At 40.0% G+C, this 144,179-nt stretch overlaps 1 protein-coding gene and 2 pseudogenes across 1 annotated transcript; 1 reads left to right on the top strand and 2 right to left on the bottom strand.

Annotated features, from left to right (window-relative positions):
• Positions 1 to 1,210: 1,210 nt before the first annotated feature.
• Positions 1,211 to 3,493, bottom strand: LOC144370144 (cleavage stimulation factor subunit 2 tau variant-like; annotated as a pseudogene).
• A 66,521-nt stretch (positions 3,494 to 70,014) lies between these two features.
• Positions 70,015 to 74,426, bottom strand: LOC101971485 (glycerol-3-phosphate dehydrogenase 1-like protein). The gene is given in 5 exon segments (XM_078030684.1): positions 70,015 to 70,176; positions 70,178 to 70,686; positions 70,689 to 71,075; positions 71,236 to 71,410; positions 74,367 to 74,426. Coding segments are annotated over 5 exon segments (1,293 nt in total).
• A 7,755-nt stretch (positions 74,427 to 82,181) lies between these two features.
• Positions 82,182 to 118,864, top strand: LOC144370081 (uncharacterized; annotated as a pseudogene).
• The last annotated feature ends 25,315 nt before the right edge of the window (positions 118,865 to 144,179 follow it).

Genomic DNA, 144,179 nt, shown 5'->3' with positions numbered 1-144,179 from the left:
GTCCATCACATTCCACCATCCTTGCTAATTCTTGCCCCCTTCCTTTCCCTCCCACCCTTCTTCCCTATATAGAATTCATCTAATCCTCTCATGCTCCTCATCCTAAACCCACTATAAGTAAGCCTCCTTATATCACAGTAAACATTTGGCATTTGTTTTGGGGTGTTTGGCTAATTCACTTAGCATTATCTTCTCCAATGCCATACATTTACCTGCAAATGCCATGATTTTATTCTCTTTGATTGCTGAGTAAAATTCCATTGTGTGTATATATGCCACATTTTTAAAATCCATTCATCTGCTGAGGGCCTCTACATTGGCTCCACAGTTTAGCTATTGTGAATTGTGCTGCTATAAACATTGATGTGATTGTGTCCCTGTAGCATGCTCTTTTTAAGTCCTTTGGGTATAGTTCGAGGAGAGGGATAGCTGGGTCAAATGGTGGTTGCATTCCCAGATTTCCAAGGAATCTCCACACTGCTTTCTATATTGGCTGCACCAATTTGCAGTCCCACCAGCAATGTAAGAGTATACCTTTTCCTCTACATCCTATCCAACACTTATTGTTATTTGCCTTCATAATAGCTGCCATACTGACAGTGAGATGTTATCTTAGAGTAGTTTTGATTTGCATTTCTCTGATTGCTAGAGATTCTGAGCATTTTTTCATATATTTGTTGATTGATTGTATATCCTCTTCTGAGAAGTGTCTGTTCAGGTCCTTGGCCCATTTGTTGATTGAATTGTTTTTGGGTTTTTTGGTGCTTAGCTTTGTTTAGTTGTAGTTGGACACAATACCTTTATTTTATTCATTTATTTTTATGTGGTGCTGAGGATCGAACCCAGGGTCTTGCATGTGCGAGGTGAGTGCTCTACCACTGAGCCACAACCCCAGCCCTGGTGCTTAGCTTTTTGAGTTCTTTATATATCCTAGAGATTAGTGCTCTATCTGATGTGTGAGGGGTAAAAATTTGCTCCCAGAATGTAAGCTCTCTGCTCACCTACAGATTGTTTCTTTTGCTGAAAAGAAACTATTTAGTTTGATTTCACCCCATTTTTTGATTCTTGGTTTTAATTCTTGTGCTATAGGAGTCTTATTAAGGAAATTGGGGCTTAATCCCACATGATGAAGATTAGGACCTACTTTTTCTTGTATTGAACAGAGAGTTCCCAGTTCAGTTCCTAGATCCTTGATCCATTTTGAGTTAAGTTTTGTGCATGGTGAGAGATAGGGGTTTAATTTCATTTTGTTGCATATGGATTTCCAGTTTTCCCAGCACCATTTGCTGAAGGCAGACTGGTAGGTCAATGGTACAGAATAGAGGACACAGAAACTAACCCAAAAAATCACAACTACCTTATATTAGACAAAGTTGCCAAAAACATGCACTGGAGAAAAACATGCACTGGAGAAAAGATAGCTCCAATGGATTTCTGGGTTTGCTCCTTTAAAATCAGGATATTCTGCTTTTGCTCAGGTGGCAGTATGGCAATCTGATCAGCAATCAGCTGAAGAAGCTGCATGATCAAATTTGCTTTGTATTGATCCTCTGGAGTTACCTGGCTCTATTCAAAACTAAAACTTCTTGGCTGGCCTCCACCTTGCTTGCTTGCCCCCTGCATACCTGCTCCCTGAATTCTTACCCCTTGTATGCTTGCACCTGTGCATGCCACCTCCAGGATTTCCTACTCCTAAAATGCTTGGGACCTGTCTGAATCCATCAGGATTCCTATATTAATAGGACAAGGACCCTGGTTTCCACCAGTCCTGGGGCCTCTTGAATTAGGCCCAGGGAGTCTCATCTCTAATCCTCTTGCTTCCAGCCCTATGGCTTCCATGAACAGCTTTCCACTGCTCTTGTCTCCATTATCTTTTATCTAAGACCTCTGTTTCCATGGCTCAAGCCTCATCACTTGAGAACCTCTGCCTCCTCTACTATCCATAGATAGACCTCTTCAATCTATCGTAGGTCCTGTAGGCTCTCCAATTAGTAATCTGGGATCTGATAATGGCCGTTCTCTCACATCATGAGAGGAAGGACCACAGGTGTCATGACCAGAGTAATTGTGCATGTGGGGACCCTGATGAGGTGGACTCAGATAACCCCTAGGTTCTACTTATCCAGTAATTAAATGCAGAGTCCCTCCATGTGGGTCATTTGGAGCACCTCCTGACAGTCCTTGAGGAGGTAGGCTTCCACCAGTCATGGGTCCCTGAGGCACAGAAGCTTTAGGATCTGACATCTGTACTTGTCCCTGTTCTAAGAGCACTGGGCCAACTCCTGGTATTTCTTGTGCCTGCATTGCTTTTCCAGGAGTGAAGGAACCAGGACCAGTTCCAGGAACTCCTGCTGGTATTGACCCTGGAGCTAGAATTCCACTCTGGATAGGAGTCTTCATCAGAGGAGGAATGTCCTTAATGAGTTTTCTCCACCATGCGACCAACGCACTGGTTTCATTAATGAGGTTCTTGGAATAAAAGTTAGCTAGCAGAGATCGAAATAAAACACACAGACTCAGTTACCTTTTTCTATGACCAGGTCCGAGACGGCTCCCCTCTCTGGCTCCCACCTCGAACCACCCATAGGGCAGCAAGGATTACTCAGGGCTAGCAGAGAGAGAGAGAGAGAGAGAGAGAGAGAGAGAGAGAGAGAGAGAGAGCACACCAGGGAGTAGCCTTTTATTGGGGAACAAGAAATTCAGGGGAGAATTCCATCCAATGAAGTTTGAGGGGGGCCACACTCCAAGGTCAGGGTCAGTGATTGGGCCCCGGGGTCTGTGGTCAGTCACACCCCCACACGGACGGGTTCTCTCATCAGGAGAGGGACGGGAAAGCTTCGACACCACCAGAATGCCTCAGACCCAACCAGGAGTTGCACAGTCACGTGTGAGAATGGCTCTCCACAGTCTTCCACCCATGTACTGAGGCTAAGGATCTGGAGGATACTGTTCATTGAGTATAACATTAGGTCCTGGTTACAGCCCGGGGTCAGGACCAGCACCAGGGCTGGACACAAGACTGAGATTTGCCTGTGATCAGTGGTGTGACATATACCTTGCAATGCAGAATTTTCAGAGCAATTGCAGGATCCATGATTCCCATCACTACTTGTGCCTGCAGCACATAAGCCTGTTGTGGATTTTGAAATAATCTATTTGGGACTTCTTGGTGATTATTCTGGACACAGAGCTTCATCTGCCTCATTATCTCAATCATCTGTTCTGGGTGGAGACTGGCAACTACTTTGGTATTTGATTCGAGAGCATTTTCTGGATCAAAGGGGTCTCCATAGGGTGAGTCAATGATGGGTGCTGAAGCCATAACCTTTGGGTTTTTCCTGTCTCTCTATCATATACTAGATGGAAACTGACAACAGAACCTACCTCTGAGAATTCCTTTAACTGCTTCTCAGTTGCCTCATCCAGTGTTACCCACAAACACTGATCGCAGAGACCAAGACATTGCAGGGTTGCTCACCACCACACTAGACATGATTCCAGTCATGCACACAGCTGATAGCAAATTCTTCTATGAGTATAATTTACAAGTATTTTTTCCACTTTTTAACCCCTGAAGCACCTTTCTGTCTGTCATGTGGACAGGTCAGGGCTCGTTACCCTGGAGAATCTCTGGCCTCCGTTTCTATACATTTATATTTCCTCTTCTTTGTGTTAATAAGTGTTCACCCATCACCATGAGGTCTGGGCTGATCTGCTTTCTGTCTAGTCATCATAACCCAAGCCCAAAGGCCTGGACTGTACCTTGGGTGGAGATCAGGTACTGCTGCCACAGGCAGAGTAGGTGAAACAGAAACTGCATTAGTCCAACACCTTCATTTTATTGATGAACCTCAAGAAAAGCAAGCACCATGTACTGAAGAAGAGCAAGGACCCTAGTTTGAATGATCACAGTGCTTTTGATAGAACCCAAGTTATTGTAGAAAATATAGTAGGGAGATATCAACACAATGATTAAAAACCGAATGTCACATTTGAATCCTAAAGGTTCTGGGAATAAAGATATGACTCTAGAGCAAAAGAAGTTGTAGAATTCACTTTTTGTTGTCTTTTAATGCTTTCTGTGAGATAGGACTCACAGTTGGCCTTTTTTTCTTGTTAAGTTCAATTTTATTTCCTGTGCAGTTTGCACTGCTTTGTGACTTTCCATTTAAGACATACAAGATATTCATGTTATTTTGTATGTCTTAAGTGGAAAGATGCATGGAATAATAAAAAAAATATAAACCACAGATATCCCAAAATGCCTAAGGAATGAAATATTGCCCTTTCATTGCAGGGGCTAAGGAACCCTCCACAAATCACATCTGTTTAGTATTCTATTTTCTTTATGCTTTTACCAAAATAAATGTAATGTATTCATATATATATATAATTTTTATTAATTTATCTACTTCAATTCTTTTTATTACATAATTTAAAAAATTGTTTTATTTAGAATTTTTCATTTATTTACAAGAAACTTAATTGTGAGCTTTTTAGGTGTTTAAATAATAGTGCAGTATTATTTAGGTCTGTCTGGTTTTGATTGCTCATATTTATCAATAGGGTTTTCAACCTAACTCATTTTGTACATGTAATTCATTTGCATTTGCATTAATTTCCCAACTACTTCTAAATTTTCTTTTGATTTCATCTTTAAAACAAATTGCTTAAAAGGATATATTCATTTTGCTTTCCATTTTGTAATTGTAGGTATTTTTTCTCATTTTTGTCTATTTCTCCATCAGAATCAGGAATTATAACCTATAAAGAACTCATAAATATTTTTCTTGGTGGTCTACTTAAGGTGTGGTAACTTTTAAAAATTATAGTGCACTAATAAAAAGGGAAGAAGCAAGGAATATGGAAGCAGTGGAGCCTGAAATGGAGAAAATTGCATTACATGAATATATGAATATATCAGAATGATATATTATAATATCATGTGTTGATATGATTTGTTCTTATGGTGCTTAGTTGGACTCTGAGTATGATAATCTAGCATGTTTCAGAGTTGTAACTTCCTACTTGATTGAACCAGTTGTAGTTTTGCATTTTTTCTTAACTAAATGCAGCAATTTGTCTGAGCCATATGTCCAGCAGTGAAGCTCCTTTATTAATGGTTTGAAATCTTTAGCCAAGGCCAGGTTAAGACAGTGTTTTCTGATTGTGACGATACTGACCCATAGCTCTATCACAGTTAACTAGATTCACATCACCTTTCTGGATATTGGTTAATTTTTAAATTTTGGCTATTTTTTAAATTTCTCATTTTTGATTAATTTTTATTTCCAAATGAATAATTAAAATAAAAAAAATCAGTTAGCAATAACTGTCAATAAAATAAAAGAAGCAGAAGTGGTTGGTTAAGGATCTGGGAAGCCCACTGTAGAGTTTCTTTGAGTTGAGATGAGTGACAGCAGATGAAGCAGTCTCTAGCTCTATGATTTCTTTCTGTATCATTTCTTTTTAAATACTAGAACTATATAAAGAAGCTCCTCAATTTATGGTAGAACTGTGTACCAAAATAAAACTTCATAAGTTGAAAATATCATGTTGAAAACACATTTAATACACTTAATCTACCAAGTGTTACATCTTAGCTTCACCTATCTTAAATGTGCTTAGAACACTTACATCAGCCTACACTTGAGTAAAATCAACTAACACAAACCTATTTTGTAATAAGATGCTGAATATTTCATGTAATTTATGGAATACTATACTGAATGTAAAAACAAACAAACAAACAAAACCCAAACTCAGAATGGTTGTATGGGTACACTTTGGAGTCAATTCAAAGTTAAAAATGGTAAGTCAAATCATCAAAAATCAAAAATTCTCTGTATTCTTCTCCAATGAGTCAAGAAATCATTATAAAAGAACTCAGGCAGAGTGGGAGTTATAGACAAGGAGAATCAGGGAGCAAATTTTGCTTTAGCTATGAAAAGAGAATGGCTACTCATAGGATTTATTTATCCTGTGACTGGAGTAGATTTATCACATTTAAACTATAAACTATGCCAAGACAGAGAAGAAAATTAAAATAAACAAATCTGAGAAGGATCCACCTTTGCATAAATTACACAAATATTTTTAAATTATAAAAAATTAAGATATTTCTTTATGAGTTTTTGAATGTGTTTCATTAGTGAAAAAATGTGTGAATTTAACAGAAAGTTTGTTAATTTTAGTCTGAGAGCATTTCTAACCCTCATTGTGAGGCTTCCTACTGTCTTCTGAGCTATCATTTCAAAACAACCCAGACCCAGTGTATGAGAACTAGCACCAAGGTGGCATGAAATCAGAAAGAGACATAGATTGATCCAGGATTGCAGAGTGCATTTTATTGGGAATTTCTGACAAAACTGTGGTCCTGGATGGCAGCAAGATTGGTTGCATTCCCACAATTTGGGTGTGAAGTAGAGGTGTATATAGGGTTTGGTACAAAATGAATGTTTTAGCAGAAATGTAGGTTTGTCAGAGCCAGGCATATTCCTGGAGCAAGGGTCTGGTTGTAAAGCTCTATGTATCATTCTAATGGTTTTGTCTACTTATACTATGCTGGGAACATCTACAGGAGTAACTAACAAGGGCTATCCTGGGGGATCATGGCAGTTAGGACTCAAGATGACTGCAGTCATGTCAAGCTAAGTGTAAATGTTTAACCTTTCATGACTAGCTCTTACAATGTCATGTGCCTCTCTTTCGTGATATCACCTGAGCCTTTGAGAGGTTTTAGCATTATGTAAATAGCATGCTACAAGGCCATCCAACCAGCCTGTAAGCAAAGTTGATAGCAGCAGTAGAAGCACATGCACAAAATGAAACAGAAGAAATACTGAAATAGTAATAACCTGGTTTTTGTCCCCTAGGAGTCCCAGGAACCAAATAAATGACTTATCCTCTCTCTTACAGAGGGAACAGAATCAGACAAGGCCTTAATTTGGGTTTTCATGTGGGATGTGAGGTGCTTGACATCAGGAGAGCAAAAACTCTTTGTTTTGATAACAGTACAGGTTCCAATGAAGAAAGCAAAAACAGTGAAAGACTGCAAATATAGATGAAAAAGTAAATGTTGAATAAGGACTTGCAAAGGTAAATCTGCCATCCAGCAAGATGGCACTGATGGCTTGGCACAGTGGTGCACACCTGTGATCCTAAGAGCTCAGGAGGCTGAGGTAGGAGAACCACAAGTTCAAAGCCAGCCTCAGCAACAGGGGAGGTGCTAAGCAACTCAATGAAACACTGTCTCTAAATAAAATTCACAATAGGGCTGGGGATGTGGCTCAATGGTTGAGTGACCCTGAGTTTAATTCCCAGTATCAAAATTTTTTTAAAAATGAATAAATAAAATAAAAAGATGGCTCTGGTGGTATTATCTCAGTTACACATCATAGCAGCAGCAACTGGAGCTAACGTTGGCCAACAGGCAGGGTCTGTGAGTGCTTACTAAATCTGAAATTGAATGGCATGCCAGACCAGGAGATCAACTGTAGTGCCCCAAGGTTTTTTAAAAATTTTTAAGTCCACTCAGGGAATAAACTGTGACCACAAGTCCAAAATCCAACAGAACCAACAGGGATCAAGTTAGGAAGGCTGGTGGCTTTTGACATTCTTGCAAAAAATTGCTAATCCATCCCCAGGTAAACAAGTCCCTTGAGCTCCAATTGAATTGTGCTCTATCCTGGATTTAATGAATGCAGTGTGTAAAACACCAGCTCTGCCTGGGTATCCACTCTGGCAGCATAGCATTGGGATGCAAAGCTTAGACATGCACAGCTTGTGACAGGGGCCAGAGCACCCAGGTGTTCATAAGGGGACGACATACCAGACTTTTGAGTTCTTAAATTTATTTACACGTCTCCAAAGGCTCTAGTCCAGGTGGCCAAGGTGGGTTTGCCTAGTATGGTCCATATCTATTACTTTAATTAGCCCTTTTCTCTCTCCACAAACCCTTCTTGCTCCCTGAGGGTTACATGAAAGATGAAAGTGCCATGACACACAATGTGCTTAGTGTCATAGGTGAATGAGGGGCCAAAACTCCAAATCTTAATTCTTAAGTGCTGGCAAAAGATAATTTAGAGTCAGACATGAAAAGCCAAGCAAGAGAATTTGATTATAAATGAAAGTAAGTGTCATACAGAGTAGGTCATCCCTGAGCAGAGAATGACACAAGAAACTTAATGGCAAACTTATGTTTACCATGAGAACTGGGATCCACTTTCTGCACTCTTCACCAATCAGATATTGAACTTCTCCTTCATTTTGGGTGGGGGAATTTTTTGACCCTAATTGGTAATTTCCGGAACTGTCACAGGCAACAATCCCATGGGGTTGTGGGGGGCTTCATCTACAAATCAATCCTATGTTAATGTGGGTGCTGGGGTCAATAATCTGGCAAAATTTATCTTAGTGCACCTGCTCTACTAGTGAAATTTCCCTTCTGAAATACATGGAGAAATCTATGACCATTAACCCCAGCCTTACAATGATCCCAGTAGACCCTGTCAGGAGTTAGTTCCATTGATTTTTCTTCCTGATATCTTTCTTAACTGGCTCTGTTTATTTCTGCCTGTTTATTCTCAGGTTGTTTTGTACAAATTACTTAATTATTTATTAAAGGCAATTCAAAGAAACTCTGTACCCCTGCTACATTATTGGACTTCTACCTAACACTTAGGGATGCTCATGAAAAGCATGGTCTACAAAAGGGTATCCTAGTCATTGTCAAGCCAGTATGGATATTCATATATTACATCAACTTCTCAAGACCTTTGCTAGTGGTGGTTTGATTAACTCTCTTACTAGAGAAATCTTGAAAAAATTCATCAGCTCCTAAGGCATATTTATGTCATTTACTGTTTCTCAAAGTTTCAGTATAATCAATATACCAGTCACACACTGGTTGCAAAGCTCACTGTTTCTGTTCCTGTCTGTACTTGGGTGAAAAGATGGTTGGGAGGTAGGAGTATACCTGCCAGTGGGTCATAGCCACCTCTTCAGCTGTGTTCCATCCTACTTTAGCACTTTGATATAAACTTTCTATGTACCACAGTACCAGACCCACTGCCTGTATTGGGGCAAGGATGCACACCTTAATCAAAGCATTTGTCTCCATATTTCCAAGGATAAATATCTGAATACGAGTAGGTTCATGATATACAGTCAACTATATACCCTTCATGTAGCTATTTCCAAATTTGTTGCCCACTCATGGCTCCCCAAAGAGGATTTACTAGTATAAAACTCTGTTCCATTTACCTTCATTCCATCCACAATGTAAAGGCTCAGTACACTGCCCCATTGGGCCACACAAAATAAATACAATTATGTATTTTAAATAAGTACAGTATGCACAGTTTATTGTAATTGTACTTTAATAAATCTGATAAAATAGAATTAAATAAATAATAAAGATAATATACAGAATGGAAGAAAATATTTGCAATTTATATTTGATAAATGATGGCTACAACTAAATATCAAAGAAGCAACTTAGTCTGAAAAATAAATTGAACAAATTTTTTTTCCAGAGAAGATGTTCAGCTGCCAATAAACACAAGAAAACATAAATAGTAATTAGGGAAAAGCAAATAAAAAACTCAGGGTACATGGCTATTGTAAACTATATGGAAAATTAAAAATCATGGTAGGACTTGAGTTGTGGCTCAGTGGTAGAGTGCTCACTTAGCATGCATGAGGCACTGGGTTCAAGCCTCAGCACCACATAAATGTAAAATAGAGATATTGTGTCCACCTCAAATTTAAGAATAAATATTTTTTTAAAAATCTTGGTAATATGGAAAAATGGGATCCTGTTGCTTTCTGTTGAAAATGGAAATTGTGTAACCACCCTGCAAAATATTAAGCATAAAATTATCATGTTATCCAGCAAATCCACTTCTAGGCATATACTCAAGAACACTGAGCTCAGTGACTCTCACACACCAGCGTTCATAATACATTATTCATATTAGGCAGAAGATGAAAATAACCCAAATGTCCCTAGATAGGTGGATGAATAAGCAATATGTTTTATATGCATGTAATGTATCATTCAGCTGTGAAAAGGAATGAAGTTTGGATGTACGGAGAACATTAATGAACTTGAAAACATAATGTTAAGTGCTAACCATGCATAGAAAGACAAGTATTAAACAATTCTACTTAAAGGAGATATGTAGAATAGAAAATTTCATAAATACATAAACTACAACAGAAATTGGCAGAAGTTCAAGGAGAGGAAGGATGTGGATGAATTTTTTAATGGTATAGAATCTTTGCTTAAAAAAATGAAAAAAAAATTAGGAATGGTTAATACTGAGTATTGTTCAGCACTGTGAAACTAATTAATGTGACAAAATTGTATACTTAAAATCATTAAAATAGCATTTTTAGTTTATGTGTATTTTTCAACAAAACTCCCATTATGGTATGTTTTTAGTATCAAAACATCATCAATTCAATTTCATTTAAGGTTATTAAGTATTTTTCTTAACTACTTTCCTTTATAAACATGGTGATTGTCATTTTTCTCTGACCTTTCTTTTCTTCCTCACACCCAGTTTTTTTTTAATGATGAATTTTCCTATTCTAAGTAAGCACAAGCTGCCCCAAGACCTAATGGTATTTCATAACGAAAAATCTGAAAGAAAAAATTTCAAAGCAGACCCTTCTGAATAGGTTGAAAGGGCACCAGTTTTGAGTGTCACGAACTATTTCAACCTAAGTGTGTACTTAATGGTAATCCCACAGTTCTCTGCAGAAACCTGAGCCTCCACATGCTTGCCTCCAAGACCAACAGCAAAGATATTAACACAAGGCAGAGCAGCTGCATGAGCAAGAGGGCTTGACATGCTTTTTGATGAAGGGTAATAATTACCTCTCACTCTGTTTCACCTGAAGAAAATTTGTCTTCTGTTCATCTAAAAGTTCTCTAATCTAACCAAGGATGTAAAATAATTGGACAAGCTGGTTTATAACCAGCCTGATCAGAGCTTAACTGAAGAAACTCTGACATTCGATACACACCCAGAGCACATTAAAGAAGAGGATATGTGTGAAGTCAGAACCAACACATGTACTATTCTCAGACCCAATGACTATCTATAACCTGTGTGGTACATAGACTTTGAAGTCTATAAGTGCAGAAAGAGAAGTTTCCTAAAGTTGGACAGACTTTGTTTTAAGGATACCACTGTGTTTGTTCAGTCACAGATTTTGTCATGGTTACTCATGATCTTCCTTTTTGCAGTCCCCTTACTCTTACAGATTCCTTAAAGAAGAAGTACACATGTTAATAAGCTGTATTAGGCCTATCTTAGATTCCAGATATCTATCGTTAGCCAAGACAGAGAAAATAATAACTTGTGGATAATAACAAGTTAAAAATATGGGTGTCAGACCTTGTTATGCAACTCACTGATCATATGACCTTGGGAAGGTCCTCTAACATCAAGGCACTTGGGTCTCACCTGACGAGATGTGCCATGACCTAAGGAACTGAGGGCATCTTGATGCAATTTCAGTTGCTTTATAATGTACTGGTGAATAGCTGTGCTGTCATTTTCTCATTGCAATGACTCATATTGCTTGGGTTAGTCAATTTTTTTATCATTGTGATCCAAATACATGACAAGAACAACTTCAGGAGGAAAAGTTTTTTTTGTTTGGGAGGGATCATAGTTACAGGGGTTCAATTCTTGGTCAGCTGACTCTATTGCTGTGGACCCAAGGTGAAGAGCATAACAGATAAAAACTTCTCAGCTCATGGCAGCCATGAAGGAGAGAGAGAGAGAAAGGGTAGTGGATAGAAAACAAAGAACAAACAGCCATGGACAAAATATAACTCTAAGGATGCCCCCAGTGACCAGTGACCTACTTCCTTTGGCCACATTTGGCCTGTCTATAGTTACCCCAATAATTCAATCAAATTATTATTCCATCAAATGGATCAACTCATTGATTATGTTCCTGCTCTCATAATCTAATTATTTCACTTCTGGACAGTCCTGAATTAACACATGAGGTTTTCAGGTGACACCTCATATCCAAATCACAATATTACCAATAGATAGGGCTAGAGTTGTAGCTCAGTGGTACAGTGCTTGCCTAGCATGTGTGGGACACTGGGTTCAATTCTTAGTGCAGTATATAAATAAAGGTTTATCAACAACTAAAAATAATTTTTAAAATATTACTATTAGAAATATTTATGTTACAGGTCTTCTTCCTTATTACAGAAGCCCACTTAGAAATAGACCCTGATGCTAAGCAGGTTTGGACAAGTTATGTGCTTCTAATTTGTGGATCTCTCTCCCTCCAACCCCCTTTCTCTATTATATATTTGCTGTAAGATGTTTCACTCAAAGTAAATGTAAAGTATTTGTTTCCTCAAAGTGAGCACTGTGTTTCAGCAAGACAGATTCGTTTTCTTGGACTTTGTTCTCATTTAATTTGCTTTTCCTTTAGTCTCAGTTAAAATAAATTGCAGCAGAGTTGACCCAATCCTTCTTGTGTTCACTTAACAAGCATACACTGGGCAGCTGCTAGATACAAAAAATTGCAATGGTGTGTACACAGATTAGTTAAATTTACAAACAACATTAATTTTTAAAAATGCTATATAACTCCCAACACATTATCTAGGAGAAAACTCAGGCACATATAGAGAAAACTCAAGCAGGCCAATGATTATGAGGGACTTGAAGGATTTTTCAGGAGTTCATGGAACATGAACAAGGAGAGATTGCTTTTCGGAGTCCTTAGAAATGTTTTTCTAAAGTCACTATATAAATGTTGTGAGAGTACTATCAAATATGGACTAAGGTAAGCTCACTTAGTTACATCCTATACTTATATACAGTAAGCAATTATGTAGTGCATAGTATTTCTTATACAGGAGTTTCTATTTTTTTAATCTTCATTTAGCTCACTAAGTGAAACTTGAAAGCAGCTTTTGGTACAAGAGCAGCCAGATTCATGGCATAATTATCATCACTGGGGGTGTGTGGCTTTTATTCCTTTAGAGGCCTTGTCTTTATGCCTCAGAGAAGGCAGAAGAGCTCTGCATCCTTCCCTCAGTCTCAATGCTGAGATCTCTAACAATTCTAGATCAGGGTAAAAGAGTTGGAAGATTTTCTAAAAAGCACAATTCACTAACACAAAAATGTTAATTTAAGATAAATAATGGTCTTTAAAATTTACAACTACACCCAATATTTAGAAATAAAAGACAATAAAAATAATCCAACATATTTTATCTTAGCTGGGGCATTTAAGTAGAGCAAAATTTAACATGAGCTTATACAAGCTACTATAAAGGATTTAGATATCAAAATTGACTTCATTTTTAATCCTATTCAAATTATCAGTGCTGAAGGCAAACCTACACAGAAACCACCATTGTGGTTCAGTTAACTATTGCTTCACAAGAATCCATCTCAAAACATAGTGACTTCAAACACTACTATTTTAATGCTTGAGATTCTCTGGTTTGATTGTGGTTTATTCAGCTAGTATTGCCATTCAGGGAGCTACATTTAGCTGATGAATTGACTTAACCAAGAATGTTTAAAATGGTTTCCCCCACATATCAGGGTTCTCAAAAGGGTACTGGAAGGTTGATGCCTGTGCTTCCTATGCTCACTCATCCTCCAATAGGCTAGTCTGAGCTTTAGTGGATGATAGGTGTATTCTGAGAGAGTAAGCCCAATGTGTAAAGTCTTTTGTAGCCTCTCTTATATTACAAGCTATGATGGACCATTGACCAAATCAAATCATGGGGCCAAATTGGAAATCATTGTTAGGAAACCACCTAAAGGTGTATTTACTGAAGAGTGTAATTCATTGGGATGTCATCATTGTATAGCCCATCACTATCTCCTTATATGTGCAAGATACCCACAAGAGGATGAGGGTCATGTCATGCTTCCTTCTTGTTTTTAGACATTTTAAGGGGGTTGAAACACTAACAGCATATCAAACCATAACCTTAATGTTCTACCTCTGTTTACTTTGGAAACTTCAGTAGCTTCTTCATTAATGTGGTCTTTCTGAGCCATTTCTTTAGTTTTGTTATGAGAACTAGGTAGTCTCCATCTTCAGAACTACTTCTCTTCCTTGTTCCTGTTATTACTCCAGGTAAGCTGGACACTTCTCCTTCCTGTTTTTTTTTTTTCTCTTTGTTGCCGGTTGTATTTGGAGTTCGGATGTTTCAACTTCAGAGTCCTTGGACATGAATCCTTGATCTTTAATTTTACACATGATTATGTTGCTTGTGTCTGTATTTAACTCTTTGATCTGGACATTGTCTTCCTTCTTTTTCTTTTTAGATGTTTATGGACCTTTATTTCACTCATTTATTTCTTTGTGATGCTGAGAATTGAACCCAGTGCCTCACACATGCTAGGCAACTGCTCTACCACTGAGCCACAACCTCAGCCCTTGTCTTTTTCATTCAACCTTTCTTCTTTTTGTTTTCTTCTAAACAAGTTATCATTAATGTTAGTTTAGTTTAACCTATTTCAATATTAAACAAACAGCAGCACTTTGGTTGGAATGGGCTTGATTTTCACTGTTTTGGCAAGTATACCAGGTTTTCTTGGTGCTGCTTTGGTTAGGATGTTGAGAAACTGAAATGATTGCAAACAATTCTCCTACTTGTGATCTTGTTACATCTTTTGATTTTTTTCTCCCCTTAGGATCTGGAGGCACCACAATAATTTTTGCTGCTTGTTCTTTTGATTTGAATTACAAAAAGTCCAATTACTTTGCATCTCCAGTAGATTTATAATGTGGGATACTTACATAAACCATATTGCCACATTTCCCAAATACTCTATCATTCCAGCTGTGATTAGCCATTTGGGAATTAAATCTTGTAATAAATTACAAGTAACTTTTGTATGTAAGGTTTTACTAGCTGGAGCCTAAGATTTTCATAATTTCTATAACTTACTTAGAATGTCAATAATTTTAAATTTAATACAAAAAAGAAATAAAATGAAAAGAAAAAACAATATAATAAATAGATCTCTAGACAGGCTAACAAACTAAATAAGTACAACTCAAGAATAACAAAAAATTAAGGAAGCATCATTAATACTGAATCCTATGGACATCAACCAGATAATAAAAAAACAGTCTGAACAACCCTTTGCCCAAAAAATTAATGAATAACACAAAGTGGACTAGTTTCTTGAAAGACAATCTGCCAAAATTCACACAAAAGAATAGACAATCTGAACAGAATTATGACTATTGAAGAAATTGAATAGATACATTAAAAACCTTACAAAGTCAGGCACAATGGTACATGCATGTAATCCCAGCAGCTTGGGAGGCTGAAACAGGAGGATCATAGGTTCAAAGCCAATACCAGCAAAAGTGAGGCACTAAGAAACTCAGTGAGACCCTGTCTCTAAATTAAATACAAAATAAGGCTGGGGATGTGGGTCAGTGGCTGAGTGCCCCTGAGTTCAATTCCCAGTACCAATATAAATAACCTTCTAAAATAGAAATCCTCAGGCCCAGATAGTTTTCTGGTTAATCCTAATAAAAAAATTAAGGAATAAATTCTCTATAATCTCTTTCAGAAGGTAGAAGCACATGAACAATATTTTAACTCATTCTATTGGGTCTGTATTACTCAAATGACAAAATGAGACAGAAATAGTATAAAAATACTACAGACCAATATCTTTCAAAAAGAGATGCAAAAGGATTAAAATATAGATAAATATTCTTCAACAATTGATATCAAGAATTACATAGTAAAAACCAACTGGGATTTGTCTCTGTGTCAACCCTCATAAATTAATTAATTAATGTAATCTCATTTTAAAAGACTGAAGATGGAAAATTATATAGATTTGGAAGGGAGAAATTAAACTATCTTTGAAGGTACCAGGATTGTCTAGATAGAAAATTAAACACAATCAATAAGAAAACACATTGGATGAATAAGTAATTACACAAAGTTGCAAGAGAGAAGATTAATGTAGAAAAATCTGTCTCTTCATCACATCCTCTAGATGAAGATAATAAAATAAATTTGAAAATTTTTATTTAAAATTTAAGTAGAAGATAAATTTTTTAATTATTATTTTATTATCCTCCAAATTAAATATTCAGTAAGAAAACTAACAAAATATTTATAGGACCAATATGAGGAAAACTTTGAAGCTGTGATAGAATAAATCAAGGAAGATCTAAATGAATGGGAAGGTATTTGACAACGTGGATGGAAAAACTGAACATTATTAAGATGTCACTTCTTCCCAATTTGCTCTCCATATTAAATGTGATCCAAACAAACTTCCAACAAGTTCATTTGTGAAGATAAAAAAAAAAACAATTTTAAAGTTTATAAGGAGAGACAAAAATCTCGGAAGAGTTAAAACAATGCTGGGGATAAACAAAGCTGGAGGGTAGACAGTACTTGACTTTAAGACCTACTGTGGAGCAATGGTTATCAGGACAGTGGGATACTGGAGAAAGAATAGACAAATAGGTGAGTGAACAGATCGGATATACCAAAAACAGATCCACATCAGTCCAGCCAATTGATGTATATTCAAGGAGCAAAGGCAACACAGCAGCATGGAGAAGAGATCCTTCCAACAAGTGGTGCTGCATGACCTGGATGTCCCCATCACCACGGCTACTGACACATGTGGAAGGAGAGACCAGAGAGAAAGGAGGGAGGAGGAGGAAGAAACACTTGTAAAATAAGGGCTGGAAACTTATCAAATTTATACACACACACACACACACACACACACACACACACACCACACATATATATGTTTGTGTGTGTGTGTGTGTGTGTGTATTCACTAGATTTAATGCTTTGCCTTTGTAAAATAAAAACAAATAGATTCATTCCTAAGCACATCACAGTCAGACTGTGAAAAGGCAAAATCTCTCTTTAGATCTCTCTTAGAAGCAGCAGAGGAAAACTTCTGGACCACAGTAAGGTTATCAGTTGATTCCCAATCAGAAACAATGGAAGGAGGTAGTGGGGTGGCATAATCAAAGGAAGCCAAGGAGGATCACCTTGAGATTCCATAACCAGAAAATATATCCTTTAATAATGAAGAAAAATAAAGATACTCTCAGATAAAGCGAGCATGAAAAAAAATTGCTGCCAATAAAATAAATCCTCTAGATGAAGATAATAAAATAAATTTGAAAATTTTTATTGAAAATTTATATAACTAAATAAACATAGAAACGATTTTAATTCTATGTTGAGTTGATACAAGGCAAGAATATATTATATGGAAAAGTTGGAATTTCAAAGACAGGTGATCCTGAAAATAATAATCCTTGAGAAATAAAAATTACAGAGATAAAACAAATTTTCAAAAGCTATGAAATTAATGGAGCTCAAGCAGAGATCTACAAGAAAGTGGGCCACGTCTGGGTTCTGGGGGGAAAGAATATGGAATGGACAAAAGGCTCCTCTGACAGGGTGAGTAGGTGAAGTTGAAGGGAAAGATTTAGAAGGCACAGGAGGGTGGAGGAAATGCTTGGCCAGAGGGTGGGGCAGAGGTGTGGTGCTGCCTCTTCTTCTTGCTACTCCCCTTTTGTCAGGATCCCTTTGTGATGAGAAGGCACAGCCTTATGACACTGGCCAGGACACTACTCCTTATTGCTGAAGCAAACTCTCAGGTCTCATTTGTCCAAACAGGACAGTGTGATTCAGATGATGGAGAATCCTTTCTTTCCTCTGAATAGCATTAGTGCCTCATGGCTGAACTCCAGATTCACCACTTGGGAAATGGATATGATCGTTGCATTTGTGTGTGGACTGGGGCTCTTTATTCTCTTCCTTCCTCCAGAGTGATCCATTCTTCCCACCACCAAGGAAAAAGAAAAAAACTCAAGAAGGTAAGAAACCCTCAGACAGACTCAACAAAAACTAGATTCTGTTTTGTATACTCTTCTTTTCATTTTTCCAAAATAAATAGATGCACTTCAAAAAAGATAAAACTCGGGACAGAACAGACCATCATTCTGGGACAGATGGTTCAGGTCAGGGAAAGACTCTCCCTAGATATAAGCAAAAATAACCAACATGATTTCAGCCCCATAATTAAAATACAAATAACCAGGATGGAAGCAGACCTCAAATGAATCAGAAAGCTGTCCTGTATGCTGAAGCACAGTCAATCCATCAGGCACTGGAAGGGCTCATTTTCTAGGTACAATAATGACCCATGGGTTACAGAAGGAGTCTGAGTTCTATAGTTTAAAATGAGGGTGAATTAATCATTGGAAACTGTGAGTGGCCCTTCAGAAAGTCATGGAATTAGCTGTGCAGGTTAAAATTTTAACTCAGAAAGGCAGGTGTAAAAAGTTTGAAACCCTTTGTTACTGGTAGAGATAGGAGTTCATATCCTTCCCATTGCTGTTCTTTTTCCTGTGAGATTCATTGATTCCCAGATAGCTATTTACTGTTCCTCCTCTCAGAACTCATTTGCAATGGTGGAAGGTTAAAGTCCATAGCCCAGCCTTTCCTCTGTGTTGAGCTGAGGTGAGGGCTGTGCTGAGCCCTGAGGACTCCATCACCCACTGGAGAAACCTCTGGCCTCAGGTAGCAGAACCCTGTGTCGCAGCTGAGAAGAGCCTCTATAAATAAGCCTGTTCCTGAGCCTGATCAGTGATTACACATGGACATGCATTGTGTAGTTCATGTAGAAAATCCCAAAGAAGAAAAATGAAGTATTTTGCCACTATTAAAATGTTCTCTGAACAAAGAGAACTAGCTAACTGTAGAACGTGATGCTGTTCAGAAAAAAATGGAATGTCTGCAGCTGATCTAGGAGTGTGGAAGGAGAACTGGGCCAGAGCCTCTTTTTCTTTCTTGTTGGTTAGCACCTGAAGATGAAAAAGAAAAGGAAGAAAAGCAACATTCTGAAAGGTAAGGCCCTGCCCTTCCACTCCAGAGGGGACTTGTGGTCACCTGTCCCAAAGAGACCAGAGCCATGTCCCAGAGGAAATCAGTTGCAAAGATTTTAGAGGGAGGATCCTGGAAAGGAAATCATCATAACAGACACACTTCTCAGGTCCTGTGCTCAGAATGAAGCTGTGGTGGGCAAGGAGTGGGTGATGTCCAGTAGGGAGGTATGGGCACTATTGAAGTCATGCTATCTGTGATCCTGCCAGTGAGGAGAATCAATCAGGGCCAAGTTCTGTTTCCCCAGGGGTGAAGATTGAACACTCAAGAAATGCAGAGGCAAACATAGGAAGCAAGTTTTTCTTAAAGGATAGAATAGAGACAGACTTCTCCACAGAAAAGGGGCCCCAGGGCTGGATATTCAAAAAAGTAGGGGTGTCTTGTCCCTTTTGTACATGTTAGAATTCCTCTGTTCTCATAACTTCCTTTTTCCCTTATCTTGCCTCTCCTCTCCCATCCTGCATACGTGACCCAAAGATGGGCCCAATGATGAAATGATCCAGGCAGGAAGGGAACAGCACAGGAGGCATCAATTAACAACTCCTACAACTCCCTGCAGGGAGGAACAATTCCTGGGGCAGTTAACCTAGCAACAGGTTGGAGGATAAGGGGGAAGAAAACATGGGAGGATGAGGGGGAAAGATCATTAGATTTCCGGTACTTTTTACTAGCCCCCATCTTCCTGATTGGAATAGTCATTTATTATTGACAATGACTTCCTTTTATTCCCCTGCTTCATCTGGATAAGGAGGTGGGACTTCCTGGTCAAAGTGTAGACAAGCTTTCAATTCCCTAAGAAACTTTCCTTTTTGAAATTGTCCAATCTTTCTCCCAATACTGTGGTTATTAGTACAACGGAGGCTAGTGGAGATGGAAGTAAATGACAAAATGCTGCTCCTCTATGTTCTTTGCTATCCATGTCACTTGTCATGTAGACTTGAACAGTGGTGCTTTGCAACCAGAGTCTACCCTCTTTATCGGCCTCATGTGGATATTCCACTCATCCTCACTTCTCCACAATAACCAGGTCTTTTTTTCAGATTATAGTGATTGCTGGAAGAAAGAGGAAGAGCCTGAAGATCTGCTTTCATTTCTATGAAAGTGAGTAACTTTCAACTTCATCCTGAGTCCTTCCTACTGCTGCCTATGACATCATCCAGCAACACAAAGCTCTCATAGGGGAGGAAGGAGCCTCAGGTGGGGCAGTATATGTTTAAAGCTCTGGAGTTATGGGACAGCAAGGGCTTTGTAATATTAGTGAGTGGGGCAATGAGGAGCCATGAATCACAGGTGTTTACCCCTGCACCACCTGCCCTACCTCCTGTGCCCATCTGCTCCTGGCTGAAGCCTGTGCCTCTATCTCTTGCAGCCACCTACAGAAGCTCCAGGATGACAGCAGCTTTCATCAGCTCATAAAAGGAGATGACCCAGATAAGTCAGCTGGAGTCCAACAATCACATACACTGCCTGTGGAGGATACTTTGGCCACTGCCTTCTTCCCTTTGGCTTCCCTGATTTCTTTGAGCAAGCGCCCTCTGCTTCTGGCCTCTACTTCCTCACCAGACCTAATGACTTCCTCAGATACTCTTGAGTCTCACTCATCCCTGAGTGCCTCTAAATCAAGAGAGTCTATGATTCCTCTAGAACAACGTTCACCTCAGCCACACAGAATTTCCTCTCCCCAATCTCATTCTCCTGATCACATGGCCCATTGTGCATCTCTGCCAAGCCCCAGCCTGAATTCTTCTCAGTGTGACTCAATGACACTTTCACTGGGAACCAAGCCACAGAGCTCCTCTCCACCCAAAAAATATTTGTTGCCTTCTCCTGTCCCACTGCTATCTCCTGTCTCATCGCCTTCTCCTGGCCCATCATCTTCTCTTGTCCCATTGCCATCTCCTGTCCCACTGCCATCTCCTCTCCCAGCAATTTCAGGCCATATTCTCTCCACCTGTCCCATCTCATCCCTCACCTGGTGGAAGATGGCTGCCAGAGTCTGTGACCTCTCCCACTCCCCACACAGTGAATCCAAAAGAGATCATGCTTCTCACCCACCAGAGGACTCACTCTGGGGAAACCACCCACACTCTCAGGTAGAGACTGAAGGGACCTCTTTCATTAATTTCAACACCCAGAAACTATTGGAGATACTGATCAGCAAGAGAGCAGAAAGAAAAATTTGTAATTTGAAGACAAAAAATGAAACAGTCTACTCTCTGAATTCTCAGGGAAGCAAAGTAAAGTCACTGGGCAGGGAGCAGAATACTACCATCTGGAACACAAAAGGCAAGTCAGAGAAGCTTTCTGATTCTCAGAAGCTCTTTTACACTAGGTTCCTGAGAGATCATTTACAGAAGAAATGCAGCCAGTTCTTTTGGGGCCTCCCCATTCTGCACAGCGAGTCCCTGGTGGCTACTGTCAGAATATCTGGGCCCTCAGCAGACTTTTCCTCGATTGCATTCAATGAAGTGCCTAATTACATTCCAGTTCAGGTGCAGACTACACCTGGACCACTCTTTTCCTCTCAGTTGCTCCACCCTCTTGTTCAACTCCAGCCTGTGATTCCATCCTTATCCTGGCTGCAGTCCCCATCACTGGCTCAGATCCACCATCAGGAAAATCTCACATTATCTCTCCCAAGCATGCCATGCCATTTTCAATTGAATATTGCCTCTGGATTTCCATGCCCCACAAACCAAGAGGGGACCCAGTTGCTTTCCTCTTCTTCTCTTCAACACCTAGAATACCACATTTTAAGAAAACAAGTACAAAGTAGAGAGGCTTTACCTTATTTTGGTCCAAAAGTCTCAGAACATCTTTAGCAATCTCATCTCTGAGAACAGGGCCTCCTGTGACCACAAGTCCATCAACAAGCCCCCAGGAAATTTCCTCAGCCTTGAGATTAAGGAGAAACTGGGACCATCTCAAAAGAGGTTCATGCTACACCAGTATGGACTACCACCCAATAGGAACCCATTTCTAAATCTGAAGGAGTCCTGGGACAACATCTCAAGGAGAGGTCAGGCAAAAGAAAATTGTGAGTCTTCCTGGAACCCTGTGTTTCTAAACAACAGAAGCCCTGTTATACAGAAGACTAGTTCAAAAAGACCAGAGATAATTCAGGAAGACATGATTCCTGTGGGTGTTTGGCATTCCAGGCTTCGCATATATCATGTCTCTGGCCCACCTGGAAATTCAAAAAAACTGGGGATAAAACATCCTTAAAAGGGGGGGAAGCCTTCAGGAACACCTCCCAGGAGATCTCCCTCCTTGATGCTGGCACTCAGCAGGCATTAGAGGCACAGGTTACAAGTCTAAGAGCGAAGCACAGGTGGTACCTACCCCTCAAGGTCCTTAAGCACATAAATATTTTGAAGATGAGAAACTCTGAGGCTTCACTACTTCCACAGCCTTCCCTTTCCTCTTCAGTTCCCTGTGACTCCAGGGTTGATTCCGTTGCCCATGATGCCAGGGTCCTGGGAAAACCCATTCAGAAAGGTACAGAATTGAAGGAGATAGCACAAACTTCAGTTCCCACCCAGAAGAGTCCTTTCTCTGGCCCATCTTTTGAGTCCCTGAGCAGAACTACATCCAGTGACAACTATGGGCTCCCAGATGCTCTTTCAACTGTACACAAGGGCAGCTTGCCCTCTCAGCCCCACACTTGTATTCTCATGGGCAGAACCTGGCACAATGATGCTGTCCTGAGATCTGGAAGAAACAGCCTAAAACCAAGTCTAGGCCTTGAAATGGACAGAAATGAGTCCCTGGAGAGTAGTGTGAGCTCACAAGTCTAATGCCACAGCGTGTCATCACTTCAGGTAGGGTCCCAATTTTTAAAAGGTGAAGTCAGAAAGATAGAGGATGATGAAGAGGAGTCTTCTGACTGCGGAATCACCAAGAAAATCAGAAAGACATCAAACTTCCTAAATATTGATATTCATCTGAAGAATTTAAAATCTCAATGGATCAGTAAAACACCATCCTCTTTCATAAGTTCTATTTCCCAGGGCCAAGGATACTCATGCCTAAAGGCACAGACTAAACCAAAGAAGCAGCCTCAAGAACGGACTACTGACATCATCCTGCAAGACTGTACCACTGACATGTTTCATGAGGACTGTGACCCCGAGGCGCTCTGGGCTGCAAATATCCTAACTTCAGAGGAGAGATGGTCCAGCTCCTTAAGCATGACCAGTAGCAGTGCATCAATTTCTCAGGATCTGTATGGACTCAACCAGTGAAGAGAGCAGTGAGGAACTGCAGGAGCCCAAGATTACTGAGCTCCAGGATCCTTGGAAGAGCAGGAGAAATAAGTTTAGAGCAACTTCCAAGAATAAGGACAGTGTGAAACTCAGGTCAAAAGCACAGGAAGAAAGGCTTGCAGGAGGGAGGCCCTTATGTGCAGGAGAAATGGGTCCTTCTACCCAAGTCAGGGAGATAGGAGACACTGTGAGTGACAAGTCCTCCCAGGCTTCTTCAAAGAGGAACTTCAGGGACAGAATAAAGAACTTTCTGCAGAATATTTTTTGCAGTAATACTAAAGGGCAGGCAAACTCCCTACCCAAAATTATGACCCCCTCAACTTCTAACCAAAGCCAAGGGTCAGTCACTGGACGACTGCTTACAGACAACAAGGCATCAGAAACCCAGGCACTCTTTTCAACTTTTGGGTGGATCATAGAGCAGAAAATGAGGTTTCATTATGAACATTCTGTCTTAAAGACAAACAAAGTTAAAGAGGAATACCAGGCCTCTATGCGTAGACAATCCCATTATTCTAGGAGTTCCATTATTCTGGAGCAAAGGAGAGTGATAGGAGCTACGTCTCCTGGTCATCAGGCCAGCGCTAGTGACCATAGCCATCCTCTGAACAGATGGATCAGAAACAAGGACAACAAGCAGGCCTTGCTGCTCAAAGAGTCTGTACCTCTGCCCAGCCTCTACACACAGAGGACCAGGGTGGCAGGTACGTTGGAACACAATGTCCACTGTCCAGTGCACTGCGCTCTTCAGAGACGTTTGTTGACTCATCAACATCAACATGCTTCTGACTCCTGTCCTGCTGGGAAGAAATATTTCATATATTGATCATATTCAGAAAAACTGTCCCCATGTAAGACCTTTGTTTGAGAATGACTTCTTCCTAATGGGGTGACAATGACTCAATAATACTGCTTTTTAATCAAAGAGGCTTCTGTCTGTGTTGTGCTGGGTCATAGGGAAGCAGGTCAGTAGATTCTAGAAAAGACTGGACATGCAGGGAGGTGACAGTGGCAATGAGTACCCAAATCTCATGCCAGATCCCCTCATTATACCTTAATAATTTATGACATGATCATTACAAAAATAACAGAACACATTTTGGGACTGGTCAAGAGGGGCAACTTCATGAGAACCCCACCCTAATGTTTGAGTCAGCCTTTCCCTTTATTCTGAAATTTGTGAGGCTGTAGGGATTGGTGTGCAGTTTTACCATGAGACTTAATAGCTTCCCATGCTACAAATGGGTCCAGAAAATTTGGGGAAAGATACAGTTTCCTGGATCTGAATTCAGAGATGCTTAGAGTCCTGCCTGATGGGTGTCTTGGGGAACAGAGGATACCTGCCCTTGGAACCCCTCGCCTTTGGAGGCTAACATGGAGATCGGCCTTGCCAGCTCCTTCTAGCTCAGGCTGCATGCCATGGCCATGTCACCTGATTCTGCTCCTACCTTCCTCACTCTCTAGGGCAGTGACCAGAATGGAAATTGTTTGGTGGGAACATCAAGTTGGCTGTTGAGGGCTATGTCACACGCAGCTCACCACCTCTGTCCCCCAACCCCCAGATGGCACAAATGTGTATTCAATGACTATGTGACAGTGAGGCATAGGGGATACAGTGGGATGTGGAGAATTGAAATGGAGCCAAAGAAAGAGGCAGAGTAACATGGGGATATCACAGATTGTGTGATGGAGAAGCTCCTGCTATCCCAGTACCAGAAATCATGGATTCACCATGGCCTCACCACTGTGTACCATGATCTGGCTCCCAGACCACAGATCTGGAGATGCCTCTTTAGCAATGACACAGGCAATAGAGGAAGCAAACCCTTTGGTAGGGCAGATTCATTTTCTGACATTATACTTAATGGGGCCGCATGGCTTTGCCTCTTCAATTATATAAGGAATGAGTTGACAATTTGAGTAGTCAGGACTAGGGAACTCTAGCTGTGACTCCCAGTTTGGTGACCATTATGCACACACATGGCTCTAACTCTTATTCTGCAGTAAAAAGTCCAAAGGGGAGCCTGGGGTCACAAAGCAAATTCTCTGGGCTTCCAGAACTTACTTGCCCACAGACTAGAGGAGAAGAGATGGTTCAGTTAGAACTTGTCATAGCAGGGCAGTGACTTGTCCAAAATGTGGGAGCAAGCTGGGCAGGGGGCAAGCAGGAGTCTTTTCTGCCCCCACTGTGATTCCAGCACAGGCTTATTCTTCCCAGGATCTGTTCACATGGGAAAGCAGGCAGGCCTCACAGGAGGAAGAGGAGAAGCTGTGTCTGCAGAATGTTTGATGCTATGACCCACATGGGGAAGGCAGCAGCCCCACTCCAGGGCACTCTGCCCTGTTTTTCCCTGATGCAGAGTCCTATACCATGAAGTGCCATCAAGGCAGATGACACAGGCATGGTCTTGCTCTAATGCCTGAAAGTACTCCACATGTAAAGCCAGGCAGTCCCTCTCAGGGTGAGCACAGACCTACAGGCCACCCCTGATTCAGGTCCTGTGCCTTGATCATACCAGATCCAGAGCCCCACAGATGGCCCTTCAGAGATCCAACAAAAAGATTGCCACAGAGACCATCAGAGAACCTCCAACATAGCAGTTATGGAAACACAAGGCCCTCCCTCAGAAATAACACCAACTTCATGGTCCTCACTCAAAAACCCTTCTCTGCCACATGGTCCTCATGCAGTGATCTCACAGAACCCCTGACAGACTTCCCAGAGGAACCTCTGACAGATATTTGTACCAAGAGAGGCCTCAGAGACCTAACATAGTCTCCCATAACAATCTTTCAATGCCACATGGTCCTCATGCATTGATTTCTCACAGAGACCTCCCACAGAGTTCCAGACCTTGGGAAACAATCACCACAGAGATATCCTACAGATTTCCTCAGCAAAAATTTATCACAGAGACCACCCAGAGATAGTACAGAGACATCTTACACAGACACATTGACCTAATGGAGGGTCCTTACACAGAGACCTCATACAAATTTTACACAGATTTTGAGAGGCCCACACAGAGACGTCACACAGACACCTCAGAATTCCCACAGGAACAGGAAACAGAGACTTTTCACAGACTTCCCACAGAATTCCCACATCCATTCCTTGTTTCTGTAAAACTACTGGGAGCACAAGAGGGACACCACCAGCCTTGTCCTGCCCCTAGAATCCCAGTACACTGAGCCACTGTCAACGTGGCCTCCCAAATAGTGTTCTCTGCTTGGAACAATCTTCAGGAACTTCTGTTCCTTTGTAATGCCATTTCCTCTGAACAGAAGAACTGCAGTTTTCAAGTGTAGACCTGCAAAATTCCTTCCTCTATGGGTTTGTACTAGCCTCAGCTCTGACCCACAGTTTAGAGAATAACAAATTTTAAACATGAATAAAATGCCACCAACTTCCAGTGACAGAAATTTCCTTACTTGTCCAGTTTTACTTATTTTATTAAATGTAGAAATGTCACTTCTTTATTTTATTGGATACAAGAAATGAATTTAAGACAGTTGGCTTATTTTGGAAAAATTATAAAGACCTGTGGCAATGGGCTCTAAGAATGAAATGAACCAGAAAAGAAGAATCTGGACTCACATTCACTTCCCAGAGGCTGAACACCCACATATCCTAGTGATCAACACAAACACAAAATGTGCAGAAAAGATCAAGAGAAATTTATGGAGTTACAAAACGTAACATGAGAAAGTAGAAAAGAAAAAGAAAGAAGTTTCCATTAACAGAAAGTGTGCAGTCTCTCTCTCTCTCTCTCTCTCTCTCTCTCTCTCTCTCTCTCTCTCTCTCTCTCTCTCTCTCTCTCACTATCGCTCTCACTCTCGCTTTCTCTCTCCCTTCTCTCTCTCTCACAGACACACACACACACACACACACACACACACACAACTATACCATAATTGAGGAATTGCTACACACTAAGCACTGTGGTTAAAGTGCAATAAATCGTGAATTTAAAGAGAAATAATTTTCTGCTGCTATGAATTATATAGTTCAGGGCAAAAAACACAAAAATAGGAATAGCTATGCAGCAATCCAGCTACAACTACAACGAGGGCCTGTAACCACTGGCTTCAGCAAGGGAACTGTCAGACCCTCTCTGTACTGAAGCTTTGCCCTCTGCCCTCATCCTCCAGAAGAGTGCTCCACAGGTGCAGGCCTGAAGCATATCACAGTCATCTGGGGAGACAGAGGGAATGGCTCAGTCTCCCACATCTGGAAACAGATTAGAAACACAAGTGGGAGAGAGAGATTACCTGGATGCCCTGCAATACCCTCCTCATCAATAGCCTAGCATCCTTCCCTTCCCTTCCACTTCCTTCTTTTCTTTTTCACAGAGCCACCAAAATCCCAGCAGAGAAAGCCAAGTGAGCCACACCTTCCTAAAAATCCTCCTTATTCTAATTCATAAATAAAATATAGCATCATTTGTTAAAAAATAAGGTCAATTAGTATCTATACAATCACCTCACAGTGTTTAAGAGTTACTCATCTCTTATTTTTATATCAAAAGCCACACGTGGTCAAGCTCAATACAGAAGGCATGTGGAAAGTCAAGTCAGGCCAAAAGCCATACCAAGCATCCAAGCCGTAAATGCATAGAACAGGTTCTTATAGGAAATAAAAAGTGCTACTACAGTGAAATTTGCTCTTGGGTACTGAGAGTGTTACCCAGGGTCCAGGTGAGCTGAATTCAGTTGCTTACCCAATCACAATTAGGAAGAAATTACACAAAAAGAAAAAAATAGTTGAAAATAGTTTGGTCAAATCTGAGAAAAGAGCTGATCTACCTTTGCTGCCCTACAAAAATGTAACAATTTATAGAAAAAAGGAGCCAGGAAATATGCATATGACCAGACTGCAGGCCAGGGAAGTGTCATGTGACACCATTTAAAGTCTAATGTTGCTGAAGTTGTGTTTTCAATATACAGATTAAAAAATTGGCCCTGATATTAGAATATACCTTAACTTTTTCGTACAAAGAGGCAAATTGCTGAAAAGTTAGCATGTTAAGATATCTGAAATAAAACTTTTCAAAACTTATGGATTTTAAGCAGTAAAACCTATAACTGCTTGAGAAAATCGATGCCAATTTAGATATAAATTTAAATACCTAAAAAATGGATTTGACTGGTTTTTCAATTGATATTTCTGAATTTCAAATAGTTAATATTTTCCATACAAAAGCATATTGCTGAAATTTCTGCATTCAAGATAAGAACAGGCTATAGTATTCAACTTCATTTTTCTTCTCCAAAAATCTCCTTAAGAAATTTTGTGTTCCATAGTTATCCAAGTGAAAGTTGAAAAGCAAAAATAAACACCCAGAAAACTGCATCCAAAAGAAACAACGTGAGCCTTGTATTCCACATTTTGCTTGTGCAAGGAGTCCCTTGTTCTGCAGTTATTGTTGCTCTAGGGACCTTGGATCAAGCTGGCTCATAGCATTTACAGAGGCTGCTGCCTTCCAACCTCAACTGTGAGTCTTGGTGAAGAGAACCATGTTCTTGGCAGAGGTTGGTTGAAATTGACTAGAGAAATCATATTACATTTTTTTTCTTTTCTGCTCCCCACAAATGCTTGCAAACTCATTTCCAGACCAGGACTGCTCTTTTCATATCTCAGTTGCTAAAATCCTGGGCTGTAAATCTAGAAGTGTCAACCTGCTTGCAAGACTCTATCAGAGAGAGTGAACATTTTCAACTGCTTTGATTGCAACACAATCAAAATGAGCATTTAGAATATAGATCATTTATTTATACAACATAAAGTCAACAGAAACAAAAGGAACTGATTGGATTGTTCTGTTTTCTTGTAATTGTCAGCCTTTCCCATGCTGAGCCATTGAATTTGTTTCCTCAGAACATAGACTGCATCCATCTCTTGGTGGTCCAAGAAAATTATTTTTTTCCTAATGAATTCATGGATGAGCATTTTAGAAACTATTTTTAGCATTAAGCTACTTATTTCTCAATTCCATACAGTTACTATATTGGGGAAAATGTTTAGATTTGTCCTTAACATACTAAGTGGGGGCTCGGCTGTGGCACAGTGGTAGATCACTTGCCTGGTATGTGCAAGGTATTGGGTTCAATTCTCAGCACCACATACAAATAAAATAATAATATAATAAAGGCCCATTAACAAGTAAAAAAATTTTTAAAAAGATACTAAATGGCTTTTTTCAAAATGAGACTTTATTTCAACTCTGCAATTTTCTAAGTAATATATAATACAAAATTTACTGTTTTTTAATTCAAATACTTTTTAAAATATTAAAATAATAAATTATAATATCTAAAGATATGTCAAGTCTTAATTAAATCAGACCTATAAATCAAAATTTTGAGATAAAAATCTTATAAAAGTAAAATTTTCCTGATATTTTTTTATAAAACATATTTTTTTCTATTCACAAGGAGGATCCTGATGAAGTTGACCTGTTTCAGAAAATAGATTTATTCAAATCACAATAAAGGGGCTTGCAAATGAGATTTGTGTAAAGGTGCATGAATTACAGGGACATTTTTGTCTCTAAATGCAAAATACATAATTCTATTTATTTGTTCTAAAAGTTTTTAGCATATAAGGGCAAAGGGATGTTCTATTTTAAAGTCACCACTTTTTTTCTCATTTTTAAAACTTTTTGACCAAGTGGCCCTGCAAATGTACTATGGATATTGAGGGCTGTGCACAGGCCAAAGGTAATATAATCTACATAAAATATGTGCATGTGTGAGTGCACAGAGCACTGTCTTGGTAGACATGTACCTTTATTTAATCAAATCTTGTCTGGAATGTACAATGGTAGCACATGGGAAGAAATCTTCCAACATAACACAGCTTGGACAGAGTCTGCCATGAAATTGCCACATGGGAGCTCTTTTGTGATTTTCTTACATTCCTTTTCCAGCTTCAGAGTCTCTAAGTACCTGTACACAGCTCAAATTGACAAAAGAGACAAACAAAATAAATCAGTCCAGTTTTTAATATTGCCAGCAAACTTTAGAGGGGCAGTATTAAGCATGATTTTTGTCTACCAACTATGCCAAATTATAGAATGACCCCCAGAATTTGTTCTTTATTTTACCCAGTAGTATCTTTCAGATGAGTGAACTTCTTTCAGGAGTGCCCAGATTTCTTAGTGCTATACCTGATTCTTTGCAGGATGGTATTTGAATGGAATTTTGTGATGGGTGAAGATGTCCTGTTATGTGTCAGCTCTTCATGTTGGTCTTTGACTGCTAAGGCAGTTTGTCTGATCTTAACTCTGAAGATGCGTAGGCATCTGCCCGTGAGTTATGTTGGATTTCCTCATTAAAGTCTTTTTGGTAAGACCATGTTCCCAGTCATTATGCCCTGTTGAATGTGTTGCATGTCACTACTTGCTGGTGGCGTAGCTCACTGAAGTCTGACTGTGAGTCTTGTTTCTGGTGTAAGCAATCAGGCTGGGCCTTGGTTCCAGGTTTCATTTGCTCATGTCAAGTCAAGTCAATCTTTAAGCTCACATATTTGTCTCACTTTGATGACCTATTGGGAACTCTGGGTCACAATGCAGAAGGGAAAGCATATTTGTTGATTTTGTCCTGACAATTCGGGCTCAGAAATGACCTATCAATTCCACATCCAACTTATCTTTCAGAACTAATTACATAACCCTACAAACCAGAGGGCATGGAAGTATAACCCTGTCAGGAACTATAGTCTCTGCTTTACCATGGTTCAGAAATTCTCCCTCCAGAATTTCTACTTCCCAAGACCCAGGAGACTTCTGACTGAGAGCAAGGGCTCTGCCAAAGAACCAGCCTCAAGATCTGGCCATTGGTGTTATCCTTCAAGACTGTGTCCCTGAAGTATTCCTTCAGGACTGAGGTGCTCCTGGTCACAGACATCCTGTCTTCCCAGTACTCTCTTCAGCTTCCTAAGCATATCCAGTAGCAGTTTGTCCATGGATTAAGGGCTATAGGGTCTCAACCACCAAAGAGAACAGACAGAACCTGCAAGATCCACAAGCTCCTAGACCCATGGAAGAGCAAGAAGAAAAAGTTTGGTACGATAAGAGAGAGGGCTGTGTGTGGCCCAGTTCAGGCATAAGGAAGGAAGGTTTAAAGGAGAGAAGCCCTCCCCTGCTGGGGGATGGCCCCCTGCCCAGATCAGGGAGGTAGGAGACGCAGTGTGAGACAAGCGCTCCCAAGCTCCTTCCAGAGAAAGGATTGGCTCCTTCAGAGAGACACTTCAGGAACAGGATAGGAACTTTCTACAATGCATTATCCTCAATAAAGGAAAAGAGATGACATATTTCTTGCAAAAAGTCAAGACCCCATCAGTCATTTTCCAAGCTAGCAGCATTAACACAAGCACAGAGCACCTGAAGAAAACACTGATAGTTCACGGCATGATGCAGCAACAGAGGTATGCAAAGTATCTCCACTGCACATTCCTAATCATAAGACAGAAGGTTCTGGGTGGCCATGTGTTTGATACTTTGGAGCATTTTCCTCAAACTAATAACAACTATACTGTTGGCTAGTGCCCCTAATTGTTATGGTCAAAATAGACTAAAGAATGGATAAACTCAGGGATTTGAATTCCCAGCTCAATTCTCACACAAATGACCACAAAGATTCTACATCTGCCCTGGAAGAAACCCTCATTCCTTGTAATCACAGAGATGATATTGCCAAAAAGAAAACCCAGAATCACATCCTGTGAGTGGCTGAATTATGATGCACATTAAATTCCCAACATTGCAGAGTGTCTGCTGTGAGGGCATTGATTAGGGCCAGGGGTGGGGGTGGGGGTGGTCCATAAATTGAAATGACACTGTTGGCAAGATCTTGATGACATTTGAGAGGTGGAACCCCTAAATTCCCAGTTCTCTTTGCCATTAGGAGCAGCTGCTCCTCCCCCATCTGAGTTAACCCAGCTTTGCCTGAAGGGACTCCAGTCACCTGCCCTGAGGCAGCCTCCAGGCAAAAAACTACTTATTCTCCTCAGGACCCACCCTCATTGCCCTTTTTGCTTCTAGGTCTACAACCATACTCTACTCCCAATAGACCTTAAAATTATGGTTCAAAGTGGATCCTTGAGGAGGTACACTCCATAAAGGCTACATGATTTTTTTTCATTTTATATAGACATAAAAATGAGGGAATATGTGTGGCAGTGGACTTATGAGACAACAGTGGAAGAAACACAAAGTTGGATGAGACCAAATGTACTGATTGAGGCCCACTAAGTAGGAATTCTGCTTTTAATATTTCAGCTCAGTACTAGCACAGGATCTCATTATTTGGTTTGCTGACTGAAATGTGGACCAAAAAGTGACCTAAATTCAATTATTTCTCTTGGAATGACATAGAAGAAATAATCCAAAGGTTAAGGAAGATATAACTTAGAATGACCTTGTCCTTAGTATCTGCTCACCTACTCTAAAACAAAGTACATAGAATACATCTTTAACAGTGATTTTGAGAAATAAATCTGTACAAATTCCCAAGACCCTTAAAAATATCACTGGTCAATTTTACTGTAGGCCAGAAATTAAATGGGAACTGCTGTCACTAAATTAGAAAACTTAAAGCATATAGTAGGAAAAAGTCGATCCTGGGATGGTAGGGGCAAAGTAGCAGCACTCAGGTGATTATGATTACCATGAGGATAGTGAGACCAAAGGATCAATTAGAGAGACCTATAGCACTGGTTACTTGATTACTGAGTTTCTAGGAATTAAATAGATGGGAAGTCTACTAAATTCTTACTGAATCTGTATAGCATAAGAGTTCTAGATCAAGTGAACAGAAGTCAAACTTGAATCACAAAAAGAGTTGAATGTCTTCCCTTAGTCAATTCCCAGACTGGAGCCAGTTTGCAGAACAGAAGGCCTTGAATGTAGGGAAGGTTGGGTGCCCTTGTGAAAAGACCCTCTACATTGCCAACATATAAATGATTAATCTTTCTCCCAGACTTATTCCAAGAGACCTACCACTTCTTACCAGGATGACTGTGCACTGAAGATACTAGAAATAACCAGGTGTTAGGGAGATTATGGGACATGCCTCTGAACTGACACTGATTCTAGTAAACCCAAAACACTGCTATGACCCAAAAGGTAGGATAGGGGCTGGCTGACTGAGGTCAGGTGATCAATGGAATTTTAGCTCAAATGCATCTCACAATTGGCTCAAAGGTCCCTGATCCCACCTGCTGTTAGTTCACCTATTCTTTAAGGAATCATTGAAATAAACATATTTAGCAGCTGTGGATTCCCCACATTGGTTCCCTGACCCTTGGAGTGGGGGGCTATTATGGTGGAAAAGGTGAAGTGGAAGACACTAGAACTGTCTCTACCCAGAAAAATATTAAATTGAATACAATACTGCATTCCTGGAGGGATTGGAAAAAAAATAGTACCACCATCAAGGACTTGAAGGATATAGGGGGTATGATTCCCACTGTGTCCCATTCAACATTCCTGTGTGGCTTGTGCAAAAAAAAAAAAAAGATGTATCTTAGAGAATGACAGTAAATTACCATAAGTTTAAGAAGATGGTGACTTCAGTTACAGCTGTTCTACCAGATGTGGTTTTATTTCATGAGCAAATTAGCACATCCCCCCATACCTGGCATCATCAGGCAAGGACAACAATATACTTTCCTTGTCTTATCTCAGCAGCCTTATGTCATAAATCAACTCATGGGGATCTTGATCTATTTTCCTTTCCAAACAGTGATCTAGAGATTCTCAGTGTACTCTGTTTTCAGTGTTTCAGGTGATGAAGCCTGAGATGTTCAAAAGGGACTCATAACATAGTCATATCATTTAAATTTATGTATTTATTTTGATATTGGGGATTGAACCTAGGGGCATTTAACACTGAACTACATCCCCAGCCATTTTTCTATACTTTATTTAGAGACAGGGCCTCACTAAGTTGCTTAGGGCCTTGCTAAATTGCTGAGGCTGGCTTTGAACTTGTAATCCTCCTGCCTCAACTTTCAAAGCTGCTGGGATTAGCAACTTTCTTTCTGTCATGAGAAAAGGTCAGGGCTTGTTACCCTCAAGAATCCATGGCCTCAGTTCCTACACATTTGAATTTACTCTTATTTGGACTAAAAACTGTTCATATCCACCATGAGGTCTGGTATAATCCATTTTTTTGTCTAGTCACCATCACCCAAGTCCAAGGACATGGGATATACCCTGGGTGGAGACCAGGTGCTGCAGCAAGGGGCAGAATGGGAGCAAGGAAAACTGCCTCAGTCCAACACCTTCAATTTACTGGCAAACATCAAGAAGAAGCAAGTACCATGTACTGAAGAAGAGCCAGAGCCCCAATTTAAATGATCACAGTGCTTTTGCTAAAACCCAAGATGTTTCAGTCAGTACAGTAGGGAGGTATCAGCAAAGCTTCTCAAAATCAAATGTCACATTTGAATCCTAAAGGTGCTGAGAATGAAGACATGACTCCAGAGCACAACACAGTGATAGGATTCATGTTTTTTTCTCTGTTCTCTTTTTATGCTTTGTATGACACAGGACTCACTGTAGGCTTTTATTTATTCATTTTTGTCATGTCCACTTTTATTTCCTGTGCATTTTTTGCACTTCATTTTTATTTTGCATTTAAAACAGAAAATACCATGTTAACTTCTGGGAAAGATGTGAGAAATAATAAAAAGATGAAACCTACCCACATCCCATCATGTCTAGGTTAGGAAATACTACCCCTATCTTTGTTGGTGCTTCAGGACCCTCTATAATCATATCTGTTCAATATTGTTACTGATTAATTATGTTTTTATCAAAATTAATGTAGTTTTGAATCTCAGCTAAAGGTCACCATGCAATACAATGCCACTGAAAACTGCTTCTCATAGCTTAAAAGAGTGTTGAGGGGTTGGGGCTGTAGCTCAGTGGGAGAGCATTTTCCTAGTATATGTGATGCACTGGGTTCAAATAAATATAAACAAATAAAATAAAGGCATGCTATCACTTTGTAACTACAAAGAAATTTTTTTAAAAAATGTGTTGACATGATTTGTTCTTATGGTGTTTACTTGTGCTTCATTTATTTTAACTTGAGTATGATAATCCAGCACTTTACAGTTTTAACTTTCTACTTGAGTAAAATTTGAGTGAACTAGGTGTAATCTCCACCAACCGCACCCCTGCCTTTGTTTGTTTGTTTGTTCTAGGGATTCAACCCAGAGGTGCTTAACCACTGATGCACAATCTGCAGCCTTTTATTTTGAAACAGGGCCTTACTAAGTTACTGAGGTTGGCTTTGAACTTATGATCCTCTTGCCTCAGCCTCTGGAGCCACTTGGATTACATGCCTGCACCACCACATGTGGCTCCATTTATTTGTTATAACCAAATGTAGGGGTTTGTCTGGGCCATGTGTCCAGCAGCAAGGCCACTCTAACAAGGGCTTGTCATCTCTGAGGTGATGATGCTGGTCCATATCTCCACCACAGTTAGAACTATAGTAGCATCGAATCTGCACCACTTTTGAATATTGGTCCATTTTTAAATTTCAGTGGCTTGGGTAAATAGAAAATCCTTTAGTATTTTTGAGTAATTATTATTACCAAATTAAGACATAAAAAAGCACATGAATTTTGTGTAATTATGAGGGTCTCCTTCCATCTTCTATGCAATTCCCCTTCTCCCTCCCATTCCCTCCCACCTTTCTTCCCTGTTTAGTGGTAATCTTCTTCTCATGCTCTTCCTCCCTACTCTGCTTTGAGTCACCTCCCTTATATCAGAGAAGACATTCAGCATTTTTTTTAGGGATTGGCTAACTTCATTTAGCATAATCTGCTCTAATGCCATCCATTTATATACATGGCTGTATAACCAATGTGATCCTGCAATCTGTACACCTGGAAAAATGAGAATTCATACCCTATTTGAATCAAATGTATGATATGTCAGGATCATTGTATTGCCTTGAGCAACTAATAAAAAAAGCACATAAATTTAAGTGAAAAGTAACTGCCAATAATATGAAACAGGCAGAGGTGATAATGACCTGAGAGGCACACTCTAGTGGTTCCTGTGAGTTGAAATATGACAGCAGAAGGAGTGGTCTCTGGTTCTATAATTTCCTTACAAATGATTTATTTTTAAATACTGGGATTATACACAGGTCCTCCTCAACTTATGGTAGGTTTACACCAAAATACACCATAAGTTTAAAATGCATTTAATATACCATCATACATCACAGACTTGCCGCACCCACCTTAAATGTGCTCAAAAAAATTACAGTAGTCTATAGTTGGGAATAATAGTCCAACATAAAGCTTGTGTATTTTATAATATGGTACTGAATATCTCATGGAATTTTCTCAATACCATACTAGAAAAGAAAAACAGGATGGTTATAAGGGTACACTGTCACACAATATGAAAAAATAGTTAAGTCAAATCATCATAATTTTATCTGGTGAGTAAGAGGGCAACAAACAAGATTCTCAGCAAGGGGCAGGAGTCTTAGACAAAGAGAATCAGAGAGAAAACCTTGATTTGACTACAGAAAGATAATTAGGCCCTGGGTAGAAAGTCTACCCAGGGCCTAATTACCTATAATTGGGGCCTGAACTAATTCGCATTATGAGAGGAAGTTTATATCACATTTAAAGTTAAATGATGTCAAAATAGAGAACAAAACAAAGCAAATACACCTGAGGAGGATAAGCTTTGCTTATCTTTCACAAATATTCTGGACATAAGAAAAACATATTTATTTATATTTGAGTTTTAAGAAATGTGCTCTACTGAATGAAAAATCTGTGTGAATTTATATGACAACAGCTGTATGTGAGTCTAACATGGAGCACCTCCAGCCCTCTTCTGAACCTGTAGCACAGAACAACCCAGCCCCAATAAATGGGATCCAGCATCAAGTGTAAAAAATTTAAAAAAAAAAGACAGAAGCAAGGTACAGAGGCAAAAGAGTTGCTTGTCCAAGCTGTTGGCTTTATTTACACTATTAGTTTCCATTAGGTCAATGGCACCACTCAAACATTATTGTTATTATATCACTAAGTATGTTACAGTAGGTTACAATGTAAGCTGTTTTTGTTTAAGTTTAGATATGTGCTCTGGCCAAGCATGCATTGGATATCTTGGGACAAACTACAGAAAGTTCTAGCTGTGGGAAACAAGATGCCTATTATTCTCTGGTAATTTGCTCACCAGAGAAACAATGTCCTTTATATTCTCAAAGTCAGAACCCTTACAATCAAGATGCTATGAGACAAAAAGAAGATACAGGCAGATCTAGGATTCCAGAGTTCAGTTTATTGGGGGCATTTACTGACATACATGTGTGATTCTGGGTGGCAGCAAGAGCAATTGCATTCCCAAAATTTTGGTCAGGACAAAAGGTGTATATTATATATGGGTTTGGTCAAAACTGACTTTATCCTAGCTGCAATGTAGCTGATTCAAATTAAATTTCAAAGAGTTGATCATATTCCTAGTGCTGAGTTCCATTCATAAGGCTCCATACACTAATTTGCTGGGAAACAATGCAGGAGTAACAAACTGGGGTTACTCTGGGTTAATCATGGTGGTTAAACTTAAGATGGCTGCAGTCACATCAAGCTGAATGCGTACATTCCACCCCTCATAATTGGCTCTTACAATCCCACATGCCCCTTCTTCCATGATGTGCCCTAAGCCTCTGAGGAGTTTTAGCATTGTGTAGACAGCATGCCAAAAGGCAACCCATCCTGTTTGTAAGCAGAATCCAGGGCACCAGTAGGGGCCCATGCACAAACAAGAGGCAGATAACAATTATGCATATATCATAAAAATCATTTTTCCCACCAGGAGACTCAGGAAACAAACAATGACTTAACTTGCTCCTAATCAGGGGTCAGAAATATAAAAGACATTACTTTGTGTTTTAATTTATAACTTGAGGTTTGTGACTATACACACAATATGTTGTCTTTATAACAGCAAATGTTCCACAGAAAATAGAAAAACAGTGCAGTTATGGATGGAAAAATCAATTTTGAGTAGGGACTTGTCAAGGTTAATCGTCACCTTCCAACAAGAAAGTACTGGTGGTATCATTTCTGTTTTAGGACATGCCAACAACACATGGCAAGATGCTGTAGAGCATCCCAAACATTGACCAATATTACAGAGTCCATAAGTGACTCTAAAAGTGGATAGTGAGGGACATGTGAGACTAGGAGGTTAAGTTCAGCTCCCTAAATATTTTCTTTAACCCATTAGGGCATGATCATAGGTCCATAGCCCAACTAGGCCAACAGAAATCCACTTAGGAGGGCTGAAGATTCTTCACACTATGGCAAGAAATAGCCAACTCATCTGTGGGAGACAAGCCACTTAAGCCCCCATGGAATTGTCCCCACCCTGGACTTAATCTTACTGGGTGCAAAACCCCAGAGCTCTTTGTCTTCACATCAATTCTTGCAGTATACCATCTGGATGCACAGGTTGAACATGCATGATCTTTGGGGCAGGGGCCAGAGCTCCCAGGTGCTCATGAGAAAGCATCTAAGACTTATGGGCATTTAAATTTATTAACATTTTTTCTTTTTTGTTCTTTTTATGTCTACATGACAGTAGAGTGTATTTTGGTATATTACACATACATTTCTCTAAAGATTCCAGTCCAACTGGCTAAGATGGGTTTGCCTAATAGGGCCAATATCTAATGCTTGAATAAGACTTGCTCTCTCTCCACCAAACTTGCTTGCCTTAGAGTTATATGGCAGATGGAATTTTCCTGATGTATCATGTCCTTAGGAACAATGCTGAAAAGTGTGTCTGTGAACTGGATGTCCTGACACTGACAATCCAGCGTCGATATATTATGTTAGTTTTTCAAGACCTTTGAAAGTGGTGGTTTGAATAGCTCTCTTGTTAGGGAAAGCTACACAGAGTTAGGCATATTTGTGTCCTTTATTGTTTGGAAAAAGGCTGATATGATCAATCTGCCAGTCCCACACTAGTTGGACTGTTCAGTGTATTTTTTCTTGAATGTGGCTAAAAAAAAGGACTGGAGCCAGGAGCACAGATATGTGACCAAAAGCAAGTCATTATATTTTAGGGATAATCCTGTCACTTAAGCATTGTTCCATTCCATTTTGCACTTTATAAATTACTTTCTCTGTACCCTCCACATCAGGTCCACTGCCTGGGTCCTGGCCAGAGACTGCACCATAGTTAAAGCATTCAGCTCCACATTTTCAGGGACAAATGTGAGTACATCATACAAAATCAATTCTTCCAGTTTCAAATCACATTTGTTGCCACATGTTGGCTTCCAAGAAAGGCTTTCCCAGTAATGATGGCAATTGTGCCATCTACAATGTGAGGCCATGGTAAACTATCCAGTCAGTACAAATATCCAGTAACCAACTCACAGGTACCACCAAGCTGTAATGTATAATTCTATCTTCTGGATGCTCATATTTTCTGAGGCCTAAAGACAGAAAGTATGAATAACAAGTTGTAGTGCAAAATCAGTACAAATTCTTGACTTTTTCCATGATGGGCCCATCTGTATACCAACAATTTTCAAGCATGAGGATCCCCCTCACACACTTGTAAGATCAGTGACACTGGGTCAGTCACTTGTGGTAAAGGCACTACTCAACAAGCTGTTGGCGAGAACTCTTTATCGCTGTAATATACATGCCATTTATTTAGGGGCCTGTGCTAAAGAAGATTGATGCTGGTGAAATAGGTCAACCACCCACCTTTATAGGTAGGCCATTTCACACTTTGTCCAGTAAGTTTTTAGACAGTGGCTCCACCTGTGGTAGGTCATTTTGCACTCCTAACAAATGTTGTTGTCAAGGGTTGCATATACTAGTTTCAGCTCCCTTCCCACCTATGGACAAAATCCTAGAAGTACATTTTCCATTGTTGTTCTTTCCAAAAAGCTAAGTTCATCCCATCTGGTGTACAGGTGACATCAAACCACATTGGCAGCTCTGGTTGAGAGACCCAGAGATTGCACCTGAGCTATCAAATTTGCCTTTTCAAATACTCTCTGCTGGGGAAAACTCAGGTTCCATTTGGCTCCCTTCTTCATTAGCCCATGCAGTAGGCATGGATATTGATTTGGATGAGGAGTAAGCATGCTATTAATCAAGGCCCCTAAAAAGACCCCTATATCTTCTTTAATGCATGGGTAATGAAAAAGGTTTTCACTTTATTTCTCCCCCCATGACTGGAATCAAATGGGTCTTACCTTACCAGATCACCCCATGAACTTTACAGGGCCTTTGATTTTGTTGAGGTTGACAGCCCATCTCCTAGCACGTACAAGTTGCTCTACTACATCCTATAACAGAAGATGATCCTTTCAGTTAGCAGGATATCATTGATATAATGAAACAAGTTAACATGAGTAGAGAATGAGAATAGATCAAGGTTCCAAGCTTCATGACATGACAGATGTACAGATATCCAAGAGGCTGTACCTGGAATGTCCACTGCCTTTCCCAATAATTGAGTGTGAACTGGCCTTGCAAGTCCAGTTTCAAAGGGTTGTTGAAAACAGCATTAGATAAGTCCAGAACACCATGCTTAGAGCCAAGAGGGTGTATTTAATAATTATAGGTTTTAATTTTGCAAGATGAAAAAGTTTTGAAGATCCATTCAAAACACTTTGAATATACTTAACATGGTAGAACTGTATTTTGAAGTGGTTAAGAGATTTAAAAAGGCAAAAACAACAAAAAATAGATTTAATAACTTAAATATGTTCAGTATGTGCAGTTTATGGCAAGTCAATTGTACTTAATAAATCAGTTAAAAATAAAATTAAGTAAATAAAAAAGGCAATCCACAGAGTGAAAGAAGATATTTGCAATCCAAATTTGATGAAAAATTCTTATTGAGTTCTTATAACTCAACAACTAGGAAGCAACACAATTTGAAAATGGACAAACAATAGGCATTTTCCCAAAGAAGATGTACAAATAGTCAATAATCACATGAAAACATCACTGTCATGAAGGAAAAGCAAATCACCGATTGGTGGTATCACTTTACATGCATTTGTTTTAATGGCTATTTTAAGCTAAATGGAAAATAAATGTTTAGAGGGAAGATACAGAAAACAAAACCATAAAAATTTTCTGGTGGGTTCCAGCTATGACAACCCAGATGTGGTTTCTGCCTTTAAATATCCTAAAATGTTCAGGCTTAGGGCTTCTCTTTGCAGAGACAGTCAGTTCTGTGGAGAGCCATTGGTGGCTGGCCAGCTAAATATTCTTTCCTTTTGGACAAAAATAAAAGAAAAAGAAAAAGAAAAATTTTTTCTGGTGGGAATTTAAATTAATCAACAACTACACAAAACCGTATAATAGTTCCTCAAAATATTAAGGTGGAATTATTACATGATTAAGCAAATCCACTTGTAGTTTCCAAGAGAATTGGAAGGACAGACTAAAACCAACACCTGCACACCAATGTTTATGGCACCTTTATTCACATTAGCCAAGTGGTGCAAATAAACCGAAATTCCTTCCATCTTCCGTGTAATTCCCCTTCTCCCTCCCATTCCCTCCCACCTCTCTTCCCTGTTTAGTGGTAATCTTCTTCTCATACTCTTCCTTCCTACTCTATTTTGAGTCATCCCCCTTATATCAAAGAAGACTGCAATCTGTACATGTGGAAAAATAAGAATTCATACCCCATTTGAATCAAATGTATGATATGTCAAGATCATTGTATTGTCTTGAGCAATTAATAAAAAAAATTCAAAAAAAACCCAAATTCCCTAAATAAACCAATGAATAAGGAACATGTTGCATGTTCATGCCAAGTTGTATCATTCAGTCTTAAAAAGGAATAAAGCTTTGAAAAATGCAATAATGTAGATGAATTGGGAAAACATTATTCTAAGTGTTAAACAAGGAAAAAAAAAAAGTATGATTTTACATATCAGGTCCTTTGAACAGGCAATTCCATATAGACAGACAGTGAAGTAGAGGTTACCAGGAGTTGGAGAAGAGAGGGAATGGGGCATTCTTGTTTAACTGCATGGGAATTCTGTTTGGAAAATTGGAAAGCACTGGAAATGGAAAATAGCCATGGTGCACAACATTGTGAAAGTATTTAATACCATTTCATTGTGCCCTTCAAATGGTTAAAAGGATAAGTTTTACTTTATGTTACATTTTCCAATAAAACCCCAAACATGATATGCTTTAAAACAGCTCAAGAGAAAAATATTTAATATTAATTTATAGTATTTAAGATGATTGCATTCAGGCACACAGGGCAGCTGCTACATGTGAGAAATGGCTCTGGGGTATACAGAGCTGAGCTCAATTATTATAATATACGAATTTAGCCAAGTGCAATGATGGTGGTGCACAATTGTAATCCTAATGACTAGGGAGTCTGAGGCAAGAGGATCACAAGTTCCAGGTCAGCCTCAGCAATGTAGCAAGACCCTCAGCAATTTAGCAGGACACTGTCTCATAAAACAAAAAGGACTAAAAAGGTCAAAGGATGTAGCTCAATGGTCAACCATAAATGGTTCAATCCTCAAACATCGATATACATTTGTTTAAACTGATACATAAATTTATAACATACTTTTTAATAATTTCTCAAAATTCAACATTTAGGAGAAAACTCAGACATACGCCAAGACAACTCAACCAGGTAGATGATCCTGAGTGACAAAGGATTTGCATGAGGTTATGGAAAAAGAACAAAGGGAGATTGCTTTTCAGGGTTCTCAGAAGGCTTTTTTAAATAATATTGTTCTTTTTAGTTATACATGAGAGAAGAATGATTTTTGACAGACATACAGAGAGCATATCTTTCCATTTTTGTGGTTGTATGAGATGTGGAGTCATACTGGTTGTGTATTCATATATGAACATAGGAAAGTAATGTCTGATTCATTCAACTGTCTTTCCTATTTCCATCCCCTCTCATGCCCCTTCATTCCACTTTGTATAATCCAAAGAATTTCTATTCTTCTATCCCCTCTCCTTACTATGTGTTAGCATCCACATATTAGAGAGAACATTTGGACTTTTGATTTTTTTGGGGGGATTGGCATATTTCATTTAGAATGATAGTCTCCTTTTACTGGCAAATGTCATAATTTCATTCTTCTTTATGGCTGAGTAATATTCCATTGTGTATATACATCACATTTTTAGAAGGCCTCTTAAAATACTATTTCCAATGGAATTTGCACTGTTTCAAATATTGAATATTTGAAAATATTCAATAGCTGGTAGACAGGTTTGGAGAAGGAGAAGGAATAACTGGAGCCAAGCTGGAATAAAATGAGTCACACACTTACAAAAGCAGGAGCCACAGAAAATATATATTGGTGAAAGAGTTATATACCAGAACTCACTAGTGAGAACTCCCAATGAGAAATCAGAATTTTCATAGCTTTTTCAGTGAAAACAATAGACCTGAGGAGCAGGAAGACACATAAGCAGAAACAGAGACAAAGCCATAATGCAAAATAGACACAGAGGAGATAAAAACAAAGCACCCAGAATACAACTATCTCTAGCTCAAAATCTAGGACAACTAACTCTAGTGCACAGGGGAAGAAATATCACAGGACACTGACATCTGAAGATGAACATTGTGGGCCATTGAGAAGCATCTGTTTTGACTTTCAAAATGGAATGTTATCAGTAGATAACACAGTAATGCAAATTCACATATATGTACCTATATAAAGAGCAAATGATTATTCATCACCTAGGATACCATATACAATAAGCTCTTATTCCTTCTTATCACCATTTCCTCACTACTGATATAAATGGCTCTTGTCTATGATAGCAGCCAGACCTGGGGCATACCCAACATTGTTGGGATGGGGCTTCTCCTCCTTCTGTAGCGGGCTCCCCATGCTGCCCCAAAGGAGGCAGCAGAGCTCTGCATCCATCCCTTACTTAATGTGGAGATCCATAGTAATTCCAGAACAAGGTAAAAAGAGCAGGAAGATGTCTACTCACTGAAGCAGAAGTGTTCATTTATAATAAAAACAATCTACCTGATTCACATTGAGTCTAATATTTAGAAATAAGACAATGCAAATAAAGCAACCTATTTTATCTTATCATAAGGATTTACATTAATATTAAAATGACATTAATATTAATGACATTAATGATATTAATATTAAAAATGACTTCATTTTAAATTCTATTCAAATTGTCAATGTTGAAGGCATCAATAACTATTGTTTTATAACAAACACAGTTACTTCAAGCACCATCATTTTAGGACTTGTGGCTCTCTGGTTTGGTTTTAGTTTCTTGAGCTAATTTTGCCTGAACCATTCATGAATCTATAATCAATTGATGAGTTGGCTGAACCTACAGTCTAAAATAGCTTCACCCACGTATCTGGGTCTTGGAAGGGTGCATAAACAGTAGAGACCTAAGAACCATTTATTCTCCATTGTGTCAGAATGAGCTTCCACAGACAACAGCAGTCTTAAGAGACAAGCCCAACATGTAAGCTCTTTTCTAGCCTCTCTTACATTAATTCAATAAAGGCTTATTTGCCAAAGCAAATAATATGGCCAAGCTTTAAGTTATTGGGACAAGGAATCACACAAGAGGGTGAGTATTTACTGGGAGATATGGTTCACTGGGGATCATCAGTGTAGCAGTCTAATGCAATCCTCTCATATGTGTCAGATACACCTAAGAGTATCAAGATCATATTGGAAAATGGAATAAACAAAGCACAAATAACACTAGGGGGGTTGTCTTTCAAGTTCATCATGTGAGGAACTTAGAAATCACCATCTGGCCAGGCTTAGTGCTGAATACCTGTAATCTCAGCTGCTCAGGAGGCTGATACAGGAGGATCATGAGGTCAAAGCCAGCTTCAGCAATGGTGAGGGGCTAAGCACATCCCCAGCCTTATTTTTGTGTTTTATTTAGAATCAGACCCTGACTCTAAATAAAACACAAAAATAAGGCTGGGGATGTGGCTCAGTGGTTGAGTGGTTGAGTGCCCCAGTACCAACTCTACCCTCAGAACATAAAAAAGTAAACAAACTGAAAAATCAACAAGTCAGATTTTTCAAAGAAACTGAATTCGAGGACCAACTCTTATCCAAAACTGGTTAAACAGAAAGACACATACAGAGATTTATAAGTTCTTGATGTGGAACCCATGAGCAGTAGCTTCTTTGGAAAGCAGTACAAGACTAGGAATACCTGAACAATATTGAACTCAGTGTGGATAAGGCTGATTCAGTCACTCAGGGCTCTTCATACTTTGGTGAGTTTTACCTCCAGGATCTCAGCCAGATTCTTACAGTGCAACCAAAGCATTCTGTTCTTCTTGAGAAGTTTCAACCTTAGGAAAAATTATTTTACAAAAGAATAGCCTACTGAAATTTCGCCAGACCCTAAATGACCCAAGATAAGAGAATACCACACTCAAGCCTGCTCCAGCCCTCTACCTGGAAGAAGGAACACACTCAACACCAGCTCCCACTGCTCTTCCATATGAGAGAGGAAAACATTCAACTACAACTGCCTGCAGACATCTTGTCCCCGAGAGCGAGGAAAATGAGAAAACTGATGCAGATCCTTTCAAGAGCCCAGACTCACTAAAAGATTGAGATCTAATCATTGGGCTAATAATCTCTTCCCTCAAGAAGCATGAAAAATGCAAAACAAAACTAAACACCACAAAAAAAACACATACTCAAATTGCAGAAAATCAATGGGTGAGGAAGTCATTTTTCTAAAGCCCAGAAAAAATGGTCATTATCATAGTATAGATCTGGGAATATCCCTCACAAAAGCACATGTGTTCGGTAATGTAAACATATTCAGAGGTGAAAAGGTTGGATTATGAGATCTGCAATCTTTTAGGTAGACTGCTCCTTTAGATGAATTAATTTGAATGGACCACTGAGAGCTAACTGCAGACAGGTGGGAGTGGCTGAAGAAACCAGGTCACAGGAGGTGTGCCTTTTGAGGGCATAATGTAACATTAAGAAACTGTGTCAGGCCCAGGTGTCCCTCCCCTCCTCTCTCCCCTTCCTCTCTCTCTCTCTCTCTCCTTTTATTTTCATTTATTTATTTATTTATACTAGAGAATAAATCCAGAACACTTAACCACCAAGCTACATGTGCAGCCCTTTTGTGTTTTATTTTGACACAGGTCTCACTAAGTTGCTTAGGTCCCTAAGTTCCTGAGGCTGGATTTGAACTTGCAATCCCCCCTGCCTCAGCCTCTGGAGATGCTGGGATTTCAGGCATGCACCATCACACCTGGCTTTTTGCCTGCCAATAGCTGAGCAGCTTTCCTTTGCCATGTCTTTATGTTCTATCTCACCCTGGACCCAGTGATGGAGATGGCAAAATTCAAAATAAACTTTTCTTCCTGTAAGTTATTCTTGTCAGGTATTTAATTCACAGAGACAAAAAGCTGATTAACATAGGGACTACAGTTCACATTGTGTATTTCAAAACTGCTAAAATGTAGAGTTTAAATTTTCTCACAATAAAGAAATAAGTATGAGAAGCAATGGGTAGGAGATAGTAACTGACCTGACATAATATATCATTACATTACATTAGGCCCATTATGCCCTATAAATACGTGTGATTATTTGTCAATAATCAGTATAAACAATGAGCCTCTAGAAAATATATTAAAGAAAAAAGATGATAAAATGAGAAAGATCAGAAGTTAAAAGGGTGGCATCAATACAAATTCTATAGACATTAGAAAGATAGTAAAAGAATACCACAAACAATTCAATGTTCTTAAATTCAAGAAACTACATGAAATGTACTAATTTCTTGCAAGACAAATATGCTAGATTTAACACACACAAAAGATCAATCTGAATAAAACTGTAACTTATCAAAGATACAGAACCAATAAGGCCATCCCACCAGTTCAAGATATGTTCCTGGTATCTAACAAACATTTAAGAAAGAAATTATGTCCATTCTCTAAAATATCTTCCAGAAGATAATGCAAAGGAGGTACTTTTTAACCCATTGTATCAGACCAGCACTAATGTAATAACAAAATCAGACAAAGATTATAAGAAATTTACAGACTAAAATCTGCCATGAAAGAGAGTATAAGAAAAAATGCAATGAAGTATTAGCAAATATTACCCAGAAACAGATCCACATCAGTATAGCCAACCTGTGTACAGTAAAGGACCAGAGGGGACACAGCAGCACGGAGCAGAGATCCTTTCAGCAAGTAGTGCTGCATGACCTGGACATCCCCTTCAGCACAGCTACCGGCACATGTGAAAGGAGACACTGAGAGAGAAAGGAGAGAAGAAAGAAGAAAAACTCCTTGTAAAATAAGGGCTAGAAACTTACCAAATTTGTTGTAAAACACAGACCTCTGGATTCAATATTTCCTCTTTGTAAAGTAAAAAAAAAATCCATTTCTACACAAATCACAGATGGATATTTGGTATTCATATCACACATGAATACTTGGGTTTGCATCTGTTTGTGTGTGTTTGTCCATGTTTGTGTTTGTACAGAAATTCCCCAAAATATCTTTTGCCATTGAACATTCATTGATTTTAGAAGCAAATATACTAGAAACATCCAAAAATTTCTTTAAAGTTTTTTTTTTCATTTTCTGTACCTGTTCCTCTGAATTCTTAATAATGGTATATTTAATTTAGTTATTTGTTGTTGATGTTCAAGACCCTCTAACTGAAGATAATAACTAGAAAAAATTATGAAAAAATTTTATTCAAAATTCACAAAAATATATATGTAAAGAAGAGATTTCAGTTCTATGTCTGAGTTTGTGAAATACAAGAAAATATTATGTGAGAAAGATGTAACTGCAGACAGGAGAGAATCTGAGAGTAACAATCCCTGTGAAATAACAGAGAAATGACCCAATTTTCCAAAGGTGTGATATCAATGGAGCTAAACAGATCTACAAGGAAACAGGTCATGTCCGGGTACCAGGCAGAAACAACAGGAAACTAATGAAGGTCTCCTCTGGCAGGATGAGCAGGTGGAGTTGGAAGAAAGGATCTAAAAGGCCCAGGAGGGTGGAGGACATGCTGGGCTGGAGAGTAGGGCAGGGGTGTGGTGCTGCCTCTTATTCTTGCACCTCCCCCACTCTCAGTATCCCTTTGTGATGAGAGGGCACAGCCCTGTGTGACACAGGCCTGGGTATTACTCCTCGTTGCTGAAGTGAACTCTTGAGATTCATTTATCCAAACAGAACAGTGCAATTCAGATGATGGAGAATCCTCTTTCCTCTGAATAGTGTTAGTGCCTCATGGCTGAACCCCAGCTTCACCTCCTAAGCAATGGTTATGATCCTTGCCTTTGTGTGTAGACTGGGGCTCTTTCTCCTCTTATTGCCCTGCCTCCAGGGTAATCCATCCTTCTCACCACCAGGGAGGAAGGTAAATTTCAGGAAGGTAAGAAACCCTCAGGCCAGACCAAACAAAAAACAGATTCTCTTTTGTCTTCTCTTCTTTTCATTTTTCCAAAATAAGTAGAGACCATAAAAAAAATCTCAGGACAGAACAGAAAATCACTCTGAGATAGGTGGGGCATGGCAGAGAGAGAGTGTGCACTAGGACTTCTATCTGAAGATCTCAGACCATCCATGTGGTGAGCTGCAGATCCTAGAGTGAAGCACACACTGTGACTCAGTGGCTGAGGTCTGGACTCCTGAGAGATCTGAGAACCTCTGGTGAAGGACAGGCCTTAAGCACTACTCTATCAGTCATTATCCTGGAGGGTGTCTCTAGAACAAGCATTTCCTGTGTTGGGCTCTGGTCAGGGCTGAGCATTGAAAGCCTCCATCACCTGCTGGAGAAACCTCTGGCCTCGGGAAGCACAACCCTGCCTGACAGCTGAGAAGAGCTTGTGGAAATGAGTCTGTTCCTGAGCCAAGGATCAGTAACTAAGAACATCCATGGTTTAGTTTATACAGAAAATCCCCTTTTGTGCTTTCCAAAGGGAAAAATGAAGTTTTGCCACTTTAAAAAGGTTCTCTGAATAAAAGATTCTCCACTAGCTATAGAAAGTGATGCTATTCAGAAACATAGAATGTTTGTAGCTGGCCTAAGAAAGCAAAGAAAATAGGCTCTAGACATCCCCCTTTTTCTTGTTGGTCAGCATCTGAAGGTGAAAAAGGGACAGAGGAAGAAGAGTGGCATTCTGAAAGGTAAGGCTCTGCCCTTCCATTCCAGAGGTGACTTGCTGTCCTCTGTCCCCAAGAGACCAGAGCCATGGCCCAGATGTAACTTGCAGAAACCTGAGAGGGAGGATCCTGGGAAAGAAACCATACTAGAGATACTTCTCAGGTGCCCAGAATGAAGCTGTGGTGGGCCAGGGTGGGTGATGTCCTGTAGGTTGGTGTGGGCACTATTAGAGCCATGCTGTCTGTGATCCTGCCAATGATGAGAATCAATCAGGGCCAAGTTCTGTTCCCCTAGGGGTGAAGTCTGAACACCCAAGAAATTCTGAGGCAAGCATAGAAAGCAAGTTTTATTTAGATTTCTCTGCAGAAAAGGGGTCCCTGACTCATGTATCCAAATAAGTGGGGATGTCTAGTCCCTTTTGTATTTTAGAATTCCTCTTTCTCATGTCCTCCTTCTCCCTTTTTCTTGCCTCTCCTCTCCCATTCTGCATACATGACCCAAAGGTGGGCCCAAGTGATCCAGGCAGGAAGGTATCAGCCCAGGAGGCATTAAATAACTCCTACAACTCCCTGCAGGGAGGAACAATTCTAGGGCAGGCTACCTTAGCAACAAGTTGTAGAAGAAGTGGGAGGGCACATGAGAGGAGAAGGGAGAAAGACCATTTGATTTCCTTTCCTTTTGAACCAGCCCCATCTTCCTGATGAGACAGATATATTATCTACACTGACTGCCATTTGTCTACCCTTCAACACACATACTTCATCTGGATATGGAAGTAGGACTTCTAGTCAAAAGTGTGAACAAGTTCTCATTCCCCTAAGATGGATTCCTCTTTAATATGGCCCAATATTTCTCCCCATAGGGAGTACAATGGGGGCTAGTGGAGGTATAAATAAATGACAAAGTACTACCCCTGCATGTGCCTTGCTATACCTGTCATCTGTCATATGGCTCAAACACTGGTGCTGGCCCTCCAGAATCTACTCTCCCAGTCTGCCCCACATGGACATACCACTCACCCTTCCCTTGTCCAAAATAACCCAGTCTCCATTTTCAGGTTATAGTGATTGCTGGAAGAAAGTGGAAGAGAATGAAGATCTGCTTTCACTTCTAAAACTGTGAGTAACTTTCTATTTCTTCCTGTGTCCATCCCACTGCCTGTGATAAGATCTGACAACACAAAGCTCTCATGGGGGAGTGCAGAAGCCCTCAGTTGGAGTAGGATCTGACTAAAGCTCTGGGTTTTGGGAGAGCAAGGGCTTTAGAAATTCAGAGTGTAGGTAGCGAGGAGCCATGGGCCACAGGTGCCCACCCCCTCCCCACTTGCCCTACCTCATGGCCCCATCTGATCCTGGCTGCAGCCTGAGCCTCCTATTTCTGGAGCCACCTAGGGAATTGCCATGATGACAGCAGATTTCACCAGCTCTTAAAAGGAGATGACCCAGATGAGATGTGTAAACCAGAGTCAGCTAGAGTCCACCAATCACATACACTGCCTATGGAGGATGCTTTGGCCACTGCCTTCTTCCCTTTGGCTTCTTTGACTTCTTTGAGAGAGCAGCATTGCTCCTGGCCTTTAATTTGTTACCAAACCTAATGACTTCCTCAGTTCAGTGTGACTGTTGAGTCACACTAAATCCTGAGTGCCTCTCAGTCACCAGAGTCTGTGATTCCTCTAGAATGACATTCATCTCAGCCTTATGAACTTTTTTTTATCCCATCTCATGCTCCTGATCCCAGAGACCACCTTCCATCTCTGCAGGCCTCAGCCTGACTCCTCGTAAGTGTGACTCAATGACACTCTCACTAGGCCTGAACCCACACAGCTCTTCTCTACCCACTATTGAGTGCCTTATCCTGTGCCAAGGCCATCTCCTGGCTCATTGTCATCTCCTGGCACACTGCCTTCTCCTGGCCCATTTTCAACTCCTATCCCATTGTCATCTCCTGTCCCAGCAATCTCAGGTTATATTCTCCCCACCTGTTCCCACATTTCTCTCCTGGTGGCAGATGGCTGCCAGAGTCTAGGGTCTCTCCCACTCCCCACACAGTAAATCCAAGAGAGATCATGCTGTCACTCACCAGAGGATTCATACTGGGGAACCACCCACTCTCACAAGTAGAGGTTGAAAGGACTCTTTCATTAACCCTGATGTCCAGAAACTATTGGAGATACTGATCAGCAAGAGAGCAGAAAGGAAAATTTGTAATGTGAAGACAAAAGATGAAACAATCTACTCTCTCTATTCTCAGGGAAGCAAAGTTAAGTCATTGGGTAGGGAGAAGGACATTACCATCCCACAACACTTCTGGAACACGAAAGGCAAGCCAGAGAAGCTTTGTTTTTCAGCAGCTCTTTTACACCAAGGTCCTGGGAGATGTTTACAGCAGAAATGCAGCCAGCTCTTTTGGGGCCTCCCTGTTCTGCACAGTGAATCTGGCTACTGTCAAAATGTCTGGGCCCTCAGCAGAATTTTCCTCGATTGCATTCAATGAAGTACCTAATTACATTCCAGAGAAGGTGCAGGCTACACTCTTCCTCTCAGATGCCCCACCCTCTTGTCCAACTCCAGCCTGTGATTCCATCCTTACCCTGGTGGCAGTCCCCATCATTGGCTCATACCCTCCATCAGAAACATCCCACATCATCTCTCCCAACCCTACCATGTCATCTTCTTCTTAATGCTGCCTGTGGATTTCCATGCCCCACAGCCAAAAGGAGACCCAGTTGCTTTCCCCTTCTTCTCTTCAACACCTTGAATGTCAACATTTGAGGAAACAAATAGAAAGTAGAGAGGCTTTACCTTGTTTGGTCCAAAAGTTTCTGAACATCTTTAGCCATCTCACTTCTGAGAACAGGGCCTCCTGTGACCACAAGCCCATCAACATGCCCCCAGGGGATTTCCTCAGCCTTGAGCTTCAGGAGAAACTAGAGCAACACCTTCAGAAGAGGTTCATGCTACATCAGTATGGACTACCACCCAATATCTACCCATTTCTGAATCTGACAGAATCCTGGGACAACATCCCAAGGACAAGTCAGGCAAAGGACAATTGTGAGTCTTCCTGGAACTCAGTGATTCCAGACAAGAACAGCTCTGCTGTACGAGACTGGTTCAGTGAGGTCAGTGATAATCCAAGAGGGCATGATTCCTGTGAGAGTTTGTAATTCCAGGCTTGGCACACACCATGTCTGTGTCCCACCTGAAAGTTCAAAGACTCAGAAGGTAACTTGGGATTGACCAAACTTAAAAGGTGGGGGAGCCTTCAGGAATACCTCCAAGGAGATCTCCTTCCTTGATGTTGGCACTGTGCAGATGCCGAAGACATGTGTTAAAATTCTAAGAGTAAGGCACAGGTAGGCCCCACCTCTCAAGGTCCTTAAGCACATAAATATCTTGAAGATGAGAAACTCTGTGGCTTCATCATCTCCACAGCCTTCCCTTCCCTCTACAGCCACCTGTAACTCCAAGGTTGACTCCATTACCCATAATGCCAGGGTCCTGGGAAAATCCATTCAGAGAGGTCCAGGGTTGAAGGAGATAGCAAAAACTCCAGTTCCCACCCAGAAAAGTCCTCATTCTGGACCTTCTTTTGAGTCCCTGAGCAGAACTACATCTGGTGACAACTGTGGGATTTCAGATTCTCTAACTGTACACAAGGGCAGCCTACCCTCTCAACCCCACACTTACATTCTTGTGGGCAGAATCTGGCACAATGATACTGTCTTAGGATCTGCAAGAGATAGCTGGAATCAAGTCCAAGCCTAGAAATGGATACATGAGACTGTGGGGAGTGGAGGTTTGAGCTCACAAGTCTCATGCCACAGCATGTTATCACTTCAGGTATTTTTAATTTTTTAAAAGCTGAAGAAATCAGAGAGCTAGAGGATGATGAGGAGTCTTCTGACTGGAGAATCAACATGAGAATCAGAAGGATGTCAAATTTCCTAAATGTTGATATTCATCTAGGAAATTTAGAATCTCAGAGGACCAGTAAGAGACCCTCCCCTTTTTAGAAGTTCTAATTTACAGAGCCAAAAATACTCATGCCTGAAATCACATACTGATCCAGAGAACCAGCCTCAAGCACAGGCTACTGGCATCATCCTGCAAGACTGTGCCACTGACATGTTTCATCAGAACTGTGCCCCTGAGGTGCTTCTGGTTGCAGACATCCTAGCTTCCCAGGAGAGATTGTCCAGCTCCATAAGCATGACCAGTAGCATTTCATCAACTTCTCAGGGGCTGTATGGACTCTTGAAAAGTGAAGACAGCAAAAATGCAAGATCCCTGAACTCCAGGATTCATAGAAGAGTAGGAAAAATATGATTAGAGCAACTACCAAGAGGGAGGACAGTGTGTGGCCCAGGTCAAAAGCACAGGAAGAAAGGATTTCAGGAGGGAAGCAATCCTGTGCAGAGGAAATGAGTTCCTCTGTCCCTCTGTCATGAAGGAAGAAGACACTGTGGGGGACAAGTCCTCCCAGGCTATTTTAAAGAGAAAATTTGGGGACAGAATAAGAAACTTTCTACAGAATATTTTCCACAGTAAAGCCAAAGGGCAGGCAAACTCCTTATGCAAATCATGACCCCATCAACTAATACCCAAATATAAGGGTTACTCACAAGCCAACTTCTTACAGACAATGGGGTGTCAGAAGCCCAGACACTCATGGCTATCATTGGATGAATCATCATGAAGTTTCATCATGAACATTCTGTCTCAAAGAAAAACATAATTAAAGAGGTACTCCAGGCCCCTATGAGTAGACAATCCCATTATTCTAGGGGTTCCTCCTCCCCAGAACAAAAGAGAGTGATGGGTGCTATCATTCCTGGTCACCAGGCCAGTCTAAGGTACACAGCCATCCTCTGAACAGGTGGATCAGAAACAAGGACAACAAGAAGGCCTTGCTGCTCAAGGAGTTTACATCTCTTCCCAGCCCCTGCCAGCAGAACACCAGGGTGGCAGGTATGTTGGACCACAATGTCCACAGTCCAAGGCACTATGCTCTAAAGAAATGTTTGTTGTCTCATCAACATCAGCATGCTTTTCACTCTTGTCCTACTGGGAAGAAGTTTTTCCCATAATAAAAACCATACTGAGAAAAACTCTCCTCATGTGAGCCCAACATTTGTTTGATAAAGGCTTCTTCCTAATGAGGTGACAATTGCTTAATAACATTTTTTTAAATCAGTGTTTTGCTGGGTCATAGGAAAGGTGGTCATGTCTGTTCTTCATTATTCTGGTTTGTAGAAGAGACTGGACATGCAGGGAGGTGACAGTGGCATTGAGTACCCACCCTTAGGTCAGATCCCCCTGTTATGTCTTAAGAATTCATGACTTGATCATTACAGAAATAATACAATGCCTTTGGGACTCCTCAATATGGGGCAATCCCACAAGGACCCCGCCCTAAAGTCTAAATAAAAGAGCCTTTCCTCCATCCTGAACTGTGTGAGGCTGTAGAGATTGGAGTACAGGGTTATCTGGAACTTAGTAGCTTCCCATGTTCAGGAAAGTTGGGGAGAGAGGGGTAGTATCCAGACCCTGAGTTCAGAGGTGGCTGGAGAGTTCTGGCTGGTGGATACCTTGGTGGGAATCAGAGGACACCTGCTCAGAGAATCCCTGCCTTATGGAGCCTAACATGGAGATGAGCCTTCCAGCTCCTTTTAGCTCAGGGTTCATGCCATGGCCATGCCACCTGCTTCTGCTTCTGCCTTCCTCACTTTCCAGAGCGGTGTCCAGAATGGAGATTGTAGATTGGTGTGTGAGTGTCTGGATGGGAACTGTGAGTTAGCTACTAAGGGCTGCCACTTGCAGCTCACCATCCCTCAAAATTTCTTACAGCTGACACAAATACGCATCCACTAACCATCTGACAGTGGGGCAGAGCGGGCAGAAAATGGGATATGGAGAATTAAAATGGAGCCAAAGAAAGAGGCAGAGTAACATGGGGATACCAAGATGGTGTGGTGGATGGGAAGATATTACCAGCCACCAACCTGAGGGAGGAGACATTATGGACTCACCCTGGCCACACCCAGACTAAAAACCTAGATAAGCCTCTTGAGCAATGACACAGCCTAGAGAGGAAGCAAACCCTCTTATAGGGCAGATTCATTTTCTGACATTATATTGAATAGGGCCTCATGGCTTTGCCTCTTTAATTATAGAAGGGATGAGTTAGCAATTGGAGTAGCTAGGACTAGAGAACTCTAGCTGTGATTTCCAGTTTGGTGACTTTACACATACACATGGCCCTAGCACCACTTCTGCAGTGGAAAGGCAGAGACCTAAAAAGGTCAAAGAAGTAGCCTGGGGTCACAAAGCAAGATTCCCTGGGCTTCGAGAACTTACCATCCCCAGACTAGAGAATAGGAGGTGGTTCAGTTAGAACTTATCATGTGAGGGCAGTGACTTGTCCAAAAGGGAGGGGTAAGCTGGGTAGGGGGAAACCAGCAGACTTCCCTGACTGCACTTGTCTTCCAATATAAGCTGCTTCTTCCCAGGACCTGTCCAAATGGGAAAGCAGGCAGGCCCCACAGGAGGAGAGAAAAAGCCATGTCTACTGAGTGTTTGATGCTGTGGCCCATCTGGGGAAGCAGCACTGCTCCAGGCCCTCTGCCATTTTTGTTCCCTAGTGGAGAGGTCTATACCACAAAGTGCCACCAAGGCATATGGCACAGGCATAGTCCTGTTCTAATGCCTGAAAGTACCCCACATGTAAAGCCAGGCAGTCCCTCCCAGTGTGAGAACAGGCCCTACAAGCCAACACTGAGCCAGGTCCTGTGCCTTTTATGATCAGAGAAGACCCCAGAGTGGGCCTAGAATCAAGAAAAGACTTAGGCACAGAATGAGCTAGAACAGAGTCATGTCCTTGAATCTGGCTCTGCTAGGCTCTCTCAAAGCACAGAGACAGGTTCTCAGTGTAGAGGAGCTGGATGTGGATCCCATGAATCCTGAGGGGATAATGCCACAGACAGTGATACTGATGGACAGCCAGAAGCCTGAGAGAGGAAGTCCTGTTGCTCTCTGCTTCTGCCAGCTTTGTCATCTATGAGGGGAAGTAATTCCAACAATCAAGAGACATCCCAGAGACCCCCAAACAGACATGTCACAGAATCCTACATACACATAGACCTTCACAGGCCCAACTTAAAGATAGCCACAGAGACCACCACAGAACCTCCAACATAGCAGTCACAGAAACACAAGGACCTCCCTCAGATAATAGCATGAACTTCAGGGTCCTCACACAGAGATCTCACAGAACCCCTCACACAGACCTCCCAGAGGAACCTCTGGCAGAGATTTGTACCAAGAGAGACCTCAGAGACCTAACACAGAGTCTCCCACAACAAACTTTCACTGCCACATGGTCCTCATGCAGTGATCTCTCACAGAGACCTCCCAGAGTTCTAGACCTTGGGGAAACATCTCCACAGAGATGTCCTATAGATTTCCTTAGCTAGAACCAAGAGATAGCACAGAGACATCTCACACATACACATTGACCTCATGGAGGATTGTCATACAGAGACCCCTACAGAATTATTTCTCTTTTAATTTACAATTTAAATTCCCACTGGGACTCATAACTCCCACAGAGACTGAACAGAGACCTTTCACAGGAATTTTCTACAGAAAACCCCACATCATTCTTCTTTCATGTGAAACCCCTTAGCCAACTGGAAGCACAAGGAGGACACCAACCAGACCCCTGAGACACTGTCAACATGTCCTCCCAAATGACATTCTCTGCTTTGGAAAATCCTCAGGATCTTCTGTTCCTTTGTAATGTCATTGCCTCTGAACAGAAGAACTGCATATTCCAAGTGCAGACTTGAAAAATTCCTTCCTGTACAGGTTTTCACTAGTCTCAACTTTGACCCATAGTTTAGAGAATCACAAATTTTAAACATGAATAAAATGCAGCCAACATCCAGTTAAAGAAATCATCTTATTTGTCCAGTATTAGTTATTATCTTCTCAAATGTATAAATGTCACTTTATCTCATTAGAGTCAAGAACTGAATTCTGGATTGTTGACTAGTTTAGAAACATGATAAACACTTATAGCAAATGGACAATAGGAATGATATGAACCAACAAAGAAGCATCTGGACTCACATCTACTTCCCAGAAGCTGAGCAACCACACATTATCCTAGGCATCCACATAAACACAAGGTGTGCAGAAAAGATGGAGTGGAATTCATGGAGTTACAAATGTAAAGTGAGAAAGTAGAAAACAAAAGGAAAGAAGTTTCCACTAAGAGAAGTGAGCAGTCTCTCCCTTCCACCTCCTTCCTGCCCCACCCCTGCACACATACAAATATACCACAAGTTGAGGAATTGCTACACACTAGGCACTATAGTTAAAGTGGATTAAATTATGAATTAAAAGAGAAATAATATTCTGCTATTATAAATTATATAGTGCAGCACAGAAAACACAAAATTACCCCAAATCCCTCAACCATCCAGCTGCAACTACAATGAGGGACCATAATCACTGGCTTTAACAAGGGAACTGACAGACCCTCTCTGTGATGAGACTTTGCCTTCTGCCCTCATCCCTCAGAATTGTGTTCCATAGGTGCAGGCGTGGAACACATCACAGTCATCTGGGGAGATAGAGGGAATGGCTCAGTTTCCTACATCTGGAAACAGATTATAATGTCAGAAAAACAAGTTGGAGAGACAGACCACATGGACGCTCTGCAATACCCTCCTCATCAATAAGCCCACATTCTTCCCTGCCCTCCCCCTTCTTTCATCCCTTTATTGTTTACAGAGCCACCAAAATCCAAGCAGAGAAAGTCAAGTGATCCATTCCTTCTTCAAAATCCTCCTGTGCAACTCACCTGGTTAGAACCACCTCAGGTTCTCACCCAGTACCTCAAAGTCTTGCAAGATATGGTCCCTGGGAGCCTCTGTGGCCTCACTCTCACCATGACCCTCCCCCATGGCACTCAACCTATACTGGGTTTTTTCCAGAACCATTCTGGATGCTCTTCCTTCCCAGAAACCCTGCTTGAGTTCCCTGTGCTTGGAATGCCCACTCCCCAGTGCTACAGGGATCCTTCCCTTCTGAATGGGCTTATCCTTGAGAGCCCATCTCAAAGGTCTTCCATGTTCCCCAGGAGAGCTGGGTCTGTTCTTCTTAGTCCATGTCCCTTCCTGGCCCACTGCTATCCACAGCATTTATTTATTTACTCAGGTCACACCCCTTCCCCTAAGTACAAGGTCATGGAAAGCTGTGTGCCAGAATCAGGCACTTGGAATATGTCTCTAAATAATGCATGAGGGCATAAATGGATTCCATGGGAAGTGGGAACTTAGGGCCAGAGGTGACCTGGATTTGTCCTTAGAAAACAGTTAGAGACACTCTAAGAGGTGATTTCCCTGAGCCCAGAAAACTCCTCTCAGAATGGGCTTGTGCTGGTCTCTGGTGGCAGGAGGATAATCCGATGTTTCCAGCAGTAGATTTGAGGGGCTGCTGTGCAGAGGCTGCTGAACTTGTGGCATCCTATATTACTCCAGTGAGGAGCTACAGAGTGTTGGTGGAGAGCTGAAGAAACTGTGCGTCTCTTTTTCATCAAGATTACCGGGGCCTGATCCTAGTGTCCTGGCAGAGTCCAGCTTTAATGACTGACACCCACTGCCTATCAGCCATTCTCTGTATCCATATTCTGGGCCCTTGGAGGCTGTGGTGACCATTCTTACTTTCTGTGTTCACTAAGCCCAAGATCCCAGCTACTCCCATGAGATCCTGGTCATCCATGTGCAGGCTACTCAGGGTGGCTGAGACCAGGTGCAGAGGACCTGTAGGTGATGGGAGCCAAAGCTCAGAGGTCAGAGTAAATTGGTGGAATCAGTCCCTGGTACAAGGCTTTGATGCATCCTAAGAGCCACATCCAGACAGGCCATGCCCTAGGCCACTACCCATCCCTAGGCCACTCCTACTCTGACCTGCTCCAGTCAGGGGACAAAGGAATGGTGATGACCTGAATTCGTCTGTGCCCTGAGTCCTCTGGCTCTGAGCCCAGCTCTGTCATAGCACATAATCTACTGGGGTTTCAGTATGTTCTAACGATACTGTTCTCTCCTCAGGGGCCCTAAAGTCAAAAGTCAGCCCCTGCTCATCAAGACAAGAACACCATGAGGGTATGGCAGAGCCCCTCTGTGGGAACAGTTGGGCATGGTTTCCTTAGTTTCATTCTAGTTCACCTTAGAGAGTTCTTGGTTTCTACAGGAGTTTTTGATACACTTCTGCATCTTCAAGTAAAATCTATCCTATTCCTTATTGTCATTTCACTTTATTTTCATTCCATTTTTACAGTTCTAGAAACCTAGTATCTTCAGAGATGTACCCTCAATAACACGACCATTATTCTACCATTTTTCCCTCTAGAGAATGCTGGTATGTTCCAGCTACTGTTTTCCTATTATTTACTCACCCAGACTCTGTCTTTGTGTCCTGAGCCAGGGGCAGTGAGGACCTGAGCATGTGACCATGAGGCACAAGTGTCCAGTTGACCTAGAGCCACCACTGAGAGCCTCAGGCCTCATGAGCAGAGGCCTGTGCCAGAAGATTTTCCCTGGAGTGTGCATCAGGGTGCTTCAAATAGGTCACCAGAATATGCTGAAGTTAAGTAACTACCACTAGTAACTTGAGTTCCATTGAGCTTATTTCCTATCTCCTTCCATGTAAAGGAGTATTTTAAGGAAAGAACTTCAGAGTTTTAGCTGCAGCAGGTTCTGGCCTTCCCAGCAAAGACATAATTTCAAAGAAAGGTCATGAGCAATGGAGATTAGCTATGATTCATGACCAGGACAGGTGCTTTAAAATGTCAGCAAACCTGCTCTACTGGAACCGAGCACAACTATCACATGATGGGAAGTTCATTTTGCAGATGATTCTTTTGGATTTTAGCAACCCAAACTATGAGCACAGTTTAACATGTATAAGAATCATAAACTTGCAAAGATGAGCACAGTGTTTCATTTAGTATCAGAAACAAATACTGTAACTATTCCTATTTAGTTCCTCACTGTCATTTCCACCATGAAGGAAAGTAATTTCCATGCAATTAGGCCAAGAATAATTAGATTGAGATAATCAATCAAGAACTAACTTGAATGAAAAAAAATCTGAACCAAATGAATACTTAACTAGAAGCTTTTAAAATGTTCTATGAAACATGATGTTATCCGTTTTAGTCAGCTTTTTTGCTGCTGTGCCTAAAGGAACTGATCAGAACTGTAAAGGAGAAAAAGTTTATTTGTGGGTTCACAGTTTCTGAAGTCTCAGTCTATAGAAGTCTGGCTCCATTCCCTGGGGCTCGAGGTGATGCAGAATATCATGGCAGAAGAGTGTGACAGAGGAAAGCAGCTCACATGGTGATCAGAAAGCAGAGAGAGAGTCCACTTTCCAGTATACCATATAACCACACCCCAATAAATCACTCACTCCTGCCACACCTACCACTTCAGTTAACACTCAGTTAATCACTGACTGGGTTAATAATCTCACAACTCAATCATCTCTTCTGATTGTTCTTGCACTGTCTCTCACATGAGCTTTTGGGGGATATCTCACATCTGAACTATAACATTTTCCTATTGCCATTTCTTTTCCAATTGCCTTCTCCTGTCCCATCACCATCAGGAACATAACCCATAGCCTTCTCCAGTCCCATCACCATCTCCTGTCTCATCACCTTCTTCTGTTCCATTGCCATCTTCTGTCCCAGCAATCTCAGGCCATGTTCTGTCCACCTGTCCCATCTCATCCCTCTCCTGGTAGCAGATGGCTGCCAGAGTTTCACGTTCTCCAATTATTCACACAGTGAATACCAGAGAGATCATGTTTCCCACCCACCAGAGGACACATTCTATGAAAACCATGCACACTTTCAGGAAGAGACTGAAGGTACCTCTTTCATTAACTCTGTTGTCCAGAAACTGCAGGAGATACTGATGAGCAAAAGAACAGAACTGAAAATTTGTATGTTGAAAACAAAAAGATGTTAGATGACTCCTTTTATTCTCTGTGGAACACAGTAAAGTCACTGGTCAATGAGCAGGACACCACCTCCCCACAACCCTTGTGGAAAACAAAAGGATAAACACAGCAGCTTTCTTTTTCTCAGCAGCTTTTTTACCCCAAGTTTTGGGAAACCACTTACAGCACAAATGTTGTCAGCTTTTCTGGGGACCTTCTAAACAGCAAAGCTCTGCTGCCTACTATAGGGATCCCCACTAAGCATTTTTCCATTTTATTCAGTAGACTCTCTAATTCCATATCAGTACAAGTTCACACTAAGGAACCTGCATGGCAATTTTTTGTCTCAGCCCTTGCTCCACCATGTAGTCCAAGCTCAGACTTTGACTGAGGTTGGACTACATCTTTATCCTTGGCCTATCTTTATCCTTGGCCCCACCAGTGGCTTAGATTCAGAACAAGGGCCATCTAACAATTAGTGCTCTATCTGATGTGTGAGGGGTAAAAATTTGCATCTAAAGATGTAAGCTCTCTGTTTCTTTTGCTGAGAAGAAACTTTTTAATTTGAATCCATCCCATTTATTGATTCTTGGTTTTAATTCTTGTGCTGTAGGAGTCTTATTAAGAAAATTGGGGCCAAATACCACAAGATGAAGATTAGGGCCTACTTTTTCTTCTATTACATGCAAAGTCTCCTGGATTAATTCCTAGGTCCTCGATCCACTTTGAGTTGAGTTTTGTGCATGGTGAGAGATAGGGGTTTAATTTCATTTTATTGCATATGGATTTCCATATGAAAGGTCTTGTTCACCATGTGACAGGCCAACACGTGACAGGCCACCACATTCTGGGCTGACTAAACCATGCTTGTGCCAGCTCTTAGAGCTGAGGCCACTGATCTTGCTGGAAGGACAGCTGCATGGGGCCCCTTCTCATTTTGGCCTCATGGTTCAGGGCAATCACCCAGGCTGCCTGTCACTGGTCCCACAAGCTGTTCAGCCTCAGGATAGAAGAAAGCAGTGCACACATAGGACTTTGGGCACTGCTCCTCTTTGGACTCTGCTCACTACTGCAGTGGGGATCAGGCCCTTGCCAGTGCCTACTGCTGTCAGGTACATGCCAACCATGACCAGAGCCTTGACAAAGAGCCACATCAACAAGAACCACTGGACCTCACCATGCCACCAGTCCAGCTGATTATGCTGGCAAATACCCTGCCCGCCTCACCCCAGCTTCCTGGAGCAGCCCTCATGCCAGGACACAGAGTCTACTGGCTGTGAGCACAGGACATCCACTGGTGGCCTGCCAGAAGATGCATAAGTGTGTCAGCCCTAAGCCCCAAGAGGCGTGGAGCCTGGAAGCCTGAGGCCAGGCAGGGTGAACAAGGAACGAATAACTGGCTAGAGCCAGGTGGCCAGAGCTTGGCACATCTGGCAAAAGGGAACATAGGAACATATCCAGCAGCCAGAGGGCCTGATTAGCATGACTCTCTTCATTGTTTTACAAATTGAATTTTCTAAAATATCATTGTTATTAATCATTTATTACAGAGAGTCAATGAAAGCACCATCAAACTAACAACATTCTTTACAGAACTATGAAACAAAAATCCTCAAATGGAAGAACAAAAGACCCTGAATAGCAAAAATAATCCTGAATAAACATAGCAATGCTGGAAACTTCACAATACTCAACTTCAAAATATCCTGCAGAGCCATAGTAACAAAAAACAGCATGGTCCTAGCATAAAAGCAGTCATGTAGAACAATGGAATGGAATAGATGGCACAGAAAGAAACTCACACAACCACAGCCATTTGATTTTTGACAAAGTTGACAAAACCAGGTGCTGGAGAAAAGACAGCCCCTTTAACAAACAATGCTGGGAAAACTAAATACCCATATGTAGAAGATTGGAACTAGATCCCTATCTCTCACTTCTGTCAACTCAAAATGAATAAAAAACCTTAATAAATACCTGAAACTTTGAAAAGACTAGAAGAAAACCCAGGGGAAACACTTTCAGACAGTGGAACAGGCAAAGACTTCCTGAATAGAACTCCAGCCTTCTCTCAGAAAATAATACAAGAATCAACAAATGAGACTGCATCAGTCTAATAAAGAGAAAAGGTATATTCTGGCTCACAGTTTTGGAATTCATGCTTGATCACACCTATTGTTTTTAGGTGTCTGATGGCATGCAACTGATCATGTAAAGACGGTTGTCCAAGCAAAACAACTAGCCTCAAAGCCAGGAAGAAAAAGAGAGGCAGAGAATGGGGTCTTAAAATCCTCTCTAAGAGGACACCCCTGGTAACCTAAAGACTTCCCACTAGGCCCCAATCTCCTACAGAATACATCAGACCCCAAAAGCACCACCCTGGGAACCAAGCCTTTACTTCATGGACCTTTGTAGGACATTCCAGATCCCAACTCTAATATATCCAATCTATAATTCTACCTCCATAGTGTACAATTATAGCACACTTCTTTGGGATAATGCTGTTGCTGAGTTTATAAAAACCCTCTGCTTTGCAATGTTTGGGGGGTCTGAAAAAATGTAAAATATCCAGAATAAATCTGGATATGTGAACTGTGTGTCAACCTACTTTGCTTGTTTGGTTTTGGTCTCTTTTATGCTGTCCCATTTTCATATAAGCTTCGATTCCTATATCTTTATCTGGCAACATCAACTTCAATATTTAAATGAGCACTTTCATTTGTTTTTATCAGAATCATTGTGAGTATTGTAGAAAAAAACTGACACTGAAAATTTAGGGAAAGAATGTCTTTCTTTTAAAATAATTTCCTTTAGAAGTATTTCAAAAATTAAAATTGTCATAGTCTCCATCTTATTTCCTAGGCTAGATATGGTACATAATATTACACAGTGAATATTTAAATCAACTTTATAATATATCTAGAAATTCACATTTCTAAACTCATAGCTCACCCAATAATCCAAAATGTCAAACACATTTTTTCTGCATTATTCAGCTTTCTGTTGATGTGATAAAATACTTGAGAAAAACTTAGAGGAGAAAAGATTTGGGCTAATGACTTCAGAGGTTTTCATCTATAGTCACATGGCTCCATTGGTTCTGGGCCTCTGGTGAGGCAAAACATCATGGTCAGAGGGTATGGCAGAATAAAGTTGTTCACCTCATGGCCAGGAGAAAGGAGTGACAGAGAAGCACCAGGGACAAAATAAAACTTCAAAGGCAAACCCCCAAGTGACCCAACTCCAAGGGGGCCTCAACCTCCTAAAGTCTCCACCACCTCCCAACAGTGTCATCAACAGGGGACAAAGTAACTAACACATGAGACTTTGAGGGACATTCCAGCTGCAAACTATAACATTTTCCTAAAAAGAAATGCTAAAAGTAAGTGGTAGCTCTCACACGAGTCCTTTAAAATTGCATGCCAATTTCACATCTTAAAATCTGGTCCTGATTTAGCAAACTGCATGTCCCTAGGTTCCAAAGTGAACCCCACACCTTGCAAAATATCAAGAAGTGCGTTAAAATTAAGTTGACATAATTGTACAAATTGGTTTGAACTATTAAACTCTTGGCACTTTTTCTTCTGACTAAGATTATTTTTTTAAAAAGTTAATTGTCACTAGGTACAGTGGCACTCACCTTTAATGCCAGCAGCTTGGGAGGCTGAGACACTAGAGTTACAAGTTCAAAGACAGTCTCAGCAACTTGTGAGGTCCTGAGCATCTTAGTGAGAATCTGTCTGAAAAATAAATAAATGAAAAGAGCTGCAGATTTGGCTCGGTGGTTAAGATCCCTAGATTCAATTTCTAGTATCAAAAAAAATATTTATCAATTAATGGGTACCCAAATAGATAAAGTAATGTTTTTTTACTATAGAGCATAATGAGGGGACTATACTTCAAAATAGTCTATCATTTATTTTATAAAATAGCCCAAACCTCAAATTCTGGGGAGACCTCACATACCAGCAAGTAGAGGCTGGGGGCCTCTCTTTCATCGAACCTCATATCCAGAAACTGCTAGAGATGCTAATCACCCAAAGAGCAGAATTAAAAATGAGGATGAAAATGCTAAGAATGAGTTCTCTTTCAAACCAATGACCCCAGACCACTACCTGGATTCTCTGGGAAAATGTTGAAGTCACTGGGAGGCAAGAGACATACCAGTGCACACCCGTTCTGGAGCACAAAAGGGAAACCAGAATACCTACAGTATTTCTCTTACCACAAGGCCTTGGGGGACCCTTTAGAGCATACAGCCAGCTGTTCTGGAGCCTTCCCTCTCTGCAAAGTGAATCCTCAGTGGCTACTGCCTGGGTCTCTAAGAGGTCCTTCTCAGCACAATCTAAAGCTGTTATATTAACAAAATCTCTGACTGTTCCCCAGTTCAATCTCAGGCTGAAGAATCTCATAACTTTCCCAGAACCAGCCCTTGGTCAACTATGTGGTCCAATTGCAATTTTTAACACAAACACTACCCTCTTCTGTGGCTCAGGTCCAGAACCACACACATCTCACATCCTCACTCCCAAACCTACCACCTTCTTCTCCACGCCAGAAGAGGACCCAGAAAACAATTTTCCCTATATCCCAGGAGGAAGTATGGCCTCTCATCTCAACTGAAAATCAGCACATGGAATGGCCCTTGCAGAAGAAACAGAAACAGACAAAGGTTTTACTCTCTTTATTCCAAAAATCTCAGGGAGCCAACAGCCAATCCACTTTAACCATATCAGAGCAGTTGCCCCTCCCTGATCTCCAAGTCAGCCTCATTCCCTCCTGGGGATTCTAACAGCACTGAGCTCCCTAGAGGCCTAGCAATGAACAGTTTGCTTTAAAGAAACATTCTCATCCATCACTGCACATGTATCTGTCACATGTCACCTCAATGACCTGTGTGTCCAATTTCCATGGCAGAAATCCAAAATTTTATCCAGAAGAAGTAATCCATGGGGTTCAATCCATTACAAAGATATTCACATTACAGATTTTATGATCCTCTGTATTTTATTTTAATAAGATTTGCCTACTGTTGGGCTGGGGTTGTGGCTCAGCAGTAGAGCACTCACCTAGCATGTGCAAGGCCCTGGGTTTAATCTCAGTACCACATAAGAATAAATAAATAAAAATTAACGTATTAAAAACTTTTTAAAAAATTTACCTACTGTAAGTCTCATAAACATTTCAGCATTTTAAACATATTTTTTAGTTATAGATGCACACAATACCTTTATTTTATTTGTTTTTATTTTTATGTGGTGCTAGGGACCAAACCCAGTGCCTCAAGCGTGCTAGGCAAGCACATTGCACTTTACCACTGAGCCACAACCCCAGCCCAATTTTTCAGCATTTTTTATACATACCAAGAAATAGATAATCAGTGATGAATCCTATGAAAACTACCGCATTCATAATAGCTTCAAAAAATAAAATAAAATACTGGGGAATAAACTTAACAAAAGAGGTGAAAGACTTCTACAATGAAAACTACAGAACACTAAAGAAAGAAATTGAAAGATCTTTTTTTTTTTTTTTGGAGGGGTTAAATGTTTATTAAACCAAGATTTAAATCATACATCCACCTACCGTCTGTAAACAAATACAGTCCACGTGTAAGTAAATGGGCAGCAGATCAGAACCAGTGGGAATACTCAAGTTCCCTTTGCACACTAGCACCTCCCCAGAACACCCTCCGCAGGCCAACCCCACAGGTAAGGGCGAGAGGAAAGGAGAAGAGAGGGAGCTCCACTCCATCCCGAGGGTGGGGGTCAAGACAGGCATCTGTTCCACACCAGGCAGGGTGGGCCACAGCAAGGCCACAGGGTAGTTTTTACATTCAAAGATTGGCTGAAATAGTAGAAATGAACTTTCCTCATCTCAGTGCCTCCCTTCCTATCACCATCATTAGTAAGAAGTGTGAATTAAAATAAAGGACGGACTACAGGTGGTTACAAAAATAGATGACTTGTAGAGTAATAAATATCTATAAGTAGCAGAGCATAAACTTATATAAAATTTACCTTTTCCCATAATGTGTAGATTATCATAAGTATGTTCAAGAGGTATGGTCAGCAGAATTCAGAGCGGTAAGGAGGGATTTATTTATTTATTTATTTATTTTGGTACCAGGGAGTATATCCAGAGGCACTTAACCACTGAGCCACATTCCCAGCCCTTTTTATACATTTTATTTAGAGACAGGGTCTTGCTAAGTTGCTTAGGGCCTTGCTAAGTGCTGAGGCTGGCTTTGAACTCATGACTCTCCTGCCTCAGCCTCCCAAGGTGCAGGGATGATAGGCATGTGCCACAATGCCCAGCTCCAGTATAGGGGATTTAGAAAGAAAAAAACATTCAGGTTCAAAACCCAGAGGAGGCCGAATGCAGATGGGAAAACACAAAATCCCAAATCTTCCCAGCACATGATCCTACTTAGTAGACACCACAATTAGCTTACAGCCCTTTTTATATCTTAAAAAGTAACTCTTTGTTACCTATGTACAAATTTTAAAAAAGATTTATCAGGAGACCCCAAAATTGATTTAACAGTGGCATTAAAACTGCTGAAACCTGTAGCATTGTGTGCGCTTCCATGTACTTCTGTGTATGAGGCTGAAAAAGGCCCCAGAAGTGTTTTAGATAGCTTTTAGAATTCCCACAGAAATCAATTCTACAATCATTTCAGTTATAGAAGAACAAAAGAAAGAAGGGAATAATAACCCCTCAAACTAGGGTTGGGGTTGGGTTAGGTGGGGCAAAAAAAACAATCTCTCAAAGTAACTAAAAATTCATGAATATATAAATGACATTCATAGGTTCTTTTAATACTTATGGAATGCTATATAAGGTAACTGTGGAATGGTATTCTGAAACCAATCTCATTTTGAGGGGTACAGTCATTCCATTCTAATTCTAAAATTAAAAGCACTTATCCCACATGATGTGCGTTTCAGCGAGGCTGACAAGTAGACTTGGTTGTACTCGACAGTGTCACCTTAAAGCTCCATAAAAGATTCATGGCTGACCTGAACTGCAAAAGTTCAGAACTCACAATTCCACAGGTAGCTAGCTATTCATGCTCATTGCTTGCAGAGAGCAAAGGATCCACTCGAGCTGTCCTAAAGTCACCTCAGCCTATAACAGTGTTCCCTGGAAACTTTGGCTAGTTTCCTTAAAGCATCTCCCTAATCCTAATGTGTTTGGGACTCACCGGGATAAGCAAACAGCTTCCCTTGACACTAACATACATTCTACACCTTCAAGAGGGATGGACGTATGCTGCTTCCCCCAGGTCTCCTGTACTCCTGGAACAACCCCTGGAGTCCAGGATGCTTGCTTCCTGTGGAACACAATGTTGTGACAGGCCAGGATGAAATAAATTTTTGAAAGTAGTGGTTCTCAAATTAGAGTGAGCATCAGAAACACACAGAAGTGTACTGAAGCAGAGACAGCATGCAGGGGTCCAGGGCAGGGCCTGGGAAACTGGATTTCAAAGAGTGAAGCAGATACTACCCGACCGTGGACCACACCTGGTGTGGCAATCATCAAGACCTTGACCCACACACATCTCAGTGTCAGGATGTCCTCCTGTGACCTCAGGAGAGGTTGCATGGGACACTTGCCACAACCAAGTAGCTGGAGGCCAGAAAAGCCTAGTAGTATCTTAAAAGGTCCCACATATTGGCAGGTAGAGAGTGCCGCACTCCATTCCTGGCTCTGTTCCCACACACCCAGATGACCAGGTATAGCAACTGCATCTTACAAGAGGAATAATAGCAGCACCCTCTCAGAAGATCTGGGGGACTTAAGAAATGTTTGCATAAAAGCACCACCTAGCACAGAGTAGGTAGTGTCTGTTAATCAGAAGAACGTCAGTCACGGCAGGAAAATCCGGTGAATTTTCTGTCTTCTCCCACTGCAAAATCTTTACAAAAGCACATTCTGGCAGCTAATGAAGAGAAAGAAGGCTAAAAATTCAGAAAACTGCAGCAAGAGGGAAAGTATATAAGTGGATTATCTAATTGTAAAAAAAAAAAAAAAAAACAAAAAAAAAAACACCAACCCACAATCAAAGTAAGTTAATTATGCTGTTTGAGATAGTGTTTAAATGTTAAATATGGTGATCTTTGAACACATTCCCTTCCTCATCCTACCAACCATTTTAATGCTGGTTAAATTTATCATCAAAAGAAGGAGAAAAAAAATAATTCATCCACTCAAATACATATGAAGTACATCTAAAAAATTTAGCTGAGATAGTCCCAATCTTATAGAGTACCACAGTGGGGAAATTTCAAATGTGATCTTTAAAAAGGATGTATAATATTGATTAGTAGAAACACCCACACAATGAGAAATGAACACACATGCCCACATGTGTGTTTAGTTGTTGCCCTGTACAGTTGAGCCAAGCAACTGCCTCTCGTAATTCAAAAACCAACCTGTAACAATTCATACATCTCCGTGTTGGGAGCACAATTGGGCAAATCTCTTGTTGCCAAGTGTTGGTTTTCACAAGAAACCAAAAGACTGAAGGGAGAGGCAGGACTTTCTCCAGCCCCTTATGTAATTCCTGTTAGATGTGCTCTGGATGGCTCTGGAGACAGGACAGCATCTCTGAGATAGGTCGGCCTTCGTAGCAGATCTGATACACGGCAGTAAACAATGGAAACTTATCCATGAGTCCCTTCTATATGAGGATGCAGTATACTTCAGCAGAAGTCTGAGGTCCTGGAGCTTCTCTGCCCATTCAGTATCTCCTTCTCCAATTCTTCAATGGTCTTCCCGGTTCTGGCGAATGCCTCTGCCACCCTGCGGTTCCACCCTCCGTAGCAGGTGGTTATCAGGTCGGCCACCCCGCAGCTCTCCAGGAAGGTGGCTGAGGACACCTGGCCCTTGAAGAAGATCCTGGCGAAAGCGATCATTTGCATGAGGCCGAGGCGGATGACGGCGGCTTTGGTGTTGTCTCCACAGAGGAGGCCATCGCAGAACCCAGCTCCCATGGCCACAATGTTCTTAAGAGCACCACAAAGTTCAACCGTGTCTGCATCATCAACCACAGTTATTCGGAAATTGGGGGTTTGCAGAAGTTCTTTGAAGAGAAGGCCATTCTCCATGATTTTGCTGCCAATGGTGGTCTCACAGAACTTCTCCGCAGCCACCTTGCTGGCAATGTTGGCGCCCATCAGCACACTGATGTCAATGCCCATCTTCTCCCGGATGATGTCAGAAATAAGTTTCAGTCCCTCGGGCCCTCGTCTATGCCCTTGATGAGGGTGATCCTTAGTGCTTTCTTGGGTACTCTGCCAGTGATCTCATCGCAGATCTTGTGAATGAACTGGTGGGGAATGACAAACACCAGCAGGTCTGCATCCTGCACAGCCTCACTGAGATTGGAGACTGTGACCACATTTTCTGGCAGCTTGTGTCCAGGGAGATATTTGACATTTTTGTGGTCATTATTTATGATGTCTGTCGGTTTTCTCCCATTCACTGTTTCCTCAAAGACCCACATCTTGACTGTGGAGGCAAACTTCTGTAGTTTCTTGACATTATTACCAATTATGTTTGCAACAGCTGAACCCCTTAATGGGCAGAGCTTGCCCTGCCAGAGACCCAAATAGCAAGCCCTCTGTGCTTGGGTTTGCGCAACATCAAAACTACACTAATTCTTGGGCCTCCTTCAATTCCTCGACCCAGGCGATCGGTAGGGAGAATTGAGAACAACCTCAGAATATTGCACAAAACATCAGGGCGTGGTGAGCAGGTGGTTTCTGTGCGCTCGCCTCGCGGATACCTAGGCGCAGACAGGTGCCCATGGACGAGCGGTGCCCTCGGTCTGCGTTGCCCCCACGGGCACGAGGGGCCAGAGATTTCCAGGCTAGGACCTCGATGCGGCCTCCCCTGGCGTGCAGTGCCCAGCCTGGCCCCGAGGTCGCCCACCCCGCCTCCCTGCATGCGGTGCCCAGTGCCTGAAATTGAAAGATCTTTGAAGATGGAAAGATCTTCGATGCTCTTGGATAGGCAAAATTAATATTGAGGGGGCTGGGAATGTGGCTCAAGCGGTAGCGCGCTCGCCTGGCATGCCTGTGGCCCGGGTTCGATCCTCAGCACCACATACCAACAAAGATGTTGTGTCCGCCGAGAACTGAAAAATAAATGTTAAAAATTCTCTCTCTCTCTCTCCTCTCTCTCTCTCTCTTTAAAAAAAAAATTAATATTGAGAAAATGGCCATAACTACCCAAAACGCTATACAGATTCAATGTGATTCCAATTAAAAGCCCAGCATCATTCCTTATAGAAATAGAAATAGCAAGCATGAAATTTATTTGGAAAAATAAGAGACCCAGAATAGCCAAAGTAAAATGTTGGTGAGGATGTGAGGTAAAAAGCAGGAGGCATCACAGTAGCAGACCTTAACCTATACTACAAAGCTATAGTAACAAAAACAGCTTAGTATTGGTACCAAAATAGACATATAGACCACTGTTAAAGAATAGAAGACATAGAGACAAACTCACACAAATACAGTTATATCATACTAGACAAAAGCACCAAAAACATACATTGGAGAAAATATAGCCTCTTCAACTAACAGTGCTGGGAGAACTGGAAAAATTAGGCCCAAATCTTCATAATGTCACTTTAGGCCCCAACTTTCTTAACAAGACTCCTAAAGCACAAGAAATAAAATCAAGAATTAATAAATGGGATAGACTCACACTAAAAAGCTTCTTCTCAGCAAAAGAAAAAATCAATCAGGTGAACAGAGAGCCTACATTTTGAGAGAAAATTTTTGCCACACACACGTCAGACAGAGCACTAATCTCCAGGATGTATAAAGAACTCAAAAAACTTAACACCAAAAAACAAACAACCCAATCAATAAATGGGCTAAGGAGCTGAACAGACACTTCTCAGAAGAAGATATGCCTTTAATCAACAAATATATGAAAAAATGTTCCACATCTGTAGTAATTAGAGAAATGTAAATCAAAACTACTCTAAGATTACCTCTAACACCAGTCAGAATGGCAGTTATCAGGAATACAGACAACAATAAATGTTGGTGAGGATGTGAGGTAAAAGGCACACTTATACATTGCTGGTGGGATTGCAAATTGGTACAACCAATCTGGAAAGCAGTATGGAGATTCCTTAGGGATTCTTAGAATGGAATCACTATCTGATCCAGCTATCCCTATCAGTCTATACTCATAGGACTTAAAATCAGCCTGCTATAGTAACACAGCCACATCAATGTTTATAGCAGCTGAATTCACAATAGCTAAACTGTGGAAGCAACCTAGGTTCCCTTCAATAGATGAATGGATAAAGAAACTGTGGTGTATATATACACAATAGAATATTACTCAGCATTAAAAGAGAATAAAATTATGGCATTTGCAGGTAAACAGATGGAGTTGGAGAATATTATGTTAAGCGAAGTAAGCCAATCCCAAAAAATCAAAGGCTGAATGCTCTCTCTGATAAGTGAATGCTGATCCATAAAGAGGGTGAGGGAGGCATGGGAAAAATGAAAGAACTTTGATTGGGCAAAGGGTAGGGAGAGTAGAGAGGGTGCATGGGTGTAGGAAACGTGGTGGAATGAGATGGACATCACTACCCTAGGTACATGTATGATTACATATATGGTGTGATGCTACATCCTGTAGAACCATAGAAATATAAAATTGTGCCACAATTATGTACAATGAATCAAAATGCATTCTGCTGTCATGTATACCTAATTCAAATAAATAAATATTTTTAAAAGAGTAAGATATTCAAGAAAATAACAAAAATACATCTTTTAAATTTTTTCACATTGACACATTTTGCTGCAAATAAAGTAATTTGTTTAGTTTTGTTTCATAGAACTAGAGAATGAATCCAGGGCCTAGTATAAGCAAGTGCTCTACCACTGAGCTACACTCCAAGCCCCTTTATTTCATTTTGAGACGGTCTTGCTAATTTGCTGAGGCTGGTTTCCAACTTGCAATCATCTTCCCTCAGACTCCTGAGTAGCTGGGACTACAGGTGTGCATCACTGTGCCTACCTTGAAGTGATTTTTTTAAATACACAGATGACTTTCTAAATGATATTTAGAATCTATTGCAAATTCAATTTGGAACAGACTTTTATTTAACACAGGTTTCACACTGACTTCAACAAATCAGGCATTCCAGAAGACAATGTGGAATGGTAAAATATGTGATACCTTCTTCATACTCTAAGGGAAAAAGCTGTATTGCAAATAAGCAAACCCAAACAAAACAAAAACACGGAGGTATTCTACAATGTTATCTCTTAAGAACAATTCCCCTTCAATAGACTATAATGCTGTTGACAATGTCAAGCACTTTGACTTCTAAAGAAATCAAACAGAAAAAAAGTTCCTCCAAGTTTTTCCCAGACATAACTACACTTTATGTCCTTTTCACTACCTTAACAGTATGACACATCCAGCTCCAGACAGTCCCAATGGCTTCCCCCTGTTTTCCTCTAAGGTCGGTCACATTCACAACCACTCTTTTAACACAATCAATTGCTGTAATTATTTCTGGGGCCAATATGGATTGCTGCATTTTCCAAACAGGTGCAGGCCTCTGTGGTTACTCAAAGGTTTGCTAGGGTGCCCCTCCCTGGGCTGAGTTGTCATGACAAGAACACCCATCTCCCCATAAACATGTGGTCCACACATCTCACACCCATGAAACCACAGTTATGTAAACCACACAGGTGAAACTAATGCCCAGAAAGCTATAAAATAATGCTGTACCAGCCAGAGTGAATGGGGATTAGAAAATGCTAAGCTCTCTTCTAGGGAACATGGCTGGCACAGTCCTGGAGTCCAGAACATTTTTGTGCATTAGCTTTTCTCACCCTCATTCACTCTCATTATGTATGCAGTTTTTCCCTTTACTCTTTGTCCAAAACTTGAAATTGCTGCCACCTGCTCCTTGATGTTATCACAATCTACCATTTTTCCCAATAGCTGCTTCACAAGACAGATATCTCTCAGTTCAGGAATCCTCCTGAAACTTTGCAAGCAAGAACATTCCACCATCCTTTTATATTCCTACCATAATCTGCTGCCAGGAACACTTCTCATACCTATTTCTAACATGAAGAAAAACTATATAAGGTGTGTGAATTTCTTTTGTGCACTGTGGTCTCTGCAGTGCAAGAAACTTTCCAAATTTCAGTTATACTTTTCACATTTCAGTGGAGACACTCAGTGTCTCCAACAATCACTTCCTAACATGAGAAAGAATGTTAATAATGTTGCAGTGAAGGGGAAATGAGTTATAATATTAAAACACTGCATGATTCCTATTAGATGAGTTTGATATTATCATTTTTAAATACTTTTTTACTTGTCAATGAACTGTTATTTTATTTATTTATATGCAGTGCTGAGAATTTAACCTAGTGCCTCATACGTGCTAGGCAAGTGCTTTACCACTGAGCCACAACACCAGCTCCATTTTCATTATTTTTATTTCTACTGCATAATTGCCAACTTTTACTTGTGAAACAAAGGACACACAATTGTGGTATATTGTTCCAAGAATTAAGTGATTAATTTTCTAGCACAAAAGCTAATGTTTAATACACACTAAAGATTTACAGTTCTGAGAAAGAAAAGAAATATTCTTTTAAGTAATTTTTCAAACAACTATTTTGAATATATTAATGTGTTTCTACTAATTTACCTTGGTGTTAGAGGACTGTTTTCTGTAATCCCAGTTACTGCTGTTTGACTGCAAACAAGCTGCACTCATGGAGTTCTTCAAAACTGACTTTGTTCTCTTCACACTGCCTATGCACAACTGCTCCTGAGTGCTAAAGTCTCCAGCCCTTCAGTTAAATCTAGGGTCCCCATGGCTTACCTGCTTATGTTCAAATAAGGAAAAATGCACTGGTTCTCTTCAGGGACAAAATGAGGTCTGGATGTAGAAATTATAGTGCTGGTCCCAGGTTCATAGTCAAAAAAGGACACTGCTCTGAAGCAGGAGGTTTTTTTCAGGAATAGCCAGGCTTGGTGGAATTCTGCAGAGCCAGGCCAGCAAGCAGCAGGAAGACTTGTCCCTTTGCTTTTGGCACAACTACATTTTCTGCCAGACAGGCCCAGTGGTCTTGTCTTCTGACCACTTCAAGTCCAGCAGCTACCCTGGGAGTAAAAGAGCAAGAAAATGTCACTTGATGGGTGCTGCTTTTCCCTGAGCCCACAGGATGCTGTCTGGTTTCCAGGGACTCAAACCTGTACTTCCCCTGGTTGGTCCTCACAGTTATCTTCTGGAACCCTATTCATCAATAGTATTCTTGCTGTCACCATCTCCCTCCCCACCCCAGGGCTCTCAAGCTGTGGTCTAACTTTTGACCCTATGGTGGAAAAGCAGTTAATTCTAACTCAGCTTCTGTGTCTGGGTACTACAGCTTACTTTACTTCTAGATGGCGCAAAGATGGTCAGAAAACAGTCTTTGAGTTCCGCCAAGTGACAGAAGGAACACAGGCAGGTTCTCACAGTTGGTTCCTAACGGGAATTAAAAACTGAGAACTCTTCATTTAGCAAAGTTTGATTAAAAAATAAATAAATAAATAAATAAGGTTCTAGCACAGTTGCACTTGGGACCAAAGACGGTTAACCGCACCACCTCTGCAGGTTACACTCACTGCCAAAGAAAAGGAACTGCCAAACTGAAACCACCTGATTGGACGCAGTAAGCTTCTGACCATTTGCGTATAGTCAGATCAGTGATTGTTTGGAGCTGCTCTGCTGTGATTGGTGGAAACTTAGTTGTTTGGTAAGAGGCAAGCCACCGCCACACCCCCACGCCACGCCCCCACGCCACGCCCCCAACACCCACGCCCCCCCTACCATTTAATAAATTACAGTTCATTTGCATAGCAAGCTAGGTTACAGATCACATATACGGAGGCTACTTTGGGACAAATTCATCATGCAAGAATGGAGACAAGTTTAGGACAAATTTATTTCAATTTAACAATTAGCCCCATTTTGGTCATTTTTTAAATCTCAACAGAGTGACCAAAACCATGAATGTGAACAGTGACACTATCTTCTACAGTCATCAAAATGGATCTGTTTGATTTCCCTACAGACTTCACAATTGCAGAATGTCAAATTAGTTAGATGAGCCGGGCATAGTATGGCAGGCCCATAATCCTAGCCAGTAGGAAGCTGAAGCAGAAAGATCAAAAGTTCAAGGCCAGCCTTGGCAACTTAGAGACCAGAAGCAACATCCTGAGACTCTAATAAAAATAAAATATTAAAAATAAAAACGACTGGGGTTGTGGCTCATTCATAAAATACCCCTGGGTTTAATTTGCTGAACCTTCTTTCCCCCACCAAAAAAAAGTTAGATGGCTTGTAGATTTTATGCCTACCATAACAAGAGCACTGGATGTTCCAGGAAAGCAGTATGTCAGTTCTTAAACTTTGAGTACATGATTCACTGTCCTTACAGCCTGGGGACTGTCGTGCTTTGGTTTCATTATTAGGAGAAAACATGTGACACAGCCCATTCATGCTTGAATACTATGACCATCATATAGAATCTAGCCTTTTGCATCATGAAACTATTTTCTAATAATTTTTCTTATATGCCTATGATTTAAAATGAAAAAAATAACAAAATAAGATTGAACTTGTATTTTTTTAATGTTTATTTTTTAGTTGTAGTTTGACACAATACCTCTATTCTTTTATTTATTTGTTTCCATGTGGCGCTGAGGATTGAACCCAGGGCCTCGCACGTGCTAGGGAAGTGCTCTACTTCTGAGCCCCAGCCCCAGCCCCTGAATTTGTATTTTTAAAATCTCATTAATTTGCTTGATTTTTCTCCTTGATACAAAGTGACTTTTAGCTTTTAATTCACTAAAAAAATGGCACAGACATTAATGTGAGAAAATAATTGTTTTGCTAAAAACATATAGTGGAGCAACTCATCAGAAATGCTTGGGACAAGAATTGTTTCGTATTTCAGAATTTTTGATTGTGGAATATTTCCTCAGATTTTACCCGTTGAACATGCCTAGTTCAAAAATCCAAAAGTTAAAAAGTTCCAAAATCTAAAATGTTTTGAGCATTACTCTAATGTTCACAAAATATCAGATTTTGGATCATTTTCTGTTTGGATTTTCAGATTGGGAATGCTTAACCTGTATGTAAATTATGGCATATGAACACTTGATAAATTTTGTTTTAATTTTTGTGGATTTGAACTCCAAAGAGCTCCTGGCTCTGTTTGCTTCTCTAGTTTGTTTATAAAATATGAGAAATACCCACCAGAATGCAATATACAATATCATTAGCAAATCCCAAACTCCAAACATTGATCCTGGAGAAATACGTGCATAAAAAGAGCAAGAGAAGGGAGGTCGCTGAGCTAACCTCTGGGGTATCTGCTCAAAGTGGTTTTAAAAGGCAGTAGGAGCAAACAGGAGGGTTGAGGTGACCCTATGCACAGTCTGCAATCCTGCAACAGTAGCTCCTCAAGCAGGTGAGGCTCAGTGGTGGCAACTGGCAAAAAATACATTTGAGGGAGATTTTCTCTGTACTCTACTGGGTTTTTGAATGGAGCCAGAGATTTCACCCTTATTTAAGTGTTTCTTTTTTCTTTCCAGAGAGGGACATTTCACACACACCCTTCCCCTCTGTAAAGCAGCAGCTTCTCCTTTGGGTCCCCTCTGTCTGTCATCAACTACATCAAGGATATCTGCAGAGTACTGGCACCTCCCTGAGTGTGGATGACACGCAACATCTCTCAAAGAGCAGGGTGGAATCCTTGCACAGTTCTCATTGGCATGAGGGGCTTTTTGTATTAAGGTGAACAACAAGCTCATGAGAGTGCTCTGGGGTACCTGGATTCTAGAGACATAGTCTGTTTCTCTTTGTTCATATGTATGGTTCTCCTCCCTTAGTGGAGATTTTATTTCATTATTTTTTGGAGGAGCCAGATTTTATCTACTTATTTTTATTATAATTATTATCTCATAATAATTGTACACAGAAATCGAACTCACTGTGATATTTCCACACATGCATACATTGCCCTCATACTATCTCCCCCCCTCCCCCAGCATCTTTTCTGATCCCCAGCAATCTCTATTCTACTTTCAAATCTCTCTTTTTTTAATTTAACATTTGAGAAAAAACATGAAAGACTTGTCTTCTTGCTTTTCTGTGTCATTTCATTTAACACAATAAAACCAGTTCTATCCACTTTGAGGCAAATGACAGGACTTCATTCTTCTTTATGGTTAAACAATATATATATATATATATATATATATACATATATATCATATGATCTATGCTATATAGGGCTGGAGTGGTGGCTCAGTAGTAGAGCATCTGCCTAGCATGTTCTTCAGCACCACATATAAATAAACAAAAAATAAAGGTCCATTGAGAGCTAAAAAATATTTTTAAAAAGAATTAAAAGAAGATGTGTATACATATAAAGAAGATATATATATATATACATATATATATATATATACTATAGAAAAGATAAAATATATATGTATATAAAATATACATACATATATATATATATATATATATATATATATATACATACTACACATACACCTGTATGTGTGTGTGTATATATGTATACACACACATGTAACCATAGTTTCTTTCTCCATTACCATGCTGATGAATACTTAGGTTGATCCTTTATCTTAGCTATTGTGAACAATGCCACAATAATCAGAGGTATGCAGCTATCTCTATATGCCAACTGAATTTCCTTCAGATAAATACTCAGGTGTGGGATAGTTGAGACATATGCAATTTCTATTTCCAGCCTTTTAACAAGCTTCTAAACTATTTCCAATGTGGATATACTAAATTACATTCCCACACACAGTGTATAAGTATTCCTTTTTCTCCATATCTTAGATTAATTTTGTTATAATAGATAGCTATTCTAACCTGGATATAATAGAATCTTACAATTTTTATTTGTATTTTCCTGATGACTAGTGAGATTGAGCGTTTTTTCATGTATTTATTGGACATTTGTATTTCTTCAAAGAAGTGCCTATTCTGATTAAACCATTTTATTGATATATTTGTTTTTTATTAAGTGGTTTTGAGTTTTTATACATTCTGAATATTAATCCTCTTTCAGATGTACAGCTGGCAAAGATTTTCTCCCTCCCTGATGGTTGTCTCTTCTCTTTGCTGATTGCTTTCTTTGCTGTGCAGAAGTATTTTAGTTTGATGTAATCCCATTTGTCTTTTTTTTTTTTTTTTTTTGCTTTTGTTGCCTATGATTTTGGGATCTCATTAGGAAATTACTGACTGTGCCAAAAATCTTAAAAAGTTCCCCAAACACATTCCCCTTGCAGTTTCAGAGTTTTTAGGTCCTACATCAAGGTCTTCAATGCATTATGAGTTGATTTTTTTTGGACAGGAGGAGAATTTGGAGTCAAACTTCAGTTTTCTGCATGTGATTATTCAGTTTTTCTAATACCATTTGTTGAAGAGACTATCCTTTCTCCAAGGTATGTGTTTGGCACCTTTGTTGAGAAGCAGTTGCTTATGGGTTTATTTCTGTTTTTTCTGTTCTGTTTCATGGGTCTGTGTGTCCATGTAAAGGTCAATACCATGCTTTTAGTCCCTATGGCTCTTTTAATATAACTTGGGTTATCTCCATCTTAGGGCAAGGTGCATTGTTCCTGATGGGAATATAAATCTGTATTTCAGACATATTCTCAGCAATGTCTGATTCTTGTGGGTATGATTAGTTTGCCATTGGTTTTACCAGTCAACTGGCAGATAAAGCACTGTTGAAGGAGCAAGACTGAGGGCACTACTACGTCCTCCTTGCTCCTGGCCCTGCATTGCAATACTAGCACCATAAGGCTGCAGATCCTTGATAAGTGCCTTCTGGAGCCACGTGCCCACTCTGTGAATGTTACTTGGATTTAACTAGGCAATATCATTGACAAGTTCCCATAAAGGGCACCCATAATCAGATTCATCACCATAAGCTGAGAGGGGATGATTGACAGAAAGCCTACTCACAGCACCTCTGTATAGGAGACAACTCTTTCCTGGGAACCCTCCGGATCCACAGGGACCTGATCTTCCCACTTCTATGTGGAGCACCAAGTTCACTCATCCTCTCAAACTCACTTGACTCATGTCCCAATAACCTGCTGACCAGCTCCTTCTCATGTTAACCAGTGGACATGCAGAAACTCTCTCTACCTCTCATCTTTTAGCAACCTTTCCACTGCCTGAAGCACCCACCTGTAGTTACACAGCCAGCTAGGATGCAGCCCTTCCTTGCCCTCCCCTGGACACAGACTTGGACACTACACTGCCCTGTCTGCAGCCAGAATATTCTACAACTGAACCCTCACCCTACTCCAAGAGCCTATTAGTTGATTTTATTCAATCTTCATATCACTAATTTCTTAAACACAGAGGAAAAAAGATTTGTCAGTAGTTTCCTGAGATGAAGGAAATCTTAAGGAAAATATTAGTTAGGTTATGGAGCAATTACAGAGGCTATCAAGAAAAGGGAACAGATCCTGGAACAAGTTTCGCATCCACAATGCTGTATTGCAATTTCAACAATGTCCACTGGAACAAAGAGCCAAGTGTGTGTTTATTCTGAAACTTTGAGGAAGGAAAACAAATTGTTTACCTTGAATCTCCATTGGCTATAGATTAGCAGGTAGAATAATGCAAATCACAGAAAGCTTTGGGATAAGAGGACAAAGTAGAGGAAGAAGTGCTAACTGCTTCTGGACTGGTCAGTGTGAATAGTCCAAAGAGTTTTCACATTAAAGGGCATGCTATGCCTGCTGGTCAGCCATGGGATTTAAGTCAGTATTTCAACATATATGCAGGAATGTGCAAACTCAAAGCTGTATTAATCAACTTTCCTTAGCTCCCTATCCCAACAACCTACTGATTCTTGTGACTAAAGTTAAGACACTTTTTTCTTATCAATATAATAATGAATAAAAACCTAAGCTAAGTTTTATTAGCTTCCTTTAGTGAAATATGCACAGATTCAAATTATTCAACAAGATTCAATGTTATGTCTTTTCTATCCAAATTGACTTATAAACCTAATACAATCTTGACCACAATCCCAGCAGGCTTTTTTTTTTTTTTTTTGGTAGAAATTAACAAACTGATTGTAGAAGGTATATGGGAATTCAAATGATCTAGAATAGCCAAATTATTTTTTGTAGAAGAACTAAGGGTTTATATTACCTGATCTCAGAGATGAAAAAATAATTAAAGCTACAGTAATCAGAATAGTGGGGTATTAGCATGGAGGTTGGCATACAGACCAGTGGAACTGAGGAGAGAAGTCAGAAACAGATCCACACACAAATGGTCATCTGATTTTCCAAAAAGATTCTGAGATGATTTAATGGGGAATGAATGGCTTTTGAACAGAAAATAATAGAATAACTGACTATCCAAATATAAAAATAATGACCTACAAACTTTCTCTCCCATCATGTATGTAAGAGGTTGGATTACGATCCCCCAAGACAGACATCTAAGTCATGGGCTTCAGTACCTGCAAAAGAGACCTTGTGCTTAGATAAAGGATCTTTGCGGAGATAATAAAATCAAGACTTTCCAATTATATCATCCTGGATTAGTTGGACAGCCTGTGTATCCAATGACACAAAATGAGGAGGAGACACAGACAAGAAAGTATAAACATGGAGAAAGCTATGGAAAGAAGTAAGGGAAGCCTTCAGCTACGCTGTCACAAGCCAAAAAACACCTGCAGCCCAGAGCAGGAAAAGGTTTGGAGGACTCTCCCTCAGAGCCCCTGAGTGAGCAGGGCCCTAGCAACACCTTGATTTAGGCTTTGGGCCTCTGGAACAAAAAAGGAGTAAGTGTCTGTTGTTAGGAGCCCTCTTGTTTGTCAGTCATCCCCAGAAAACTGTCAGAACACACAAAAATTAGTTCAAATGTATGATAAGTCTAAATTTAATCTAGGGCTATAATCTAATCTAGAACTATGAAATTCACAAAATGAAACAGGAAAGTCCTCATTACCTTGGTTGAAGTAAGCAGTGATTTTATTTTTATGAAAAAAACAAAAAAATGATAACCATTAGGGAGAAAAATAAATGAAAAAAAATCTTTTACAAAGACACTACTAGGGAGCTGCTGAGAAGAAGTAGGAGGAAATAGTGGCTGGGGGAAGATGCTGCTCTTTGACTTAAATTGCAATTGATTAGGGATCATTTCTCAGACTCACTCTAGAAGTGAGAGTTTAAATAAGTGAGGCTGCCATTGCTGCTTTGAACACCTCTAGGAGAGAATGGGGATTTATCAGAAGTGAAAAAGAAGAGCTTGCTAGGAACCAAGGAAAATAAAAAAAAGTCCAGAGCTAGGGCTCCTCGTCCTACCAAATGCAAAAAGCTCTCAGATGAGAAGCCCAGGGATCACTCTAAAGACCTATGGACAACCCACTAAGGAGTCAAGAAAGAAGGACTATGGCAGAAATAAGCTCAAAGAGATGCAAGGCTTGCAGTGGAAGCAGTAGGTCCAGCTCCACTTTCAGCTCAGGATCCAGCGCCAACACAGGCTCAAGCAGGGGCTCCATGTCCTCTGCACGGGCCGCTGGGGAAGCTCCAGCACATCAGCTCCAGTCCAGCAGCTCCTCTGGATCTCCCAGCCATTCTTGGCGCAGACATGACAGCAGGCGGCGCTCCTGCTCCAAATCCAAAACACATAAAACCGATAAAAAGGAAAGAAAAGGCGGAGCCCTTCCCCTAAACCCACCAAAGGCTCATCAGGAATGTGACCAAGGATCACATCATGGAGGTATTTTCCACTTATGGAAAAAATTAAAATGATTGACATGCCTGTAGAAGGCTGCGTCCTCAGATGTAGCTGAAAAGGCACTGAAGCGCGTGGACTGAGGACAAATTGATGGCTAGGAAGGAGATCACTGCTACCGCTGTGTTGGCCTTCTGGCCTATGCCAACCCCCCCACCCACTCTAGCTTTTCAGCCCTCCCAGGAGAAGGCGGCCGCAGCTGCTATGTCACTCCCATGGATGAGGAGGAGACCACACTCTCCAAAACGCAGGTCCCCCATGCGCAGGTGGTTCTGCTTTTCTCACCGCCACCACCACAGAAGCCGCTCCAGTTCCAATTCCTCCCAACACACAGAGCCTCTGAAGCTCATCTATACCTTGCCTTTCACCTGGCTCAGCTGTGTCACTTTTCTAGCCACAGGATTATTGGCAGGGAAGGCCCCCTCACTGGGACAGGCTTCAAAGGCAGCAGTTGAGGCCTTTCCTCTGCAGGCAGGCTCTGGCTGCAGAAGTGCTGATGGTTCAGAGCTGTGCCCATTCAGGGGCCCTGCAGTTTTCTGGCAATAAGCTCACCCATTCCCTTTCCAAAGTCTGTTCAGTGACAGAGCCTGCGGGGGACCAGCAATCTTCCAGGTGGCAGTGGGGCCCAGTCTCTTCACAGATTACCTGAGCTAGTCTGGCAAATGTGTTGCTGTTGCTATGCTATGTCCACAGGAAAGGGGACAGAGCTGTCATTCCTGTTAGGCCTGGCCTCCACTCACCCTGAATTCTCAGGATTGTGTCCCCCCCCCACCTGTTACTGTAAATGGTTCTGTCTTTCTGAGCCCTCCCACAACTCCACTGCCCCACATACCACTTACTCTTTGAAATTGATGCGCAAGTTGAGAGCCAGCTCTTCGAGGTCATTACAGAGCCCCCTGTTCTGACAGCCATTCAGAGTGGTTTTACAGGTACAGTGCTTTTTTTTTCCCTCTTATTGTACAGTCAGTATTAAAAAAATTTGTTTTAAGTTTTGCAAATTTGTAGCATTTTAGATAAGGCTGGATTTGTACAATGTTGTGTAGAGTGATGAAAATGTACTGAATAAACAGGATTAGAATGAAAAAAAAAAGACTACTGGGAAAGTAAAAGCAAGCCAGTACCTGAGAGAAACATTTCATAATATAGATATCTGAGAATGAACTCATATCTACATGTACAAAGCAAACTTAATATTTTGTAGTAACAAAAAAATTAATTAAAAATTAGGTTAATTATTTAAATAAACGTAAATTTGGTGGGGGGGGGGGGCTGCATACCAGGGATTGAACTCAGGGGCACTCGATCACTGAACTGCATCCTCAGCCCTATTTTGTATTTTATTTAGAGACAGGGTCTCACTGAGTTGCTTAGTGCCTCACTTTTGTTGAGGCTTGGTTTAATCTCATGATCTTCCTACTTCAGCCTCACAAGCAGCTGGGATTACAGGCATACACCATTGCACCCAACTAAATAGACATACAAATTTTAAAACATAATATATGAATGGTTATTAAGCACATTAAAAACACTCTTAAGTCAATAAATAAATGAAAATTAATACCACAATAAGATATGTCTATGTATGGTACTTATTAAAATAGATCAAATCAAAAAGACTTGATAGTACCAACTCATGATAAGAATACAGAGGGACTAGAACTCCCATATTCTGCTGCTAGATTAAAATGGTACAACTACTCTGGAAAACAGTTTGGCAATTTCTCTAAAAATTTAAGCATGGAACTACTATATTATTCACCATCCTACTCCTAGAATTTACCCAGGAGAAATAAGAGCATGCATCCATACACAGTGGGTAATTAGAGAATTAGAAGCCACTTTGCAGGCTGGGATTGTGGCTCAGTGGTAGAGTGCTTACCTAGCATGCATGAGGTACTAGGTTCGATCCCTGGCACCACATAAAAATAAACAAATAAAATGAAAATATTGTGTGGATCTACAACTAAATATATATTAAGGAGAGAATTAGAAGTCACTTTGCTAAAAGTAATGACTCTTCACTCAGGCCTTTCAATGTCCAAAGAGTAACTAACAAGCAGGATAAAGCTTGGCATCTCTGCTTTCAATTTGCATTTTATTATCTTAAATTTTGAACCAGGACCCCGTTCAGTTCTGTTCAAAGGCTAATTAGTTACTTCGGGAGTAGAATACAAGGTTTATTAGCCCTAAATTTATCTAACCTATCTTGTCCCCCTTCAAGACTGAGGACATCAAGAGAGATATTTTTGAGATTTGCAGGGACATTAAATTACCAGCTTTTACAACCCTCCACCCTTCAGTGGCTCCCACATGTCTCCTGTGACTTCCCTAAACCTGCAGTCAGTTGTGTTCTAGGATTGGCAGAGCCTCACAGACAGATCATGCCTGATGAGATCATTCCACTAAATGGGAGCAATTACCTCCCATGGGAACTGAGGCTGCCCCATGAAGCAGGAGCAATCACCCCATGTGTACTGATTGTACCACTTAACTGTGATAAGGCCTTCTGCAGAGCCACCTCATAAAACAAGTTCTGAAATAATGATCAACCAGAGCATAGCCTGACCAAAATGAGCTACTTTGCTATCTATGAAAACTCCCATTTGAACCCCCAACACTTGACTTTGTTGCCTTTTCTATAAATCATGAGGTTACTGTCAATGCCTTCAAGAAGATCTATGGCCACTGTACCCCTACACCTGTTCTTCCTGATGTGGTCACACTGATTAAAACTCCTTTTCTGCCCTTCACCACTATCTTTGTCTTTGATTGGCATATTGGGACAGGTGGCCCAGCCTGATCTGTTGGGACACCCTGGGGCTAGGGTCTTCAAGAACTCCAGTAACACATTAATAGCAGCTTTATCAGTGTCAAAACCAGAAGATGAGCCAAATATCCATCAACAGAAGACATACCCAAAACAATAAAATCAGATTCAGCAACCAAAAGGAGTAAACTACTAATGGATGCAATACAATGGATATTTCTCAAACACAAAAAGTAGAAAAAATGCAAAAGAATATAAACTCTAAGATTGCATTTATGTAATCACAAAGTTTATATGAAGGGTTAGAAAAGTTAAACCTAACTCATGGCATCAGAAAGAAAATCAGTGGTTGCCAAGTGCTATGGGTTGTCTGCAAATGAGGCAGAAGAGAACCTTTGGGGGGTTATAGAAAATGCTGCATCTTGATTCATGTTGTTTACATGGCTGTATGTATTTATCATTGATTAATGTGTGCATTTTGTTTTATGTGAACTTACCCCAATATTGGTGATATTTTAAATGAAAACAAGTTGAACCAGTATCTACACACTTCTGTGAATTCTTTCAAGAATGAGAAGACAGTCTACTTGGTGAACTAACTTTGTTTAAATGAGTCCACTTTTGAAAATACATCAAAATCCCAATGTGTTCTGTTTGTAAGTACCCATGCCCTGCCCAGGCTGCTCTTAGTCCTCCCTGAGGATAGGGAGACATAGGCTGGGGCCTTTCTATCCTGGTCCCTGCTGACATCAGTTCCAAAGTGCTTAGTTGTCTGAAAGATGATCAACTTATTAACATGATATACAGTCTCTAACCTCAAGCAGATGTTGGCATACCTGGAAAAAGCAGATCACTTCAAGAAATAAAACATCACTCTAAAAAATGGGGTATTTCCAGTAAAAATTGACTGGGGTTAAAAGGCTAGAGATAGGGAAAAGTTCATAGAAAAGTTGGAGCCAATGGATCTTTAAAAGGAAAAGTCTAGGATCAAGGAAGGGTCAGGAACTTCCTGCCAAAAGTCAGCTGAAGGAAAATTGAAGAGGAGGTAAAATGTGTGTTATCTTTCTCTTAGTGATTTTTACATTAATATAGGGCCATATAAAGTGTTACATGTGATTTCCATTCCTTTAAATCTGCTAGGTTTAATCTAAGATGCAAGACGTGATGTGATCTGTCCTTATTCATTTGGTAAGAACACGTACCCTCTGTGTTGGGTGGAAGGTCTATGAAAGTCCACTCTGTGTACTTGGCTTCTGGTGTTGCTCTGGTCACTGCCCTTGATGATTTTCTATCAGTTTGATTGATGATTTAGAGAACAGTGTTGAAATCTTCAATTCCTCTTGTGGATTTATCATGTTCTCCTTCAAGTTCTTTCAATTTTTTCTTCCTGATTTTCAAGTGTTAGACCAGGATGCAAGAAAAGACCACTGACTCCAATTAAAATCAAATTAAAGCAAACTTATTATTTCAACCAGCCAGGCTGCCTCTCCTTCCTAAAATGGCGGGAACAAGACAGCAGCAGCAGCTTTCCTGCAGCCCAGCTTTATAGCCCAGAAAGTTACACAAAGCGGGGGTTACAGATAACAGAATTCTGAGGAGCATAACACTAATGGTAGTTTACATTTTTTGCTAGCCCCAACATCAGAATTTATGAGGACCATTAGAGCCTCAGAGAGGGTCGTTGTCTGGCCAGGGAAGGCCAATATTTATGAGGTGTCACTAAAGTTTCAGAGAGGGCTGCTCTCTGGTCAGAGAGCCAGGCATGAGTGAGTTCAAGGCACAGGGAGGCATTCCAAACAGGTTCAGAATTTGCAGTAATTTATAGTAAAGCCAAAATTATCTTTTCATGACTTTGTGGCGAGATTGCTCCCAATTTTAAGAAAAGATCAGTTGAGTCTATCACAAGCTCTGACATTGCACATTGGGATTATTGTGTCTTCTCATAAAATGACCCTTATATCATCATGGAATGCACCTCATCCTCCCTGATGGTATTCTTCATTCTGAAATTTACTTTGAGTGGCATTCATATAGATGGTTCAGTTTTCTTTTCATTGGTGTTTTCATGGTGTATTTTTTTCAAGTCTTTCACTTTTAAAATACATATAGCATTGCATTGAAAGGAAGCTTCTTCTAGAGCATTTAAAATTATTATTTTTAAAACTAATCTGGCTCTGTTGCGGGCCATCCCTGCCCTGCGCTGAGTGCTCACCATGGCCTGGTCCTGGCATTGGGCCCAGGGCTGCCAGCAGCCTAGGCCAGTCAGGTGCCGTGCCCAGCCAAGCAAGGGCCTTGGTGAAGCTCTTCTGAAAAGGAGCGGGCTCACTAGGGCTGGGAGGAGGAAGATCAGCCCATCTGCACAGTGAACAGAGTTGTGTTGGATGTTACTTCCGGAAAGGAGTTGTTTGGAAGAGGAGCCTTGATCAGGAAGGATTCCACCAGAGGGGTGGCCAAGTTGTTCCTGGATCCTGCAGACCTCACCCATGATACCACGGTCTCATAGCAAAGGATCTGGAGACCCTGAATGATGCCTTCACCAGGGCATATAAGGACACATACTCCATTGTTGGCTACACAGCCCAGAGAATTTTCAGTGAGGACTTGGACTTTAAGCCTGAAGATCAACCCCATTTTGACATAAAGGATGAATTTTGGTGTTCCACCTGCAGGAGGAGGTTCTTGGGAGAGAGCTGGGGCGACAGGTGCTTATCTTCTGCAAAATAGGCTGCCTGATGCCTCTGAGTCACCTGGATCTGAATAAAGAAGAAGTGAAGCTGAAAGTGTGAATGCATTTTATTATCCCATGGTCAAGTGCCACCTGCCTGGGTATTCCTGGCTGCATGTTATCGAGGGTGCTAATAATAGCCCTAGTGGGAGGCCTTCTGCATGTCAACCGTTGGCCCTCTCAATAGTGATAAGAGGTGACTTAATTTTTTTTTTTGTACTTTTCTATACTTGCCGAATTTTCTTCTGTGACCAAGTTTATGTTATAATAAGAGGAAAAACTCATTTTCCTGTTGTTGGAGAGGAAAAAGTAATTCTGTACTCTTTGTAATGGATATTTTGTATGTGTAAAGATAAGTTACTTCTGTTACTGTTGTCAAGCAACAATATATAGTTTTGTGGTGTATGTTTTATTTTTTGTTTCAGCAGTTTTTATTGTTTTTAATTTTTTATTTGTATTTTTCTTTTGTCAACAATTCTATTTTTGGGAACTTTATTTTTATTGCTGTATGATAATTATACACAATAGTGGATTTCATTGTAATATGTCTGTGCATGCACATAACATAATTTCATCAATTTCATTCCCCAGTATCTCCTCTTTCCACCTATTTCTCCTGCTCCCTTTCTTCTACTGTACTGGTCTCCTTTCTATAGTCTTTAAAAGCAATCTGCAGCCTCTGTTTTGATTAATGTGATTAGAGCATTTGCATTTAATAAAATCATTGACCTCTTTGGATTTAGCTATGTTAATATTTGTTTCCCATTTGTGCCATCTGTTTTCTGGTTTATTTTCTTTTTCTGCCTTCATTTGCATAATGTGAACAGGTTTGAATTAATTGTTTTTTATAATATCTCCTCATGTAAATATTTTTCTCAATACTTAAAATTTTGCATCTCTACTTCAGGCCATATCTACAGAGTTCAAATCTAAGTGAGTTAAAATCCTAACTGTACAAATTACACTGTGAAAACTTTCAGAAGAAAATGTGCTATATTTCTTGTTAAAAAAAGATTTCCTAAAAAGACCAATACAACCTGCCAGGAGTAGGAACAGGCACCCCCAAAATGCAAGTGACCAATAAATATATGAAAATATATACAATCTCAATTGAGAAATGCCAATTAAAACTACAATCAGATACCATTTATATTCTGGAGATTGCAAGGGGAGAGGCAGAAACCATCAAACCAATCAGTATTGGTGAATATCTGGAGCAATGACAAATCTTAGGCCCAGCTGGAGAGAGGCTGAATTCTTACATCACTTAAGGGAGGAACTTGAACAGATTACTCACACTATGACCCAGCAAGACATCTAGTCTGGTGCCTGGTACACATAAAGACATATAAATTGTATCTTCAGCAGCACTATTTCAAATAGCAAAAAAAACTCAGATGCAACTTGAACATGACTAAATTAAGTGTTGGTATATACATTCAATGGAATACTCTGTAGCAATTAAAAATAATAAGCCACATTGTCTTGACATGGGCAAATGTAACCCATAATTTTATTGACTAGAATGAGCAACTTGCACAAGCATGCACACAGTGCACGGGCACCATCATTTAAGAAAAAGAGGACAGTAAAGCACTACATCCTTGGAATGCTCCTTTAAATTCCCAGGAACCAGGCTAAGTCAAGGGACTATAGAGAGCAGGCCTGGGTCAGATTGTCCAGCTAGTGCTATCTGACATTCTCTCATGTATGCTGGGAACTAGAACATGTTAGTATTATCTGTAGAAAGTCACTTTTTTTGCATGCATTACAGGATAGCTGCTCCTTGATAAAAAGAAAAAAGCAAGCTAATACTGATATAAGCTAATACTATAAAGAACAAAGCAAGCTAATACTGATGATGTCACTGCTTCTGCAGCCTAAGCTACAAAACCTCCTTCCACACAGTGACTGGAGAGAGGCTGAATTCTTATATCACTTAAGAAAGGGACTGGAACAGATTACTCACACTATGACCCAGCAAGACATCTAGTCTGGTGCCTGTTACACAAAAAGACATATAAACTGTATCTTCAGCAGCACTATTTCAAAAAGCAAAAAAAAAAAAAAAAAAAAAAAAACCAGATGCAACTTGAACTGAGGGCACTGCAGAAAAGATAGGTGTCTTTCATTCAGCTGGCTACCACCAGACAAAACACAATGAGGAATAGGGACATTGTCTTCTGGGGTGGCATTATTAAGGGCAGGAGGTGCTACTTGGTGAAGCACTGTGAGGGAAGAAGGTCCAGCCTTCACCACTGTACTCTACTAAAGCCTCCCATTCAGCCTGTCACCGATGGGCCTCCCCCCAAAGCATTTCCCTTACATCTCACCCACCATCTCCAGGTGTCTCTCCCTTGGTGTTTTGGCAAGTTATCCCACTGCTCTGGAACAACTGTTCTGGCTATGGACATTATCCCATTTATAAATTGTTCAAAATACACACAATGTCTCTGTGTTGTTTGAGAATGCACGCATACATAATGGAGTCTAAAGGGAAATGCAGAAATAATGAAGATTAAATTCAGGTTAGTGGTTATATCTGGGGGAACATTGCAGGATAGATTAGACAGAAAAATGCAAGGGTCCTGATCAGAAAATCAGTCAAGGTGTTCTTTATTTTTGAAAAAAAAATTGTATGTTTGAAATATTAAATAATAAAAACATATTTATCTCTCTATATACATAGAAAGAAACACTTCCAAAATCTTAAAAATGTGTATTGTTGAGCAGTAAGATTATGAGGTATTTGTATTTTCATATTTTCTAAAAATTTCTTCTAGAGTGTATCATTCTTATTATCAGAAAAATAGTTGCAAGAACAGCTTTTTATAAAAGAATATTTTATCACAAACAGCCATACAGCAACCGACCACACAATACCAAGATCAGGATGTGCCTGGTTTTTTGAAATACATTGTTTCCATTTCTCCAACCTGTCATGCTCCTACTGTGAAATGAGTTAGGGTCTTCAGGAGGGTGGTAGGACACAGAAATGCTACCAACCTGCCTGCCCCTGTCCCCTGTTTCTCCACAGAGACTTCTCTCACTATAACTTCTTTCCTCAAGCAGCATCAGCCTGTGTCTAGAAAAGGGCACAGGAAAGTCCTGCCCAGCTGTGTGCAGCACTCAGATCTCCTGTGGGAATCAGGTGTAGCACTGTGATGTTGTCAGTGAGCCCCACAGCCCAGGGGAAGGACAGCACCAATCCATTCACTCTCTATTCAGGGATTGGCAACACAGACCCTGATCCTGGATAGTTACTTAAAAATATTATAAGTAAAATAACTGCATTGAACATCCTCAGACATATTATGGCAGGTAGCTCCTATATTTTCTTTAAAAATACTACAAAACTAAATTTTTTAAGTAAAAAATACAGGCAAATAGATTCTAGTGAAATCTATTCAAAATAAAGTTTTGTTTCCCATATTTTTTATTGGCGCATCATAATTACATATATTAGTGGGATTTGTTATTACCTATTCATTCATGCACATAATATAACAATATGATTTGGTCAATATCATTTCCCAGTAGTTCTCATTTTTAGTTTTACATGACAGCAGGAAAATTATACCCACCTCATGCCAACTTCTGAGTAGCTGAGGAAAAGACAGAAACACATATGGAAAAACTAATTCTTTTTTATGAAAAAAGAGGTCATCATTGACTTTATAATTAAAGTAGCAGGATTTATATCCCCACGTTCACATACATATGTATGGCTACATTATTCAATTTTAGGTAGCATTGAATTCTCTTTTAGTACACTTTGTATATAGAATACATATAATATACATGGGATTTGAAATAAAAATTTTAAACATTAATAATGAAAAACTACTGAAATAATTTAAAATCACATTTTATGTATTTTGTCTAGAGTATTTCAGTCATATTCATCAACTGCTCTAGAATTTTAACACAGACCAAAGTGCTCACTTCCAAAGAATTCCAATTTTATTTCTCATTTAAGGAACCTCACTCAGCAGAGAAAAGTATACAATATGTAGCCTTCTTCCTAAGCCCATAGCCCAGTCTCCTTTCTCAGACTGTGTTTAATGGGACCTATGTCGGAGATAAGGTACTCACCTGAACTAATAGGAAAGGGCTTACTCAATTTCTTATTTTTGTATGATTTTATGAGACATTTGAAGGTTCATATGTGTGTTCAGCATTAATCTTTTTTTGGATAATTAAACTGTAATTCTTTTTTTTTTCTTTTTTTTATTGGTTGTTCAAAACATTACAAAGCTCTTGACATATCATATTTCATACATTAGATTCAATTGGGTTATGAACTCTCATTTTTACCCCAAATACAGATTGCAGAATCACATCAGTTATACATCCACATTTTTACATAATGCCATATTAGTAACTGTTGTATTCTGCTACCTTTCCTATCCTCTACTATCCCAGCATTAATCTTAATTGTTCTCAAATGTCCATATCATCACTATGGCCTACAGTTCTAACATTATAAAATACTTATTTTATATTTATTAGAATTTTTGCATTTTTAATCTTATTTCCTTTTTCCTATGAATTGCTCAAGAGATATTATTTTTTCAATATTTCCATGAAAAGAGATTTTCTGCTTCCCATTTTCCTACTAATTACTAGTTTTATTGAACTAGTTACAGACTATTGTAGGCAATAATACTGACTTGTAAGATTTATTGAGGTTCTCTTATGACCTAATATACTTTTACTTTTTTCAATAAAATTTCATGAAACATGAAAAAAGGATTTTTTTCCTTTGTTTTCTCTGGTGTTGTATTTATTTCTCCTTTAACCTCACTTGCTTTTTCTGTTCACTATATTTGATGATAAGAGGAAATTATGACCCCAGCAAGAGCAGTGGCCTGAGGAACAAGAGACCCAGTTCCCCCAGGGCAATGCAGTAAGTACTGAAGACAGTGCAGCTCAGGTAGGATCATTGCTGGTATAGATCAATGGAATGAGATTGAGAGCCCAGAAGGAACCCTTTATCTTTATGATCTGTTGATATTTAACAATGTTGCCAAGACAATTCAATGGGGGAAAAATAATCTTTTCCACAGATGTTGCTGGGACAACTGGTTATCCATATACACAAACATGGAGTTGGATCCCTTCCTCAAAGCAGGTACAAATATTAACTCAAAATGGATCAAATATTTAAATTTAAATATAAGAAAATTTTTGTTATACTAAGTTAGGCAATGCCTTCATGGTGGCACAGCCTATTTCCTCTGCAGCAGGAGTCACCTGTATCCCTCAGTTGTGAAAAGCCAAGTGTAGGCCCCAGGGGAGGGTGCTCCTGGTTCCAAGGCTTTAAAGTTTCCAGTTCCTGTTGCCCTGCCAGACCTTGTCACGCGTGTGGAGGAGATAAGGAAGTGTCCTTATATCTCCCATCACCATACATGGAGGAAACACTTCTGATGAATTTGGGAATCAAAAGAGAAGAATCAAGTTCTGTTATTCCTAAATTTTCTAAAATGTATATGTTTACCTTTTATAAATGGATTTAGAATATTAAAACATATGTGCCTACAATATTACATGAGCCTTCGGAAAGCCACCATTGGAGAGATTAATAGGAATTTCACACTGTTCTTTGTGGCCTGGTTAATACTCTTTTCAAGACCTGAGTTTAATTTCAGGAAATGGAAATTTTTTTAAGCTTTTTTTTTTAAAAGTTATAGATGAACACAAAATCTTTTTTTGTTTACTTATTTTTATGTGGTGCTGAGGATCGAACCCAGTGTCTCACATGCGTGAGTGAAGGTTCTCTTATGACCTAGTATGCTTTTACTTTTTTCAATAAAATTTCATGGAACATGAAAAAAGGATTTTTTTCCTTTGTTTTCTCTGGTGTTGTATTTATTTCTCCTTTAGCCTCACTTGCTTTTTCTGTTCACTATATTTGTTATTAAATCAGATCAGAACATTGAAGTCTCCCTCTTCTTGTGTGCAATCACTTCTACTACCCCTGTATTTTGTTTTCTGCATCCTGATATGTTATTAGACTCACAAATTTTTATGTGTTCACACATTAATTTTAAACCTTGCTGTTCAGCTTATTAAAGTGATTTTTTCACTTTATATATATATATATATATATATATATATATATATATATATATATATATATCTGCTATGTTTTTTTTAATCCAATGTATTTACAATTTAACAGTTTGTATTTCCAGATTGGCAGATTATGTTTTGTCTGAACTTCATTCTACTGTGTTGCTCATTTGTTGGCCCTATCTGAAAAACAAGCTTTCAATAAGCATATTCTACTTCTAGTAAGTAGATTTTCTTGCTGCTGTGATAATCATCTTTATAATTTATGGCATTCCCTTAACTATTTTTCTAGAAATTTCATATTATAAACAATAGTAGAAGTCGTATGCTTACCTTCCTTTACCCTACTTAACTGTCCATTTAAATAGATTTTATGGTTTTTGATAGTTTTAATTTTAGTACTAATGTATACATATATACATATATATGTATGTATGTATATGTGTATATATATATATATGTGTGTGTGTATATATATTTCTATTTATGTATTTGTTGATTTTTTAAAAAGAAAATCATCATTCTATGCTCTGTTTTGTCCTTTTCTTTCAAGAATTGTTGGGTAAATCCTGGGCTCCTAAGGAGCTTGCCCTTGCCCCTGGATTCTCCTGCCATCACTGACAACTCACCCACTCTCCCTACTTCATTATTCCTATGAGAGTAGAGATCTTCTCTTTGTTCCAACTTTGAGATGGCCTCTGATTTGATGTGCATGTATTGCAGCTGAGGCCTAGGCCTTCTGCCTGCACTTGGGGGGTGAAGGAGGATGGGGTTTCAGGGGCAGCACAGAGCAGGTGGTCACAGGGGAAGTGAGAGACAATGTTATTGCTGGTGCCCCCAAGAAATCTAATAATGTTGGACTTCTGAATGGATTCCTAAATAGCATTAAACTCTAAATAGGATCCACATGCTGTGCAATTATAAAATCAATGCACTATGGGCAGTCACATGGCAATGTCTGCTTACTCACTGGGGCCATATGGCTGCAGAAAGGCAAGGAAGAGGAGCCAGGACCAGGGAAGACTCATAGCCCTTGTTGGTTTAAAAAATAATTTAAAAAATAAAATATTGTTCTTATGATTATTCAGGTTTAGTAGAACAAAGAGGGCAAGAGATGACTCACATTGAAATGAGTCTGATAATATCCATTCAAATTGAGTGAAAATATCAACATTGATAGCCAGAAGGAAGGGGACCCACACACCATGAAGGGCCATATGGGAAGCACCAATGTCTGTCAGGGTGCAGAGGGAATATGGAATTGGGGCAAGGCATTGATTGTGATTTCTCAAAACTAGAGCATACTTTTGCTTCCAAGGTTCTAATTTAAAATAGTAAAAATAAATGGGTGCTGAAGGCAAAGACCCTACTCTAAAAGTAGGAAAGTCAATGACTGAGGATGAGATCCAATTTGTTTATTATGAGGACCTACCAAACAATCCTTCCTTCTAATAAGTGTAACACATTAATTTAGCATCTGAATGTATTCTGCATAAGAGTTATACTTGTGATGAGGTCACTGTCTGGTTCACAATTCTTTCTAATAAATCATATTAGTAAGACCTACAAATTTGGATGCATCTCTAGGCTCACTTTCGTATGTTCAATAGGTCCACGTTACTCAGTTGCACAGGTGCTAAAAGATCTGAAAGGAGAATATCAGGCATCCTGATAGCCAGGGAATGTATACTACCACTCAGTTACATTTCCACCCTGTTTTAAATTTTATTTAGAGACAGAGTTTCACTAAGTTGCCCAGGCTTTCCTATAATCCTATAATCCTCCTGCCTCAGCCTCCCAAGTAGCTGGTATTAGAGGTTCTGGATGAGTTTCGAAGGCTTTCCTCAAACTTGGCTCCTCTAGCCCCCTGAGTAACTGGGTCTACAGGGGATGATGCACTTCCCAATCCCTTTCCTTAAAGATTTATTAATATAAGGCATTGTTATAAAGTTATTGTAATTAAGGGGATTAGTACATCCTCCCAATGTGTTATGAGAGAATGGCCATAATAGAATTTTAATGGCAGGAATACAGCTTCATAACAAGTCTATCCCTTTGGAGAATGGCATAAAGTGGTTCAGAGGAAGCCATACTATCATAGCAGCTTTCCAAGAAGGAATCAAAACAGCAATTCAGCACCAGAAAATTGAGTCTACAAAGCTGAGAAAAGCAGAAAAGCACTTTCACTTGAAACAGGCAATCTGAGTGCTGAGATTAGGAGCCTTTCTGTCACAGGTGGGGGAAGGGGACTGAAACAAATTAAATTCAGACCAACTCTGGTGAACCATGAGTCATCTCTTCCAAGCTTAGAGAGGGCAGGATCCGCTGATGCATCCCACTCTCCTGCCCCAGCACATAGTCTGAAACCCACCAAGAAGGGAACGGAATTCTACTGTGAAACTCTGCATCCAGACTCCTTAAACAGGTTTGGCCACTTTGGGTCAGAGCTGAGGAAGAAACTGCACAATAAGTGAAGCCCTGGAAAGAAAACATTCCACTGCAAATATCTGGCCAAGAAAAACAGATGAGTGGGTTAATGAAGAACACTGTCAAAAAGATCTCCTTAAAGATTTATTAATATAAGAATTGTTACAAAGTGATTGTAATTAAGGGGATTAGTATATCCTCCAAATGAGGTATGAGAAAATGGCCATAATAGAAAGTTCAAAATGAGTGAAAATATCAACATTGAAATACTTGACCAACCCAGGACACACAGTAAAAAGAAAAGAATTCACTAAAAAAAAATCCCTCACAAAAAAAAAAGTAGAAGAGAAAATTATCCCAGAAGATGGGTAAAAATACTAACAATATGGAAAATTAAGGGAACAAGCCAACCCTAATAACTCACAACACAAGTGCTTCCATGGACACTACAATAGAGAAAATGCCAGAAAAGAATTTGGAAAGTAGATAATTAAAATGTTCAATGAACTTAAAGATCTAAGGAATTAATAAAAAACAAATATATATAAAGTGAAAGAACATTTCAATAAAAGGACAAAGATTCTGAAAAAAATAGAAATGACTCAATAAATCAAATTAAAAATTCAATTGAAAGCATTTCCCAATGGAGTAGGATCACAGAGAAGACATATTCCCAGACCTTAAAAATGAAGTATACAAACTTGAAAACAAAGTCAACAATAAAGAACACATGTTAAAAGATCATGATCAGAATATTCAAGAAATCTTGAATAACATTAAGATACCAAAGATAAAAATCACTGGCATACATGAAGGCACTGAAATACAAACTAAAGAAATGCACAAACTTTTAAATGAAATAATCAGAAATTTTCCAAGCCTTAAGAATGAGACAGAAATCCAAATAGAAGATGTATTTACAACTCTAAATAGGTAAGATCAAAAAAGATCCTCTCCAAGACACTTTATAATTTAAAAGGCTAATAAAAAGAACAAGCAAGATTATAAAAGCTGCAAGTGGAAATTAGCAAGTCACATTTAGAAGTAAGTCAATTAGAATTTGTATTGATTTCTCATCCCAAACCTTAAAATCCAGGAGGTCTTAGAATAATATACACAAAACTCTGGAAGATAACAGATTCTTACCAAGATTGCTATATATGATAAACACAAAAACATCATCATACTAAATGGAGAAAAACTGAAATCATTTCCTCTAAAATCAGAAACAAGACAAGCATGTCCACTCTTGCAACTCTTATTCAGGGTAGTTTTTCAAACTTTAACCAGATCAATCAAGCAAGAAAAGGAAATTACAATGATTTAAATAGAAAAATAATTATTCAAATTATTTATGTTTGCTGATGACATTATATAAGAAGACCCCCAAAATTGTACTAGAATATTTCTAGAGCTAATAAAAAAATTAAGCAAAGTAGCAGAATACAATATAAACATACAAAAATTGATAGCTTTCTTATACTCCAATAAGGATCCTTCTGAGAAATAAATCAGGAAAATTATCCTATCACAATAATATCACAAAATAAAATAAAATACTTAGGAATAAGTCTATCCAAGGTGAAAGACCTCTACAATGAGAACTATAGAACTCTTAAGAAAGAAATTGAAGATCTTAGAAGAGGGAAAGATCTCCTATATTCTTGGATAGGCAGAATTAATGTTGTCAAAATTAATTATCACCAAAGCTTTATACAGATTCAATGAAATCCCCATCAAAATACCAATGACATTCTTGACAGAAGTAGAAAACAAAGTCCTAAAATCCCTTTGGAACAATAAAAGACCCAGAAGAGCCAAAGAAATCCTAAGCAAGAAAATGATGCTGGATGCATATTATACTACCCAGCTAGAGGAACACAAAGAGCATAATATTGGCACCAAAACAGACATGCACAGAGACCAATGGGATAGAATAAAAGACTCAGAGACAAACCCACATGGATACAGTCATCTGATATTTCACTAAGGTGTATGTTGGAGAAAAGGTAGCCTTTTAAACAAATGATGCTAGGAAAATTGTATATCCATTTGCAGAAGAATGAAACTTGACTCAACTCTCACCCTTTACAAAAGTCAACTCAGAGCGGATCAAAAACCTAGGAATTTGTTTCAGTCAGTTTTTCTGCCCATGATTAAAAAAACTGACAAGAATAACTTAGAGAAGGAAAAGTTTATTTTAGCTACTGGTTTTAGAGATGCAGCCCATGGTTTACCACCTCCAGAGCTCTAGACCTTATTGAAGCAGAACATCATGTCAGAAGTGTGTGGCAGAAAAAAGCAGCTCAGGTCATGGCAACCAAGAAGCCGAGTAAAAGCTCTGCTCCAAAGGACAAAATATAAGCCCCAAAGGCAAACATACCCCCAGAGACATACTTTCCCCAGCCACAACTTAGCTGCTTATCATTACTACCCAGTTAATCCATTAGCAGACTAATCCTCTGATTAGGCCACACTTCATTTCGCCTCTAAAAATTCTTGCATTGTCTCATAAATGAACTTTTTGGGAACACCTTATATTTAAACCATAATAGAATTAGAACAGAAACATTTTCAACTGCTAGAAGAAAATATACTGTTGACACTCCCAACATATCAGTGCATGCATGCAGTTCCTTAACACGACTTAACAAGCTTCCCTAAAGCTCAAGGAAGAAAATCAAAAATCAATAAGTGCAGTGGCATGAAATTTAAATGTTTCTGCACAGCAAACAAAACAACTAAGAGTGTGAAGAGAGAATCTACTGAATGGGAGAAAATCTTTTCTGGCTACTCCTGTAACAGGGGATTAATATCCAGAATATATAAAGAACACCAAAAAAAATTTATTACCCAATTAATAAATGGGCAAAAGAAGTAAATAGACTTTTTTAAAGAAAAAATACAAATGGAAAATGCATATTTGAAAAAAAGAAGTTCAGCATTCCTGGAAATCAAGGAAACGTAAATCAAAACTACAAGAGATTTCATTTCACTTCAGTTAGAATGCAATTTTTTAAATTATAAATAATACATGCTGGTGAGGGTGTGGGGAGAAAAGTACAGTTATAAATTTTGGGTAGGACTGCAAATTAATAACTACTTTGGAAAGCCATATGGAGACCCCTCAAATGACTAAGAATGGGAACCTGACCCAGCTGTCCACTTCTTGATGTTTATCCAAAAGAACTGCAGTCAGCATACTATACTGATATAGGCATATCAATGTTTACAGCAACACAATTCACAATAGCCAAGTAATGAAACCAGCCCAGGTACTCATTAACAGGTGAATGATTAAAGATGTGTTATATATATTTAGCCATAAAGAATTTACTGATAAATTCATGGAACTGAAGAACATCATGCTAGGTGAAATAATCCAGACTCAGAAAGTCAAGAGTCAAATGCTTTCTCTCATATGCAGAAACTAAAGAAAAATAAAGAAAGAGGAAGGGGGCTGGGGTTGTTGCTCAGCAGTAGAGCAATCGCCTAGCACGTACGAGACCCTGGGTTTGATCCTCAGCAACCCATAAAAATAAAATAAATAAAATAAAGGTATTGTTTCCAACTAAAACTAAAAACTAAAAATAAAAAAAGAAAGACGTAAATCATGTGCAGAATATGTTCTCTGAACATAATGTGATTATACAGAGGAAAACATTTATAACAGAAAGATATTAGGGAAATCCCAGATCATGGGAAATTTAAACAATGCTCCTCTAAATGGCCATTGACCAAAGAAAAAAAAACAGGGAAATCTTAAGCTTTTTCTTTTTTTTTTTTTTAACATAGGGAGACAACAACATGTGTCAATATCAGAAACAAGAATATATTCCTGACCTGACAGTGTTGGCCAGTGCAGAGATCATAACTCGGAAATGTAAAGTCATCAAGGCTGGGTCTCTGAATGTGTAGGAGTTCTGCCACCTGGAACACAGACTGCAAATAAATAAAGTGCATGAAGACCACATCACACAACCACCAGAACCAGGGCTCATGAGGAAGAGAAAACAGACCAGAGAGGAGGTGGGAAAGAAGAATCTCACCAATGGGTCAAGGCCCCAACAGTGTAGTAACACAAGGCTGGGGCCTGGAGCCTGGTCCCTGTCCTTCCTAGGGCCAAACCCTTTTGACAGAGGTGGCCACAGACCAAGCCAGTTTGCTGGGCAGGGTTGGGTTTCCCTGAAGTGGAGATCTGAGGGTGGGCCCTGAGGCTCCACTTACATTTCTCCCTATAGGAAAGGGTTCCCTAGGCCCCAGGTGGAGCCCTTTGCAGAGAGGGCTGAACAGCTAGAGCAGCTCTCATATTCAACAGCTCCATTCCCTCCCTTACACACTCACAAGTTTGCTGGTTCACTCTCACATGCATACTCAAACATCCACACACACTCAGGAAGGAGTGAGGGACCATCCACCTTACTTCCTTGCTGGGTGAGGAAGAGGCTGGAGCTGAGGATCCTGTCACCCAGAGTGTAAGACCAGGGTCTAAAAGGGCCACAACTGGGTACTGGCTCCTGCTTTCTTTTTCTCTTGCCCTGTGTCTCTTGTCCCACAGAGGTGGCACCCAGAGACCTGTGATTGAGGTCAGAGGCTGACAAGTCTCTAGAAGTGGTCCTGAGTGGACAAGATGAGAAGGGTCAGTAGGATGCAGGGCTCTGAGGGACTTGGCACAAGGAAGGAAGCTATCAGGCCTAGACTTTGGGAAACCACAAGGGCACATGGCAGCCATGTTAAAGCCTCCATCCTTGGGTTGAGGCAAACTGAGATCTTCATTGTAGACCCTAGGTCCAGTGGGCAGCTGAGAAGGACAGTGGATAGGAGGTTGGGCCACTCTGTACCTGGGTCTGGCCAGGCTTCTGCAGGTTTTGGTCCCAGGAACTTAGTACATGGGCCTTGAGCTACCAGTGCCAGGGGAGCTGAGGGAATAGGAATGGGTAGTGAGGACTCCCCTTGGGCAGCTTCTGGCTATTTGGGATCCCCAATAGCAGCATGCCTGGGGCCTCCAGGGCCAATCCCAGATCATCATGATGAGATTCTCCTGTGTCATCCTGGGGGCAGAGAGATGGAGTCCTGTCAGAAGTCCCAACCCTATTTCATGCCAACCTCCTGGATATATAGCATCCTGAGGAGCCAGAGAGCCACCTTCCTCCCCACTCTATCACCAAACTGAGAGGCTTGTGCCACACAGCTGCTGAGGCGCTGTCAAGCTGAGGTGCTGTGGAAAGGCAAGGCTTTGTGTTGAGAACATGGCACCCCAGAGGGTTCAGGGACCCATCTCTCTTGTGCCCCATCTCAGCTCACTGTTTTGTCTTCCCTGAGACCTTCCATACCACTCCAAAGAAAGCCAGATCCACAGTTTTCCTATCCCTGGACCCCTCCCCTCCTAGGTGCCCTGGGAGCTCTGTGCTCCTTCCCCGTTCCAGAGGCTGCCAGATCTTTAGGAAGTCTGTAGAAGGAGTGAGAGATTGCATATCCAACAGCAGACTCACCTCCATCCTCCCATCTTTGTGACAGGGGCAAATCTCAGCCCCTTCCCTGGAGCCCCATTGGTGCGGGGGGAGAATACATCTTCCTCACAGTGCTGCTAGGAGATATCAGTTCCCAAAGAAACATGACCCTCCTTCCCCTCTAGGGTCCAATCCCTAGGCCACCTAGTTGAACACAATACCTTTATTTTTATTTATGTATTTTTATATGGTACTGAGGATTGAACACAGAGCCTCACACATGCTTGGTGAGCACTCTACCACTGAGCCACAACCCCAGCTCCTAGGACTCTTTAAAAAAAAATTCTATATTTTTGAGCTAAGAAATTTGATCCTGCATGCCTATATTATAATTATTGTTCAGACCTATTTTATCCAACCATAAAAGTTTTTTACACTCTGCTTTGCTCAGTGACCAATTTATGAGGGTTGACTCTTAATATATTTTAAAGTTAGAAGGCCTTTACTTATTTGTTCTGCGTACTGTCTTGTCTACACATGTGTATCTATCAGAACCCAAATACAGAGCACCCATAAACTAAAATTCAAAAAAATGGAACCAATGCCTTTGATTCACATGATTTAAAGTTTAATTTAAATTGGGTAAACAAAAAAAAGGTAATAACGGCTTCAAAATCACTGATGTAGATGATCAGACAATGGAAAATCTCATTTTCTATTAAATGTCTTAAATATAATGTACATTGTTATTTCTAGGTTTCTTCAACAACAACAAAAAGCCTTAAAATGTTAACTAAACTTGGTTTTCATGGGTAATCTAAGTTAAAATAGATAAATCAGATTTAACTTAAATGGGGTAAACATTATAAATATTATTTTCATAAATTGTTGTTCAATGGAAAGTTTAAGATCTCTTTATTTCTGCTCTTACTAAAACCAAGATGATTGAAAGTTAAAATTCTATATTCATACGTGTTTTAAAAACTCATATGATGATAAAATACTGTGTTATTGTAACCAAATGACACCAGATATTAGACCCCTCAAGGTCAACACTTCTGGACTCCAGACTCTGAGAGTCAAGCCAGCAATGAGGGGGAAGAAGCCTCTAAGCCAGCAGTATTTGCTTCCACTCCTCCACTTGCCTTGCATCCTTCACTATTCTCTGCTCTAAGCCTTCCCTTTGCTCTTCTTGCTTTCCTGCCCAGCTATTACTTGTCACCAAGGGTCTGGATTCCTCCAGAGACCCTATTCCTATACAAACAAGGGACCCAAACCCTCCTTTCAACCCCACTGATGAGCCTCCCCCTTACTAAGTTCTACCAAACCCACCTGCTCCCTCCACACCACCATCCCAAACACCCTTCAGCCCTCTCATCACCCATTGTAACATAGCCAGTTAAGCGCCCCCAGCTTTACTTCCTCTCCAGGAAGTGCTGGGTTTGAGGGGTAGGCAGAGTCCATGTGCCCTTCTCTCTAGGTGATCTCTCCCAAATCAAGAAATGCCTAGGATCCTTTACCTCCAACCCTAGTACCTATACCAAGGAGTTACAATACATAACATAGGCCAAAACCTCACCATTCGTGGTATGCAAGTAATCCAATCCAACACCCTCCTCCTAGAGGAGAGCAGATGAGTCTGGGAACAAGCCTGGAACTTTGCCAATGAAGCCCACTAATTGGGACTGAAAATTTCCCTGGAGGCCAAATAAGAAGGGACTGACTTTTTACCTGCTTACTGACAGGTTTAAAAAAGGCAGCTCATAAAGCCATCAGTTATGATAAACTCCAAGAGGTCATTCAAGATAAAAATGAAAACCCCTCTTCCTTTTCAAACTGCCTGACTCAGGCCCTACTCCAGTACACAAATTTGATCCTGAGTCACCTGATGGTCATAACTTACTCATGACCTACTTTTTCTCCCAAAGCTTCCTGACATTAAAGCTAAACTTAATAAGTTGGTGCGAGGTCCCCTCACCCCACATGCTCAAGTGCTTGAGGTGGCCTTCAAGGTGTACAATGGCAGAGATGAAAAGCGCTGTATCTGGGCCACTGGGCTCTTGATTGCCTTCTTGTCCAGAGAGGCAAGAGGTCACACAACCCCACAATCTGCAAGCAGACTTTCTGCAAATAGCTAGGGATGACTGATGAGACCTGGGATCCCAAAATGCGATGACCATCATCACAATACCAAAATCCAGGTAACCATTGTGGTAGCAGGTAGACCCATCTCTTTCCTTTTGGACTCCAGGGCTACATTCTCAGTACTTTAGCATTAAGTGCCTATATAGTTATACACACATAACAACAACAAGAGCAACAGCATTTATATTTATATCTATTGGAATATAAATTTTCAAAATAGACCTTAGGGAACCTCTGAATTTTAGAAATGACTGTGGTGATATCTCTTTTTTATCTCTATTTTTTTTATTTGGGTTTTCTCTTTTGGGGGCGTAGTTTGGCTAGGGGTTTATTAATTTTGCTTATCTTTTCAAAGACCCAATTCTTTGCTGCATTGATCATTTTTGTATTTTTGTCTATTTCACTGACTTTGGTCCTGATATTAATTATTTCCTGTCTTCCACTGGTTTTGAAGTTAGTTTGCTCCTGTGTTTCTAGGGATTTGGCATATACATTAGATTGTTTATTGGGGATCTTTCTGGCTTTGTGTGTGTGTGTGTGTGTGTGTGTGTGTGTGTGTGTGTGTCTATGTGTGGTGTTGTTGCTCTTGTTGTTGTTATGTGTATCTATATAGGCACTTAATGCTAAATGTTCTCCTTAAAACCTCCTTCATAATGTTGCAGAGATTTTGGTATGTTGTTATCTCTATTCTTTTTTGATTCCAAAAAAAATTTATTTCTGCTGTCGTTTACTCTATTATTTATTTGTCATTTAAAAGATAATTGTTAGATTGATACTCAGGTATTTTTTTTGGAGGCTGTTGTGAATGGGGTAGTTTTTATAATTTCTCTTTCAGTGGATTCATTGCGGATGTATAGAAATGCATTTGATTTATGTGTGTTGATTTTATATCCTGCTACTTTTCTGAACTCATTATTAGTTCTAGAATTTTGTGGTAGAATCTTTTTAATCTTCCAGATATAAAATTATGTCATAAGCAAATAGCAATAGTTTGAGTTTTTCTTTACCTATTTGTATCTCTTTAATTTATTTCTTTTGTCTTCTGTCTCTGGCTAGAGTTTCAAGGATGATGTTAAATATAAATGGTGAAAGAGGACATCCTTGTCTTGTTCCAGTTTTTAGAGGTAATGCTTTCAATTTTTCTCCATTTAGAATGATGCTGGCCTTAGGTTTAACATATATGGCTTTTATAATATTGAGGTATGTTTTCACTACCCCTAGTTTTTCTCATGTTTTGAACATGAAAAAACATGTTGTATTTTATCAAATGCTCTTTCTTCATCTATTGAGATGATTATATGATTCTTGTTTTTAAGCCTATTAATATGATGAATTATGTTTATTGATTTCCATATGTTGAACCAACCCTGCACCAAATAAGAGACCCAGAATAGCTAAAGCAATCTTTTTATCAAGAAAAATGAAGCAGAAGGCAACACTATACCAGACTTTAAACTATACTACAGAGCTATAGTAACAAAAACAGCATGATATTGGCACCAAAATAGACTTGTAGACCAATGGTACAGAATAGAGAACACATAGACAAACCACATAAATATGGTTATGTCATACTAGACAAAGGTGCCAAAAACATTCACTGGAGAAAGATAGCCTATTCAACAAATGGTCCTGGCACAACTGGAAATCCATATGTAGCAAAATGAAATTGAACCTCTATTAATAAATAGGATTGATTCAAATTAAAAAGCTTCTTCTCAGCAAAGGAAACAATCAATAACATGAGAAGAGAGCCTACAGAATGGGAGAAAATAATTATTCTCTAGGATATATAGAGAACTTAAAAAACTAAATTCCAAAAACAAATAACCCAATCAATAAATGGGCTAAAGAAGAGACACTTCATAAAAGAAGAAATACAATCAATCAACAAATATATTCTAGCAATTAGAGAAATGCAAATCAAAACTAAGATTTCATCTCACTCCTGTCAGAATGGCAATTATCAAGATTATAAGCAAAAATAAATGTTGGCAAGAATGTGGGGAGAAAGGCACACTCACAAATTGCTGGTGGGACTGCAAATCAGTGCAACAACTGTGGAAAGCAGTATAGAAATTCCTCGGAAAACTTGGAATGGAACCACCATTTGACTCAGCTGTAACACTCCTTGGTTATTACACTCAAAGGACTTAAAATCAGCATACTACAGTAATGCAGCCACATCAATGTTTATAGCAGCTCAATTCACAACAGCTAAACTATGGAACCAACCTACATGTCATTCAATAGATGAATGGATAAAGAAACTGTGGTATATATACTCAATGGAATATTACTCAGCTTTAAAGAAGAGTGAAATTATGGCATTTGCCAGTAAATGGATGGAGTTGGAGAACATCATGCTAAGTGAAATAAGCCAATCCTAAAAATCCAAAGGCTGAATATTTTCTCTAATATGTGGATCTAATTCACAACAAGGGGGGGGGAGGCACTAGAGAAGAATAGTGTTACCTTAGATTAGGTAGAGGGAAGTGAAGGGAGGGAGGGTAGGGTATGTGGGGATAGGAAAGACAGTAGAATGAAACAGACATTATTATGGAGGAAGGATAGCATCTTCAACAAATGGTGCTGGGAAAGCTGGAAATCCATATGCAACAAAATGAAACTGAATCCCTTTCTCTCGCCATGCACAAAAGTTAACTCAAAATGGATCAAGGAGCTTGATATCAAATCAGAGACATGGCATCTGATAGAAGAGAAAGTTGGCTACGACCTACATGCTGTGGGGTCAGGCTCCAAATTCCTCAATAGGACACCCATAGCACAAGAGTTAACATCTAGAATCAACAAATGGGACTTACTCAAACTAAAAAGTTTTTTCTCAGCAAAAGAAACAATAAGAGAGGTAAATAGGGAGCCCACATCATGGGAACAAATCTTTACTCCTCACACTTCAGATAGAGCCCTAATATCCAGAGTATATAAAGAACTCAGAAAATTAGACAATAAGATAACAAATAACCCCATCAACAAATGGGCAAAGGACTTGAACAGACACTTCTCAGAGGAGGACATACAATCAATCAACAAGTACATGAAAAAATGCTCACCATCTCTAGCAGTCAGAGAAATGCAAATCAAAACCACCCTAAGATACCATCTCACTCCAGTAAGATTGGCAGCCATCACGAAGTCAAACAACAATAAGTGCTGGCGAGGATGTGGGGAAAAGGGTACACTTGTACATTGTTGGTGGGACTGCAAATTGGTGCAGCCAATTTGGAAAGCAGTATGGAGATTTCTTGGAAAGCTGGGAATGGAACCACCATTTGACCCAGCTATCCCCCTTCTCGGTCTATTCCCTAAAGACCTAAAAAGAGCATGCTACAGGGACACTGCTACATCGATGTTCATAGCAGCACAATTCACAATAGCAAGACTATGGAACCAACCTAGATGCCCTTCAATAGACGAATGGATAAAAAAAATGTGGCATTTATACACAATGGAGTATTACTCTGCATTAAGAAATGACAAAATCATAGAATTTGGAGGGAAATGGATGGCATTAGAGCAGATTATGCTAAGCGAAGCTAGCCAAGCCCTAAAAAACAAATGCCAAATGTCTTCTTTGATATAAGAAGAGTAATTAAGAACAGACTAGGGAAGAAGAGCACGAGAAGAAGACCATCATTAAACAGGTTTGAGAGGTGGGAGGGAAAGGGAGAGAGAAGGGAAATTGCATGGAAATGGAACGAGACCCTTAGGGTTATACAAGATTACATACAAGAGGAAGTGAGGGGAAAGGGAAAAATAATACAAGGGGGAGGAATGAATTACAGTAGGGGGGTAGAGAGAGAAGAGGGGAGGGGAGGGGAGGGGAGGGAGGATAGTAGAGGATAGGAAAGGCAGCAGAATACAACAGACACTAGGATGGCAATATGTAAATCAATGGAAGTGTAACTGAGGTGATTCTGCAAGCTGTATATGGGGTAAAATGGGAGTGCATAACCCACTTGAATCAAAATGTGAAATATGATATATCAAGTACTATGTAATGGAGGGGTAAGACAAGATAATACAAATGGAAGAAATGATTTACAGTAGAAGGGGTAGAGAGAGAAAAGTGGAGGGGAGGGGAGGGGAGGGGGGATAGTAGAGAATAGGACTGACAGCAGAATACATCAGACACTAGACAGGCAATATGTCAATCAATGGAAGGGTAACTGATGTGATACAGCAATCCGTATACGAGGTAAAGTTGGGAGTTCATAACCCGCTTGAATCAAACTGTGAAATAAGATGTATTAAAAACTGTGTAAGATTTTGAACCACCAACAATAAAAAAAAAATAAATAAATTTTAAAAAAATTTGAGGTTAGGTATTATGATGCCTCCAGACTTGTTCTTATGCTCAGAATTGCTTGGCTCTTCTGGATATTTTATTCTTCTGTATGAATTTTAGGACTCTTTTTTTCTAGTACTGTGAAAAATATTTTTGGTATTTGGTGGGGATTGCATTGAATTAATAGATCACATTGAATCAATAGATCAATATGGCCATTTTTACAATATTTAATCTTGCCTATCCAAGAACAGTCTTTCCATCCTCTAACATCCTGTTCAATTTCTCTCTTCAGTAATCAATAGTTTTCTTTATAGAAGTCTTTCACCTCCTTTGATTTCATCTTACCCCAGTTGGAATGGCAGCATCAAGAATATGAATAAAAATAAATGCTGATGAAGATGTAGGGAGAAAGGAACATTTATACATTGTTGATGGGACTGCAGATGGGTACAACTACTATCAAGATCAATATGAAGATCAATGTGGAGGTTCCTCAAAAGACTGGGAATGGAACCATTACATAACCCAGCTATTCCACTTCTTGGTAGTTATCCAAAAAAAGCTGAAATTAGCACACTATGGTGATAATCTACGTTTCAATGTTTATAGCAGCACAGCTCATATTAGCCAAATTATGGAACCATTCTAGGTGTCTATGAACAAATGAGTGCTATTGTTTTAGTCAACTTTGAGTTGCTGTGAACAAAAGACACAACAAGAAAAACTTAAAAAAGGAAAAGTTTATTTTGGCTCACAGTTTCAGAGGTTCAGTCCCTGTCTGGCTAATTCCACAGCTCTGGGCCTGAAGTAAGGCAAAACATCATGGAAGCATGGTGTGGTGGAGGAAAGCAGCTCAGGACATAGCAAACAGGAAGCAGAGAGAGAGCAAGCTCCACTCACCAAGGACAAAATGTAAATACAAAGGCCTACCCTAGAGACCTACTTCCTGTGGGCACCCCCTACTGGACAATAACTGCCTACAGTTATTGCCCAGTTAATCCATATTAGCGGGTTAACCCACTGATTTGGTTACACCTTTCACAATCTGCTCATTTCACTTCTGAAAATTCTTACATTGTGTCACACATGAGCATTTGGGGGATGCCTCATATCTAAACTATAACTGGAATATATATGTTCAATGAAGTTCTACTCATCCATAAAGAAGAATGAAATTATGTCATTTGCTGGTAGATGGATAAAACTGGAGAATGTCATGCTCAGTAAAATAAGCCAAATGCATAAAGCCAAGTGTTGAAAGTTTTTTTTTTTTTTTCCATAAGCATGAACTTGAAAGAAATAAGGGTAAGAGAGTTCCCGGGAGTGCGCGTGGAGTTTAGGCAATAAAGGAGTTCCTGTTTGAACCTAAAAAAAAAAAAAAAGAAAGAAAAAAGAAACTGTGGTATATATACTCAATGGAATATCACTCAGCTTTAAAGAAGAGTGAAATTATGGCATTTGCCAGTAAATGGATGGAGTTGGAGAACATCATGCTAAGTGAAATAAGCCAATCCTAAAAATCCAAAGGCTGAATATTTTCTCTAATATGTGGATCTAATTCACAACAAGGGGGGGGCACTAGAGAAGAATAGTGTTACCTTAGATTAGGTAGAGGGAAGTGAAGGGAGGGAGGGTAGGGTATGTGGGGATAGGAAAGAAAGTAGAATGAAACAGACATTATTACTTTATATATATATGTGACTGCATGACCAATATGATTCTATAACATGTACACTCAGAAAAATGAGAAATTATATTTCATCTATGTATGATATATCAAAGTACATAAATACATTCTACTGTCATGTATAACTAATTAAAATGAATATAAAACATTGATCAAGAAAAGATAATTGTTCAATCTCCATGTGTTTGTGTGGCTTCTATACTTTTGTACTCTTGATTTCTGATTTCATTTCATTATTATTTTACAAGGTACCAAGGATAATATTAATATTTTGTTGTTTCTGTTAAGACTTGCTTCATGACCTAAAATATGGCAGTCTTGAATAATACAAAGACCTGACCTACCTTTTTCTACAAAATGAGAAGACAGATGAGTATAAATATTCCTCCCACCCTGAGGCCCAATGCATGCAGTGGCCCTGCAAGGCTAGATAATGTAAGGTCTTACCACTGAAAATGGAGTGGGTCAGGACAGCTAAGAGACACTCCCCAAGTCACACCTCCAGCAACTTTGCACAGAGCCAAGCACTGTTGTCAGAGGTCCTGTTTCTTGGCATCTGTAACCACTGGTGACCATTTCTGATGCTCCCTGTGAGAGCTCATTCACCTCCACAGTGGACATGGGTCTACAGCTGTACAAAGCCATAGCAAAGTCACCAGCCCATCCTCAAGGTCCCACTTACACTGTAGACTTTAGCAAACTTGGAATGTGAAAAAACCATGTAACTACGAGGGGAGATTCATTTCTTTCTCTTATCGAATGCATAGGAGGAAAGGCCCAGTATTAGTTTAATACCACCACTATGACAAAATACCACAATCTAGATGGCTTAAACAACAGATCAAGGTGTGGGCAGGGTTGATTGCCTCTCTGGATGGCAGGGAGAATCTGTCCCAGGCCTCCCTCCAGCTTATGCAGATTTACATCAGTCTGGCATTCCTTGGCTCATAGAAGTATTACTCCACCTCTGCCTCCATCTCACATGATATTCTCTTCATTTGTCTGTGTTGAAATGTACCCTTTTCATAAGGACACAGTCATATTGGATCAAGGTCCATGATAATGGTCTCATCTTAAGTTAATCATCTGCAAAGACCTTGTTTAAAGTTGAGGCCACCATGGGTATTGCAGTTAAGACTTTGCTGCCTTTATATGGGACATAATTCAATGTCTAATGAGATGCCTTAGTTTCTTTTGGGGGTCCAAGATAGTTTTGAGGGTTTCTGTTTCACAGTTTTGTTTACTTCTGGATATTGAGATCTAAAATGGAATGATCCCAGATCTCTATGGATCCACAGGAGAGTCACATCTTCCCCTGAAATGAGAAAAGGGAATAAATAGAAACTGGCCCTTCTCTCCAGCAGAGAGCAATGTGTTGACCACAGATTTCTCTGCCTCTACCCTCCCTCCTCATTTCTTTTTCCTTCCATGGGCCTCCAAAATTTTTGCTAGATTATTTCTTGGAACACTCGCCCTTTATGCTTACTGTGTTATTTAAGTTTTTGCCTCTGTGATCAAAATACTTGATGAGAACAATTTAGGAGGGCAAAATTTATTCTGGGCTTATGGTTTCAGAGGTTTGCTTCAGTGGTTAGCTGATTCCATTGTTCTGGGCCTGAGGTGATGTAGAACATCGTGGCAGAACAGCTTGGAGGTGGAAAGATATTCACCTCCTCGTAACCAGGAAACAGGGAGAGAGAGTGATAGGAGGAGCCAGAAACAAAATATATAATCCCCCAAAACTTAAGGGCCAAATGCTTTCTCTTCTATATAGATGATAGAATAAGAGAGAGAGAGAGAGAGAGAGAGAGAGAGAGAGAGAGAGAGAGAGAGATAGAGAGAGAGAGAGAGAGAGAGAGAGGAATTTCATGGATATAGGAGATCAGTGGCTCCCAGGAAGGAGCTGGGGTAGTCAATGGGGAAAGGGAGGAACTGCAAAATGAAATTGAAGAAGTTATGCTATGGACATATATGAATACATCACAGTGAATTTCACCTTTATATTTATCTATAGCATACCAATAAATAGAAAGAAGACCAATATACAGGAAGGGGAACAGTAGAGGGAGGAGGAGAGGGAAAGAGAAATACTTAAGACTGAAATGGAGCATTAATTATGTCAAAATCAACCCCAGTATTGTGTATAAATAACTATAATGAACTAATAAAAACATTTAAAAGTATTAACATTAACAGCTCAAGTCTGTTAAGCATCAAATCATCAGGAAATATTTTATTTTCAGGGATTTCTGGAAAATGACAGTAATTAAATTGTGATTTTTTTTAAAAAAATAGCAAACCCATAGTATGTCTCAAATGAATAATAAACACAAAAAAAATGAATTAATAATAATGACCCTTATTTTTGAGTTTTATTTCTGTGGGGAGGAGATATGAAATTAAGATAGATTTCTATAAAATCCTCAACCAGTTAAATGATTTTTCTCTTTACTATTAACTATTTCTTGGTCATAACTTGAGCTTTTGATAAAGCTTGTGTTAGTTAGGGTTTTGTCATTGTGACCAAAATTTGGGCTCATGGTTTTAGATGTTCAGTTTATAGCCAGTTAGATAACTCTGAGCTCAAGGTGAGGCAGAGCATCAGGGCAGAAGAACATGGCAGAGAAAAGCTGCTCAACTAATGGCAGCCAGGAAGCAGACAGAGAAGAAGCAACAGGAACAAAGTACAAATACCCAAGACACACCGCCAGTGACCTACTTCCTCTAGTCACGACCCACCTACCTGCAATTATGCCCCAGTTAATCCATTCAAATTATTAATCCAGAGAATGAATTCACCCACTGGTTAGATTATGGCTCATAATCTATTCTTTTAACATCTGCATTAACACAGAAGCTTTTGGAGGACACCCCATAGCTAAACAATAACAATGCTAACATTAGTGATTTCTGACCATATGAAATCTTACAGTTCTGGGTTGTAGGTTGTTATGGTTTGAATTTGGTTTGTTCCTTAAAGGTGCACGTGTTAGAGCTTGATTCCCAGTGTGTTGGTGCTGGGAGGTAGCTGGACCATTCAGAGGTGGGACCTAGTGATAGTGATAGATAATCCAGATATGGGGGTTCACTCTCAGAAGAGATTAATGCTATCTCTCAGGAATGGGTCAGGTCTGATAAAAGTGGATTTGTTCTTGTCAGCAGCTTGTTCTATAAGAGGGAGCCTTATCCTCTCCAATCTCTTGATTCCTGGCCTTGCTATGTGATCTCTTCTCTCTCTCCTCCCATCATTATGAATCCATCTGCTATGAGACTCTCACTAGAGCAAGCAGAGGCCAGCACCATACCCTTGGCCTGTGAGCTAAATAAGCCTCTTTTCTTTAAAAGTACACACCTTCAGGTATTTTGTTACAGCAACACAGACAGACTAGAGCAGAGTTTGATAGACAAATTTTTGTAGCTAGGCATTTCTTCTCTGGACACAGGAAAGGTGGGAGGCTTCTTTGACACTCCCAGAAAAGAAGGGACACTCCCCCCCACCCCCATCTTCCCTGATGATCCCTCTACTCTTTCCTTGCTGCCATAGGGTAGGCGCTTGTGGTATTAGTGCAGCCCAGGTGGGCACAGCATGATAGAAAAGGAATTTGAATAAAGTGACCCTAGAAAAATTGAGGCTTTACCTGGGGTGATTTAGTAATTCTATAGAGTGTTTTGAGTCATTAATGAAGATAATGAAGCATCATTATCTCCTGGCAAGGTGTTAAAATCATACTAGAGGGGCTGGGGATATAGCTCCTTAGGTAGAGTTCTTGCCTCACATGCACAAGGCCCTGTGTTCAATCCCTAGCAGCACCGCCACCAAAAAAAAAAAAAAAAAGATATTCAAAAGAGGATATCCTGATCTGTTTCTAGCAGCCTCCATGGAATTTGTATTCAGGTTGCAGTGTGTGAATTGTTAAGGGCAGTGGTTCTCAACTGATTTTTTCCAGTTAGGGTCATTTGCAGGGTCTGGAGACCTGTTTTGATTGTCATAGTTTGGCAGAGGGCAGAGATCTCCAGCCACAAAGATCTGAAGGATCCACAGACCAAAATGTCAGTAATGAAAATATCTAGAATTATGTGGGCCTGGAATAATTTAGTCTTTATTGAGTCTCAGGTAGGATAAATTAGCTCTTATTTGCTACAATTTAGGATTAAATTAGGCCTTTACATAGTTTTTGTTCAAAGCAATTGACAAATTATTTTGTAGACTAGAGTATTAGCATAACTCAGTGTTTATCTAAGGGCATTTATTCTTAAGGAAACTTTACAAGGAGGAAATCCATGTCTGTTCCCAGATCTTCTGAAAGGACTGTGCCATTTCCCTGCTACCAGGCCCTTTCTGCAGGCTGAGGCTTCAACAGAGATTATTAGCACCACCTTGTGGCCATCTTGTGCCATTGTGAACCATAGTCTAGGTCTCCTATTAATGCTTAATGACTTATTAATGATGATAAGTTGTAAATCAACCCTTATAGAATCCATTTACTTCCTGGCATAAATTTTAGAGAGAGTTATTACTATTAAATAAAAAACAGAGTAGGGAATTTGGAGATTTTCTTTAAATAAATAACTTTCTTATTCTCTTTAAATTTGAAATATTAATTATAATGATGAGAAAACATTGAAGTATTATGTTAAGGAAAGTTTCATTGTTAAGAATTTGGTGAAAGACACTAAATGGTTACAAAGATCTTAACATTGTACAAATTCCTAGTGATTGCAAGAACAATTTAATGAGAACAATAACTTCAAATTATTTAAAAATACCTTTAGTCTTGGAAATATTTACTGAAAAGCATTCATAGATATCATTTAGCTGTCATTTTTATTTACTATGACAAAACTGTGACATAATGGGCAGCTATTTCTGTTTGTATAGGGGAGGAGTAAGCCTGATTGAGCTACTTTTGGTGTCCAAGTTAGGGGTCAGGAAACATAGGGTTCGGGTGATCTTTCTCTGCTGAGTGAATCTATCTCTTTTTTTGAGCTGTTCTATAGGACCTGAGATCTCAAACCAGCCTACCTCTTTCTTCCCAGTCTTTTAAGTTCTCTCTTGCTACCACTTATGCCATGTACAGGGTTTACAGTGAAGCTTAGTGGAATGGATCATGGAAAACTGCATCTATGATACCTTGTTCAGACCAGAGATATTTTAACCTGAATTATAAATTGGGTTGTCCATGGAGAATAATTTTGGGGGGATTTTAGTTTGTTCCTTTTATATACTAAATTGCAACTTTTGGAGAGAATTTTTGATGAAGTTCAATTTATCATTTTTAAAATGGTTCTTCCTTTAGGTGTTTTTCTAAGAAATTGTTGCCTACCAAAAAGGATTAATTCTAGATATTTTACAATTTTAGCATTTATATTTAGATTTATGCTAAATTTTGAGTTAAATTTTGTGTATGGTGAGAGGTGAGAGATGATATTCATTTCTTCTCAAAGATCTAGTAGTTGGATTGTTTCCCTTCTGAATTATTAAATCTATTACTGGATCCATTTTTCTGTTCCACTCATTAGAACCTGTCCTCTAGATTAAATAGCTTTAAATAGCTTGTGTAACTCATCTTTTTTCAAAGTTGTTTTGGCTCTTCTAGATCATTTACATTGTTATATAAACTTTAGTATTCTTTAATCATTTTATACAAAAAATTAAAAAGCCTAACTTGTATTGCCTTTAAATTATGTATAGTAATATGTAGATGATTTTTATAAAATTGTAACCATATTAAACTTTAAAGCCCTTGAATATAGTGTATCTTGCAATTTATTTAGTTCTTTAATTACTTACATCAAGTTTTGTGGTTTTTCTCTATAGATTTATTGCACATATTTAATTATTTCTAAATATCTCATATTTTTTCACACTATTGTGGGTGGTATTGTGGCTTTTACATTTTTATTTTTATTTTGTATGTTACCAGTGAATAGAAATACAATTTTATTTTTGTGTAAATGACCTTTTATCTTGCTCTTTGTTAGCTATAACTTACGTATAGTATTTTTTTTCAAGATTCCTTGGACTTTTCTATTTCCATAAGTACATTGTTTGAAATACACACATATTTAATTCTTCCATTTTAATTGGTATATTATTCATTTTTTTTTGGTCTTGCTTTATTGGACTGGCTTGAATATACAATAAATCTTGAATGGTAGAAGCAAGAACCTTGTCCTGGACTATAGAAAAAGGAATTAAGGCACAAGATTTAGTATTATATTTCCGATGGATTTTCATTGCCACCCATTGTTACATTCTGCTTAAGTTTACTGTGAGGTTTTATTACATATGGTCATTGGAGTTCTAAAATGTTTATTCTACATCTGCTACAGTTTAAATACATGTCCCTTAAAGGTTCATGTTCTGTTAAAGGTTTGATCCCCATGGTGACACTATTAGGAGATAATAAACTCCTCAAGAGCTGGGGACTAGTAGGAGGTCTTTTGGTCAGTGGAGATGTGCCTTCAAAGGAGATAGCTGTACTCAGCTCCACCTCTTTCTTTTGTTCCCTGGACTTGAGGGGAGTGGTTTTACTTCACCGGGCACCCACATCATGATGTGCTGCCTCACACCAGGCAGGCCCAAATCAATGAGGCAAACAGAACCTGGAATGGAATTTTGAGGACTATGATCCAAAAACAGACCTTTTTAATTATTTATTTATAGAATGCTAGTGATGGAAAGTTAACACTGCATCTTTTGAGATGATCTTTTTTTTTGTCCTTTATTCTGATATGATGAATTATAATACTTAGTTTTTCAACCTAGCATTTTCTGCGGCAAGTGTTCTGTATCCTGATGTATTATCAATTTTCTATATTGCCTGGTTTGAATTGCTACTATTGTAGCAATTTCTACATTTTTTGTTTCCATTTTCATGATATTTTAGTCATAGTTTTTCTTGTTTTATAATCTTTGTATGTGGACTTATGATACATCCAGTCTCATAAAATAATTTGTAGAATGTTCTCTCCTTAATTTTTCTGAAAGTATTTATGTAGGATGGATAATTTTTTAAAAAATGTTTGACAGAATTCACCAGTGAAGTCTTCTGGGTCTGGAGTTTTGTTCATGGGAAATTTTTTATTAGAAAGTCAATTTTTAAAATACATATGGGATGGCCCATGTAGTTTATTTCTTCTTGTCTTACTTAAGTATGATGTCATCATGGAGTTTTTCATTTTATTTAAGTTATTCAATTTATTAGCAGAGTGCTTCATAATATTTAATTATTACCCTTTCAATATACATATTCAATTACACTCAATATTTTTAAGATATATAGTGATGTCTTTTCTTTCATTTTTGTTATTCCCTTTTTTACCTTAATGAGTATAGATAAAGGTTCATAATTTTTATTGATATTTTTGAAGATTTAAGTTTCAATTTCATTGGTCTTCCATAGATCTTTTTATCTATCACATTGGTTTGGCCATTCTAAGAATCTCCTAGCTACTTTCCATTAATTTGCTTTCTTTTTCTAATTATTTTTTTTCTTTTTAATATACTTAAACCTGTAGATATCTTTTTGGCTTGCTTTAGCTGAACCTCACAAATTTGGGTATGCTGTGTTTTTATAATCATTCAATATCAAAAAAGCTTAAGGCGTGGTGGCCTGAGCCGGGCGTGGGCTGGGAGAGCTGGAGGGCAGGGCTCAGTGAGGTTAGGGGCTCTCCAGGCCTGCATCAGCAGCCTTGTAGGTCCTGGCTCCTGTAGGTCAGCGGGTGAGCTGCGCCTGGGAGGCCCTGGCCCCTGGCGACATCAGCAGCTCTGTGGGCCCTGAAGGTGCTGCTGTAAAGCTCCACCCGTCTTCCTCGGCTCCTAGGGCGTTTCGGGTTCACCTGCACTCTGCTCACCTTCATGTTTCATGACATGGCCTGGCGACTGCGGGTGAACTTCCCCTACTTCTACAAGGTGGTCTCGGTGATATTCGATGTTTGCTTGCAGATGCGAATCGAGTGAGCGCCAGCCGTGGTGATGGCCAGGTCAGAGCGAGGCCCGCCCACCAGCGCCGGGACTGGACATCTTGTGAAGAACAGCGGAACCTCCTGGGGCCTCCAGGACACTTTGGAGTTCAGAGGCAGACTGGCCTGGACCCTCCAACTGTAGACACCCATGGCTGGGGGACTGCTACTGGGCCCGGGCCTGGACCCTGACTGCAAAGAAACTCAAGCAGCGGGTCCTTTGCATTGGGCTACAGAAAATTAGGAGTCCAGCTGACCTGTTGCCACACACTGGCCGAAACTGGGGAAGCAGAAAGAAGGAATTTTGCTGCAGCAAATTCATTTGCAGAGTCTGAGCAAAAAGGCATTGGTCTTTGTAGGTTGTGGCCAGCCCTTTCTCTGGCTTTGTCAAGAGTCTGATCCCTGCAGGGAATTGTCTCTGTTCCTGCAGCTGCCTGGAGAACAACTGAGTGAAATGCCCAGGAGGAGGGGAAGGGCCTTTTTGGAAGAGGCCCACCATGGGCAGACACTCCATTCTCTGCCTGCTGGGTTAATCAAATAAATGCATTATGAGATGGCAGTGTCATTAGACTGTGGTGATTTCTTCATCCTGTGTCCCTGAGTGACTGAGAAGAGCAGATATCTACTGCTGACCCTCATTGGGTATGTTCCTGTTTTAAGCCACCACAATTTGAGGATTACCTGTTATACCCAACCTGTCTTGACTGACACATAGGCTTAATCAATTTCCATAGTAGTAAGTGGAACCTTTTTGGATGTTATCATTATGACAACATAATGAGCTAAGGACTTAATATTTATTGGTTCAAATCTATAGTAAGGTTCAGGGTATTGATGACTCTGCGTGTATGTATATATGTGTTCCATTAACAACAAAGGGCATATTATAACAATGGCTCCATCAGATTTTTATAGAGCTGAAAAATTCCCTTGGCCAAGTGATGTACCAGAGCACAATGCAGGACTCAGGTCTGTGGTGATGCTAGTATAAATAAACCTACCATGCTGCCAGCTGTATAAAAGGATAATACATTGGGTGCAGTATATAATACTTTAACAAAAGACTATGTTTTTGGTTTATGTATTTACTATATATTTTATAGAGTATTCTATTTATTAAAAAAAAAGTTTACTGTAAAACAATATACCATGTCACACCAGCAGTAGCATCACACATTTCATGTTTACTGCATCAAGAGGCCATGCCAAGTAACTGACTTATGTTATTCTACTTTATGTATGTATACTCTATAATGTTCTCACTATATATATATATATATATATATATATATATATATAAATCTTGAGGTATGTATCTTTTATCTGCATATATACATTTCTATATTTTGCAGATAATATACATAGTCTAATGATTGGGTTTTTTTCCACTTGCTTGTGATGTTTTTCCTATATAATAGGAAATCACATGAGTATTTTAAACTTACATATATGTGTGTATATGTTCATACATATATCATGCATACATAGGTACATGTATATACATAGTTTCTCACACAGAATACATACCAGGCCAACTTTGGCATATGGCAGAAAGCTAGGGCAGGAGTGGTCAGTGTTAGCTTACTGTCCTGAGAGGAAGAAAGTGGGCCACATAGATCTGACCACTCTAAACATGATGTTCTGCTGACAGGACCATCTTCCCTGCAGCTGGAGCTATCTCTGAAATAATCCAGAAAAACTGCAGGGCTGGAAAGTGCAGCTATTCACAATGTTTATATCAGAAATAATCAGCAGTTAGAAGGACCAGAACTGGTGAATTTGGCAAGAGAGAGCTGAAAGCAGCTGCCTCCTGCCAGATATGGCCTGGAGAAACAGCAATGTCAGGTACTTCCAAGACAGACCTAGTAAACACCAAGAACTATTCATATCTTAATAACCTTATCTTTCTTGTCATCTTAAACCACCAAATCTTTTAATTAACCTAAAGATATAAAAAATAATTTTGCAAGAATAAATTCTCTAAAAACAAAAAACTATTCTGTCTACCACCCACTTAGGACAATAGCCAACCCTTATCATCACCCAAGGCCTTGCACATGCTAGGCAAGTGCTCTACCACTGAGTTACATCACCATCCCATCATGGCACTGTTTTAAAAAAACATATTTTCATGACTCTGGAACTAGAGGATTTAAAAATCCACACAAAAGCAGAAATACATATTTGTGCTATGTATATCACATCACTTGAAAAAGAGATATCTGATACTTTTTAAGAAATCATGGAATGGATTAAAAATCCCCAATTTGCCTCTATTGCTCTGACAGATAGCAAGTTATATCTAATAGTGTGTGTGTATAGAAAGCTAACATAATTAAATATAATTACTGTACATGTATTTTAAATGGTAGATGGCATGGTCATGTTTTTATTTTTATACTATTGTGTTGAGGTTCTGAAGGGTGGCTACAGTGACTCATGTGAAAGAAGGGAATATGCATTGGAAAAGTAAAATAAATTTTACATTTTATAGAAAAAAAGGTATTGTGTCCAACTACAACTAAAAAATAAATATTAAGAAGAGTCCTAGAAAAAATGATATGGCCATTAATTATCTTATTAAAGCAATAATAGAGAATGAGAGAGAGATAGTATGAGGGAGAGGGAGAGAAAGAGAATGAGTTTGGGAGTCATTTTTCTGTTTTGCAGCCAAGGGAAAAGTTAATTGACTCATATTTTTCATTAGTCTTAGGCATCTTAGCAAGCCTGCTGAGTCTTTGTGTTTCAGTGTTACCCATGCCCAGGGAGATTGCTGCCTATGGCTTTTTAACCCTCTTTTTCCCAGTTGGCAATTAGGCCAGGTTTGAATGTAGGAAATGGAAAACTGGGAATAGAACCATCATTTGATCCAGTTATCCCTCTCCTCTGTCTAAACACATACTACAGGGCCACAGCCACATCAATGTTTGTAGCAGCACAATTCACAATAGCTAAATTGTGGAACCAACCTACATGCTCCTCATTAGATGAATGGATTTTAAAAAATGTGGCATATATACACAATGGAATATTACTCTTCAATAAAAGAGAATAAAATCATGACATTTGCAGGTAAATTGATGGCGTTGGAGAAGATAATGCTAAGTGTAGTTGGCTAATCCCAAAAAAACAAATGCTGAATGTTTTCTCTGATATAAGTTGACTGACTCATAGTGGAGTAGGGAGGGGGAGCATGGGAGGAATAGACAAACTCTAGATAGGGCAGAAGGGTGGGAGGGGGAGGGAGGAGGCAGGGGGTTAGCAATGATGGTGGAATGTGATGGATATAATTATACAAGTACATTTATGAAGACATAAAGTGGTAAGAACATACTTTATATACAACCAGAGATATAAAAAAATTGTGCTCTATATGTGTAATAAGAATTTTAATGCATTCTACTGTCATGTATTTAAAAATAAAAATCAATTAATAAAAAAAGAAAATTATGAAACATTATTAATGGAGATGAAGAAGAGTGGTACCATTAGAAGAGCAAAAGAGGGCTGTTGAAGTTTTCAGGTGAGGCCCATGAGAGTGAGTATAGGAGAGAAGAAAGAGGGAGAAGGAGAGGTAGGAGTAAGAGATGTGATGTTGAGGTCAGGATAAAGGTAGACTCCCTATGTAGTGAAGGTGCATCTGAGTAAGGTGATGAAGTGTGGCTGGGTGGGGCAGCAGAGCAATAAGGGTGGAGGTTCAGAAGGTGAAAAGTGATTTTGTGGGTTAAAAAGGGGAAAACTGGTAGGATTGGGAGGGGAAAAGGGTTAAGGGAGAGTGAGCAAGGAGAACCTATGTAGGGCAGCAGGATTGACACAGAGAGTAAGAACAGAGGGAATGTTTAGAATGAAAAAAAAGAGAAAGCTTGAATGCAAGGTATTTCCTTCTTTTTATTCAAGCACTCACAAAACTTGTAAAGATCCCACAAAATGTTGGGATTGAAGGTGCAATTAGGAATTAGGTGGCCATTTGTATCCATTATCCAGGTCATAGAAAGGCCATGACTTTGTGGAAATTTAATCAGTTGATGGACCTTTAGATCTGGAGCCAAATGGAGGGGGGTGAGGAGGCAGCTGATAGGTGAGTTAGAGGGGGTTTTGGATTGAGATTTACCCATGGCAAGTTGGAGTGTTGAAGCAGCTAGAAGCAGGCATCCCTGGCTCTAGGCCAAACCAGAGAAAAATGAGAGACAACAGTGAAGGGGGATTGTCACCACATGATTCACTGGCCCAGGGCTAAACCCCCTAAGGGACTGAGAGAAGAGGGTTCATTACCCACTACTTCACTAGTCCCAGGCTTGTGAAGCATGTCAAGAGTCAGGGCTTTTGTAGCTCTCCCAGATAGCCATGTAGGCCCAAATGGCATAGAGCCAAGACTGGAGTAGAAAATTGCCAAGGTGGAAGGGATGGGAAAGTAGGTCACTTGTAGTGAGTCTTAGTGCTGAGCCAAGACTTAAGTTTAGTAAGTCTCTGGACTGGAGATTTGTGAGGAGGAGGGAAGGGGAAGGGGAAGGTCACTTACTCAAATAAGAACCATGTGGAGATGTAGGAAAAGGCCTCTGTGAATGGAAGGAGGTGTCCTGTAAAGGTCCTGTGCCTTCAGGCCAGGATATTGAAGCAGCTCAAATCCCTGGAGAAGAGAACATGGTCAAGGGGAGAGCCTGTATCCGATCCTATATCCAGAAAGAAAAGTGGTATAGGACTGACCACAGGAACACCAACTACAGAGGCATAAGCAGATTTATTGTCAGGCACCTAAGAAGACTGTCTTGCACAGAGAACTACAAGAGAGGGAGAGCAGCAGCAAGCATGAGAAAGCACCAGGAGAGGGAGAGCAGCAGCAACTCCCCCTTGAGCATTACCTTTTACAGGCCAGAATCATGGCTGCTTGTTAGGGGCATGTTTAGCCTTTGTGATTGGCACAGAAAGAATCACCTGATTTTATGAAAGGCAAGTTACTGTTTCTTTTAATAGCATTTTTTCCTTCTTTTTTTTTTTTTTTTTTTTTGGTACTGGGGATTGAACTCAGAAGCACTCAACAACTGAGCCACATCCCCAGCCTTTTGTGTATTTTATTTTAGAGACACGATCTGACTGAGTTGCTTACAGCCTCACTTTTGCTGAGGCTGGCTTTAACTCCCAAGCTTCCTGCCTCAGTCTCCCAAGCTGCTGGGATTACAGGCATGTGCCATCACCCCTGGCTAAGTTATTGCTTCTTAAGAACAAAGAGCAACTTTTTATCTCTCAATGAGAGAACAGAGACCCTTAGGCTTTTATCTCTTGAGAATAAGAACAGTATTCATAAAGTGGGCAAGGTTTAAGGAAGATGGATATAGTTATGCCAACAGGGGTCCTCTCCCAAGGCTGCCCCACCTGGCAGATGTCCTAGTTCCTCTGCAGAGGCCATAGCGAGGAATGGGGTAAGCAGCCACCCAGTGTGATATGGCCAGTCCCACGCGGGGCAGGCATGGGCAACATAAGGTCCTCAGAGCCTGTCTGGGTACCGCTGTCTCCCATGTTCTGCTTCCTGAGTAGGATGACTCTGCAAGGAGAAAGACCGAGGGCCTGGAGCAGTCACCATGGAAGCCATCCCACCTACTGGTTGCCCTCTGACTCTGATGCTCACTGCCCCAAACCCTAACCACTGCTGCCAGCCTGGAGCTTTCGCCACAGCTACCAGACTCCACACATGGCCATCAGATGCTATCTTCACTGCCACTGTAGCCAGACTCCTGTCACTGCTGCAGGATGAAGATGCTCAGGGCTTGATGCCTCTGTTGCTGCTGCAACAGCTTCTGGACTCTCTGGTGCCACCACCACTGTGCAGCCACTGAACTCCCAGACCCCAGGTGGACACTGATGCTACTCACCTCTGCCCCAGTGTCAATGCACTTCACCCCAAGCCCACATTCCTAAGGTCCTATAACTGACACCAGATCTGATGCAGCTGCATATTGCTTCTGCCACACCAGACTCTGAAGCTCCACATTGCTGCCACCAGACTCCAACATGGATGCCAAATAGTGACCCTTAGCACTGGATAGTGACTTTATTGCAACTGCAGCCAGACTCCTGTCAGCACTGCAGGACAAAAGCTCTCATGGTTGGAAGCCTTCGTTAGCCCCACCACTGCTTTTGGACCCTTCCACTGCCACTGCCACCGGACCACCCTGCAACCAAACTCCCAAACCATTCAGCTGATGCCTTCACAGGTGCCCCAACACCAATGCTCAACTCCCTATGCAGCAAGCAGCTGCTTGTTGCTGTTACCAGAGGCCACCATTCTGTGATGCTGCTGCTCCTGCAACAACTCAATCCCAAGGCTGCTGCTGTGCTGCCCAAGACTGCAGGAGCTGGGGAAGCTGAACATTCTACATGACAGTGGCCTCACTAATGTCCACCACGTGCCACCTGCTTTTCCTCCCCTAGGACTAGCCACCAGTCCTTCTAGACACTTGAGTAATTGTGGTACTAACTGAGGGAACTCATCCAAGGAAAACAAGTGAGTACTTTAAATAAAGGCTTCAGTTCTCATAGCACACAGTAGGCTGGGCTAGGTGGGTCCAGCCAGCTGAAGAGGGGCCAAGGTGGAGCCTGGGGACTGCTGGCCAGGTCTGGACCTAGACCCTGTGGTGCAAGCTGGAGAAGGATCTCTGGCTGCTCTGGGAGCAGTTTCCTGTTTTGAAAGCTCATATGTTGAATTAGAGGTTTGTAGCAGACATCAACTTCATCAGAACCTCAGTCTGGTGACGCCATAACCTGGCACCTGCCCAGGCAAGTGTCCAACTGTGCCTGGCTCTTTGCCACCAGAAGATAGGTGCCCTGACCAAGGGTGGTGGGACCTGCATTCCAGTTTCCTTACTTGCTTATCTTGGGGAAAACTTGACTGTTGTGCTCTCCTTTAATTTCTCATCTATGAGGATATTTGTCCAATTTGCCCATGGAGCTGTTAAAGATTAGTGAGAAAATTCATCATATTTAACAAAGTCTGGCTGATTCAGTGTGAAGAGGGGCTTCCTGCCAAAGCTGGCTCTCTGACTGACCCCCACCCTCTACCTGCTTTCCTGTGTGGTTCATCTGCCATGCTCCAAGGCAAAGGGACCCTCCTCTGACCTGTATCTACCAAAACAAAAGTGGTCATTGTCAGTTCTCTCAGGGGGTTCAATCCCTAAGTAGCAGTGAGAAGTGAACAGTGAAATGCAAACCAATAATAGGGCAAGGTCATGGATTTTCTTTAAGTTACTTTAAGATTTTCTTTAAATTACTTTTAAGGCAAGTGGGTAATAAGATAATGCAGAAAAACAACAGGTATACAGATAAACAGAATAAAGGGAACTAATTAAGAAATACATCAAGAAAGATTAGTGGGGGCAATTACTAACTCTTGCCAGGGTCAGCTGGTGTCATTGTAAAGCTAGAAAATGGGACCTTCTGAAAATAGGATCTTATTTCCTCATATATATTCTTATGGCCATAGGTATCTCAAAATATTTCAGATAAGAAATTTTCTTAGTAGTTCAGGAGCAAAAAGGTAAATTCTTGTCTAGTCACTGACCCCAAAACTCACATTAACGTAGGAATGACTTGTAAGTAAATCCCCACTTTAATAGGATGGCCACCATGATAGTTCTGGGGAGGATCAACTAGGATCAAAAACTCTATCACCTGACATGAAGGAGTTGAACACGTGATTGGCAAAGAGTGATGAAGTGGACCCCAGTTCTCAAGGCAACCATAAAACAGCAGTAAATTTATAAAGAGCACTATTTCATTTCTCATTCTCTGCTGGGAGATGACTCACTCTCATGAGAAGGCTCTTTGTTTGAGCCTTACTTTACTTTTTACTTATAATAAAGTTCTCTTGCATGGCTTTAAGTGTTTGGCTTTTTTTCTTTGGAACAAAAGAACTTAAGTTTGGAGCTTCAACTTCCCACTCTCCTGTGACAACTAACCTGGTGCCTTCATTTGGATCAACAGCCATCTACATGACAGGTATGTGAACTTCACTTTGTTCCTCTCCCAGCTTTGTTTGGTTTGATGTCTAACTTATCCCCTGATATCTTGCCTTTTGCTTTGAGCTTCCCTGTGTATACTTTCCTCTGCCGAAACTGTTCAATATGCCTTAACCAGTGCCATCTTTTCTTACAATAAATAACTGCAGTGGCACCTTTTTTTATCCTCCTGACATGCAGATGTACACTCTCTCTTGCTTTTTGTGGCATATTTTTGAGCAAGGCCACCAGAAAGGCAATGAGACTCCACTGTTGTGGCTGTTGCCTTATAGTGTCCTCCTGACTCTTTTCAATAATGAGCATCATACCTCCTTCTTTTAGAGGCTATGTCCAGAAATTGGAGGCCAATGAGTTCACCATCTTTACCTATTTATGAATCACCTCATGGGGCACTAGTTAGTTTAAGATATCCCACAGCTAAGAAACCTTTTCTCAGCTGGTATCTTCTCTTCACCAAAATGGTACTTTTTGTCTTTACTGTATATTGAATCTGCATGGACATTATGTCCCCTCACAGTTTCTATTCCAAGGGAGAACCCATCCATCCTTCCTCTTTTCTATGTCATTTATTTTGTTATTTTTGGACTTGCTATGTTTCCAACAGGGTGACACAAAAACCTCTGGCTCCCTCCACTTTTACTACATCAGGCCCATCCTACTCTTTAAATTATCTGCAAAAGGATTAAGGGTCACTCCCCAAGTCATATCAATTGTCTAGAATAAGGTTATTAAACATGTATAATAAATAAGATTACAAGGCTTGAGAAACAGAGTTCAAGCAAATAAGGCATGAGTTGCTGAACTTGGACACACATGCTACACTACATCTAGAGAACTACAAAGGGATGCCTCCTGGTTTAAAATGCAATGTATGTGGGAATGCCTTCAGTTATCTGTTTTGCAGGTCAGTACTGCTGAGGAACTCTTGGGGTATCAACAGTCTGTTATTTCTTTAATTATTTATGGTGTGTGTGTGTGTGTGTGTGTGTGTGTGTGTGTGTGTGTGTGTGTGTGTGTAACAGGGATTGAACCTAGGGGCACTTAACCACTGAGCCAGCCCTTTTTATTTTGAGGCAGGTTTTGCTAATTTGCTTAGGGCTTTGTTATGTTGCTGAGGCTGGCCTTGAACTTGCAATCCTCCTGCTCACCCTCCCTTTTCCCTGAGATCACAGGAGTATGCCACTATACCTGGCTGGCTTTATTTTACAGAGAGGAAATCAACCATTGATATAAACTACCACCTCCTTGGGGTACATCCTATGAAACTAGGACCATTTTTTTTTGCCTGGAGACCCTAAAGAAGAGATTAATTTTCTTTTGTAATGTTGATTGGCCTCAGTATAAATTAGGGGATAAAAATAAATGGCTCACTAATGGAAATGGAAGTCTAAACTATAATTCTCTTTACCTTTGAGATTCATGTTGCATGAATTAAAGGAAGTAAAATGGCAGAAGTCTCCTAGCTACAGGCTTTCTTTTTACTAAGGAACCAAAAAATTTTATGTGAAGCATTGATGAGACCCTTCTAGTAATGATGAGTCAAAATATTACTGGCCCCCAAACTACCCCTTCCTCTCTTTCAACAATGTACTTCATACTTAGAGCTGTCAAAACCTAATTCTTCCACTTTCCTCTGTACCCACCATTACCTACTGCTCCCACTCCCTGCATTGTGGTTTCCTTCACCATGAGCCTATTCCTACCAAGCCCACTTCCCATTACAAAAGAAAAATGGAGAATCTGGACCAGTCAGAAGGCAGATGCCTTTTTCTAGAAAATATCTAAAAGAAATCAAGAGGATTTAGGAAGGTTTTCTGATGATCCTGATAAATAAATAGAGGGATTCCAACATTTAACCCAGACTTTGGGAGTAATCTAGAGATGTACCCATAATTTTCAGTCAAACTCTAACAGATACAGAGAGGCATCAGGCCACAGAAGCTTCTAGGATTTGGGGGAATGATTTACATATCCCTAATACCTTATACCCTGTGGGTCCTTCCACTGTTTCAACTGAGCGTCTTCAATGGAATTATGATGAATCACCTGGAAGGTAGCACAGCAATCACATGATTATTTGTCTCAAGGCAGAACTTAAGAAAATAGTAGGATGAAATCTATTAATTGTATGAAACTGGCAACAATCAATCAAGGGGGTGGAGTGAAATTCCAGAGCTCTTGTAGAAAGAATGAAGAAGGCTTAGTAAAATATATGCTCTTAGATCCTACATCTCTTGAAGGGTAACTTATTTTAAAAGATAAGTTCATTCTTCAATTTGCTCCAAATATTAGATAGAAATTATAAAATTGGTAGTAGGCCCTGGGACTTCCCTTGAAGGTAACCACACAGGTCTTTTATGACTAGACTAGGAGGAATATTTAAGGGATAAATAAAAGAAGAAATGAAGGACAAGAGACTAGTGCAATTATTGACTGCAATTCTTAATGGCCACCACTTTCTTCCTCCACAGGAACCTTGAGCCTCTGAAAATGTCCATCAATGTTATAGAAAGGAAGGATATTAGAAGAAAGATCACTCAATTAAGGGCAGGCTTCAAAGTCTCCTTGCTCTATATGTGGCAGGAGAGGCTACTAGAAAATTCACTGCCCTGAAGGCTGAAGGAACCTCAGATCAGACACTCTCAAAATGATGGTCCAAAAATGAGAAAGAATTTGGAATCAGCCAGCACCCAAGACAGTCACCATCACTAGGGTTGGACTGGGGGTAACTTGAGGTTAGGATCATTCATTTACTTTATGATACTGGCACCACCTTTAGTGTCTCAACCTTGTTCCCTGGACACTTCTCTGTTGATTCCTGCTTAGTAGTAGAAGTCAATGGAATACCCAATATAAGACATTTTACTTCTTTACCATGTTGCAATGAGAAGATAGCATATTCTCTTATTCTTTTTTGGTAATGGCTAAATATTCAACTCCATTATTGGGTCATGATAGCTTAACAAACTTAGAAGTTTGTCTAAGTTTTCCACTCAAGGCACTGAGTTCCTTTCTTCTGATGTCAGCAGTTGAACAATCAAAACAATTGGTTGGCCCTAGCTTGTTGGTATCTCCCTACAAGGGAATGACTAGGTAAAATTATGGTCTCTAATACTAGATAAAAGGGGAAACATGAACTCATTCTGAACCACTTCTTGTGCAGATGTTAAATTATTTCCTACAAATGAGAATTTATCACATCCAGGTCATGGAAAAAACTTCAGTTTAGAGCAAACCAATTTCCAACCTTTCACAGTCATTAAGCCACATTTTAATCCATCTTCACCTTATCTCAAGTTATGAATGCCAGAATATCAAAGATATAAGAGAGGTTACTATCAAATTTGGGATGAATGTGGATGGGGTTGCAGCTTAGTGATAGAGAGCTTGCCTCATATGTGTGAGGCCCTGGGTTCAATCCTCAGCACCACATATTAAAAAATTAAATAAATAAAAGTATTGTTCCCATCTACAACTAAAAATATATTTTTTAAAAAAATTTAGGATAAGTATATATGGCTTACACCCACCACAGGACATCTCAATCAAAAGACCACAATCTGTTGTGAATAACTGTTAGAGTCTGTAAACAAGTCTGGATGGCGCCTGGCATATTGCCAGACGGAGTGGTTTGTAAAGTAATGCCAGCGAGCCATTAAGTGTGGAGATTTCTTATTGGTTGACTGCTGTATCTAGTTTATGCTAATTAAGATAAGCTGTGTGGGAATGGATAAATACCTCTGTTTTCCTACAATAAACGGCTTCCACTCCTGCTGTATCAATGTACACAAGCTGTTCGTCACCCCCCAGTTAGTTTGCTGCAGCTGGACTGCGGCAAATAACATAACCACACTTAGGATATGTGGCATAGTTCCATTTGGGAGTCAGGATAGACCCCAAAGTCTCAGTGTCAACATATTGTGATTTTACAGCCTATGATTAGTTTGTGACTAGTTGGTTCTTCAGACCTGGAATTAGATGGCCAGCAACCAAAGGGACACAGTGTATATGTGAGACTAACCCTGACTTCCTGCAGGCTGGATGGAAAGATGTACTGTTAGGTACCCATGGATGGAAGGAAGATGGACATCAAAAATAAGTCAACCTGCATACCTCCCCAGTCTCAAGCGTAGGTGGGGACAATCTGTTTTTCACTGGTATGATCATTTAGCTTCACTGTTATCCCCAAAATTGGTCTAGAGGATGTAAATGTAGTACATGGAAATTGTAGCCAATTATATTCAAAAACTCTCAATGACATTGAGAAAAGTATTTCTTTCCTTAATGCAGAGATGGTACTCATGAAAAAAGCAGCTCAGGGTGGCACTGGTGCCATCATTCAAATGAAGTTTTGCATTTACAACTCAAAATATTTGCATTCCCAACTGGGTGCAGTGGTATATTCCTACAATCCCAGCAGTTGGGGAGGCTGAGGCAGAAGAATTGCAAGTTCAAAGCCAGCCTCAGACACAAATTTGTGTCTGTTGCTTTATGCCATCCAGTTTATGGTGTTTTGTTATAGCAGCCTTAAAATACTAATACCCCAAGAGAGTCTCAGTGTATTTTTTTTTCTCTGGTGCAAAATTATTGTCATTTTTAAAAGAATATACCAGGGAACTTGTAGACATAAGATAGTTTTGAGCAACTAATAGATTTCTGATGATTAAAAAAAAAATCAGTGTCATGTTTAGTCAAGTATAGCCTGAGAATCTAGAATCATCCATTCAGGGGCCTCCTTAGGAATTAATGATGCCAACATCAGAACTGAAAGTCCCCCTCCCATGGTCCCCAAGGCGAAAGTGCACATCTCAGGTAAAAATAGGGAATCAGAAAGACAGGCACTTCTACAAGTTTCTACACCCACAATGGAAGCCATGGGGATACATGCTGGCTTCAGGTCAGTGTAGTGAGTGTGGCAGGGCTATCCACCATGGAGGCTGAGAAAGACTATAGGTTATGAAGCAGAACACCATCACTGAGACTGTTTAGGTGTTTAACAGCATGAACTCCTGAAGAGCTGAGAACAAGCTAGCATGGTCCAATCCACTGGGTAGGGGTTGCCTGCAGGTTCACCAAGGCAGAGGTTGCCCAAGAAAAAGCAGAAGAGCTACCTTTAGACTTCCTTCCCTGCAATCTCAAGAGCCTGGCTCCCCTCAAGCCCTGAAATACTCATTTCCTTCTCTTCTGCAGCAGTTGGGCATGGGGCTGGCTCCCTGAAGCTGGATGCCAAAGGAAATTTCCCAACAGCCCAGGACTCTATGCTCAAGACCCACTGAAGGGAAAAAAAGATACTGACCCAGCAAGTAAGGGGTTCTGTGGGGAATACTCAAAACTGTGAGCAAGAAGGGAAGAAGGGGCAGCACTGGGCAGGCACTGTATTTAAGAGACCGCTACCCATTAGCATTTACTAAGTGCTCCACTGAAACCAGCACCAGCAACAGGCCTCACAGAAAGCATGGAGTAATCTCCAGGAAAGTGTTGCCCCAGCAAACAACACTGATGTGCAAGATCAGCTCCTATCTAATATACTATTACCTGGACACACCACTTATTACATGTTGTAAAAATCCTTGAAGTAAATGCAGTTATGATCCCATTTTACATGAGGAAAAATAGATGAGTCAGAGATCAGAAAACAAGGCTGGGGAGAACCCATCAAGGTCTGGCCTCAAACCTCTTATTCTCCCCCATAGGATTTATGGTTTTGAATTTGAGATAAAAAAAAATTAATTAATTGAGGTGGGAGTGGGGGCATGCCTGGAGTTTACCTGAGATATTTAAAAATAAATTTATAAAATGAGTCAATTGGAAAAGAAGCAATACATAGGTGAATACACCTAGGTCTTAGATTTCCTCCTGACCATGAATGCTGGGAGTAGGTGGGTCTTTTTATTCTAAAGTGTTTGATGGACAATGTTAAACCACAGTGATAGTCTCTATCTAGACTCTTCTTAGGGCTGGTTTTGTTTCCAGAGGCTCAACTTCTCATGGGAAATTTGGAGTCCAGCAATTCCAAATGGCTTGCCAAGAAGAACCATGACCTGCAGGAAAATAAAAACCTCACTCCCATGACAAGGCACACTCCTGAGAAGAAACAGGAAGGACTGTCCCTGAGAGGCTGGGCAGCAAGAAAAGAAGGCCCACATCTCCTGGCTCACAGGACTCCAGGTTGCTTCAGTGGTCCCTGGGAAGTAAGGGGCTATCATCATGAAGTATCTCTAACTGAGTGGCCCATAGCAGAAAGCTCCATTCACATTCTGGAGGCCATAGACTGGAATCAAGTCCTCAATTGGGATGTGGTCCCTCTGGCATTCTGGGTAGAATGGTTCCTTGCTACTCCATGGCTTTTGGTGGCAACTGCTGGCTCTCAATGCCCCCTAGTTTCTGGCTACATCACTCCAACCTCTGTCCCTGTTGTCACATGATGTTCTTCCCTTGAACTATCTTCTTATGAGGACACCTTTCAGATTGGATTAAGGGCTCACCCTACTCTGGTGTGACCTTATGTTGACTAATTACATCTGCAGTGACCCTATTTCCAAATAAGGCCACTTTCTGAGATACTGAGAGTCAGGACTTTGACATGCTGCAGGGAGACAGAATTTACCACACTGCAGTGAGATTCTGACTTCCAGATTGTTAAAGAAGAGCAAGAAGCAGGATATCGCTTCTAAGGGGCAGAGCCAGAATTGTGAACCAGGTGGCCTGATCCAGATCCCCTGCTTTTCCCTGCTGCCCTGTGCTATTTCATACATGAAGGATTTAGCTCAGTACCAGTCTTGTAGAAAGTGCTCAGTCAACATTAGTAAGTATCATTAAATGTCTTTTGCTATTTCTTAATAAGTCTTACCAGGAATGAAGACTAAATTTATTCAGTAGATAACTGCTTTATTGTAGGATTTTTATTTTTTATCCCTAAAACCTTCCTCGATGAGTTCTAAGTTTAACCCCCACCAGCCAGGAAATCCAGAGTGAATACAGGTACAATATCCTGTATTAAAAATGTGTGGGACCAGAAGCACTTTAGATTTGGGATTTTTTTTTTTCAGATTTTGGAATATCTGCATAGACATAATAAGATATCCTAGGGATGAGACTCAAGTCTAATCATAAAATTTCTTCATTTTTATATGTGCCTTAAAAATACAGACTTAAGGCAATTTTATATCATATATTTAATAATTTTGTACATGAAACATAATTTTATAGTGTGAAATTTTCCATTTGTGGCATTGTGTTGGCACCCAAAACATGTTGAATTTAGGAGCTTTTCCAACTTTGGATTTTTCAACCTGTGCTAACAGCTAATACATATGAAGTCAATGCCTGCCTCAGGCACTCCAGTGAAAACTACATAGGCTAACTTGATTAACCCCTTACCAGCCATAATAGATCATATCACCCATTTCACAGATGAGGAAACTGAGGCAGTGAAGAAGCTGGACTTACATCCTTTCTCAAAGCCACAGAGCTAGAAAGTGGCAGAACTGGGATTTGAACACAGACATTTATGTCTTACCTCCCACTCTATAACCCATGGTGGGTGCAGACCTTGCCCTCAGATGGTGGGGGACAGGGGGATATTTTTATTTAACCACCCAAAAATTCTCTCTGAATCTCATGGTTTCTAGGTATATTTAATGATTTCCACTGAAACACTGCCATGAGTATCTTCTTGTCTCTCTCAAGTTCCCCAGCTAGGGCCTGCCTTCTTGTCTTAAGAAGTGAAAGTGTAGGGACACCAGCCCATGTCTGATATAATTTCAGATCTAAAATTAACAATAATGACCTAGCTCCAGCCTGACCCTCAAGAGAAGAAAGGGGAGAAGGGAAAGGGGAAAAAAAAACCAACAACCAGTTCTTCACAAATTAGGATAATAATAAAGGTTCTTTCAAGTGTGTGGGCATATTCTTAGCAAGATTGTAACACCTAAATCAAGTCTAGGCTATAAAAATGGCACAAAAGCCAGAAGTCAGGATACAGGCCTGACTTCCTTTAGGGAGTCAGGGGATTTCCTGGGTGTCAGGAGGCTGGGTGGCAGAGATGGAGCCAGGCAGAGCCTGACTCTCTAGCAGGCACATACTTCTGTCTGTCCCCCATTGAGTTCCTTCTGGGGCTGCCCATACAACCATGGGTGGGGCTCTGGAGCTGGAATCTTCTGTAGTCATCATTGTGCCTCTTGATCACCTTCCCAGATACTCTTCAAACAGCCCAAGTGCATAGGATGCCAGCCAGGTGGGCAACATGAGGACACATCTTACAGACCAGCAATCTAGGTGCCCATTGGACTGAGCGTTGTGGCTCTGAAAGTTCCCTGCATTTGTAAGAGGCCATGTGTCCCAGGGTCCACCCCTAGCCTGTGTCTGAAGCAGGATATTAAGGCAGGCCCATTTCTGGAGAACACAGAATCACCTAGACAGCTCAAAGATGCCCCAGGGGTTTGCAGAATATTCCTCAGACTGCATAGCCACCTGGGACCACCCAATTTTCCCCAATTTCTTTCCTTCATTAGGAATCAGGTCTCATCTTGCCCAGCTCCATTTTATCTCAATAAAGCACTTCCCCTAATAAAACCAGTACATATTTAATCCCCTCTTGGAGTCTGCTTCTTGCAAACCCAGACTAGCCCCATTTCTCTTCTCAGAGTTACCCTCTTCTAGGGGCTTCTTATCTTAACAGAAGCAAATGCAAATTTTTTGCACTGGCCTCCAAGGCCCAGGACCTCTCTCCCATGGACTACTGTATTAGTTAGCTTTTTTGTCACGTGACGCAAATACCTGATGAGAACAATGTAGAGGAAGAAAAGTTGATTTGGGCTCCTAGTTTCAGGTCTGTGTTCAGCTGAACGTTGCTCTGTGCCTGAGGTGAGGCAGTTCTTGATAGAAGCACGTGGCTGAGAAAAGCCACTCACCTCATGGTGATACAGAAACAGCACAAGGAGCCAAGAACATAACATACAACCCCCAAGGCACACCCCTGGTGACCTACCTCCTCCAACCATACATGATGTGCCTACAGTTACCACCCAATAGACCACTGATTAGGCTACAGCTCTCAAAATCTAATCATCCACCTCCTGTGTCAGCACCTGGCCTTTTGGAGGACACCTCATATTCAAACCCATAACAATTACTAACCTTGTCCTCAGCTTAGTGCTGTTCTGGAGGTTTCTTGATCACCCCAAGTTGATTCTACCTCAATGCCTTTGCATCTGCTCTTTCTCAGAGTCACTTAACTGGGTCTAAGTTGCACCTGCCCCCTCCTTTCCTGCTCCCTCCTCAGCTCTGGGACTGGAATTTTCACAGTGCTCCTGGCCTCTGAAGGCCATCCATCCCTGCTGGGAGGCTTTGAAAGGGACAGTGTGAAGAACAAAGGCCACTGTTCACAGAGGCAGCTGGTGTCTCCAGGCCCCAGGCCTGAAGGGTGAGGTCTGACTGGAAGACACAAAGGACCAGGGACAAACAGTGATGGAATCCCTTTTATTTACCTGAACCTGAGGGAGCTGTCAAGTGTGGAACAATGAGGTCGATTGCTGGGCAGAGCGGTGGGAGGAGCAGCCTTCCAGTCTTTCCCACGGCTCAGCTCTACAAGAGCTGGTTCCCCAGAGGTGCAGGGGCGCCGGCCAATGGGGGCCGAACGGCGCCGAGGAGGCGGGGCCGGGCCGGTAGGGGGAAATCCCGCTCTACGTTGAATTATCAGCCGCGCTGGGGTCTTCGCAGTGTGCGCTGCTCCTTCCTGGAGGCAGGACGAAAGCTTTCTATAGCCTAGCTGAGGCCCGCAGAAGCAGTGCCCAGATGAGGCCAGCCGTCCCCAGTGGCCCCAAGACCTGGGCACCTTCTGCTTTCTCTCAGCTTCCCGCGTCCGCACAGCAGTCCCCGCCTCGTGGGGAACCTTGGGCGCCGCCGGCGGTTGCTCCTGCCGAACAGGTGGGCCCGCCTTCGCCGCTAGGGGATCTGCGGTCCGACTAAAGGCTGGCGGAGCAAGGGGAAGTGGGGAGGGGGGCGTGTCAAAAACTCCAGCCCGTTGCTGTAGAATGAAGAGCCACTCGAATTTGGTTGATTGCCTTTAACCAGAGAGGTTTTCAGTTCCATTTCGCAAGGTACAATAGCTGCATTCAATTCCACTTGAGCTCGGTGAACTACATAAAACATGAGGCCTACACTTATAATAATCTGTAAACAAAAACAAAATATCCACTAACACTGTTCTGCAATGACATCTTCCATTGTCCGCAGGGGGGTACCCAAGTAAGAATTCAGAAGCTGGGTAGGAAGCAGTCCAACTGAAGATGCCATCAGATAGTTGGGTAATGAGAGATCAGTAATCTCGGCCACCCCGACCGCCATGCCGCCGCCGCTGCTGCTCCCGGGCCGCCCGCCAAGGCCCCGCCCGGCGCCGGCACCTGGCCGCGGGCTAACATTTTCTGTAGGTGGAATCAATATTGTATGATTCTAAAGAAATGTATGATTGTCAAGAGCCTGGTGTGCTGTCCAAGGTCTAACAGTCACTTCCCTAGTGGGCAGAGACAAGTTCTATTTGTATTACGGCAAAAACAAAACTGACTAGTTTTTTTTTTTTTTAATTTTATTTTTTTATTGTTGGTCGTTCAAAACCTTACACAGTTCTTAATACATCATATTTCACAGTTTGATTCAAGCGGGTTATGAACTCCCAACTTTACCCCGTATACAGATTGCTGTATAATACAAATGGAAGAAATGATTTACAGTAGAAGGGGTAGAGAGAAAAGGGGAGGGGAGGGGAGGGGAGGGGGGATAGTAGAAAATAGGACTGACAGCAGAATACATCAGACACTAGAAAGGCAATATGTCAATCAATGGAAGGGTAACTGATGTGATACTGACTAGTTTTTAATTGCACAGTTTTTTTAAAAAGCAAGAATCATTTTCTGGATATGTAAGTGTAAATGTAGATGCAATTTTGGCTGTACCTCTTTATCATGCCTGTAATGGCCTATAAGTCTGCACTTTAGTGTTTTTTAATTATTTTATTTCTGGGTACTTATGAACAGAGAAATGACCCAAATATTTTTTCTGCTTAGTGTCTTTATTTATAAAGTATACATCTTCTTTACTTTTAAAGCTGAGTTAAAGTATGCAGTCTTAAATGTGTAATATTTTTGGATGTTCTTTGCTTAGTCTTTCCAGAAGGAATAAACAGTGTTTTTTTGTTTTGTTGTGTTGTGTTAAGTGGGACCACTTTGTTTCCCTTTTCTGTGTTAGAAAAATGACATTAATTTTCAGTTGAATGTATTTTTGCAAGCATCACATTATTATAGGGACATTTACACCTTTTCACACAAGCTTAAATCCTACATTGTGGGACTGAAGTGCTCTTAAAATAATCTTTTTATTTTCACTGTGTAATATGCAAAGCAAAAGGGAAATTATTTAGTGGGTGGTGGCTGAAAATTAGAACTCATGTTCTAGTTTGATTACATTGGCTGTACCCTCCTTAGATCTTCCATCAAAGGGCTGTCCCATTGCAATCTTACTAAAACATTTTATTAAAATAAACCTTTTTTTCCTTTTTATAATAATAATTAGGCTTTGAAATAAAAATATTATTCCTTTATTTTTTTTAAAGAGAGAGTGAGAGAGGAGAGAGAGAGAGAGAGAGAGAGAGAGAGAGAGAGAGAGAGAGAGAATTTTTTTTAATATTTATTTATTTTTTTAGTTCTCGGCGGACACATCTTTGTATGTGGTGCTGAGGATCAAACCCGGGCCGCACGCATGCCAGGCGAGCGTGCTACCACTTGAGCCACATCCCCAGCCCAATATTATTCCTTTAAAATGGTGGGCTTGCCATCATTGAAGATGTCACTCAGGTGGCCTTGTTTAGCCTTTTTTAAAAATCAAGCTTTAAAATCATCTTTATAGTTCCATGGAAGTACTTATATATCTGTCTCATAGTTTTCAGCTTTAGAACTCTAAATATAATAGTAACTTAATTCCCAGATTTGTGTTATTTGCCCTATTATAGGTAAGTTTATTTTGTTTTGTTTTAGTACTTGTTTTTCTCTGATAAGACTCAGGAATTCTGAAATGTGAGATTAAGTTTCTCAATTCTTTCTCTTGTAGCATGAATTAATATATTTATTGGTAGCACTTATGATTATTGACAGAATAATTCAGCATATATTCAAATGACATGTGCAATATTCATCAGTCACCTCTATTTTAAAGTAATTTAATTGTAAACTTAATGATTAGTTTATTTACAAATGAGATTTTAGATATTAGTGCAAATTTTCCAGTAGGTAGCTCTTTTTTGGCTATGAATATTTGACTTATCAGAGATCTCTCATTTGCCTATTAATTAGGGTGACACTTTTGCCCTGATTAATTAAAATACAAAGTAATTCTTTGAAAACAAATTATTGTATTTCTATGCTAGAGAAGAATTTAATCATAAGGGGTTTTTTTGCCCTATTCATTATAATTGTTTTTCTTTCCTTCATAATGAGTAAATTATCTTTAAGTAATGGTAGAAGACTTCAGTTGCACAATATTCTGAGAGGCACTTAGATCTCAGCACTTGATTGGCCTCCAAATCCTTCCTTCTATTATTGGTAGAAAAAAAATTATATATAATATTGAAATATCCTTATTCTTCTTTTGAGCCCTAATGCTTATTTATGTTTAAAAAAAATGAGTTTAGCTCAACAATCCCAGTGAACAATATATTTTATTTATTCTTTTCTGTCTGACATGGCAGCGTTTTTCTTGTGCATCTTTGCTTGTTGGTTAATTTTGGTTAAAGGAACCATTACTGAAGATCACTCTTTCCATACTTGTTTCATACTTCATGTATTTTGAAGTACCTTTATTTACTTTTAGTATTTGTGACTTGAAAACTTCACCAAAATTGAGTACCTTTTGGTAGTTTGTAGTGGGTTCTTTAAAATGTTATACTTTGCTTGGTATTTGTATTAAATATGTAAAGGTAAAAGAAATAATTTTTCTGTATTCTGCCAATCATTTTATATAATAAATCATTCATTTTTTCTTAAAACAGTAAAATTTAAAAAAAAAAAAAAACAAAAAAAAACAAAAAAAACTCCAGCCCGGAGAGTCGAAGGCACTGGGGGTGAGAGTCGCAGCGCAGGAGGGACTGCAAGCCGTTGTGCCTTGTCTATCATTTTTAAATCCCTGAAATTGAGGTTAAGTTTATTATCCTTTAAGATTTTAAACTATTAGCACTGCTGCAAGGATCGCTGAGATTAAGTACTTTTGTTATACCCACTTTGCTTTGTGTCTGTATGCTAATATGGTCGCCCAATAAGCTTAAAAATATCAGTCAACATACATTTTAGATTTGCCCCATCAGATATATTTTGGTTATTTTCTAGATAGTGTTAGACATCACATTAGGGGATAACTTAAAGCATTAAGACAAAAGAGTCTTAAAACCATTATTTTGTGTCTCAGTTACCCAATAAAATTTTCACTACTCCATTTTGCCTGAGGAGAATCTTCCAAGAAATATAATTTTGATGGTTTAAAGCTGTGGCTGTCAAAGTATGGTCACCAGCTCAAGCACAGGGACACCAGGAAGGAATTTTTTGAAATGCAAATTCTCAGCTTCTACCTCAGACCTGTTCAGTCAGAAACTCAGGGCTGAATCTCTACAATCTGTGTGCAGCAAATGCTCCAGAAGATTCTGATGCATTAATCATTTAACTATTGCAGAACCATAGTGGCAACAGGGAGGGTGAGGGTAAAATCATTTTCACCAAAATAATCTTGGCAAAATCATGTACAGAACAAACATTTCCTCATTGGCTAACTTCAAAGCAAGCCTTAGTTATTCATAATGCCACCAGGGATATACATAGGAATATGTTCTGCCAAAATGTGAAATTGTTTAAATTCTTCAATATCAGGGTTTCATTATTATATTGCTATCTAATAAGCTAGAGAACTTCATTTGAACTTGATTAGTTATATTCTTACTTTGTTCACCACTTTGTTATATTCACCACTTTGTTATATTCACCACTTTGTCCAGTAGTGGCCAGCTGGACTGTTGACACATATCCTTTCCACGATGCCCTCAGTCTGTGCAGGTCCCTACTCAGAGAGGTTTTATATCTTAGACTGCAGAAGAAGTGACATCATCAGCATTAACTGATTAGTTAGCTTCTCTGACCAGCATCCTAAGGAGCAACTGTCCTGGTGTACATGTAAGAAAGTAGCTTTCTACAGATAGCACCAACTAGCCCTGGTTTCCATTGTGCGTAAGAGAAAGCCCAGGTCCTTTAAGATAATACATATAAGGACTTTCCAGTCCAGGCTTGTTCTCAGTGTTCCCTTAATTTGGCGAGATTTTTGGGACAAGAAAGGGGGCATTTAGGGATATGGAGTTTTACTGTTCCCCTTTCCTTTAGGATAAGAAATTATACTTGGATAAGCTATTATACAGATCACCATGGAAATAATGATACAATATTCTCATCTAAAAATAATAACAATACTCATATGACTAGAAATGGTAATAAGGGGATTGAGTCTCTCTATAATGAAAACAATGATAAATCTGCATCTTATAACTTCATTTGGAATTAATATGACAACATAATATGCAAAGCAAATTTGAAGACAATTATCATTGTATGTGTAAATCATTAATATTTGGGACATATAATCAGAAAATAATTAAACAATATTATTTATATAATGTTTTTCTTTCTAACATCAGCTTTGGAGAGATGGACATGGAAAAATACACGTAAATACATGGTGTTGCCACATAAAAGCTTCTCTGGGTGTTTTGAAAATCTCTGTTATAATGGAGTGGATATCATTGATTTGTCCAAGAAACACAAACCAGAGATACTCATCATGGTAAGAAAGTCCTAATGTGTACTTAATAGAAAAGATAGATGTAATTTGTTTCATTGATTCAGTTTTAAATATGTTTTTTCTAAAGGAACAAATAATACACAATTTTGTTTATGTTTGATATAATTTTATGCGTGTTTGAAATGGATGCATGTTACAAAATCATGAAGTATAATCATATAGCAGCTTTTAATCCACTTTTTTGAGATGATGAGAACTCTGAACATGAGTAGGCTTTCTTAACAAATTGTAAGTGGGCAATAACATATTAATTAGGTCGAATGTTGTAAAGCAGATCTCTGGAACTTATTTATCTTTAGTAATTGAAATTTTAAATGAGTTACATGGTAACTCTCCATTTTTATTTGCTCTCAGGTCCTAGTAACTACCATTTTTTTCTCTGCTTCCATGAGTTTTGACTGTTTTAGATATCCAGTCTAAGTGGAATCATGCAATATTTGTCCTTCTGCAAATGGCTTACATCACTTAGTATATGGTTCCCCTGGTTCATCTGTTCCTGCATATCACAGGATTTCCTTTTTAAAGATTGATAATATTCCATTTCATTTTGACTATTGTAAATAATGTACAATAAACATGGGAATAAAGTATTTTGAGATCCTTATTTTCCAACAGAATCCAATTATGTTCTTTAACTTGTGAACATGATGTTTTCCCAACACCATTTGTTGAAGGGACCATTCTTTCTCTGTTGTATATTCTGGGCACTCCTGTGAAACATCTGTTGCCTGCATATTTGTGAATTTATTTCCAGTCTTTATTCTGTTTAATAAATAAATATTTATTAGGTCAATATTTCTATCTTCAATACCATTCTTTTTCAAATTCTATAGCTTTATAATATATTTTGAAAAAAAGACATATGATTCTTGCTGCTCCCTTCTTCTTTCTCAAGATTGCTTTGGCTATTCAGGATTCTCTATTGTTCTATATGAAATTTAAGATTGTTTTCTATTTCAATAAAAAATGCCATGAGGATTTTGGTAAAGAATGGATTAATTTTGTATATGACTTTGGATTATATTGCCATTTTGATAGTATTGTTATATCATCCATGAACATGAAATGTATTTCTGTCTTATTTCTTTTATCTGTGTTTTGGAGTTTTCTATATAATCCAAGGTTGTTTTTGTTGTTTTAACCGCCTTAGTTAAGTTCGTCTTCAGTATTTTATTCTTTTTGATGCTGCTGTAAATGAGAGTGCTTTCTTAATTTCTTTGTCAGTTTTCTGTTACTGTGTTAATATACCTGTGATAATCAATTTATAAGGAGGAAAGGTTTATTTTTGCTCATAATTTCACAGGTTTCAGTCTCTGGTCACTGGACCCTGTTGCTTTGGATCTGTGACAGCAAAATATATCCTGCAGGATGATGGGGCAGAGGAAGCCACTTTGCCTCATGGTAGCTAGTTAGCAAAGAGGAAGAAAAGAGGGGGCCATAGTCCCAATACTCCTTTCTAGAATATACCCCCAGTAACTCAACTTTCTTCCACTAAGCCCTACCTTCCCAGTCAGTAATACCATAGGCTGAGAACCAGGCTTCTAACACATGAGTTTTTGAGTGCTAGGGGTGGAATGTGATAGGTTGGATCTTGAATGTCCCCCAAGGGCCAATGTGTTGAAGGCTTGATCCCCAGCCTGTGGCACTATTGGGGGGCAGTGGAAACTTCAGGAGGTATGGCTTTTTGAAAGTAAACTAGGTCATTGGGGGCACTTTGAGGGAGCTATGGGACTCCATCTTCTCTCTCTTTGCTTCGAAGCTTCCATGAGGCAAACAAGCCTCCTTAGTCATGTGCTTCCACCATGATTTGCTTTCTCACTGTAGGCCCAAAGCAACTGAGCCAAGCAACTACAGACTGAAATCTCTGTAACTGTGAGCCAAAATAAATCTTGCCTCCTTATGAGTTGACTAACACAGTTTCCTTAGAAACAGACTTTTTGTGTGTTAATTTTTTTTATCCTGCAACTTCACTAATTGTTTTCATTAATTCCAATTTTTAAAATATTTAGTATTTTTTTATATCTAAGATATAATCTGCAAAAAGAGATAATTTTACTTCTTCCTTTTCAATTTTGATGTTTTTATTTCTTTATCTTGCTTAATTGCTGACTTTTATTAAGATATTAACTACAAATGGTAAGAGTGGGCATGCTTGCTTTGTTCTTTTTTTTTTCCAGTTTCCAAAATTTTATTATCAATTATGTCTGTAGTTTGCTTACTATTATTAAACTAATTTTTAAAAAAATCCCAGACAGAGCTGAGCAATTTACCAGCACCATCATCAAGCAAACTGCAAATCTATCCTTGTCACAGAGCAAGAGGATACTTAAGATCAACCCAAGAACATCTTTAAGTATCCACAGGATACTGAGCTTGCTGTGCACTGCTGCAGCCCCCTGCACAGGGTGAAAGTGTTTT

Source organism: Ictidomys tridecemlineatus, chromosome 13, assembly GCF_052094955.1.
Source record: "Ictidomys tridecemlineatus isolate mIctTri1 chromosome 13, mIctTri1.hap1, whole genome shotgun sequence".
NCBI lineage: Eukaryota > Metazoa > Chordata > Mammalia > Rodentia > Sciuridae > Ictidomys > Ictidomys tridecemlineatus.
This window is presented reverse-complemented; position numbering and strand designations above follow the sequence as displayed.